This window comes from Manis javanica, chromosome 12 (assembly GCF_040802235.1).
Source record: "Manis javanica isolate MJ-LG chromosome 12, MJ_LKY, whole genome shotgun sequence".
Lineage (NCBI taxonomy): Eukaryota > Metazoa > Chordata > Mammalia > Pholidota > Manidae > Manis > Manis javanica.
Window position 1 is genome coordinate 80081171 of NC_133167.1, and position 144179 is coordinate 80225349.

The following is a 144179-nucleotide window of genomic DNA, read 5'->3' on the forward strand; positions in this document are numbered from 1 at the left end:
AACACAATTCTGTCCTTTCCTGATAATTTAGGGTGGTGACATTTTACACAAAATATATAATTTGTCATATAGTGATTTCTACTAGACAGGTAACGTATTAAGGACTGTATTAAATGGATGTGGACGGTGTCTTTTTTTAAATATATTCTGTTTTAATTTTTAAAAATTATTTTCTCTGTTATTCTCAGTTATGTCCTTATTGCTGAATCTGTCTCTAACTAGAAATACTTTCATTTCTAATATAATTTTTCAGTTTTTGGTAAGGTGATAAAATTTCCAAAGATTTTTAAATCTACAACTCAGAGTTTGAATAAGGTCCAGGGAACTAGCTTATGAATAAAGTACAAGAGTTGATGGTGCTATTTATTTTGTCTACCTGCATGCCTTTATTATTTACTTGCTTCTGAATTCTTATCTCTGGTGTGGATAATACAGAATAGTATTAAATAACTTCCAAGTAAGTGGAACATTTTTGTTATTTGAATGGCAAGGGTATGGTGGTGTAAGCTGTGTGCATAACTGACATTTTCAGGTGAAACCTCAAATGTTGATTTATTTATTGGCCTTGTAATCGAAATTCCCATCACATTTGAAAGCTCACTATTGACATTCATGACTCTTTTGACTGATTAGAAAAACTAATATGATTCCTTCTCTCAACTAAGGTTCTGATTACTTTTCACTGTATCCTAAGTAGATACATATTTCTGATTCACTGTTTTATGATAAAGCCTTAAGGTATTTTAAACCAAAATTGCGCATGTATTTCACAGAACACAAAGCTAGCTACCTGAGGAGGGCAGTTTTCAAAAGAATGTGTCGACTCTGAAAATGTCTCTTTGCTCTTTCTGGCTTTGTCTTCTCCCTGCCCCTCGCCCCCCTCTTTTCCCCATCTTGCCACTGTAGGACAAGAAGTGTGAGGAAAGTTGGAAAATAGTAATTTATGGAGAAAGCCTGTGTTCCATGCTTTATGAAAGTAAATTGTAGAAAATTAATGTTGTGACAAGATGATTTTATTTTGATGAATAAAATCATTGAAAAGCTACACAGCCCCACTGTTTCTCGGCTGAGAGAATTTTTTTTTCTCTCTATTCTGCATTTGTATTCTTGGCTTCCTGCCCAATTAGTCTTTACCAAAGAGGGATAATTAGGGAGATAGGATTTAGACCTACCTCTTGAACAATACAAATACCACCCATTTTTCCACTTGTTAATTCTATGTATACTAATATTCTGTGCTTTCGGAAAGAAAACCCCATGCTTTTGTGATTCCTACTTAATAAGGGGGATAACCAAATGCTAAAAGAAAACTGTATTTAAACAGCTTTATGGGCTCCAAATAACAACGTCCAAAAGAAGAGCAATTGGTTGCTCCATGTTTGATGATTGAGTTCATGTACCTCTTCTGGGCTAAATTAGGTTTACAAACTTTTATGTCTTTTCAAATTTCTTAGCACGAGAACAGTAAATTAAAATAAAAAATTCACCTTTAAATATAGTGAGCATCTTATATGGGGCATATTGTCACATGGTTATGGATATTTAGTAAAAGATCTCCTTCCTCATTTTCCAGTTTCCTTTACTCCCTCCGCACAAAAACAGAGAAAGACAAATGCAATATGGTCTCACTTCTATGTGAAATCTAAGCCCCCACCTCAACCACAAAAAAATCCCACAGTAAAAGCCTGAATCATAGATAGAACAGACTGGTGGTTGCAAGAGGTGGGGAATGTGGGGTGGGTGAAATGGGTGAAGGTGGTCAAAAGGTACAAACTTCCAGTTAGAAGATGTAAGGTCCAGGGATGTAATGCACAGTGCAGTGACTTTGGTTAATAATACTGTATTGCATATTTGAAAGTTGCTAAGAGAGATCTTAAAAGTTTTCATCAGAAGAAAGAAAAATTTACTATGCAAAGTGATAGATATTACCTGGACTTTGGTGATCATCTTGCAGTATTTGCAAATACCCAGTCATGATGTTGTACATCTGACTCTAATATAATGTTATGTAGCCATTATATCTCAACAATAAAAAATCGATTGTTACAAGTTTCTTAGGTGTGCTTCCACAGTTTCTTTATGCATGTACAAGTTCAAACATAGACTCTTACTTTGTTCTTTTTTAAAAAGTGTAGCACATTTTACAAATATTTTCCCCCTTGACACAGTATACCATGAAGTTATTTCTACATACATACAGAGAAGATCATCATGTTTTATAGCTGTATGATGTTCTGTTGCCCTGAAGTGTACTGTAATATATACTGAATAATTAATTACCTTATTTATGGATATTTGATTGTTCATAATCTTTTGCTATTTTAAACTATATTGCAAAGAATAATGTTATACATATACAATTTTATAATGTAGGATAAATTCCCCAAATCAGAATTACTTGATCAGACTATATAACTTTTCATGAGTATTGCCAAATTGCTGTCTGTAGGGTTTGAGCTAAGTTCGTCTTATCAGGCGTATATGAGATTGTACGTCCTCTCTCAGCCTTGCCAATAGAGTGCGCTATTAACCTTTGGAATTTTGCCAACATTATAAATTAATAAATAATATACTGGTGAACTTTTAGTTTAAATTATGAGTGATGAACATATTTACACATATTTAAGCAGTAAATTTCCAGTAAACTTTCTATTTTCCCTCGTATTTTTTTCTCAGTCTTTTTATTATTGATTTCCATAAGTTTTCTATACATGATACCTTCTTCTGTGATGTAAAGTGAAAATGTGTTGAATTATATCACTTCTGTTTTGACTTTAATAGTAACCTTTTCTTTGTTATTTCTATGAATAAGTGGTTGATCTTTAATATATCTGTCCTTTATGGCTTCTGGAGTTTTAGTCATAGTTACAAAGGGCTTCCTCACTCCTTGATTGTAAAGGAATTCTATTTTGGGGGTACTTTTATTTTTAATATTTAAATCTGTGAATCATTTGGGGTTCTGTCATAATGCAGTTTTTTTCTTTAAATGGCTTCTTACTCATTGAGCAATCTAAACTTTTCTCACTGAAGTAAGATGCTACTTTCCTTACGCACTGAATTCCTCTGTACGTGCTGTCTTAATTTTGGGTTTTCCATTCTACGTCATTGGTTAGTCTGTTAATTTATATGCCAGTACTCACTCATACTTGGGCTTTGTGATATGTTTAAGACCTAGAATTCCTAAACTGCCTTTAATACGTGAAATTGCTAAACTGTCTGCTTTTCTACTTAAGAGTTTTTCTGGATATTTTTTATTTCTTTATTTTTTCCTTTGTAAATTTCCAGACGGACTTGTTTCATTCCAACTGTTGGTATTTTTATTAGGATTGTGTTATATTTTCAAAATAAAGAAAATTGCCATATTTATGCTGAAATGTTTTCTCATGATCATGATATTACTTTGCCATTTATCCAAGTTTTTAAGCTATCCTCTGATAGTGCTTTGAATGATCGTATAAGTCTCCCACATTTCTTATCCACTTTATCCCTTGGTATTTTATCTTTTTTTGGTATCCGTGTTACTGATTTTATATGTTGCTTTCTAATCTTACTATCTTACTTGGGATTTTCATTGTTTGTAGTGGTTTTTCAGTGAACTATTGAGTATTATCCAGGAATATTACCATGGCTTCTCCAAAAATGATTCTTTTATTTTTCCTTTCCAATTTGTATAGCTCTAATTTGGCTATCGCTCGCTTATCTAATTGCTTTGGGTTGTACCTAGATATCAGCTTTAAATAATATCAGTGACGATGGGCATCTTTGTCTTATTTCTGACTTATGGGGACGTTTCTAGTATTTGCCCTAAAGCACAATGATGGCTTTTAGTCTGTGTTGGATATATGGTTCATTTTGTTAAGGATGTACCCTCTGTGGAGTAAGAGAGGTGTAGCTGGACATGTGAGTACCTCCTTAAGACATGCATTTCTCAGCCCAGCTTGCACGTACGTGTGGTCATGTGATAATTAGTGGCTACGTTCTTGCCAATGTAATGTAAGTGAAAGTGATACGTGCCGTCTCTTCCACGCCCATTCTTTCCCCTTGTTGCTGGGAGGAAACCAGAAATGGTAGCAAACCTGGACTCCATCAGGCTACTTTTCTACTTCTCTGCTTCAAACTGTACCCAGGAGGGTTTCTGCACCATCCCTGAGCACTGCCATATTCCCTCTCACTTTCATACACGGTGAGGTGTTGGGGTGGTGATATCTTCTACTTTTACTGTGGGTTCCTTTCTCTCCATGATCCTGTATTTTTGCTGGTATTTTCCAAGAATTGTCACTCTATTTATTGAACTGCATTCTTCAGTTTATTTTCTCTTTATGTGTTTCTTCTCACTTGTGCTGAACCTCTATGCTATTGGCAATGAAGTTTAGCATAAACATAGTTTTAGCACTTCAGGATACCACATGAGTGAGAAAATATTGTCACCACTATCTTTGGAACTTTGCCATGGAAGGGCCAACTTACTATTCTGTGAATTTCTTACAACTATTCTATATAAAATGTCCAATCTCAGGTGCTTTGGCAGCTTATACAAGTTTGTGAGATATGTACGTTTATCTTTCCAAGTTTGCTGAAAACATATGGTTAAAATATTTTTTCTTTTTATCTTGTTGATTTTGTGTAATATCCAGGAAGTGGAGAATTTTCTTCTGATGCCATATTCATGCTAGAAGATGAAGATTCATACTTGATTTTGTTCATTGCATTCGTTTTTTTATTGCACTGATGACCCTGTGTGTAGTTAAAAATGAGACAGGCATCATTAACAGGTGTTAAATTAGCCACGGTTTAGAATGGTAGGGGGAGAAGCATATTCAAACTTTTCTCCTCTTGTGATCTTGAATCCTGCTGACTATTGTCTCTCTCATTTTTGGTAAGTTTTCTGCATTCACGGACTGTTTTGTTATTGTGTGACCATATAATGCTTGAATGCAGGGTTCTGTGTGAGAAAAGTGCTCCTTGGTCTGTCTTCATTATGACTAAGCATTTCATGTATCCTGGTTAGGAAATAACGTATCTCAGGATGCAAAGTGCTTTTTATCTGTATCTCTGGGTGGACCCGTCACTCTCTTTCTCTAATCACTTTGCCTAGAGCTAGTCCCCCAAATTAAGGAAGTCTTGAGCTCTTTCTTGTCAGTTGCTAACTTTCCAATAGAGCTAAGAGATTCAAGTTTGCAAAAGTAGTAACTGCAGATATGTGATGTTAATTGCAGATATGATAATCCAGAGACGAAACTGCTGGTTCCACCATGAACAGAATAATTGTGACCTTGGTCTCTGTGTGTGTGTGTGTGTGTGTGTGTGTGTGTGTGTGTGTGTGTGTGTGTTTCCCTCTAAATATGTGTCAGGTCCTTTTGTTAAGGATCCTTGTAAATGTTTAAATTCTGTAAATAAAAGTATTTTATTTGGGCATGTTTTTGTCTCTGCATTTTCCTTTTACATGTTACATGTCATTTATGATGATAAAAAAACAAAGTGTTCCTACTAAGTTTATGTAAGGATGAATATATGCAAATTAATTAAGGAGTCATTTAATATAAAATTTAAGATTTAAGACCATGGTAAAGTCTGGAATTGTAAATAGTTGTATTATTAAGTATGATAAAGTTACAGAATAAAGACCTATAAAATATGTAATAATAGATATAGAAACAAGGTGATACAAAGGTGCATGCACACAGATCTAGGCCAGAGATTGACTAGTGCTAATTAAAAAAAAAAGTGACAAATATAATTGAGATAAAACATCCATGATTGGAAAAAGAGAAGGTCTACCTATTCAATTCAGAGTTCACTTAGTTACTTGGACTACTGTCAAATTGTTTGTAAAAGTACAGAGCAGCCTTCTAACAGGTGTGGGAATGATAATCTTACATAAATCTCTGAAACAATTTTAATACACTTGAATCAAGAAAATAATAAGTGCACGATAGCCTTCTATTTGAATTCATTTTTAACAGTGCAATTTCTTGTTAACTTTTGTGTTCTGAATTTAATTGTTTTTGGTAAGATTTAAAAAATTCATTATTGAACCAAATGGCACCATAATTACCTTTAGGGAAGGAGCTGTATTTGGAGGGAAAATACTGGATAAGCCATTTGGGATGAGATGAGAGAGATTTTAAAAATAGCCTCTGCAAAAGATGAAGTTGTTCAGTATGACAAGATGGGAAGTGTTTATTTTGAACTACTATCAGGCATGAGATTAGAGGTTCAAGGTAACACTTGAATCCTTGCTGGATTCCTAAGGATAGGGATATTTTAGCTGACATCTGAGTTACCATTTTATGTAAATAATGTCTCAAAGCTATAGATATTTAGAATTTTACTTTTTAAAAATATAGAGGAATAATTGACAAATACATATAGACGGTGATTTTGATTTTCTTAGTAAATACGTAAAATTAATTGTTCTCAAAACCAGGGGAAATTGTGATCTGGTGACAGCGGTGTGGCTGAAATCTGCATGAATACCCCCAGGCGGATGTTTGAATGTTCAGATGCTTGGAACCTGACAGATAATTTTGTAAATCCCCAATGCCCAGTAATAGAGGGGAAGTTTGAGTCGAGTTTGCGCTCTCAGGAGATTCTCTTCAAGTGTGTCTACCAATGGTTGCTACTATTGAACACCATTCACTAATCCCCTTGGGCCGCCGTTTGGATTTTGTATTTTACTTTTTAGTGAACTTTTATTTTCTTGCTTTTTTGCTTCATTTTTAGTTGCAGAATGCTAGCCAAGTCATAGTCACACATCACACATGTTAATTTCTAGTTTACTCTCATTTCTTTCCCAATTGAATAGAGACACAATGTGGTCAGTTACCCTCGGATGTGCAACTTGATTTTATGTTAGCTAGGTCTTAGCAATATGTGCTTACTCACAGTTACCTTATTTCTAAGGATCTCAAAGTTGTTTTTTCATGTTGTTTCAGTATCCAAACATTCCTTTTCAGAGAAAGAGTGTGTGAAGAATAATTTTTACACTGTAGAATTTGCCTCTACTTACAAATTCTTTACCAAGTAGTCCTTAGTGACATATATTACCCTTTGTTAAAATACAGTGTCCCTTATTTCTAGGTTTTCCTCTAAGTTTAGAGAGTTTCACTGAAATACTTAGGAGACTTTTGTGTAACCATGTACAGTACAAAAAATGTGTAATCTTTAGGGGGGAGTCTTAAAAGTAGCAACCTTTATCAAAGAGTAGTGCTATAAGCTGAAGATCATACATCAAGGCACTATCAAGTCTATCATTTAAGGTGTGTCCTACTTAATGTATTTAGAAAGTGGTAGAGCTGGAACAAAATAAAGAGTCTTTTCATTTTGTGGATCAAAGTAAATAAAGCTCTGAGCAGCAAAATTACTTGCTCAAGGTAATACTGATAGTTGGTGGCTGAACTAGTAATAGAAATCGCAACGTTGCTTTCTCTATTTTCTTTCTGTTCTGTCATTATGAGGTTCTTAAAGGAAAGGTGTGGATAAAAAAAAGTAAGTGTTGATGGTATAAAACATATGGGATTGGGTTAACATTGGGTAACCGGGAGGGGAGAAAAAGGTTAACGGAGGACACGTAGGGAGGGCAGCGATGGTGAGGGTCTGTCACTTCAAATGTCCCTGCTCTAATCTTACAAAGTGGTAACACCCACTGAGTGGCTTGGGGCACACACAATTTCCATGAAAACAAACTACATCCTCCAGTGCTATTCGAAAAGGATCTACAGCTTCATATTTATTACCCTAAAAGATGGGATTTATTTTTAGAGAGTAAAGAAAATTCAAAACAAGTAATTCGATTTTTTACTGATAACTGTCATTTTTATGCCCCAAAGTGACACAACACAGCATAAGGGAAATACAACGATGTCTTTGTTGTTACTGTTCATGATAATATTTTTATAACAATCCCTGAGATACCCAAGAATATCCTAAATTGGTGAAAAACTGTAGTTGGGAATTAGTGCTTTGGAAACAGACTGCCATGGTTACCATACTTAATACTTCTTTAAGTCATGAGTGTGTATGTGTAGAGTTAGACATCTTTTTATATTCTGGTTTGGTTAACATGTTAGATTTCTTTTCTGTCACTCAGAGAAATAAAAATTTCTCCAGTGTCCTAAAAACAAGATTGTTTACATTTCTTTCATCTAGTGGATATTTGCTGCAAGGAATCATTTTTTGTTAAGGAGTGAGAGTCAGAAAACAATGTATGCATTATGAATGAGAGTCTACATCCTGTCTTTTCCTTAGCATATGCTTCAAATCATGTGCAACCAGACTAGGGGACGATATATGGTGTGTGGAATGTGGTTTCCTCTGTGTCAGGCATGCTTCTTACAGTAATCCTTTAATGCACTCATAGCCACCCAGGGCAGTTAAAGACCTAAGCTTCTGCATGCTTTACAGCGGAAAACATTCATTCCCACAAATACCGCGCACTCTGGGTAAACCCTGAATGTTTGCAGCAGGATTTTTGTGCTGTCCCCAACTCGCCTTTTTCTGTGATAAAGTCTTTGTGCACAATGGCTTTTTTTTTTCTCTTGACACTCACAAATAATTACAGTGGAGAAACAAACTTAAGAAATATCCAGCTGGAATTGTTTATTAGAGAGCCATAGAAGTTCAAGAATTGAAACCTTTCCTATTGAGGTAACATTCATTCAGAATATTCCAGAATGGTTAGTCTAAATCAAGAAAAAAACGAGTCAGTGAAGTGACAAGTAACAAAAGTGAAACCATCTCTAACATGGAAAAATATTTGTATAGTGAGATTTTTTCATGTATTTATATGTAAGGGTTGAGAGTATTTGTTTTTAATGTAGATTCTCGTTACATCTATTGGGTCATTTAGAAAGCTCTGGTTGTGAATATCACTTGGATATTCCTACCAGTGGTCCCTAAAGCCCTTGGTTAATGTACAGTTGTCATTTATGTGAATGTGATCTGGCTAAAACATTCATCACACCAGTGGATGACCTGATTTGATACATTGTCCCTGACTGGTAGGGGGTTCTTTTTCCCATGGCCCTATATTCCCTTCTAAACCTGAAACTTGGGCAAACTTATGTCTACTGTGACCTGTCCTTCAGATCATTTCAGAAAAATATCCTTCTTTTAATATCACATTAATATGCCAGGTTTTTTCCTATCAGAGAAATAATAATGTCTCTAGTATCTTAAAACCATATTATTTACATTCTTTAATTTTACTGTCATTTGCTGTGAAGGATCATTTTAAGCGATGAGAGAAATACTCAGAAAATTAAACCAGGTACAGAAGGTAATTTCTAGTTCTACATTTCTTGTCTGCAACTGTGTTTCTATTCATTTTATTTTATCATTTGGAAGCTACATGATCTTCACAGAAGATTTCAAGATTGAGATCTGGAAAAGAAAGAGTTAAGTCCTGAATTGAGAAGGAAGAGAGGGGTGTTTTGTTGGTCAACCCTATTATCTTAGAATTCCTAAATATAGATTTTTGAAAGCACAAAATTGCCTCAGTTACTTTTCAGGAAGGTCCTCTTTATAGTACTTTCACTACTTTTTTCCTTTTTGAAATTGCATTCAAGTGTCTTGTAAGTAAGTAGTGACATAAAGGAGGACGTGCCCTCTTCCAGGGCATTAACACTGGAAGATGAACCACAGTCCTGCATAATGCGTGTCCAAAAAGAAGAAAAGGAAATTTATCTGAAGAGGTGACCATATGGTGAGTGTATGTGTGAATGTCCAGTCTCTGGGCTGTGATTTTTAAGTGAATACAATTTTTTTTTTTTTTTGTTAGTTAGGTTTAGGTCCTGATTTTTGGCATGATATAGGAAGAGAATGAGGGTCTTAGCATACGCTTGGCTTTCTTCAATCCTGTGCAATGTTATAACTTGTGGGGAGCATAGACATTGTGTTCTGTGGGGGCCCAAGGTTCTGTGTGAGTGTGATGGCAGAAAGGGCTTTCAAAAATGCATGCTTAATCAAAGACCAACATTTCTACCTTCTCCCTTCTGGATTTTCCTTCAATGTTTTGTCTACATGTCTATTGAGGCATCTATCAAATTAAATTTTCTACATATAACTGTCTTTCCATATCAGATGCTCCTCCTAGCTTTAAAACTTGTTTATTTTCCTACTGCTAGTGATGGCGGAGCGCCTGACACATAGTAGGGACATGGTATAAATGTTTGAGTGGGTATGTGAATAATTAATTGATGACCTCGTTAAACCTTTAGTTTTTCTCTCATTGAAGAGAAAGTCAATGCTATGAAAATGGCCATTCAGGACATGAAAGAAGGTGGAGATAAAGGAAGGAAGGAAAGATGTAGTGCTTACAGAAGTTAGACGCAGGCCTGATGCATTGGAATACTTTTCTCATCACCCTTATTTAGCTTATGGCTTGCTTGACAATTTGTCAATTAAATTTATTCCTTTAACCTCACAGAGGAGAGGGGTGCCTCATGGGTAAATAGAGGCAGTGCCCGTGGCTCATCTTTACGGGCAGATTTCCTTATTTTGATGGATGGAGCTATGGATGCAGAATTGATGAAGGAAAGCCAGGGGTTCTGTCTGCTCCACCAATCACATACGACTAGAAATGGCACCCAGACAGCAATCTGTGAAGCAAGCAACAAGAGTGCCGCCGTCTGTGCCTGCTGCGGACGTCTGGCACCCAGGGGTACCAGGTTTGGTGTAAGTGGGGCTTCTGTTCAGGAAACCTCACCAGTTTTTTTTTTTTCCTGAAAAGTAGATTCTGGCTTTGTTTCTGCATACTTGTGCGGGAATGAAAATGTCTCATGATTGCAAATTTGTTTATTGTACCAGAAGTTGTAATGCTGTGTGTGAACACTGGCTCCCGCTTTTGACAAAGTCATGTGAGCCTTTTTCTTTTTGACAGTTTTTAGGTCTAAATATAGGAGTAACTCCTAAATCATCTTCCCTCCTTTAACATGCATGCATTTAAGTAGTCAAGTATTGGTAGTGTCTATAAAATAAATATTAAACATGACCATCTTCTCTTTTATTCTTTGTGGTATTCTCCTGTGTGAGAGTACCACCTCTTATCAAATCACCCTGTTCGCTTGTCTCTCTCCTTCTGACAAATGTCATATTTTTCTTTCCAGGAAGAAATATATACTCATATATATATATTTATATGAATATATATTTAATACAACTATATTTATACCTTTCTTCTCTCCTCTTCATTTTCATTTTAATATTGAAACTCAAGCAGTGAATTTCCCTTCCAATTTTTTCTCACTTTTCCCACTACCTGTGATGTTCTTTATTCTGCCTGGGCATATGTGGACATTTGTATTTTGCCCTTTATTCCTTCTAAACCAGGGAGTCAGTCCTCTTGTTTCTCTGCCAACACATCTAATATTTCTATTATTGCTTTTCAAGTTATAGTGGAAAAGTGACTTAGAACAAATCCCTTAAAATCATTTTAAAAAACTGTTAATTTTGAAATAATTTTAGATTTATGGAAATGTTATAGTGCAACATTCCTGTATACCTTTTGCCCAAAATCCCCTAAAACTAGTATCTTATAAATCTTATAAAATCACAGTACATCTATCAAAACTAAGAAATCAACATTGGAACAAAGCTACTAAACTACAGACTTACTCATAGTTCATCAGGTTACCCTCTAATCTTAGTATCAGTGTTTACATCCTTAAAATGGGTGTAATATCATCTACCTTGTAAAGTGTATGTGTGGAGCAGAGAGAACGTAGGTGAAATCCCTGTAGCATGCGCGCGCAGACCCGTAACTCCGGCGGGTGCGCAGTAGCGGCAGGCACCGCCCCCGCCGTATTCAGGAGTCAGTAGCGTCGCGAGCGCCGTCGGGAGGAGCTGCTCCCGCGGCTGTGTCCGTGCTGAGGTCTGCGGTCCCTGTCCGGGCGCATCCTGCCCGCCGTCCCGTCCAGTTCCGCCACCTCCAGCCTGGCGCCGTCGGGCGGCGCGACCTGGACCCCCGCCGCCGTCGCCGCGGGGCAGAGGCGCAGGAGCAGCTGGTCCACTGTGCGTGGGGCCGCCTGTCCTCCGCCGACCGTCTCGCCAAGGGCGTGGAGAGCTGGCCGGGAGGCGGTTTTCGCCGCCGCGGACCTGCAGCGGAGCGTCCAGAGCGGGCCCCGCTTCAGGGGTGAAGACGACAGCGACAACTCTACGGGCCGGAAGGTAAGTGGCCGCGGGGCTCGGCGCGGCCCGGACGGGGTGCGGGGACCCCTGCCTCCCCCTGCGAGCGCGGCGGACCCGTGAGGGAGTCGGCTGTGCGAGTGGCTCGGCGGGCGGCCGACGCGGGTGCGGTCCTCGCGGGGCCCGGCCGAGGCCGCAGGCGGAGGGGCCTGGCCGGGCCGCGCACACGGGGAGGCCGGCGGGCGTCTTGTCGCGTGTGCAGTGTTTCGGCGGCGGCCTCGAGGGCGAGGGCCGTGCGAGCTGACGGGCGGGTGGGACCCGTGGCGCGGCGGCGGGGGAGAGGCCGCCGGAGGCAGCAGCTTCAGAATGAACAATTTGTTTCGTGAGCCACCTGTCGTACTTTTGATTTGGGGTTACCGTTTCAATTTCCTTGCTGGTCATTGGTCTGTTCAGATTTTCTGTTTCTTCCTGGGTCAGCCTTGGAAGGTTGTATTTTTCTAAAAAGTTGACCATTTCTTCTAGGTTGTCCAGTTTGTTACCATATAATTTTTCATAGTATTCTCCAATAAATCTTCATATTTCTGTGGTATCAGTAGTGATTTTTCCTTTCTCATTTCTGATTCTGTTTATGTGTGTAGACTCTCTGGATAGGGGTTTATCTATTTTGTTTATTTTCTTGAAGAACCAGCTCCTGCTTTCATTGATTCTCTCTATTGTTTTATTCTTCTCGATTTTATTTATTTCTGCTCTAATCTTTATTATGTCCCTCTTTCTGCTGACTTCGGGCCTCATTTGTTCTTCTTTTTGTAGTTTAGATAATTGTGAGGTTAGACTGTTCATACGGGATTGTTGTTCTTTCCTGAGGTAGGGCCCGTATTGCAATATACTTCCCTCTTAGCACCGCCTTTGCTGCGTCCCACAGATATTGCATTGTCGAATTATTGTTGTCATTTGTTTCCATGTATTGCTTGATTTTGGTCATTGATCTATTGGTTATTTAGGAGAATGTTGTTAAGCCTCCATGTGATTGTAGACTTTTTCGTCATCTTTGTGTAATTTATTTCTAGTTCAATAGCCTTGTGGTCTGAGAAGCTGGTTGGTACAATTTCAATGTTTTTTAATTTACTGAGGCTCTTTTGTGCCCTAGTATATGATCTGTTCTTGAAAATGTTCCATGTGCACTTGAGAAGAATGTGTATCCTGTTGCTTTTGGGTGTAGAGTTCTATAGATGTCTGTAAGGTCCATCTGTTCTAACGTGTTGTTCAATGCCTCTGTCTCCTTACTTATTTTCTGTCTGGTTCATCTGTTCTTTGCAGTAAGTGGAGTGTTGAAGTCTCCTAAAAGAATGCATTGCAGTCTATTTCACCTTTTAATTCTCTTAGTATTTGTTTCACATATGTAGGTACTCCTGTGTTTGGTGCATAGATATTTATAATGGTTATATCCTGTTGTCAGGTTGACCCCTTTATCATTATATCATGTCTGTCCTTGTCTCTTGTGACTTTCTTTGCTTTAAAGTCTATTTTGTCCAAGACAAGTACTGCAACACCTGCTTTTTTCTCCCTATTAGTTGCGTGAAATATCTTTTTCCATCCCTTCAGTTTTAGTCTGTGTATGTGTTTGGGTTTGAAGTGAGTCTCTTGTAGGCAGCCTGCAGATGGGTCTTGTTCTTTTATCCATTCAGTGACTCTATGTCTATTCATTGGTGCATTCAGACCATTTACATTTAGGGTGATTATCCATAGGTATGTACTTATTGCCATTGCAGGCTTTAGATGCGTGGTTACAAAAGGTTCAGGGGTACCTTCCTTACTAAGAATCTAACTTAACTCACTTATGTGTGCTATTACAAACACAATCTAAAGGTTGTTCTTTTCCTCCTCATTCTTTATATATTAAGTATGATATTCTCTACTCTTTATCTATCCCTTTTTGTTACCTCTGGTGACAGCTGTTTAACCTTAGAAACACTTCCATCTATAGCAGTCCCTCCAAAATACACTGTAGAGATGGTTGGTGGGAGCTAAATTCTCTCAGCTTTTGCTTATCTGGAAATTGTTTAATCCCTCCTTCAAATTTAAATGATAATCTTTTTCTTTAAAGGTTTTATTAAGTTATTACAATTATTATTTTTTTGTATGATTAATCTACAATTACATGAGCGACATTATGTTTACTAGACTCCCCCCATCAACAAGTCCCCCCCCACATACCCTATTACAGTCAGTGTCCATCAGCGTAATAAATGCTATAGAATCACTACTTGTCTTGTGTTGTACAGCCTTCCCCATATTCCCCCTACATTATGTCTGTTAATAGTAATGCCCCCTTTTTTCCCCTTATCCCTCCCTTCCCACCAATCCTCCCCAGTCCCTATCCCTTTTGGTAACTGTTAGCCCATTCTTGGGTTCTGTGAGTGTGCTGCTGTTTTGCTCCTTCAGTTTTCTTTTTCTTTGTTCTTATACTCCACAGATGAGTGAAATCATTTGGTACTTGTTTTTGTCTGCCTGACTCATTTCACTGAGCATAATACCCTCTAATTCCATCTATGTTGTTACAAATGGTAGGATTTGTTTTCTTCTTATGGCTGAAAAATATTGCATTGTGTCTATGTACCAAATCTTCTTTGTCCATTCATCTACGGATGAACACTTAGGTTGCTTCCATTTCTTGGCTATTGTAAATAGTGCTGCAATAAACAATGGGGTGCATATGTCTTTTTCAAACTCGGCTGCTGCATTCCTAGGGTAAATTCCTAGGAGTGGAATTCCTGGTTCAAATGGTATTTCTATTTTGAGCTTTTTGAGGAACCTCCATACTGCTTTCCACAATGGTTGAACTAGTTTACATTCTCGCCAGGCTCACTTGTTCATTTTTCCTTTTGTTTCCCTTGCTTGGGGAGATATGTTCATGAAGAAGTTGCTCTTGTTTATGTCCAAGAGAGTTTTTCCTATGTTTTATTCTAAGACTTTTATGGTTTCATGACTTACATTCAGTTCTTTCTTTAATCCATTTTGAGTTTACTTTTGTGTATGGGTTAGACAATAATCCAGTTTCATTCTCTTACATGTAGGTGTCCAGTTTGCCAACAACAGCTGTTGAAGAGGCTGTCATTTCCCCATTGTGTATCCATGGCTCCTTTCTCATATATAGATTGACCGTATATGCTTCAGTTAATATCTGGAATCTCAATTCTGTTCCTCTGGTCTATGGGTCTGTTCCTGGGCCAGTACAAAATTGTCTTGATTACTGTGGTTTGTAGTAGAGCTTGAAGTTGGGAAGGGAGATCCCCCCTGCTTTATTCTTCCTTCTCAGGATTGCTTTGGCTAGTCTGGGTCTTTTGGTGGTTCCATATGAATTTTTGAACTATTTGTTCCAGTTTGTTGAGTAATGGTGTTGGTATTTTGAAAGTGATTTCATTGAATCTGTAGATTATTTTAGGCAGGATGGCCATTATGACAATATTAATTCTTCCTACCCAAGAGTATGGGATGAGTTTCCATTTATTAGGGTCCTCGTTAATTTCTTGTAAGAGTGTCTTGTAGTTTTCAGGGTACAGGTCTTTCACTTCCTTGGTTAGGTTTATTCCTATGTAGTTTATTATTTGTCATGCAATTGTGTATGGAATTGTTTTCCTGATTTCTCTTTCTCCTAGTTCATCGTTAGTGTACAGGAATGCAACAGATTTCTGTGTATTAATATTGTTTCCTGCAACTTTGCTGAATTCAGATATTAGTTCTAGTAGTTTTGGAGTGGATCCTTTTGGGTTTTTTATGTACAATATCATGTCATCTGTAAACAGGGAGAGTTTGACTTCTTCCTTGCCAATCTGGATGCCTTTTATTTCTTTGTGTTCTCTGATTGCTGTGGCTAGGACCTCCCGAACTATGTTGAATAAAAGTGGGGAGAGTGGCCATCCTTGTCTTGTTACTGATCTTGGAGGAAATGCTTTCAGCTTCTCACTGTCAAGTATGATGTTGGCTGTGGGTTTGTCATAAATGGTCTGTATTATGTTGAGGTACTTGCCCTCTATACCCATTTTGTTGAGAGTTTTTATCATGAATGAATGTTGAATTTTGTTGAATGTTTTTTCAGCATTTGTGGAGATGATCATGTGGTTTTTGTCCTCCTTTTTGTTGTAGTGGTGGGTGATATTTATGGATTTTCTAATACTGTACCATCCTTGCATCCCTTGAATAAATCCTAGTTGTTCATGATGAATGACCTTTTTGATGTATTTTTGAATTCTGTTTGCTAATATTTTGTTGAGTATTTTTGCATGTATGTTCGTCAGGGATATTGGTCGTTAATTTTCTTTTTTTGTGGTATATTAGGGTGATGCCAGCATTATCGAATGAGTTTGGAAGTATTCCTTCCTCTTCTACTTTTTGGAAAAGTTTAAGGGGGATGGGAATTAGATCTTCACTAAATGTTTGATAAAATTCAGCGGTGAAGCCATCTGGTTCAGGGATTTTGTTCTTAGGTAGTTTTTTGATTACCAGTTCAATTTGGTTTCTAGTAATTGGTCTGTTCAGATTTTCTGTTCTTTCTGGGATAGCCTTGGATGGTTGTATTTTTCTAGAAAGTTGTTCATTTCTTCTAGGTTATCCAGTTTGTTAGCATATAATTTTTCAAAGTATTCTCTAATAATTCTTTGTATTTCTGTGATGTCCATAGTGATTTTTCCTTCTCATTTCTGCTTCTGTTTTCTGTGTGCAGACTCTCTTTTTTTCCTGATTAGTCTGGCTAGGGGTTTATCTACTTTGTTTATTTTCTCAAAGAACCAGCTCCTGCTTTCATTGATTCTTTGTATTGTTTTATTCTTCTCGATTGTATTTATTCCTGCTCTCATCTTTCTTATGTTCCTCCTTCTGCTGACTTTGGGCCTCATTTGTTCTTCTTTTTCTAGATTTGTTAACTGTGAGTTTAGACTGCTCATATGGGATTGTTGTTCTTTCCTCAGGTAGGCCTGTATTGCAATATACCTCCCTCTTAGCACCGGCTTGTCTGTGTCCCACAGATTTTGCGTTGTTGAATTATTGTTGTTATTTGTCTCCATATATTGCTTGATCTCTGTTTTTATTTGCACATTGATCCATTGGTTATTAGGAGCATGTTGTTAAGCCTCCATGTGATGGTAGGCTTTTTCATGTTATTTGCATAATGTATTTCTAGTTTCATACCCTTGTGGTGTGAGAAGCTGCATCATTTTTGGGAGCTCGTCCGGGATAACTTTGGAGGTGAGTATCACCATCCAAGCGTACCTTTTCTTTCACTGTCCTTATAGAAGGAAGCCGTCTAAGGCACACAACATCGGGCACTCGTCAGCCACTTAAATGGGACTAGCCCGGCTGCCGATCTCAAAGTCTCGAGTGACAGGTTCCCCTGCGTCTCCCTCAGTGGATCCCCCATCTCCCTTGGGAGCCGGGAAAGTCACCTGAGTTGAGGCCAGGATTCCCCTTCAGAGGCATCTCCTTGGATGCGAGGGACTGAGGAAGGCTGTGGGCAAATGAGAGAGCCTAGGCTCAGGCTACACTTCAGCGGCTTCACAAAGGTCCGCGTGCCTGGAATCAGACCCCGACAGCCCGACTGGGTATCCATGAGGAGTGTCTTTCTTTCTGTCTCTCTCTGACTTCCAGCCTGCTATTTCAGGGTGCCCTGCCTCTGAGTGAGGCAGGGGGCATTCCTGACTCTCTTCTAACTTCATCAATTTTACAGAACCCGATGCCGACCACCACAAGGTAGGAGATGTATTCTTCACTTTTATTCTTGTCTAAATGCTGTTCTTTTTCTCTCAGAAAAATGTATCTGGGCACCCGTTAGCCACCTAAAAGACAATTATTGTCGGCTACCAGTCTTAAGTCTCATGTGAAAGGTTTCCTGGTGTCTGCTGCTCCTTGATCCCCCGCCTCTGGATGGATGGGAATGTTGGGGAGTGGCTGAGCTGATCTCCTACTTTCCTGTCCTAATCTGCAGACTGCGAGGGCAGACTGCACTGGTAGATAGTGGTCCTTGGATCTTGGCTCTGACTCATCGATCCAGTGAGCTAGGCTAGGCTGCTGTCTATGTGAGAGTCGCAGATGACTCCTGAAGTCTTTTTTCACAGATCAGATTTCTTACAGTGGTTGACTAGCATGATGATTCCCAGGCAGTGGCAGAAACTGGTGTTTGAAGAGGATAGACCGCCCCCCCCCATAAATGTCTGTGGCAGCCTGTGAATTTTATCTCTGGCTTTGGAGAAAGTTTCCCTGCCCCTCATTCAAAGCAGTCCTCTTAGGACTAAGCCACTTTCTCCTGTATAATGTAAATGAAGTTTGTGAAATAGTCAAGCTGAAGTCTGAGTCCAACTAGTAAATGGCTCTATTCTATTGATCTCCCTTCCTTAGAGACAGCCATCCTAGGGCTATGGCATTTCCTTACCTGCAGCCCCAGGGAAGCGAAACAGGCTTGTGACTCCGACCAAGGCTCTGGCAGCGAGAGGTCACAGGATCCCTGCACTTTTCGGACCGGCAGGGGGCTCTCAAGGAATGATCCCGAGTGTACTTGCTAAAGCTTGTGCAGAGAAAACTAGAGTCTAGGTTAAAACTCCCAAAAGGCGTAAAGTAGGAGCACACTGGTAAGGTCCCACTAAAAGTCCAGAGCTCTGTGGCGACTCTTACTTAGTGGGAAGGCAAGAGGGAAATCAAGGCAAGGTGCAGGCCACGGTGGTAAGGAGTGGTGAAATCCATTAGGCCTGGCAGAGGAGGTGATTGACTACTGTTACCCAGGCTCCAAGGTGAGGGGACCCCCTTCACAGAGAGAGAGGCTGACCAGGTGCTAGATGTGGGGCCCCACACAGGGAGCACCCTGGCTGGCCTGAGGGGGCCGAGGCAGGTGCAGGCCCAATAGGTCTTTGTGCCTGTGCGCTGATGTCACCCCCGTGGCCCTGCCTGGTTGCCCATCTCCAGAGAGTATGGGTAGTCACAGGTAAGGGAGCCACCTTTTGGGGACACCAGTTGCTGGTGTCGTTTAGTGGCCCTTGGACTTGCTGAGGTGGCAGCCAGTTAGCTTGCTGGGAAACTGCTCCCCTCTCTGCTGTCAAGGTGGAGGTGGTGCTTCACTGAATTTAGGCATTTAGAGGTGAGTGAGGTGTATTTGAAATGGAATAGTAGCTTTTAGTGCTCTGTTTATTTCTGTTCGTATGAAAAAGGTGCTGAGCCTAAAGACTTGAGTGAAGATGGCAGGAATTCTAAGAATATTTATATCCTTCCATTTATGTTCAGGGAAGTGATTCTGAAGTAATTTTTTACTCATGTATGAAGTTGTTGAGTAAGTCACATCAGTCATGTCGAGATGAAGTGATGTAGTAGAAATAAAGACCCTGCACCTTGGCCTGATACATAGGAGACACACCATTGGTGCTCTTTGCTCTCCTGTCCTAGTTTATTACCTTAACTACCTCTGTGGTTCAGAGTGGTCCCAACCACATTTCAAGCAAAATCTTTCTAAAACTGCATAGAAACACTTGGCAGGATATCCCCAGAGGCTAGTGGAAAAATTATTCTTTCTGATCACTGCTTGCCAGTTGTCTTCTCTATGCCATGTTCCTTTCCTATTTTTGCATTGCCTGTGATTGTAGACCGATAGGGGCGATGGTGTGCGTCTCTGCTAGATGAGCCTCTGGGGCTGTTTGGGGGCTGTGCTGCTGTGGTGATGGCAGTGTTTTTACCTTAGACATAGCTTGTCCTCTGACGTATTCACACGGGGTTACTTCTCTTATGCAGTCAAAATTGTAGGAAACCCCTTAGGTTTTTATGTTCTCGGTTTTACTTGAGATCTAACCCTATTTCTTAGGCATGTTATATATTCCTTTTGCATTGTAAGAATAAAGCGGCAGATCACTTTTCATGTTCACCTACATCATTAACTATAAAGAATTACATCAACATGTAAGTTTTATCAAATTGTGGAGCATACCAGTGTTCTAGCTTTGAATGATTCTGTGTAATCGCTTAAGAATCACTTACGTCTGGCACACAGTGTACCAACACCTACCATCATTTGCAGGAATGTTTGTCAGTTCTAATTTGATTTTTTTTCACTGTTTGCACACTTTCACCTATGAGCTGATGTTTGAATATATTTTAGACACTTTGTGATTAGAAAATATCGAGATGAAACATAGAATCTCTTCATGGTCACATGTTCTGTTCTCGTTATTGTAATCTGAGTATTTGAGTTACAGACACTCGATTTTGTTTCAATACTGCTGAAATATAGAAGTATTCTTGGAGTTTGTGAGCCTTCACACTAGACCATTTTATTTTATGTTCTTATAAGCAGTGTTTTGAATATGTTCAGCCATGAAGTGAAATACACACCATAGTGCCTGAATCTCTACATATATTTATGAAGACATTTTTTCAGAGGGACCCCAGGGCACAACCATACCAGTGAAACAATGACTTAAAAAAGACCCTGCCAAATAAAATTATGTGTAATAAGTAAATATGTACATGCATTCTCCATTAAACATGAAAACTGTAACATTATTTGGAAATTATGTATCTTCTGGGGTTAAATATTTCTCTGTGATATAAAAAGTATCTTTAAAAAACAAAGCAGTAGAACTAGTTGACAATCAAAATTAATAGTAATTTCTAGCAGATAGTTTGATGATAATAAGTGTTAAGCTATAAAAAGTGTTTTAGTACGTTTTTATTTTAAGATAGTTTTAGATTTACGGAAAATTTGAGTTACAGAGTTGGGTTTTGCAGTTTGCTCAGATCACTTCCCCTCTTACTACCGTCATTATAGTTTGTTGTTACAGTTACAAGCAGTGATGGTGTACTGTCACCATCCACCATCTATTCTTTCCCTCAGATTTCCATAGTTGGACCCTTTCTCGAAGATCCAGTTCAGGATACCTCATTACATCTAGTGATCTCGTCTCCTTAGCGTTTTGTTGTTGTTTGTTTCTGAGACATTCTTTGCTTTGGATGATCTTTTCCATTTTCAAGATTCTTTGCCATTAATATTGTAGAGTTTTCCCCAGTCGCATTTAACGTGACATTTTCTTGTAATTACTTGGAGTTGTGTTTTATGGGGAGGAAGGTCACAGAGCTCAAGTACAGTGCACAGCACCACATGTCAAGGGCAAGTGCTCTGAAGGAGACTTGATATTGTTGATGTTGTCCCAGATGGCAGGATTTTTTTTTCTTTCTTAAAGCTGAGTGAAATGCCACTGTGTGTGTGTGTGTTTGTGTGTGTGTGTGTGTTTCACATGTTTATCCATTCATGTATCTACGGACATTTAGGCTGCTTCTGTATCTTGTCTGTTGTAAATAATGCTGCAGTGAACATAGAGATGCATATGTCTTTTCAAATTAGTGTTTTCACTTTCTTGGGATAGATACATAAAGCCAAATTGCTGGGATATATGGGAGTTTTATTTTGAATTGTTTGAGGAGCCTCCATAATGTTCTTCACATTGGATATGCCAATTCTCATTCCCAACAATCAGGGGCTTGTTTTTCTCCACATCCCTGTCTAGTTACTTTTTGTCTCCAATTTGAGCTTCCATTCTAACAGATTTGAATTGAGATCTCATTGTGGTTTTGATTTGCATTTCCCGAACGGTTAGTGATACTGCAAGTTTTTCCATGTGTCAGTTGGCCGTCTACATGTCTTCCTTGGAAAAATGCCTATCTAAGTCCTCTGCCCATTTTTTTAATTGGATTGTCTTTTCAATAGTAGTTGGAGGAGTACTTTATATGTTTTGTATGTTAACCCCAAATTGAATATTTCATGGGTGAACATCTTCTACCATCCAGTACATTATTCTTCTGTATGGTTGATGGTGTCCTTCACAGTACAGAGCATTTTAGTTGGATGTAGTCCCATTTGTTTATTTTAGCTTTTATTGTCATCGACTCGGGAGAGAGATTAAAAAAAAATGTTGCTGAGAGCAGAGTCAAAGAGTTTGCTTCCCCTATATTCTTCTTGGAGTTTTGTGGGATCAGGTGTTACAGTTAAGTCTTAAATTCATTTTGAGTTTCTTTTTGGATGTGTTTTAGGAAAGTGGTCCTCCTTTTATGTAGCTATCCAAATAACCCACACCATTTATTGAAGAGACTTTTTCAAAACCATTATATATTCTTACCTCCTTTGTCGTAGACTAACTGACCATGTAAGTGTGGATTTAATTCTGTGCTCTATATTTTGTTCCATTGATGTAAGGATCTGTTTTTGTGCCAGTACCATAATGTTTAGGGTTTTTTTTTTCTTCAGGATTATTACCTTCTTTATATTCTCTTTTTGTTGGTGAAGGGGATAACTTGGTACATTCTTCAAATTATAAAATAATTTAGTCACAAGAATGGAAATATAGCATAGGTAATGTAGCTCATAGCACTGTAATATCTTCTTGTGCTATGAGTACTTTGACAGAGATTGCATTGAATCTGTAGTTTGTTTTCCATAGTGTGGACGTTTTCACAATACTAATTCTTCCAATCCATGAGCGTGGTTTATCTTTCCACTTATTTTTGTACTTCTGTTTCTTTCATCGGTGCGTTATGGTTTTGAGCATATAGTTATTTTACTTCTGTGGTTAAATAGATTCCTAGGTATTTTATTCTTTCTGCTGCATTTGTAAGTAGGAATGATTTTATAATTTCTTTTTCTTGCATTCATTCTTAGTGTATAGAAACACAACAGACTTTTGAATATTGATTTTGTATCCTGTACCTTGATTGAATTCATCTATTACTTCTAATAGATTTTTGATGAATGCTTTGAAGTTTTCTACATATAGCATGAAGCCATCTGCAGATAGTGACAGATTTACTACTTCCTTTCCAATTTGGATATCTTTTATTTTTCTTGGCTAATTGCTATGGGTAGGACTTTGAGTATAATGCTGAACAAAAGTGGCAAGAGAGGGCATCCTTGACTTGTTCCTGTTCTCAGAGAAAAGCCTTCAACTTTGCACTGTCGAGTATGATAGCTCTGGGTTTGTCATATATGTCTGTTTTTATGTTTAGGTGTGTTCTCTTTATACCCACTTTGTTTCAAATTTTGATCATAAATGGATGTTGAATTTTGTCAAAAGTTTTTCTGCATCTATTGAGATGATCATATTTTTATCCTTCATTTTGTTACTGTGATGTGTCAAATTCATTAGTTGTGGATATTGAACTATCCTTGCATCCCCAGAGTAAATCCTACTTGATCATGACGCATGACCTTTTTATTGTATTGTTGAAATTCCCCTTTCTGGTCCCAGCCTATATGTGACCTCCTGGAAATGACTTCCTTTTGCCTGGTCCTCCTTCCCATCAGGAACTGCTACCTCAGTGCCCTGTTTAGTGACTTAATGAAACTGGTTACAATTGGATCTTTTCTTGTTTGTTTATCTTTTTTCTCACTTTGTTAACTTTGGTCTTCCTTGCATGCTGAAGACTGGGCTTGCGTGATTGTACTCCCAGGTCCTGGCACAGCAGTGAGCATAGCAGAAGTAATGAACATTATTTTGAATATTGTGATATAATGAATTATACAACATACATACTTGGTCATTCAGTAACCCAAATATATAATTGCTGGGTATATTTCTTCCTCTTACACACTTCCTGAAAACACTGCAGAGCCTTAAAGGAGAAGTGGGTGTCTTGTCATGTTAATGAGAGACTTTTGGACCCTATCTGATTGCAGAGGCCTGAGGTTGAATCAGCCAGTGATAGAGTCAAACATGACTATACAGTGAAGCCCTCAGCAACATCAGGGAGATGAGTATGTCTCTCTGTCAGAGAGAGCTTCCACTCTGTGGAGCCAACAAGATTCCATGTGTAACAGAGCTAGTCCCGAAGGCACACCCCAGCCTGTCCCTGAGAACATTCGGGTATGTGTGAGAAAAGTGGCCAGGGGGAGGAGTAAAATGGCCCTGGGAGTCCTTGGTTCAGGAGCCCAATGCACTGTAAATCCAAAACCTCTTGGTGAAGTCTTAGCAGGGGCTAAGGTTAGATTGGGAGGATATGGAGATGCAGTGGCTGGTGGTATTGAGGTGGAAGTTTGGATGAAAATTGGGTGTTCGAGCAGGTTTTGCTTGAAGTGGCTGCATCCCCTTTACCTGAAAGTATTATTGGGATGGATAATATGTGTGACTGGGTTTGGCTTCCCCTGCCTAATACAGTAAAACAGAAGGTATGTAACCCATCCTCAGGCCTGTTTAGTTGGACATTCTAAATGGGGAATGGCTGGAACTGTGCTTACCCGCAGAGGCAGATAACTTGACAAACATATCACTGTTCTTAGGAGTGACATGCTGGAAGCTGGAGTGCTGGTGTCCACAGATTTGCTGTACAGTAGTCCTGAGTGGCCTGTGCAAAGGTGGATGGGACATAGAGACTCTTCAAGCTTAGGTAATGTGGGTACTGCCCATAGTCCCAGCAGTTCCAGGCATGGTCTCAGCCATCCAGAACGTACAGCAGGTTGAAGGAGGCTGGTACTCCTGGATGGACCTTGCAAATGCTCTCTTCTCTGTCTCAATTCCTGAAAAGAGCCAAGCCCAGTTTGCCTTCAGGTGGGAAGGACCCCACTTTGCCTCTGCTGTGCTAGGCGGGGATCTGAGCTCCCCACTTATTGTCACTATGTGGTCAGGAAGGATTTGGACTCGGTGCAATGCTTGAGTGTAATAATACACGATGTTGGTGACATTATTAATACCAGAAACAGAGGAGCTGGCCAGGAATGATTTGAATGCAACAAGGACATATGTGACCAACCAGGGTTGGTTAATAAATCTACCAAAGGTCCAAGGTCCTGCTCAGTGAAATTTGTAGGAATAATGCAGGCAGAAACCACCCGGGATATTCCACAAGTGTGACTATCAGTAAACTGCTGTCACTCTCCCACCAGGTCCAAACAAGAAGCCCTGCACTTTTTTGGTTTATTTCGATTTTGGAGGACTCGTATTCCGCACCAGGAACCATTTGTAGCTCCTGTCTGTAAGACTCCATGAAAGAAAGCTGCATCTGAGTGGGGTCCTGAACAGAAGCGGGCCACATCAGAATTACACATGGCAGCCGTGCGCTTGACAGCATTCGGCCATTGTGACCCCCACTCAGACATGATTTTGGAAGTGTCTGTCCCCCACACCCATGCAGACTGGAGCTTGTGGCAAAAAAAAGAAAATGAGCACCTCCCAGCTGTGACCCTTGGGATTTTGGACCAGAAAATTCCCCCATGCTGCTGCCTGGTACACACCACTTGAAAGAAAATTATTAACATACTTTTGGTAATTATTCAAGACTGCCTCAGTGACCGAAGTACATAAAATAATTTTGAAACCTGAGATACCCATAATGTGTTGGGTGATGTCAGAGAAACACCCTAATAGGGAAGGCAGAGCCCCGAAGAGTCCCCTAATCAAACGGATATGGTTCATACAGTGGCAGGCTGCCAGGGGGTTGCAAGGAGGCCTACACGAATCCGTGAGCAGGCAGCCTCATTTCCTCTGGGACCGATGCTGGAGCCCCTGGGGAGCTGCATGGACAGTGTCCTAGGAACAGCTCTCAGCTGAACAACAAAGAGCTGCTTGGTTACAGGTGGCAGTTCCAGGAGGCATGGCCAATATCCTGGTTGGGGAGCTGCTGCAGTAATACCAGAGGATGACAAGACTGGCCTGGAGGAAGGAGAAACAAATGATTTCAGTGGGCTGAATTCCATGCCCTTTTCTGGGCAGTGACGGCAGAATGGAGCAGTGAGGAAAGCCCCTCATGCTGGGTTTCTTATGACCTGGTACTGTGGCCACTGGCCTGGCTGTGTGGTCAGGAAGATGGGAAATGTGAAACTGGACTATGAAAAGAATGCCCGTGTGGGCGACGGCCTTATGGATTTTGATTGCCCTGGGAATTTGAGGGGCACGTTAATGCAGGCCATGTTGGTTTGCATCAGAAGAAGCCTGTCGAGGAATGGGAGGTGATTCAAGCCACCAGGTGGGCCTGCTGGTGCTGCCCTTGGACATGGCTGCCGGGGTCCATGGGAAACTGCAGCAGCGCACACACAGGCTGAGTCTACACATGCTCCTCTTGCACCCTGTGAGGCACAGAATGCCAGCAAAACCTGTTCTGACTGTCAGCTAAAGAACAGAGACTGCATTTGGCTGTGGGGAAAGTTCTCCAGTGGCCACGCCCTCCACATAGCTGGCCAGTGGGTTACATTGGATCAACACTAGTACCTCTTGGAGGCTGTACGTGGGTTGTTAGCAGAATAGACACTTCTTCTGGACTCCGCTTTGCATACCCAGTGGTAGATGCAAATGCTGAAGATACCATTTAAGGTTGGAACTGAAGACTCTGTACCAGTTAGGACAACCAAGTTACATCTCTGACCAGCGGACACCCTTTACAGACCATGGTGTTCCACGGGAGGCCAAGAAACATCCCATCAGACGGATGTACAGTGTTGCATGTCACTCTCAGAGCAATGGTTTAATAGAAAATTGGAGCGGGCTGTGGAAACATTGGCTGCCTAAAATGGGAGGTAAAGGCACGAGGGGCTGGCTTACATGCCTTCAAGAATGGGTGCTCACACTCAACATGAGGCAGGCAAGGGAGGGTAGATTCCTCTGCTTCTCCAGGGGATCTGGGAAAGGGGGTTTGGGAGAGGTTGCTAGGGCACTATTCCTTTCTTCCCCACATTATCACAACTGTGTTTTTTCCTAACCGATTCAGTGGTTCCAGGAACACAGCTGCTTCTGAGGGTGCCAGAAGCAGTGAACTTTACCAAGCAAGAGAATGTAACCACACCCTTCAATCTTTATGCCATAATTCCTAAGCGCCTGCTGAGGTGAATGGTGCCTTGACCCCAGGTATCGAGGTCAGAGCTGATAGCACAGCTGTGCTTCCCTGTGGTCGGAAAAGCCCCCTGGCTCTGCTTGTGGGTAACCCTACCTTCTGTGGGTGGGTGGGGCTGAGGGGAGGCACTTGTGAGACTGGTATTGCTGCCAGCCATCTGGACCAGCACAGAAAGCCAGACCTGATGTCCCCTCCACAGGTGGAAAAATCTGGGTAAAGATAAACGGCAAATGAAGAAAGGAAAAAATTACAGTTGTGGGGACAGGGATGAATAAGTCTGTTATGCCTTGAGAGAAATCCAACATTTTACTAATACCTCAATAGAACGTCAGACCAAGAAAACTGTACCTGTCAGTCAAAACACACCAGATGTCCCGAAGGGTGAAGCTCTGTGTTTGCCAAGGCCACCACTGTGTTTGCAGCCTGGCAAGGTTGAATGGCAGCCTGCACACGGAGTTGCATCACTCTGGGAGAAACTCTCGTCATGAGATAACATTGACAAACTGAACCAATATAAAATGCTTATAAGGAGTTTATAGGTCATGTGAGTTATCACTGTAAATCTGCCCCAAACCCACGCTGGCATCTCCAAATGTCTGGCCTATTTGCACTGGTACTATTGTTCTATCTGGTGTATGAATGCTGTTCCACATGTAAGGGCTGCGACAGGCATGATCGCTTTGCTGTGAGGAATCCATGTTTGAGACCAAGGAGCGCGCTGCACAAAAATGCCCTCCTATTACTCTGCTGTGTTCTGCACATACTGCCATCTGCCCTGAATTCTCGCTTCCCTGGAATCATCCTCACCACTGCAACAACAGCGCAGAAGGTGTTTAGCTCCATCCTGCACCTGAGCTGAGAGGCAGGCGAGGAGGCAGAGGGAGCTGGCATTGCTGTGGGGCTGGGTAGCTGAGGACTGGTCCAGGGAGGGGGTGGCTCATCCTCTGAGGCCAGAAGGTCGGTCAGATTGAAAAGGAACAGCAGGGGCAGGGCCAGAGCCTGGAGGAGTCCCGTGTGACTGCTGCAGAGGGGGCTCGGGCAGTGACCACCTTCACCTGCACCTGTGCCTGCCAGCACACCTCTGGGCCCCATCATGTGGCCTGTCTGACAAGTTGTTTTCAGAGGCTTTAAAAGAAGGAAAGAAAATGCTGTTGTAATTCTCTTCCTGGTTTACTAAATAACCTGCATGTAAACCACAGAGCATAATAACAAAGCAAACCCATTTCTCCCTCTCCCTGAATTGGGTGGGGACTTGGCCCGGCCCCACTGCTGTGTAGTTACTGCTTGTCTTACAGCTCCCCCGATGCTCCGTGGGAGAGATGGACAGTCTAGGCTGTTCCCTCTCTCCTGCCTGGCTTCTGGGAGGGTGTGTGGCTGCCCTCCTGATCACAGCTGGGTTGGGCTGGGGCTTCTGGATACAGGGACAGGGATGTCTGTCCCCAGTCCTGGCCACGACCCAGGCACAGCTCTCTTAACTTCACCTGCCAGGCCTGCACAGCCCTGAGGTGACCCAGCTTCCAGTTCCACTGACCAGCTTGAGGTTTCCGTATCGTATCTTCTTTTGCCCTCTACTTGCCTCCTGGAACAGCTCCACTTAAAACTTGAGGGTATCTGAAAATGCAGGGTTTAATCCATCCAGGTTATAGCAAAGGATCACTGGTATTTTGTGATTTTGTGTGTGTGTGTGTGTGTGTGTGTGTGTGTGTGTGTGTGTGAGAGAGAGAGAGAGAGAGAGAGAGCCGGGGGTGGCAGGGAGAGGGAGAGGAGAGCATAGCTAGCAGGAGAGCTATTTAACGGGTTTATCCAGTTTTCCCAGCATAATTTGTCAAAGATCCTATCCTTTCCCCATTCCTATTTACACTTGGTTCCTTAGTAGTTGATTGTGTATGTTTATTTCTGGGCTCTCTTGTGTTCCGTTGAGTTACATGTGCATCATTATGCCAGTACCATACTGATTTAATTACTGTGACTTGTAATATAGTTTGCAGCCAGGAAGTGTGATTCCCGCCATTTTGTTCTTTCTCAAGATTGGTTAGCTCTTTGTTGTTCCATATGAATCTTAGGTTTTTAAAAAATATTTTTGTAAAATAATCATTGTGGTATTTATGGGGACAACATTACATCTGCTGATCACTGTAGGTCAGATGCCCCAAAGCGCAAGTCACAAACATAAACAAACAAGAGGGGCTGCATAAAACTTAAAAGCTCTGTACTGCAAAAGAATTAATCAAATGGAAAGGCAACCTACAGATTGGGGGAAATTCTTGAAAATCGTGTATCTGATAAGGGGTTAATATTCAGAATATGTAGGTAATTTCTACAACTCAGGAGGGAAAATAATTGGAACTTGCATAGATACTTCTTTAAAGAAAGAGAAATGGGAAAGATTCACATGAAGAGGTGTTCAACATTACTAATAATCAGAGAAATGTAAATCAAAATCAAAATATAATTACTCCTCATTTAGAATGGCTATTATAAAAAGAAGTGTTGGCAAGGATGTAGAAAAATCGGAATCCTTGTACATCCTTGGGCTATGTCTGCATCTGTCTGTGTCTCAACAATTGATGTGGGAGATTCTTCCTCTGTCAGTAATTATTTGTAAATCCTGATTGCTGTGTGGGGTTCCATGGGGTGCAGAGAGCACTGTGTATAACCATTCCCTGTGCATGAGCATTTGGTTAGTTTCTCGAACAGTGATTTTGACTCAGGTTGTTGGGACCAAACAGGTGCACAATATTGGGGATATTTATATGCAGGGACCACCGTAGGTGTATATACAGCCTTAGTAGATCCTGGCTGTTTTCCAAAGAGGTTCTACCAATTTAAATTCTCACTAGCCCTACATGAATGATCTGATTGTTCTAGAACCTGGGGAGAATGTATTCCTGGTATTTTTTAATTCATCTCATCTGATTTCTGTCCTAAAACAGCTGATTGCAAGTTTTATTAGCGTTTCCCTGAAATTAAACAGTGTAAAGCTTTTAAAAAAAACTTTAGTTATTTGCTTATCCTCTTTTATCTAATGTCTTTTCTACCTTTGGCCGTATTTTTCTAGTGGGCTTTCAGCACTTTGTATTATTGGATGGTATATTTACATAATTTGGCTTGATGTCCTTTACCAGATGCAGGTAATCTGAGTCTCTCCCACCCAGGCTTTCCACTGCTCTATCTCACTGGTGAATTTTGATAAAAGCCAGCTCATAATATATCTTAATATGATCCAGGTTGTCATTTTCTTCTCTCTGTGTTTCTCTGAATGAGAAGGAAAATTTTTTTCTCCTCATTTTGAATGAAAGAGCTCTGCTGTGTTCCAAATTAAGGCTATGGTTTGTGTTTATGTTAGTACTTAAGTTAAGAAATTAAATTAAGAAGTGATTGATTCCAGCAAAGGCTGGATTCCTGAATGGCAAGACAGTTGAAGAACAAGTATCTCAACAAAAGTGCAGTGTCAGGACAGAGTGGAAGGAGAAGTGGGATATGATTGAAAGAGGAGCAGAGGGAATGAGGGGTAAGGAATTGATACCACAAGTGAAAATACACAGCACACTCCCCACTGATGAAGGACAGCAATCCACAGATGCAGTTTACATTCCCTAAGCACAATATTTACGCTCTAAACCATAGGGGGTTACAGTATGATCGAAAAACCAGAATTACATACAGACTGTAGGGAAATCAGAGGCGAAATAAGCAAGAAAAAGGCTGATAGATGATGTCTAAACATATATACACACGGCAAATAGATATCAACACAGCACCATTTTTAAAATGCTAAAAGAAATTTTCATGTCAAACCAGAATTCTACACCCATCAGCAGTATCAACCACAAAGATATTCTAAGAAAAAGTTAAAGTGAGACACTTCATAGTTGGTAGCCTTGAATTAGAAGAACTACTAGAGGGAGTTCTCAAGTTCAAAGGAAAGTAATCCCAAGTTGAAAACCGACAATGCAGGGATAAATGAAGAAGAAAGGACCAGGCAATTTATGAACAGAGGTGAATTTTCATCTATGAGTTCTAGAATGAACTCTTGTGGAGATTAAACTATGTAGAATTAAAATGCCTGATAACAGTAATAAAAGTCAGGAAGGTTAGGAGAATTGAAAGTGTTCTAAGGTATTAGTTGGCATTTGGGAAAGTGGTAAAGTAATAGACTGTCTTCATTTTTTTAAGTTTATTATTTTTATTTTGGTGTCGTTAATGTACAATTATTTGAACAACATGGTTACTAGACTCCCCCTGTCACCAAGTCCCCACCACATACCCCATGACAGTCACTGTCAATCCGCGTAGTAAGATGCCATAGAATCATTACTTGCCTTCTCTGTGTTATTCCCATGTACCCACCTTCCAACCCGCTACATTATCTTTGCTAATCATAATGCCCTTTTCCCCCTTATCCCTTCCCACCCATCCTCCCCTCCCACCCATCCTCCCCACTCCGTTTCCCTTTGGTAACTGTTAGTCCATTCTTGGGTTCTGTGAGTCTGCTGCTGTTTTGGTCCTTCAGTTTTAGCTTTGTTTTTATATTCCACAGATGAGTGAAATCATTTCACACTGTCTTTCTCCGCCTGGCTTATTTCACTGCCCATAATACCCTCTAGCTCCATCCATGTGGTTGCAAATGTTTGGATTTGTATGATATAATTTTTCATAGTATTTTATAAGAATGATTTGTATCTCTGTGTTGTCTGTAGTGATTTTTCCGTTCTTATTTTTGATTCTATTTATGTGTGTATACTCCTTTTTCTGATAAGTCTGACTAGGGGCTTATCTATTTTGTTCATTTTCTCAAAGAACCAGCTCCTGCTTTCACTGATTCTATTATTTTATTCTTGTCCGTTTCATTTAATTCTGCTCCAATTTTTATTATGTCCCTCCTTCTGCTGACTTTGGGCCTCATTTGTTTTTCTTTTTCTCTTTTTTTAGTTTCATTAATATGGGTTTAGACTGTTCATATGGAATTGTTCTTTCCTAAGGTAGGCCTGTATTGCAATATACTTCCCTGTTAGCATCGCCTTCGCTGCATCCCACAAATATTGCAGTGTTGAATTATTGTTGTCATTTGTCTCCCTATATTGCTTGATCTCTCTTTTTATTTGGTGTTTGATCCCTTGGTTATTTAGGAGCATGTTATTAAGTCTCCATGTGATGATAGGCTTTTTCATTTTCCTTGTGTATTTTATTTCTAGTTTCATAGCTTTGTGGTCTGAGAAGCTGGTTGGTACAATTTCCATCTTTTTAAATTTACTGAGGTTCTTTTTGTGGCCTAGTGTATGATCTATTCTTGAAAATGTTCCATGTGCAGTTGAAAAGAATGTGTGTCCTGCTGCTTTAGGGTAGAGAGTTCTGTAGGTGTCTGTAGGTCCATCTGTTCTAATGTGTTGTTCAGTGCCTCTGTGTCCTTATTTTCTGTCTGGTTGATCTGTCCTTTTCGAGTGGGTGGAGTGTTGACATCTACTAGAATGAATGCATTGCATTCTATTTCCCCTTTTAATTCTGTTAGTATTTGTTTCACATGTATGTAGGTGCTCCTGTGTTGGGTGCATAGATATTCATAATGGTTATATCCTCTTGTTGGATTGACCCCTTTATCATTATGTAATGTCCGTCTTTGTCTCTTGTGACCTTCTTTGCTTTAAAATCTATTTTGTTTGATACAAGTACTGCAACACCTCCTTTTTTTCTCCCTATTAGTTGCGTGAAATATCTTTTTCCATCCCTTAACTTTTCGTCTGTGTATGTCTTTGGGTTTGAAGTGAATCTCTTGTAGGCAGCATATAATTGGGTCTTGTTTTTTTATCCATTCAGTGACTCCCATGTCTTTTGATTGGTGCATTCAGACCATTTACATTAAGGTTGATTTATTGGTATGTATGTACTTATTGCCATTGCAGTCTTTAGATGTGTGGTTACCAAAGGTTCAAGGGTAATAACTTCCTTATTAACTAAGAGTCTAACTTAACTCACTTAGTATGCTATTCCCAACAGAATCTAAAGGGTTTTTTTTTCTCTTCTCCATTCTTTATATATTAGGTATTATATTCTGAACTCTTTGTCTGTCTCTTTTTATTACCTCTGGTGACAGTTATTTAATCTTGGGAACACTTCCATCTATAGCAATCCCTCCATAATATACTGTAGAGATGTTTTGTGAGAGGTAAATTCTCTCAGCTTTTGCTTATCTGGAAATTGTTTAATCCTGCCTTCAAATTTAAATGATAATCTTGGCAGTTAACATATTCTTGGTTCGAGGCCCTTCTGCTGAGAAGTCTGATGGTAGCCTTTGGTTTTTCCTTTGTATGTGATCCAATTTCTCTCTCTGGCTGCTTTTAATATTCTGTCTTTATCCTTAGTCTTTGCCATTTTAATTATTACATGTCTTGGTGTTGTCCTCTTTGGGTCCCTTGTGTTGGGAGATCTGTGAACTACCATTGCCTGAGAAACCATCCTCTCCATATTGAGGATGTTTTCAGCAATTACTTCTTCAAAGACACTTTCTGTCCCTTATTCTCTCTCCTTCCTCTTCTGGTACCCCTATAACACGAATATTGTTGTCTTTGGATTGGTCCCATATTTCTCTCAGTATTCTTTCATTCCTAGAGATCCATTTTTCTCTCTGTTCCTCACCTTCTTTGTATTCCTCTTCCCTAACTCCTATTTCATTTATCATCTCTTCCACTGTAGGTAACCTGATTTTAATACCTTCTGTTGTTATGTTCAGCAATTGGATCTCTCTCCTAAATTTGTTCCTGAGTTCTTGAATATTTTTGTGTACCTCCATGAGCATGTTTATGATTTTTATTTTGTAATCTCTTTCAGGAAGACTTATTAATTCAGTGTCACTCGATCCTTTCTCTGGCATTGACATTTGGCTTTGTTCCAGGTTCCTTTGACATTTCATATTAGTATGTGGCGTCCTCTAATGCCCTGCAGCTGCTCATCTGCTGGAGTGATGTCGAGCATCAAAGGGGAGTGGTGCTGGTGCCTGGGGGGAGGAAAGGGCTGGTTCCACTTCCTGGCTGCTGTGCCTTGCTCAACTACCAGAACCAGTGGCCGAACACACAGGTGTGAAGCCTCTATGCTTTGTGTTTGTAGATACTGTAGGTGGGGTTTCCCTCTGACTGGCCTGCTGGTTTGCAAGACAGGTGCAGGCTAGCTGGGAGGAAGACACAGCAGGCTGCATGTCACAGTGGGGGGCCTTGGAGCTGCATCCAGTAGGATGTAGCAGTGAAGATCATTTAAGTTCCCAACCTGCTGGGCAGAGTGCACCTGCACAATTTTGTCTACCTGTCCTTTGTCCTGAGCAGGAAGCTCTGTGCAATCCTTGCCGCTTTATCAGCCCTCTTGCTTTTAGGAAATCTTTCAGACTGCCCATCCAGATCAGCCGGATATGAATCCCTGTTTTCCACAAGCAACTGGACTCTCCATCTCTCCAGATATTCCACCCGTCTTAGCTTTCCAACCCCACTAATCACCAGAGCACCATGCAATGTAGGTTCGTGCTCCCAGACCAGATCTCCAGGGTGATGTCCAGCAGTCCCAGGCCTCCACTCCCTCCCTGGTCTGTGTCTCTTCCTCCCGCTGATGGGCTGGGGTGGGGGAAGGGTTGCGTCCCGCCCCATCATATCTTTAGTACATTACCCTGTTCCGTGAGGGCTGCTCTTACTCTCCAGATGTATTCAGTCTGGTGTGGCCATCTTTCCTGGTACTCTTTCATAATGAGTTATATTAATTATATTTTTGTATCATATGTGGTTTTAGGAGGAGATCTCTGTCTTGGCTGTCACACCGTATGTTTAATCCCTAGCTAGGCAATTTTTCAGGGATGAGGGAAGGAAGTTGCCCAGGGGGCTCCCCTGGGAGCATGCGCTGGAAACCTGCGGTGGCCAGCCACCCCTGCATCCTCACATGCCTCTGCTGGGCACCTTGGTGGCGGTGGTTCCATGCAGCACTGTACCGTGTCCGTATCCGTCCCCGTCCCGAGAAAGGCTGGGCCCGGTGAGGACAGCCCCACCTCTTCCTGGAACCCTGTGGCTACAACTCTGTGGCCGACAACACCCAGGCAGCAGGTGGCATCAACAGTGCGGGAGGCCACCTGCAGAAAGGGGAACATCCTCCACCTGGAGGGGCAGCTCGCCTCTGTCCAGCAGGCCCCAAGCAGAGGGGTTGACACATTACGAAGGTGGCCACATTGGCTGCAGCTAGGTGCTGGTCCTTGAGGATGCAGCGCAGTGTGGGGAGCTGCCCACGTCTGCTGACGGATTAGGTGCCACAGCACCTACCCCAACAGAGGCTCAGGATGAGCAGGAGAGGGAGGGGAGCAGGAAGCACACTAGGGTCCTGGGGCGCAGGGTGCCGCCTGCCCGAAGGGGAAGGTCTCGTCCACACGCAGCTAGGATACCAGCAGGGTCATGGGCCCGATGACAGCAGCTACAGGGCCACACAGGTGAACAGAAGAGGTAGGTTATCCCGGGTTCCCCCCATTATCCTGCTTCCACCCCATCCGCATTGTCCTCTGTCCTCTGGTCCCTGTGTGGAAGGTCCTGTCAGTCACCGATACCTGTTGTGTCCCTGTCATGGGAAAGCTCATGGGCATCACCTACTCACAAAGGAGGTGGCTGGGTCCCAGAGGGGGAGAGGAACCACCCTTCAGTCTGACACAACTCGTGGGCAGTGAACCTGGGGTCCCATTCCCACCCATCTTTAGTACACTCCCACACCCAACACGGCCCAGAGCTTCCCTGAGGCTGAGCAGCTGCCCACCCCTTGCTGATCATGCCAGCCCAGAAACTCACCTGGCCCTGGTCAGTAAGTTTAAACGTGCGACCTGGAGAACTACAGTCCCTTTCCCCCGGCCTCCTGGCCTGGGGGCTCCAGCTGGCAGGACAGGGCGTAGCTGCAGGACAGAGGGCCACCTGTGAGCCCCTGGAGCCACACATCAGGGGGCCCTTCTCCCAGAGCCTGCTGGCAGCTGCAGGCCTCACCTCTGCTCCTCATGCAGGGGCTCCCCAGCATGGAGAAAGGATACAAAGCGCTCCTCAGGCTCCAGGTCATACAGCACAGCCAGCTCCCTCTGCATCATGATCTCACTTTGGATGATAGCGACCTGGGGCAGAGCAAGGACAGGGTACAGAGAAGGAGGGGTGTGAGGAGTGGGGCCCTAGGATGGTCCCTGATCTTTGCTCACGGGAACCCGCCTTCCTTCCGATGTCATCCAGCCCTGCCAATTCCCATTGTTGTGTCTCCAGCTCCTCCTCCAGGAAGGGGGCCTTGATGCCACACCCCATCCCCCACCTGACAAAGCCTTGAGTGTCCTCAGCTCTGCATGTCTTAACTCTCTCAAGACTCATTAGGCCCAGGGGATGCGCTGGACAGGGTCCTGCCCAGGGGATCTTGACGGTCAGAAAGAAACCTACTTTTCAGAAAAGTGCATCAGAAACAGCCCCCAGATCCCAGAACAAGGCCAGAACATCCCCACCCTTTCTCAAGTTGAAGGACCACCAGGGCCCTGCAAGGGGCAGGCCTGCCCAGAAACAGCACCCGGCCCTGGCCTAGTCTCAGGCCTACCGAGAAGCGGGGACTGGACTGGGGAGCTGACGCCTCAGGCGGAAAGGCACTGCCAGTCCCTGATGTGCTTTCTACCCTGAAAGAGCAACATCCCTCCCCCTGGGCAGGGCCTGAGGGGGAGGCCAGTCCTGCTCAGAAGCTGGCCTCTGTAGCCCTCAGCCCCACCTGCCCTGGGGCCAGGACCAGGGCTTAAGTGGGTCCTTCTGGCGCTCCTCTCCAAGAAGCGCAGCTACTGGGGTGGAGGGGAGACTCTCACGAATGGGGGCCAGCCTGGTGCTGGAAGGTCCGGGCTCACTGGGGGCTCTCTCCTCTGTAAAGCTCACCATCCTGCCCCCGTGTGCCCCTCTGGGCTCACTCACGTCCTCATGGTGTTCCAGGAGTTTGTCTACAGGCACATCGTCCGGAAACATTCCGAGGAAGGGGACCATCTCCTGTGCCACCAGGGTGGGGAAGTGATGAGTCCCCGCCTGCCTCAGGATCACCCACAGCACCTCCCCTGAACCCCACACCTGCTGTCCCCAGCTCCCTTGGACCACCCTGTGCTGTGTTCCTCTCCTCCCTTCGCTCTGCGCTCCTCTTTCCAGGGCTTGCTTTTGGCCAGTCTCAGGACCTGTGGTCCCTGCACCTGTCCTCCATCTTCTCCCTGTACCCAGCTGCTCTCGCCCTCCTCCTGGTCACCCCAGTGCTGGCAGCTCAGGGCTGGTGGCACCAGGAGCAGGTGGAGCGTCACCCCCACTGCCCCAACCCTATCCGCGCCACTCTCAACCTCCTCTTCCTCTCCTGGGGTCCCATCCCACGTGGCCTCCCACAACCAGACCTTGGTTGATGGATGCCTTGCTTGAGTCCCCTGGCCCCTGTGCTGTCCCCACCTCCACCAGGTTCTCAGCCTAGAGTGACCCCAGCTCCAGCACACACAAACCCATTGGTGTCCTTGGGCCATGGCCCACCGCCCTGAGAGGGTCAGGGGAGATCCCTCTACCTCCCAGGGTGCCGTGAGGTCTCACTGTCATCTGGCTATCAACACGGCTCCCCTCACATGACCAGGTGGGGTGGGCAGAAAGTTGAAGCCCATCTTGTGCTGCCTTGACCCTGCTCACCAGGGAGGCCCAAACCCCAGGGTGAGAACAACCCTCCACGTCCAGATGAGGAGCCCGAGGCCACAGAGGGGGCGGTGACAGGCTGAGGGTATCCAGGGGAGAGGCTGAGCTTGCTCAGTGACAGGCCCCACCCCTGCTGCCGACCCCATGCCAGCGCCAGTCCTGTCTGGGGTCTGTCCTCTGGGTCCTCACTGGATGCCAGGCCCCCAGTCATGTGGAGCCAGGGAGGGAGACAGAAAAGGCCCTCGGGGGCCTGGGCAAATCTACCTCCCCCATCAGCTTCCCCTCTCACCCCGCAAACCTCGAGTCTGCCCCAAGGCTGGGCCACAGTGCGTCAGAGGTCTTGCCCCATGGACTGCCTCCCTTGCAGACCTCTATCCTCCACTTACCTCGAAGAGCTGCTTCCTATGAACCCACTTGTCCTCCGTTTGCAGGTTTTCATATAAAATCAAGCTGGTGCTAAGGGGAGGGGAAAGGAGGAGGGAGACATGTGGCCAGCAGGTGGAGAGTTTGGGGGCAGACCCCTTTTCCTGGAGATCCTAGAAAGTCCACTAGCCTGCATGAGGCTTTCCACCACGGCCCTGAGCCCTTGGGAATCTATGGCCTGCGGAGGGCACTCCCATGTTTCTGCCCTGGGCCTCCATTTCCCAGTTCTCCCAGGGCCGAATCTGCTTTGGGCCAGGTCGCCGTCCCTGGGGCAGAGACCACCTGCTGCAGAGCACATGCTCAAAATCTCCAATTAGCTTCAACCCACACCTGACATTGTAGGGAACTGATTCCTGCATGGGAACCCATGGCCTAACCCACAGGGGCTCAAGAGCCCGCCATCCCTGTCCTTAGGCTCTGCAGCCTCCCAGGGAAGTTCCAGCAGACTGAAGGGACACTGCCAGATGTAGGTGTGTCCCTGTCCACTCAGGGGCCCTGGTCCCAAGGACAGGACTACCCACCAGGCAATATGTCCCCAGGTGCTTTCCAGGCAACATACGGCAGGACTCTGCAGGGCCGAGAGAATGGCATGGAGGGCAGCATAGTTCTTGAGTGGCCGACACTCCTGGGAGGGAAGACAGAGCTGAGAGTGTGGCCTGCTTCTCTGCTGTGTCCCCCCATGAACTCCTGTTCTTGACACAGAAACCCAGAGAGCCCAGCACACCTGGTACCTGGTGAGCATCCCTCCTGGGTAGAGGACTGTAGCTCAACACAAGGAAGGGGCCGGGGGTGGCTGTCCCACCCCTGGGGCCTGCCAGTCCAGGTGTGCACTCCCCTGGCAGGAGGGGCCCAGGAACCATGCAGAGCAGACCGCAGCACCCATCCTGAGAGCTGGCCAAGGAGAGGAGCAGGTCCCAAGATGGCAGGATGGACCCAGGGGGCCGTCCCATGACATACCATGGCCACCTGGATCCAGAACTCCATGACTCGGGCCCTGTCCTGGGCCATCATGCTCGGGGTCCCGAGGCAGGTGGTGGTGACCAACTTAAGCAAGGTGTCAAATTCCCCGAGGAACCCATGCACGGTGGGAGCCAGGCGCTCAGTGTCCATCCTGACATACAGCCCCTGGGGATCACAAGGGAGGGTCATGGCAGCCTTGCCCCTGGTGCCCCTGTGCCCAGGCAGAGTCACCGGTCAGAGCTGGAGCCCAGGCAGCTGAGGATGTGCTGTGAGCCTTGTGGCCATCCGGGATTCAGACCCCGTCCACTGAGGTGCCCAGGACCGAATGCACAGGACCCCACAGTGGTGGGGAACAGAGGGGCTCTGCTCATAGGTAACCTCACTCACCTCCTCCCTGCCGCACAAGGCAGCTCACTCTACCCATCCTGGGGCATCTGCCTCCCATTCTGCTACCTCGTGGATCCCACTACCCACTCAGTCACAGTTTCCCCTGAAACAAGTCCACCCAGGGCCTTTGTTGGTGTCTGTGTCTCCCACACAGTCAGGTACATAGCAGGGGATTCTGACGTGTGGAGGCTGTGGAGGCCTGACGGGCCAATGATGACCCAAGAACCTAAGGACCTGGCATCATCTCCCTGAGCACCTCTCCCCTCCTCCCCTTCCCCTCCAAGCCAGGCCAGGCCCTGCCCACTTTCCCTCCACTCCACCTCATTGATCTGTAAAGATCCCTAAGTGCCAGCCCTACTGTCCTGTGCGTCAGTGAAGGTTTGGGGATAAGGAGAATCTCTCAGGGCACATGGTGAGTCCGTGGGGAAGCTGGGACGTGGGCCCAGATCACAGGAGTCCATGTCAGGGATGGCAGATCTGGGGCAGCACATGACACAGGGAAGGCCCACCCCTGACCCCCAGAGCCCGCTCCGCTCACCGCAAAGACAAGAGTCAGCTGCTCGGCCACCAGGCAGGGGCAAAATGCCAGGATGGCTGGCTCCTCCTTGCTCGTCACGTTCTGTGTGCTCACAACACCGGGGTGGGCAGGCTCCGGTCCTGGCTCTGGCTCTGCTAGGCCTGGTGCCATTCCTGCAGGTGTCACGGGCCCCGGGCCCAAGGGCTCATGGGGCTTCAGCTCAGGGCCTGGCACCAGGGCTGAGGCCACTGCTGGGATATCCCCTGGGTCTGCAGGGACTGAAGCAGGTGACGCCGGCTGTAGCTCCAACACAGGGGGCTCAGGGAGCTCCTGAATTGGCTCTAGCTGTAGCTGGTATGAGAGATACCGGTTGTGCCAATTCTGCTTCCTGCGACCTAGTGCTGGAGGAGGACACAGAGACAGGGTCACCCCGGGGCTGATTCCCCATGCCTTACCAAGGACAGAAAAGACCTCACGTCCTTGAAGTGAACCCCAGTCCAGGAAGCCTACCCTAGACGGTCCCCTGGCTGCAGCCCGTCACCTTTCAGCTTTGCCTCCAATTGCCTCAGGTTCTCCTTCTGGGCCAAGTGGTGGAGGATTTGGCCCCTCAGGGTGGATGAAGTCTGGCTTCCATGGAGGACACTGGGCACATGCTCGGGCTCCCAGGCGTGGTGCCTAGTCCGTCCTGTCCTTGGGCTGGGGGATGACCTTGGGGTGGCAGAGTGAGAAGCCTGTTCTTTCCAGCCACACTGCCCTCCCGGCACACCCTTGTGTGGGCCTGGCCGCTCTGCATTCCCCTGCCTGTCCAGGCGTCTGCCCCTCGCCCTTCCTGACCCTGTTTGTCTGTCCTGGGACCCCATCCTCTCCCTTACTCCCAGATAGGATGTCCCCAGTCATCAGCCCTCCCATTGGACCCCACCCACCACCAAACATGGGTTACCTGCTGGGTTCTGCTCTGCGCTCCCTGCCCCAAGCCCCAAACTCCGCCTCCCCCCATTCTGTGAGATGGGCAGCACACCCTCTGGGCCCAGTGAGAACTCATATTATCTGATCCTCCTCAGGCCCCTCGTCATGCCCCCTGTTCCTTGAAGAGGCCGTGAGGGCATCGCCCGTGATGCTCCCTGGCCGTGTCCTGCGGATGACGCCTGAAGTGACTGCCCGACTCCACCCGGGACGGGGTCTTAGTATTGTGTCTGCTTCCTTCACTCACTTATGCTGAGTGTCCCCAAAGGGCCTGCACAAAGTCTCTGTTGCCCCCAGAGGTCCATCATGTGACCTCAGTGAGTACAAGGACCGGGCCCAGCCCCAGGGATCTCATGCCTCCGTTGCAAAGGCTGCTTTCCATGTGCTTTTCCAAATTGAGGCCCCTGACACGTTTTTCATCGGGTACAGAGAAGTAATATCCCCAAAGTGGCCCAGCATGGACGGCAGGCCTTTCTGTAGCACCCAGTGCCAGGGGAGCCCCTGTAAGGCTCCTCCCGTATTCCCCATGGGCACCCTAACGGGCTGATCCCCAGCCACCCTGCCTATCACAGGAGCACACTGTGGCTCCTACACATGTGGGGACACTCAAGACACACAGCGGGCTGTGGGCAGAGACCCGACTGTGTCAAGGTGGGGGTGGATGCTCACCTGGGGAGCCGCTGGCTCTTGGCCGGCTGGTCAGCATCCGTTGCAGGGAGTAGGGACAAAGAAGCGTTCAGGCTGAGAGATGCACCTGAAGACGACCTTCTTGCCCTGAACCGTCCCTGCTTCTCCTTCGCACCTGCCAACTGGTGAGCATCCTCGGGAGGGAGTGTGGACTCAGGAGTGCTCCGGCTGATGTTTCTAGCTGCCTCCACTCGTGAGGTGCACTTTCTCCCCTTCCTCATCACACCTGTCTGGGGAGCCCTGCGCTGGGGGACCTTAGTCCCATGGGTAGTTGACTCATGTTCAGGCTGAGGGGGCAGCGAGGATATAGTCAGTGGGAAAACCAGGAACCACCAGGACGAGGGAGGTTTGCAACTCCCCCGAGCACCTCCAGCCCCCTGGGGTACGAGCAAGGAGAGGAACGGGGTGCCCTCAGGGAATGAGGTTCCAGGCCCCCTGGAGTGGGACTGTCGGCCACTCTCGTGGGGAAGCCCTGGAAAGGCCCTGGCAGGTTGCCAGGTTTGGAATGGGTGGGTTCTGGGTGTAGACAACCTGCCCCAGGTCCAGGAGCTGGTGAATCTATCCACCAGGTCCTGCATGCTCTCCAGAGTGGAGCTGTGCAAAGCCAGATCCTAGTAGCTGGGTAGGAGGCACCCAAGGCTTCCTGGACCTCCCCGCAGGGGGCAATGTGGACCCCAAACCCTGCCCCCGAGATCAGGCACACAGGGCCATCTGCATAGACATCCAGTCCCTCGGGGAAGGAGAGGACACCCCCCGGGCTCAGGATCACCATGTGGGTGGAAGTACCTGGTCCCAATACTCACCTCCACATCCTGAATGATGAGACCAGAGCTGTAACACTCATCGTGCCAGGGGACCACCACCTCACAACATGCTACCACCCAGGAACGGTCCCCCTCCTCCCCAGCCTTCAGTCCCACCCATGACCCACACCCACCGCGCACACACAGCAGGGTCCAGCGGGAAGGTCAGCCCGAGATGGGTCACCCTTGTGGTCTGGCCCTGCTGTGGCCCGCTCTGGGCCACCGTGTGTTACCTCGGGCCTCCTCAGACAACACAGACAGAGGCGTTGCAGGTGGTCTCTGAGCCAACGCCCACAGCGAGCAGGAAGACTGTCCCTCTCCGCTTCCGTGACTCTCACACCCTCAGAAGGCTCCACACAACAAGACCACATGTTGCTCTGTCGAGCGTCTCTGGTCAAGTGAGCAGGACTGGGGTCTGCGACCAGAAACTGGGCGCCGGGTCACAATTCAGGTTCTACTGGGCGTGTCGTCAGTGACATCACTTCCTGAAGGGTCCATTTCTTGGGCCCCTCCCTGCATGCAGACACACTCCCATGCCCCTCTGGGCTGCTGACTGCCCACCCTCCTGTCCCTTCCCATGCGTCACTACACACATCCCCACCAGAGCCCTCCCCTCCACTCTTAGCCGTGTCACCAAGGTCCCAGCTCTGAGGAGACAAGAGCTAAGCTCAGCCATCTTTTTCTCACCAGTTCCCTGTCCTGCTGAGGCCACGGCACCTCCTAGGAGCTGCCCAACGTCCCAACCTGCACAGGCAGGGTCATGTTAGACATTCCTCCCTAGGGACGTCCTCAGGGATATATGGATGACACCTCCAGCTTCTGGGGGCTGGTGTCATGTGTGTCTGATGCAGAGACTCAGAGATGGAAGAGTGCCAACCAGGCTTGGCACGGAGCATGGAAGAGCATGCAACTCAGGCCCAGGTTTCGGCCTTGTGATCTTGGTCAAGTCACACCCCCTCTAGGCCATTTTCAGGTGTGCAGCTTGAAGGAGTAGCAATGAGATTCGATCCAGGTGGTGTCATCTACTGGCATCCACCTTCCAAAGGTCCAGGCTGCTCTCAGACTAGGTGCTTTTCAGACCAGTCAGTGAATGGATCAGAGTAGCACACTGGAAATGAAGTCTATGCTGCCTCTGAAATCTGAGATGGTCCACCAGGCTGCTGAACTCTTGTGTGTGTGTGAGGAGGGGCCAGATACAGCGCTTATTCTTCACCTTGGAAGGTAGAGCTTGGTGTGGCCACACGATAGACTTGTAAAAACTTCTCTAAGGCGAAAGGCCCCTGAATTTTTGTTGGGTTTATTTCCCGCCTCTGACATGTGTCTGTGCTATCAGTATGCCTACATGAGTTGTACTTCTCGATCACTGGGTCCAATCAGGATAATACCATCAATGGGATGGGCCAGTGTGACGTTTTCTGGAAGAAAAGGGAGATGAAGGTACCTTCTGACTAAATGACAACCTGAGTCTGGAGATTTGATATACCTCTGAGATAGTTTTCTCTCCTTTCCGGCTGAAAGCTAACTGCTCTGCTGGTCTTTACTCACAGGAAGAGAACAAAGAGCATTTTCCTGATGAGTAGTTACACACTGGGTGCTTGGGGATCAAGTGATGAAGCCCCATGTGCAGCAGTAAGTGCAATTTGAGACACTGATTACATTGACAATCATGCCACTGTCATCTCCAAGATTCAAGCGTTTTCTGAATAGGCCAAATGAGTGACTTCAATAAGGGTATGTAGAAATGACCACCCCTACATCTTTCAAATCCTTGGTGGTGACACTGGTTTCTGTAACCTCTCCTAGAAGGCATTAGTGCTTTCAATGTATACTTTAGAGGGAGTTCTAGAGGCTTGTACTTGACCTGCCACACAGCATGACTTCCTTGCCAGTACAGGTACAGTCCCCTGTGGCTACCAATGAGGAAGCCGGGAGCTCTGTGTCCCTGACAGCTCAGCCCTGTGGGCTGTGACACTGGACACTGCGGGAACATGCTCGAGATGGGGGCATGCTGCTTCTGATACCAAACCAGGTCCTGTCCCTGAGGTCAAATCACAAAACACAATGACATGGTTTTGGGGGAAGGAAAGAATAGTTTATTGACTTGCTAGCAAATGAGGGAGTGAAAGGCTCCTGCCTTAAAGAACCACCGTCCTCCTGACACGAGCGGTCAGGGCTTTTCGAGGGGAAATGGTGGGAGAGAGGCTTGGGTGTAGACATGATTTAAAATGGCAGTGACAGTTAAAACCACTACTTCATTTAAAATGTGATAATCCACTTCTATTTTCCAAGACGTCCTTCAAAACAGGCATGTTTTAAGTGCACATTACATACATAGGCGTGTTCGTCACTCCACCCAGAAAATAATTGCCCCATTTTTTGAAACTTGAAGCCCTTTTATACTAAGTTACACATTTCCATATTTGTTAGAAGCTTAGACATGGAAAAGTATTTCTTCATTGCAAAGAAAATCCATTACATTTTAGCAAACATCAGGACTGAATGATGGAAATGCAGGTGACCTGGAAATACAAGGACATCTCAAGGGGACAGAAGCTCCTTAGTGCCAGCTGATGCTGGCCATGAGAAATACCCTCCCACAATCCCCAGATTTAATTCTATCATGTGAAATCTCCCAGTTTTTAAATACATCTCAATTTTCAGAAAGTATTGAATCAAATCATGTACTTCTTCTGGCTAGGTATGCAAAGGCTGACAATTTGCATTTTCTGATTTGTAAAATCAAGTTATGCCCATTCCATTCAGTGAAGGCATGGCATTGACCCTGAAGCACAGGGTGGTTGAGTTATAGTAGAAGCAGCAGGTGCCAGGAGACATCCTGCTCTCCCAGCTTTTATTTTCCAGGAGCTGCAGCTCTTTGAGAATGCTACGCCAAGGGGAAGGTGGGGGTATTAGGAGAGGCACGTGGCCTTTGATGATCAGAAGGGATTTCTAAACTCTCAAAGAGGAAGAGAGGTCTGGCATTCCATGAATAGTAAGGACCAGCAGCCTATGAACCCACGGCATCCTGGCAAAGTGGCCAGCATCTCACTGGGAGGGGAGGATGGGTGCAGTAGACTTTGCATAGGGCTTTTTGTGAGGCTGGACATTAGGTTTATGGTTCCAACTCCAAAATACAGAACTTAGTACTTTAAGGGGCTCTGTATGCATAGAAAACAGAACCCTGTGATTCTCAGGTGAACTGAACACTGGCAAAGATCTTATATAGTCTGCACAACAGTTCTAGGCCTTTTCATGACCCATTGCAGGAAAGCATTTTCCACCACCTTTCATGAGTCGGCCCTTCATATCCAAAAGGAGTCCTGGGCACACAGTTTCACAGAAGTAAAAACAGATATGGATTTGATTTCATTTAATGAACACAAAGAAATGCACCCGCATTTGCAGAATAAATTTTATACAAATTCTAATGCATGCATAAAGTAAAATTCAGTTTGGGCATCCAGCAGATCTATATTTAAATCCAAATTAAATCCAAATGATTACATGTACCTTCATCTCTCTGAGCTTCATTTATAAAAGATGGATGAAAATGGTACCTACCTCATAAATAGTATTGAGAATTAAATGAGATAACATATTAACACACTTAGTGTGGTGTCTGGAACACAGTGATTATTAAATAAATACCAGATGGATGAAAATGGTACCTACCTCATCAATAATATTGAGAATTAAATGAGATAACATATTAACACACAATGTGGTGTCTGGAACACAGTGATTATTAAATAAATACCAATCATAATTAGGATTCCAGATACCTTCGCAGATATCTTTGCAACAGAGCCAGGCGAGCCTCTGGTCTGGGGCAAGGTAGGTATTTGAGCAGGCCTTGAACGGAGCAGGATGTAGACAGAGGAGGTAGGAAGAGAGATGCGCATCAAAGGAACCATGGGTTGTTTTGGTGTGGACGGTGAGAGCTCTGGCTCCCACATGGCGCTGAGGACACCCACACCCCGAACTATGGTTCATAAGACACTTGGAGCCCTAATTTGTATTCTAGTCATTTAATTTAAGACTGGGAAGACCACAAATGTTTTAGGGCATGAGCTGAACGCCTATAGTGGATACCTGGGAAGGATGGGGGCCGTTTAAGCAGCAGAAAACTGGAATTTAGGAAAGGGAACTGCAAGGGAATCTAAGAGTGTAGTCTTTGAATAGTGGTGAATTTTTACCAGTTGATTTATAAGGAAGATGCTTTCCTCTTGAAAATTCTGAAACATGTTTGCTGTACTTTACTTGGTAATGCTGGAGTCACTGGCTAGCTTTGCTGATAAACCTCCTGGAAGCTCTAACTCAATAAATTCATGATTCAGTCCTTCATACTCCAGAAGAGTCCCATGCGCACAAACCTAGAGAAGTGAAAAACAGGTAGCAGTGTAGCTGGGCAGCAGAACTGGGAACTGAGGTACAGTATTTATGACAACAATTCCTGGCAAACCATAATAAATCCATGTAGTTTTCTCCCCCGGACCCCAGTCTCGCCACCTTCCTTTTCTGTGCTAGCAACTCATGCTCTGCAACAGTGTTAATAAATTAATATTTCAGTGCTAATGACTTGAGGAAATTACATAACATACTGTGCTCTGATTTCTCTATCTTTACAGAAAAGATAAAAGATATGGCATGACATAGGTCTTTATGAGGATTAAATGTAAAAATGCATACAAATGCCTAGTATAAAGTTGGCTTATAATAGTAGACCAAAGTTTATTCTGTTAGCATTCTATTTTACTCCAAAAGTGTCTGATTATTTTTTTCTAGGACCAAGACTGAAGCATTTCCTTTGGAAAGCTCTGCTCATTCCAAAGATAATGTTTTCTTCAGCTACACGTAATCTGACTGGCCATAGGACTACTATTCATGCAACAGCCTGTGCTTTGTTTATTTGTGCATTTTCCAGTCCAGATTTTAGGACAGTGTGATGACCATTTCTGGATCTCTTTGAGTTTGCATTTATTAAATTTCTAGAAAGGGGCAGATGCAGGGTTTAAGACTTGGTTGCTGCATTATACAAAGTTATCAAAAAGTAATCTTAATCTCTCACAGTGTTTCTGTTCTGTTTGGTAGCAAGAATGGGATTTCAAATCATGTTGGCAAGGATGTGGAAATCACATGAAAATTTGATATCCGCAAATGTGTGCATTTTCCTTAATAATACTCAACTTAATCCTCAGCGATCCATTTATTCATTCATTCATTCATTCCCTCTGTGTTTATTTTCTAAGAAATATTTATTCAGCATCTACTCTGTGCTATGCAGGGGCTAGGCAGGGGTGCAGGTGTGCAAGGTAAATATGGTCAGCTGCACCCTGTACTCTCAGAGCACCTAGACTAGCAAGGAAGACAGGGACAAAAATACAGATTCTTATAAATGTTATGGAGGGAAAATACTTGATTCATTTGTTGGTGTTAAATGTTTTAATATGCTACATGATTCCCGACTTATATTTCCTCTTCTCTTTCCTGCATTTCTTCATGTGGCCTGGCAGTTTTGGGATCCTATGTGGCAGTAACTGTCCCAGTTAGTGCCCTCTCCCCATACTCACCCCCTTTGCAATGTGCTTTTTGTAGCTCATTATCAAGAGAAAGGCCTATTTCCTGCCCCTTGAACCTGGGTTGGCCTTGTGTCTTGCACTGACCAATAGAATGAGATGCAAGTGACTTTGGACCAATTCTGAGCCCCAGACTCAAGAGGCTATGAGGGCTGGCTCTTCTCCAACCCTTGGGAGGCTGTGCATCATGTAAACCAACTTGAGCTAGCCAGTTGGCGAATGAGATGTGGAAGAAAGCCAACAGCCCTCAGCCAGCCAACCCCCAAACATATAAGAAAGCGCAGCATGACATAGCAGGAAAAACTAGTTAGCCCACAGCTGACTACAGATAGACGAGTGAGCTCAGCCCAAGACCAGAAGCACCACCAGCTGATCCATAGATTCGTGAACAAAACTAAAATGAGCGTCATTTTAAGTCACTGAGTTGGGGCGTCGTGTGAAATAAGTAACTGAGAAGTACCCTGGTCTATTTGAATTTTGCTGGCTTTCCCTCAAATAGAAATGCCTTGTTATTATGACCTTATGAGTAGAGCATGCTCACTCAGAAATGAACAGTCAAAACAAAACCGGAACATCCACCCTCCCATCTTTTGCCTCACCATCTCACTTTTCAAAGCATCGCTTCAACTGTCATGGTTGCGTCATTTAGGGCCTGTGTATTGCTAAGCACCACGAGGTCTCTTATATTTATTTTTACTATGCAACAGGAGCAAGAAGTCACTCTGGAAGAGTTCAGGCCTCTACTGTAGTTGGGGCTTCGCTGTAGAAGACTGACTAACTTCCTGCTCGGCTCCACATCAGCCCCAGGCAGCTGGGGGCTTCAGTGTCTGTGACCCTCCAGGCTGTCATTCTGTACCGTCAGCTCAGGCAGCAGAAGAGTTTTCCACATCTGCTCTCCTTCCCAGTCATAATTGGGTGCTTGCTTATTTCCTCAGGGAACACTGGCCAGATCCCAGATGCTAGGTTCTGCTTAGCATTTTACACACTAGAGTTGGACTCTCCCTTTCTGAATTCTAGTAGTGAACACATAACAGAATTCTCATTTGGACAGTCCTTAGAGAGTGATGCAAGCCATATCCCCAGTAGCCCCACTTTTATGTCTCTGTGGAAAACTAACTTGTGCCTGCTAGAATTTGCATTCATCAGAGAAATAGTTTTGTTTGTATTCCTCCTGATACTGGTGATACAGCTTTGAGAAACAACCAGAAAAGGAGAACTTGGAATGAGTTAACCATTTTAAATAACCAAAGTATATCTTTATAGGGTTTGAATGTAAATAAATAGGGTATAAAATGTGGAAGGCTAATTTAAAAACTGATAGTAGGCCATGACTGTCACGTTCCAAGGCAAAAAACTGGACTATGGAAGCAGAATTTGCAAAAAGGAAGTGATCAAAATGAATTTCTCGGTCCTTAACTGAACTCTCATCTCTAGTCTCAGAAAATGGTTACAAGCTAAGAGGCTAGACACCAGGTATTAAACTTTGTGATAGAGTTTGTACATGTGTGTGTGTGTATGTGTGTGTTTGATGAACCTCCATCCATGACAGAGGAGGGATGAGAAGTGAGAAGCGTCTCCCCCAGTGGAAAATAGAGTGAGAGACGTTAGTGGGACCTGGAAATCTTACTATTTTAATCATAGGAGGCATATAGTAAAAAAACGTATCAGCAGTTAGGTAAATGACCTATGACCACAGAGCAGGAAGTTGCTTGGCAAGTTACTCCAGCCACTGATGATGGGTTAAAGATGTGGGCCAAGTGTGCCTCCTATGGGCCCAATTAGGCCATGGAGAGCAACCCTGGAGGTGGCTACGTCATGTGACTGTCCAGAGCGACAAGGACTCTTGGTGCAAGGTCAAGATGCACTATGGGATGCCCAGTAGACAAACAGTAAGGAGATCTGCAGATGGAGATCACGGGAGGCCTTCAGGGTCACGTGAAAGCAGCCCCAGAGTGAGAGGTGTTCACCTCTCTTTCAGTCTCTGCTAAATACCTGCTATAGCCAGAGAGCGAGATGCGAGTACATGCTAGTGCCAGTCAAGACCTTTCCCCTTCCCTCTCCCCTGCCCTTCATCCTACCTCTGCCCCTGTGGGGGCAAACACAGGAGGGACCTAACGGGCGGCCATCTCCTCTGTGTGCTAATTAGCAGGGCTAAATAGGCCAGGAGAGAAGTCTTTTCTTGAAATAAAGTTCCAATTGCAGTTAATGCAAGGAGCCAGGCATTTAAATTACTTCCAAAAGACATTCTGGGACTTCAAGAAACTGAAGGATTTTTAATTATCAAAATGCAAAGGAAAAGCTCTGGGACATGGCATAGGGTTCATCCAAAGGGCAAGAAAGAACTGCCCACCCCACCACCAGGTAGTTGAAACTGTTTGTGTGGAGCAAAGAATGAATGACTGTTTTCTGGTTGTTTCTAAGGTGTTCCATGTTCAGACTGTGTGTAAGGTCTTCCATGTTCAAATTAACAGCTAAATGAACAAGTTTAAGGAAAATAGGACCTTATATAATTACAAAATTTGCTGTAATATTATTGCAAATTATATTTACCCTGAATTATGAAATTTAAGTTTATCCCCTTTGTGGATCATCTTTGAGCCATTGAAAATTATGTGACCAAATTGAAGCTCATGAGAAATCAAATATGTTACATAGACTTTTGATAAATAGCAGATTCTATTGGATTTCACGTTCCTGATCCGTACTGCTGCATTTTCCCCATGATTTAATTAGGTTGGGGTTCCCTATTCCCACCTCCATGATCATGAATTCATTCATTTATTCAGCCATTCATTTATCCCCTTCTTTTATTTTTTTCAATATAAAGTACTAAACATTGAGCACGTGTCAGTGGGGGTGGCAGCTACTAATCACAAAGGTTAAAAATGTATTTACAATCTGTGACAAAAGCCCTGAACCAAGAAAAGTGACACCATACTATAGTCCCTGTGGACTCTGTTACATTACTTCCTGACAGCATGGGAACTGAGATGCCACGTGAATTAGGAGAAAGAGCGATTAAAGGAGAGGAGCAGGAGGTGCAGTGACCCTGTGACGCTAGCATGTGTGTGGAAGAGTGGCTGGGAAGAGGAGAGCAGGGTAGCATGGCTAGTGGGGAATGCTAGTGACTGGCAAGGGCTGGCCGAGCTGGCCACATTGGTGATGCAGATCTGACCTAAAAAATGATAGGAAACCATTTATGGATTTTAAACTCAGGGTTTGTGTGAAGTGATTTACAAATTCAAGTAATGTATTATCATCTTAAACCAAGGGAAGCAGAATTACAAAGATAAATATGTGGCCCCAAATAACCCACCTCATAAATCCAACGTAAAAATGTTTTCTCTGTTCTCCATCCCATGAAATGTCTGTTTCTGTAACTAATGGAGAGATACTTATAACTGATTGTTTTGATATAGCTAAAAATTTATTCTAGGGAATCTGAGTGCTCAGTTGTCTTTTCCCCTAAAAAATAGCATTGATGGTGTCTGCCTTCAAGGAGCTTCTGTACCTCTGATGGGGATGGTTTTTTACAGCAAGAAGGCATTTTTGCGCCCTGATTCAGTAAGACAGAACACTAGACTGTGTTTCCGTAGTACACGGGACTTTTTTTGAAACTGCTTATTTTTTTTTCCTATTTTGTTTTTTCTAGCAAGATTGTTTGTTAAAGTTACAGGAGCAGTTGAGAATCAAGGGATTTGGTGACATTAACTGATATATATGTGTGTTTAAAGCCATGTATGGGTTTTAAGTTTGGGTCTTATTTGGTTTAGTTTGCAAAGTCTGATAACTTAATTCATATGCTATATATAACTATATGTGTGACACATGTACACTCACACACACACACACACACACACACAGTCCCTTAAACTTAATTTCTTCTAAACATGGGCATAGCACCTGAGATTATATCCTATACTATACCATAAAACTGTTGGAAAGAATACAACTGGTTAGTAATTTCATTCTTGTTGAAGAAATTCTAAATATCCAACTACTCTCTGAGTCTCTTGGGGAAAAATTATTAACCAGGAATAAGCAGTTCAGAAATGTAGAAGGTGACTTCATCTTACTTACTCCTCAATAGATTAATCCTGGTTAAGAACCATGATCACAATGCGCAGGCTCAAAATCTGACAGTAGTGTCAGCTCCTTGTGTCTTTCACGGCAGGGAACCTGGCCCCACCCTGTGCCCTCTGTGCCAGGAGTCCTCCCTGACATTGGTCCTAGTTGGCAGCTGTTGCCTTTCTTTGGAAAGGCCCTGCAGGTACGATGCACCAACAGTATTCACAAAGAATGCCTGTCTCGGTGAAAAGCTATAAAAGACATTATAAAGAAAAACGATCAGACTTCATGCTGGATATTTACAGGGACACGTTCTGGAATCTTTGTAAACCAACGAGGATCTATGTCAAATAATATTTGCACTGCCATCTACTGTCCCAGACAGGCACTGCAATTTCCTCTTTTTTTAAACATTAAAATCAACAGAAGTCTGTTCTGTATTTTGGAAACTTGGGAGGAGAAGTTTTTTTTTTTTTTTAAGAGAAATGTATAAATACCTCATCTTACACTGGCTTCATTCTTTAAAATGTGGTTTAAAACAATTCATTCAATAAGCACTTTGTGAATCCTTGCCAGGGATCAATTAATTATGTTACTCAGGAGAAATACAGTGTGGAATAAGATAGACAGGAAGCTTGTCCTCACCGAGCATACAGGTTAGTATAGGAGGAAAGGGAAGGAAGGGGGAAGGAATAAGTACACCAGAGAGAGTGGAGTGGCATGATTAAGCTCCTAGAATGAAAGAAGAGGTGTGGAACTTTCAGAGAACTCAATGCGCTATGGTGGGGGCAAGACTGGAGATGACCTGATTATGTAAGCTGAGCCATGTGTCCCACTGTGAGGAAGCAGTTTAGATTCTATGATATTATAAGAAGAGGAGATGAAAGATCAGATTCACCTTTTAATAGTAAAACCAACTAACATTTCTTGAGCTCTTATTACATGCACATCACTGAGGTGAAATCTACATTTATTATCTTATTTTATTCTTACAATAATTTTATGAGTGAGGCCAAAGGGCTAGAATGATGGACTGGATGGACCTGAGTCACATGGCCACTTCTGTAGCTGGAGTTCAGGCAGCCCCTGCATCAGAACCATAAAAACTGAGATTATTGATGATATTATCTCGAAAGAAAATTCAAACTACTGTGTCAGAACAAAAAAAAAGAGTCAATGGATTCTGGACAGGTGAAAATGACAGATGACCATTATCCCCCAGCCCAATAAATTTAATTTTTTAAAATATAGTTTTGCTGTGTTTAACCATTTATTACCAAAACTTTTGCCAACAATTTCATAAAATTGTAGCAAATAGCAAACTTGAGTTGTGCATAATCCTACCAACATTGTTACAGAAAATGCACACAAAGCAGGCCAGAAAGGAGTTTTAAAAGTAGTGTGACCTTTTTCAACTAGTTCATGATCAATCAAAAATATTTTTGAAGTCATGGCAATTATCCCAACAGATTTCATTTGTGAATATTAAAAAATCAATGAATGAATCCTGGCGTTTGCTTCTAATTATAAGTGTTGAAAAAATGGCCTTAGAATGTGGATGTCTTCTCTCAGGTCTCATGGGCAGGCGATAGCTTTTCTTGGACATCGCTATGGAGATTTTTCTAGGGAAGCTATTTAAAATTGGTGGTTCCCAAATCTCCTGGCATTTCAAAGTTTTTCCCACATTTCATGGTATTTTCTTTGGTTTCAAGTTTTGTGTTTTAAATCACACTGGCAAATCGGTGGCAACATAGTCTGGCAAACATAGTCTGAAAGAACTAATATATACAAATTCTTATATCTGAAATATGCTGTGAAACAGCTAGTTAAAAATGGACAATTTTACTGGGAACATCAATCACCGTTATCAAAATCTAGAAAAAGTTTTCAAATATCATTCAAGAAGATCCAGGCAAATCTATTACTTTAACATGTTTGCAAACACCAGTATTAAACCACTCATCCACATGGAAAGATTTTTGTCTCCGAAGGGTGGGACTGCCAATATTTTTAAAAGTTATTTCTATTTTTAAACATACCCCAAGTGAAGTTGTGTCAGTTAGTGATGTTATAACTGTTATCATTTAGGCACTTAAAAACAAAATAATTTCTATGGCTGATATCAGGTAAGATTTTCAGATAACAATGGCTTAGACTCTACAATTTTAAATTCACCATCATGGAGATTGCAGGGTTATTGTTTCACCCAAAATGAAAACAATTAATTGAAATATAAGCAACCATATTTTATTAAGCCCATGGCATTTTTGTATGTAAAATGGTTCAGTACCAACATCCCAGGTGACAGCACATGAGCAACATGCAGATACATACAAAGGTTCTTGGCTGTTCACTCTAGTAATAAATGTTTGCTTCAGGTGACAGTATGAAACCACAGTAAGTTTGTATATTAACAATATTTTAATTTAAATATATATAAAACCTTTTGCAAAATCTGAGTGCCCATTACTATTGTTGGTCTAAAGTCATAGAGTTTATTTTGCACTTAACTTTATTTCTGTATCTTGTGTAGAAGGAGGAGTGAAAGAGAAACCAGGCCTGCTTTTAAAAACATTGTATTGTTGAAAATATCAAATACATACAAAAGTAAAGAAAAAAGTGTTATGATCTTTTAGGGACTCCATCAACCAAGTCCAAAAGTTTTCAAGTCATAGCTACCTACCCCTGCACTAGGATGTTTTAAAGCAAACTCTATACATTATATAACTGCATCCATGAGTTTTTAACATATATCTGTATATATATATGTATGTATATGTATATATGTAAATATAAACTACAATGCTATTATTACATCTGAAATTTAATAGTAATTTCTTAATATCATTAAATACATAGTCTCAACTTAAATTTTCTTGATAATGTTACAGATGCTTTCTATGGTTCATTGTTTGCTTTAGGATCTAAAAGTTCACCCATTGCATTTCTTTGAATTCCCTCTTAAATACATTTTATTCTGTAGTTTATCCCCTTGATTTTTTTTCAGTTTATTTGCTGAAAATACTAATTTTTCCTAAAAATCTTACCTGGAGTTTGCTTTTCTGCATTCATGTAGTGTCATTTAACATTCTTTTTGCCATTTCTGTTTTATAACCTGACACTTAAATGATAAAGTATTGATAAGACTCAGATTCAATTGTTCTTAAGTAAGATTTTTATGGAATATTCACTGCTACTAGTTTGAATATGGTTTCTTCAACATTTCAGTGGATAGAATTTAAACATGAATTTTTAAGAAAAAACATATCACATATTCATATTGATATTTCCAGTTCAAATTTAGGATAGCAGAGTTTGTAACTTAGTATCTTTGACTTTATATTTGTATCCAAGGATGCTGAAAAGCTAGGTTTCTAATGACTTTAGCATATTTATCTCCATTATCTGAACCAAAAAGAGTTAAAGATTTTTCAGTAGCTCTTTTAACCTTAGTATATATCACTCTAAATCTGTACAATCCAAGCATTGCCTTTCAAGGCATCCTGAAAGAATTCCTCTGTGTGATTATGCCACCAGCGTGGTATGTAGTAGGTTCATTTGTTTCATTTTATTTTGAGGTTTTAGGGAATGTTTTTGCTTTTACATAAATATGTAAAATGTTGACAATTTTCCTGTTATGGGTTGAATTTTGTCCCCTCCAAAAGAAGAACTAACCCCTAGTGCCTTAGAATGTGACCTTACTCGGAAACAGAGTTGTTGCAGACATAATTAGTTAAGTAGGATGATGTTATACTGGGGCAGGATGGGCCCTTAATCTAAAAGGACTCCTGTCCTTAGAAGGAGAGGAGAGAGACACACAGGGAAATGATGGCCAGGTGACATCAGAGGCTGAAATTGCTGGTGAGCACCAGAAGCTAGAAGAGGCAGAGGATTCTCCCCTAGTTTTCAGAGAAGTCTGGTTTCTATCGCTATGCCCTTCTTCCTTTCATCTTCCTCTACTTAAAAGTTACTATTCTAAAAATACCTTTAAGTTTATTCTTGATTTTTACTATGGAAGGTAATACTTTTATACCTCTTCCTCTATTGGATAAATGGTCATACACTATATATAATTTCTCCCTCTTCCTTTTTGTTAACAACATATCCTTGAGATCATTTCACACAGTCTATTAATGTATGGCTTCAGTTTTCTTTACACACAGTACTCCATTGTCTGTATGTACCACAGTTTCAGTCAGCTATGGATGGGCATTAGGGTTGTTTCCAGTTTTTGTTATTACAAATAGTGCTGCAAGAAAACCTCGTGTATATATTGATTTTTGTTTTTTGTTTGTGCCAACACATATTTTTAGCCCAGGACATACTGGGGTAACATCTGAGATGGCAGATTGCTGTGGCATGTGAGAAATAAATACATAATTTTTCTAGGTTGCTAAATTGCCTCCAAAGAATAATAACATTTTTCATTCCCCCAAAAATGTGTGAGAGAGACTATTTCCTACAGTCATTCCACCAGCATATGTGGTCAAAATTTTATCCTTGACTCAATTTGTTTGAGAAAAAATGGCCTCACTGTATAGTTTTAACTTATAAACTTATAAGTGTAAGCAATATTAGGCATCTTTTTATATCTTTAATCACTCCTGCAACTTTGACTTCATGAAAGCTACACTTATTAGAAATACATGCACTTATCTTACTACCCTGATGGACAGTGACTGCATTGGGGTATGGGTGGGGACTTGATAATATGGTTAATGTAGTAACCATGTCGTTTTTTCATGTGAAACCTTCATAAGAGTGTATATCAATAATACCTTAATAAAAAATAAAAAAAGAAATGCATGCAATTAGAAAATGGGAATTTCAGAAAAATGTAAATTTAATATTGTATTATAGTGATTTAAGTAATTTTCACAAATTACTTACTTATTTTTTTGGTTTGGGAAAAGAGCTGGTTCTATCTACTGTGCGTTATTACATTGGGCTTATGGAAATAACTTTCTACTTGATAAAGTCCAAGGCATGACTTTATTTTCCTCTGATTCTTTTTGTATTTGTTGTAAGCCTACAAACTTGTAACTACAATGCAGAAAACAGGTTAAAACAACATAAGATGACCTTACCAGAGATGTTTAAAGCAGCCAGCCCCATTTGTCCTTAGTAAATAAAAATGAATTTATGGAAACCTCAATGAAAATGTAGAAAATCAATTTTAAAAAGATGACTTTTTCTCAATAATCATGAAATGATTGTTTTCCTGAAAATGGATGCAATCAGTAACAAATGAATCACAGATGTGCTGTAAAAGAAGATACTACAATTTTAAAATTTATCTTTGCTTATAAAATAGAATTTGTGTCAAGGTTTGTGTTTCACTGTCTAAATATCCATGGAGAATGACTAGCCAGCAGACATCAGTGTACTAAAGTTCATGTAACTTATATACTTCATAAACTTGAAATATCTAAATTAGTATGCATTCTTTAAGAAGCTTCATTAAAGTTTTAAATTAATTTTCTTTTTGCTTACTTCCTTCAAACTTTTGGCTTTTATGAAATTGGTGTTAAAGTCAGTCTTTTAAGAATGCCCAGAAAGTTTAAAATAAGATATTATTTTCCTTAACACAAAGTAGAGCTCATTAAAATTATCCCAGAGGACATACCCTTAAAATAATCTATCAAAACATCTAAATAATTAAAAACATAACTAGGTAGTTTAATTCTAAGTGTATGTGGAGCATACAGGCAAATTATTTATTGCCTTTCTCTTCCCCACTCCTCAACTATATGAGCTGGTTTTAGGGAAAAGTTTTGAGACAACCATATTCCTTTCCCTAAGTGCTGGGGTGCGTCTTCACTGCATGATTTTAGCCCACATAATGTCGGATGATCTTATCTGGCATCCCTCTGCTTCTCCCACTCTTTCTGGTTCTCTTCTCCAACCTGCAAATGTAAAATCCTGCTCCTGAAATTATCACCAAGGGGTTAAAATCATAAGGGGTGAAGCATTAGGCATCATTTTACATTGTTAAAAGGACAGAGAAGTGAAAAATAATCCCTTAATGTTTTTTAATTACTTGGGTTTTTTTTTTCATTTAGGGAATAAAAATCTCACTTATTATATATTATAAGTAATCTGATTTCACTTATATTTGGAGTCTAAGAAAACAAACAGAGATAGACCCACAAATATGGCCAACAGATTACTGGTTACCATAGGGAAATGTGTGACATAGATGAAGGGGAGAAAGAGGTACAAACTGCGAATTGTAAAGTCAGTCAGTCATAGGAATGCAAGTACGACACAGAGAATATAACCAGTAATATTGTAGTATCTTGGTAGGGTAATAGAGTAACTACACTTACTGTGGCAAGCATCTAGTAATGTATATAATTATCAAGTCACTATGTTGCATATCTGAAACAATATAATATTGTATATCACCTTTATTCCAGTACAAATATTATAAATATTCAAATAAACCCAAGCCACCTGCTTTAAACTGTAGTATTAGTTCACCATAGGTTAAATAAAAGAAACATAGTCTGCTATTCCATATTGAATGTCTAACCAATTCATTGTAGCCCAAATTCTATTGATAATGGGAACATTTTTAGCAGTTGATTTTGACAGACTTGATAATGTAAAAGTTTTTTCTAAAGTACACATTACAAAATGTTTAAATGGGTTAAAGAGGAAAGGTATGCAAAAATAAGGGTTCTATCTTACCCAAATATTCCTAAAAAATTATTCTTCTGGAAGCCAAAAAAGCTGTAGAGACCCCCAAGGCACATTCAGCATGGAGTTAATGAAACTGAAGAAGTGTCCATGTGGTCATACATTTCTGTAAGAATTTTTCACATTTTTTTTGTGTGTGTGCAATTAGTTAGAACCTTATGTTAAGGGGATGAAGTAGTCATGCCTGCTAAAGGGAAAGAAGTCATGTGATTCCATTTGATTTGGATTAGGCAGAATATTGTATGTGTTTGTTCCTTTCATATATTAGTGGAGTTAATGCTGGCAGTCCAAAAACAGAAAAGGCTTCTGGGAAAATCCCTACAGCATCTGTGCTAGCTCATCTGGGGACATGAAGGTGAGAGCCACACATCATCTTACAACACGAGTATGTCCTATGGTACCCAGCCCTGGAAGTATGTGAGTGATGGAGAAGAAGCAAGGTTGGTCGGGAATGAGTGAGTCAGAGCCGCTACATTAAAGGTACACGTCTCTTCCTCCTTCTCCACTGGAAAACAATAATGTGAAATCATTGGCATATTAAGAAACTAGGTCATCTTGTATCTGATTCTGTACTTGTGATTTTAGATTCTTTATCTTAAAGAAGTTTCCCCAAAAGTGGATAATCTTCTATACCCACAAAACCTGGATCTAACCCTCAACAGAGTGCATGAACTTTCCCTTTTAGGGAACTACATGGCCAGCTGACACTGGAGAGGATGTGTGAGTCAGAGAACAAATCCACTGTTTCCTGACACCACATATTAGAGTACTGCTAGAGTCTGGACACATCACCACCTTCCCACAGACCTCTTGGTGTTGCTAAGGCATTTCATTAGCAGAATTCCCTCTTTCCAGGTGGTAGATTTCTAACCTGTGCAGGATCTCTGTCGCAGTGGAAATTTGCTGTGGGCAAACAATACGTTCTCATTCAAACGTGAGAGAATGATAACTTGGGGAATTTTCCAGAACGTACTGAACTACTAAAAACTAAAATCTATTCACAATATACTAGTGAAGTGCTTTCCTGTCTTTAGATCAGTCTTTTGGGATAATGCTGCCTTTTCTTTACTAGAAGGCAAAGTTCTGACATAACTAAGAATATGCTCTTTCTTAAGCTAGAAAGCCCTCTGAATCCTGAGGTCAGAACTCTGGTACCTAAACAGATGGTCTGCCATTTTCCTTATTCATTTCAAAATGTTAACATCTCAGGAGAGCAAATATAGTAGCTGGTCTTGGTTGAAGAATTAAAGGAGTATGCATGCTTAGCATATCTTTACATGGTTGTTAGACATATTTTCATAGACACTAGTCAGAGTAAATTAACATGGATTGACTTTATAAGAGATCATTTTTGACTGGCATTCTGGAACTGGGAAGAGTTTGTTCATCTCAAATGGATTATTATTTCCTCATAGAAGAAAAAATAAATTTATCGATATTTGGTCTGACCCTTTGGGTGACTAATTTCTTGCTTGTACACTAAGGGCAGTAGCAAACATTTTCTGAAATCAAGTTTGTTAAGAGTTTATTTAGACTGTTGTATAATAAAATGAGTATCTATCTGATTTTCCTTTAAAAAAAAGGCAGTAACCAATTAGCAAGAAAAAATAGCTTGTGCCTCCATCACCATACTGAATGCAGACAGCATCTGATCATGTCACCATTTCCGTATACGGTTATCCTTCTAGCTGATGGGAGGTCTCACTTCCCTAATAAGCCTTCTCCCACAACAGAGGCCATTAGTCTAGCCATAAGCAAAGTGAAAAACAGAAACAAGGAAATCCTTCTGAGTTCAGCTGAACATTGCCATTTTCTATTTTGTTTTTGCTACTCTTTGAATGCCCTCTTCAAGTTTGAATATCCTCGTCATTATTGGAAATTCAGATATTGCCTGAGTCCTTTCTTGCCGGCACCAGGCAAGCAGTGGATCTGATGAAGGCAAGGCTCTAGGTTGCAGAGAAAACAAGAACAAATAAGCCTGCCTTGGCTTAGTGTAAGTGAGTGAAACCTACAACCCTCTGTGTTAGCACTATGTCAGAGATCAGAGTACCACCCAGGAAACGTCATGTGTGGCACTAATGGAGTTATTTAGAAATTTGGAGTCTTTTCTTTGCCATAGCATTGCACGTAGGGGCATAGCACTCATGGTTCCAAATAAATAAGAGTGTCTGATTTCTTGAATCCATAAGAGACTACCTAGCAGTCTGTACATTTTCCATGAAATGTGTTAGGCCTGAGAGTGTTACAGCCTAATCTCAATCCAGCTCTGGATTCCTTACTAACGTGGCATCTGAGCTAAAATATCAAATATAAAAATAGCATTTGCTAAAAATACCACAGAATGTGATGTATTTGAGAAGAATTTGTTTGACTTTTGTGACTTGTTATACTTTATGTAACAGATAAGTGTACACTTTTCAGATCCATCACAGGTAATTTAGTTCAGGCTGAAATAGACAAGTCTCTTCTTGCAGTTTGAATATGAACTGCTATTGAAACTGAGACTACCAAAAAAAATGTTGAATTCCTAAAACAAATTGAGTAGCCATTTTAAGTACTGTACAACCCAGAAGGTTGTTTCTAAAAATAAGGTCTCACTGAATTCCCTGGAATACTGATTATCAAAGATCCCACTTTTAAGAAACTGCGAAGCTATTACCCAAAAGCTGCACGATTTTATATTCCCACCGACAGTGCACAAGAGTTCCGATTACTCTATATCCTCATCAACACTTATTATTTTGTTTTGTTGATATAGCCATCTTCATGGGTGTGATGTCGTATGTCACTGTAGTTTTGATTTCTATTTCCCTAATGACCAGTGATGTAGAGCATCTTTTTAGGTGTTTATTGGTCATTTGCATATCTTTTTTGGAGAAACATCTATGCAAGTCCTTTGCCCATTTTTTACTGCTTGTTTTGACTGAGAAACTTAAGTTTCTAAAATCCATTTAAAGTGGGGGCAAATCCACCTGAATGGAAGTTGGGTGTTTTATCCTTGCTGCACCTTGTATAAGTTACTTAACTTCTGTCATCATCTTCTTCTCTTTTCTCAGAAGCTTGGTTTTCCAATGTGCAATTAGTAGGCAGTTACACCAAACTTTATGAAATCTAAAACAACACGCATGAAAGGCTTAATTTTTTTGTTCACGGCTTCAAAATTTAGACCTTTTAACAGGAAGAAAGTATTTAAAAGCCTATGCCTCATTTTCAGCGAATGTAGTTCTGACTTTCACTCTATTTGAGCATTGGTTCCCAAAGTAGTTTTTTGCTTAGACGAACCTTTCTTCTCCAGGGCAGAGTCATTTAATAACTTTTTTTAGCATCTGCCTCCTCATTTCCAACAGTGACTCCACACTTTTATTATTTTATCCCATTTATTATGGATAGTAATTTTCTGAAGTGTGCCCTTTCCCCGTGTTCAGTTTGAAATTGTGCAAACCTGCCACATCTATGTCCCATTGTTAATATTACAAAACAAAGCCCTAAAATTAACAACAGAATACTTTGTATATGGGATTGAAATCACTTTCTGTATGTCACTTTCTGCTTAAAACTGACACAAATAAAAGTATTCACAAATGAATTGAAAGATTTTAGCGGCTTTATGATGGTTCATGAATATGAATTCTGCCCTTTCATTGTTATCACAGATACTGGTGTTTTGGGTCAAATAGACAACTTGTTCTTGCATAATCATCCCATATTTGAAGCTTATGTTTTGCATAAAGGAGTTGATTAAGTTTTACGGAATTTTGTAAAGTTTAGTTCTGCATCAGCTGAGCATGACTTAAAGAAGCAAATCTGTCAACAGCATTATAGGAGGTTAAAACACTGCACTTTACATTAAAAAGCCACAAAGGGAACTTATGTGTCAAAGGGTCTATAATGCGTGGCAAAAAGAAATAAAGATAATCTAATATACACATTTCTGTGCCTCATTTCCCTCAGCAGTAAACGGGAATAAAAATGTTAACTAACCATTACTAGTGCTTTCTATGCACCAGGCATGACTCTCAGTGTTTTACATGCATTACTCCATATAACCCTCCCCGAAGCCAGTGACTATTTTATAATTTACCCAAGTTCACAGCCTTGTCTCTCTCTACTGCCTTTTCTTAAATGTACAACATCCTGTCTGCTCCTGGAGTTTAGTTCACACAGGCCACATCCTGGGGACTGTTTCTGTCAAAAGGCCTGTTTGGATCAAGTTATTCTCATTGCTACATCTAGGCACATGGAATCATATACCCTCTGGCCTGAGACCTTGAAACGTAGTGAGGGTGTCTCAGTCCCATGTGCTACTAAGGACAATAAGGACGGTTAAGAGGATAGTCCTGAAAGCAGTGCCATGGACTTTAACTTATTTGAGAAGGAGAATGGATTGCAGGAGATTATCAGAGGGGCCAAAGTAGGGAGCCCAGCATAGCTGAATTATTTCAGATATAAAGAGATTACTGTGAGATTAAGGAAAAAAAAGGTTAAATCTGTATTATTACCAACAAAGAATCATGACATACCAACAAACCTGAAGCAAAAGAAAGAGTTCAAGAAAAAGAAAAATCAAAGTTAAGTACAAGTTCTTGAGTCTAGGGTCCCAGAAAAGCAGTTTTGGAGAAGGGAGACAGTTTGGAAGAGCCAAGGGTGCTATTGGCAGATATGGTATACATACACCATAAATGAAATGAAAGTGGTCACTTTATATAAACCAGAATATTTGATTAATCAGAGTATCCCATTCCCCAATATACTGAATAGCAAGCCAAAACAAAACAAACATGATTCTGTTTTCAGGGACAAATTGTTGATACTGCCAGTTTTCTGAAAAAATATATATAGTGCTTCCAAGATAAGAAATTATTTTAACTTTGTAAAATGTAAATACACCACGGCGGTGTAGTTTTAAACTAGTTTGAATTAGTTTCTATTAAATTCCACCATACCATTTCCAACATGATACAAAATGTGGGGTTTCTGAGATTGGAGCCTCTGAATTGCCATTTTCTTAATACCTTCCCCAGCAAAGATAATTTCACAAGGAGGCACTCAAAAAATGCTTTTGAATTGTATCATCCTTTTATGTTTTGTTTCAAATTCTTAAACCACTTCACCGTGTCCAATTTTTACTACCTATTCCATTACAATTGTCTTTTCGTATTTTCAAGCGCTTTTATTATTTCTCGCCTGTATCTCATTTCTCATTTCCTCCCAAACTTTGTTCCCTTGTGGATAAAGTATCTTTTTATTCCTTTGGCTCTTACTCCAGGCATTTCACTTTCTACTTCTAAAAGAAGTTTTTGTGCTTTTTTCAAGTGGATTATAGAATCTAACTGCCAACACCCTTCTATATTGAGTTACAACACAAAAGCAGCTGATGTAAAACAACCAAACTAATAAGCCATTCATTCATCATTCTATTGCAGCTTGGTAATCCCTACTTTCTTCAATTATAAATGATCTCATTACACTATAATGTCATTACAACATGTCTAGCTTGATCGTCATCAATCAGTATTTTAGAAGAAAAAAGCAATCTTGGACTCACCTACCTGAAATGAAGCTTCACAATCATACCATTAGAAAAATTAGAATGACAGGTTTCAGGGCAAGTCAAAAATATCTGTTGAAACAAAAAAGTTTCATATCCATTGATTGAGATATTTATTTTATCAAATTGAAATGCCTGCATTATTTATAATAGCAAAAACATGAAAAATGTTACTGACATGTCCTTCAAAAGGACAATGGCGTAACATATTATATGAAACACTGAATATATAAATGAACAATGGCCAGACCGTATGTGATGATAGAACTCTGACCCAACAACCAGTCCAGGAAGCCAAGCAGAAATCTCCACAGCAGGCAGCCCAGAATGAGCAGGACTTTGTGACTGCCAGCTTCCCTATTTTTTAGTGCCAGCTTCCAACTCAGGCTCAACCAGAGAAAGCCAAATAAGCTCCCAAACCAAACACATAATGCCTCCAGTTAGCCTGCTTCCAGCTTCTCTATGTCCCCAGGCTCTAACCAGTACACCCCAGGTCTTTCTTTCTTTTCACTATAAAGTTTTCGCACTCTGTGCCTGTCTTTGAGCATCTACCAAATGCAAGCGATGGTAGTTAACTCCCTTGTCCTAGCAAGCTCAGAGTAAATAAATTGTTTGTTCTCATTTGGATGGTCTTTGTTTGGTCCCACATATGGGCGATCTCCATTTAACAGAATAGCCTACATCTTTTAAAAAGAATCAGAAGACATATTTTTAGAGGACAAAGCAAGATACACTCAATAGGAACTCTGATACACTTTAGAACACAAGTTAGATCAGTATCTAGTAAAACTGAAGATGCACCTACTTACTCTATGACTAGATTAGTTCAGTCTTAGGCAAAAATACTAGAGATTTTTCTTGCACATAAACACTAGGTATAAAAATATCAATAGCCTATTTCTTTGTAATGCAAAGAAAGAAACAATTCAAATGATCATAATTGGATGATTAGATCAATAAACTGTATTACAGTCACACAAAGGAATCCTATGGAGCTTCAAAAATTGATAAACAAGAGCTGTATGCATTAACATCAGTGAATCTTGAGGAAACAAGGTAACTTAGAATACATGTAGAATTATACCATTTATATGCACATCAAGCCAGACAAAATTTTAAAACCTATGGTTTTAGTATACTATAAAAATAGTAAAAATATAAGGAAATATAAAGAAAAGCAAAGAAATACTTGAATTTAAGACAGTGAGGAAAGAGAAGTTTAATTTGGAAGAACATACATACAGCTTCAAGAATATTGATGATGTTCTATTTCTTAAGATTTTTTTTACCACTCTTTAATATGGACATTTATACATTACCTATATTTTTGTATGCATGCTTTCTATCCTGCTAAAATATTTTTATTAAAAGCAAGTTACATATTCTGAAATTCCTAAGAAAAGGCACAGAACTTAGAATAGCTAAAATAATTTTGAAAAACAACAAAGTAGGAGAAATCACTCCCCAGATGTTAACATTTACTTAAGTATGTAATAAGGAGAGTGGGGTATTGGACATCTGTAGGCCAAAGAAAATGAGCCTTAGTCTAAATTCCACATCACACAAAATATTAACTCAAAATGAATCATGCACTTCAATGTAAAACATAAAATATAAAACTTAAAAAAAGCATAGGAGAAAATATTCCTTATCTAATTGCTAGACAGAATCCTATGACACCAAAAACATGTATGACCCATAAAAACAGGAACTGAAAAACTGTATTTCATCAAAATTTAAAACTTTTGCTCTGTAAGAGTCCCTATAAAAAGGATAAAAAGACAAATTTCAGACTGGGAATCATTTTGCAGTTCACATATCCAACACCAACAAGGGATTTGTATCTAGAATATATGAAGAACTCGCAAAACTCAACAGTTAAAACAAAAAAATCTAATTAGAAAATGGGTAAGACATAAAGAGACATTCCCACTGCATTAGTACCACTGCCATAAAGAAATATTGCAGATGGGGTATGACTTGAACAACAGAAAGTTATTTCCTCAGAGCTCCGGGGCCGAGCAGTCCCCGATCACAAAGTTAGCAGGCTTGGTTTCTTCTGAAGCCTCTCTCTTTGGCTCGCAGATGGCGGCTTTCTCACTGTCCTCACGTGATCTTTCCATTGTGTGCTCGCATCTCTGCATCTCTGTGTGTGCCCAAATTTCCCTTCTTATAAGGACACCAGTCTGAGTGGATTAGGGCCCACCCTAGAGGCTTTGTTTTCCCTTAATCATGTCTGTAAAGGCCCTATACAACAGTCACATTCTGAGGTGCTGGGGGCTAGGACTCAATATGTGAATTAGGAGGGGACATACTTCAGTCCATAAATAACGTATACAGATGGCAAATAAGCACATGAACAGAATTTCAACATCATTAGTTATTGGGTAAGTGCAAATGGAAATCATGATATACCACTGCACACGTATCATGATGTGGCACATTTAGTTAAAGGCTGTTATTTCCAATTTTTTATTATTTGGAATAATGCTATTGGAAATATCTTTGTATCTTGAGCTTTTTTCTTTTGAAATAATTTCCCACGTGGCATTTCTGGTCTAAGAGCAGTTTCTGTATAGTGGTTAAGAACATGCTTTGGTTTGCTCATGGGCGCTAGTGAAGTAGTAGTATTAGGGTTATAAAATATGAGTCAGTACAGCCCTTAGAATGTTAAGAAATGAAACTTTCATATTTCTTAACAGGGGTTGAGTGGGTGCTATCTTTTGGCTCTTTTTTTTTGCAGTCTTTCCTGCATTGAGCATCTTAGCCCTTGAATGAAAACATGAGAAGCAAAGTGAAAGAACCAGCTCAAGAAATGCCGCTTAGCGGGTATACTAGGATGTTTCAGTTTGAAAATAGGCTGAGCCATCTTAGACCATGTTTCTTGCCAAACAGCAATTAAATTTTATGCAAGTGTACTGCTGACTTTCCTGAATATTTTGAGACTTTTTAAACACTAATCCTACATAAAACTTAAGTAAAAAGATGTAGAAGTTGTTTCTAATGAACTAGAAAATTACTGCTTTTTAGTAAGTAGGGACTTTATATATGAAGACTTTACGTATGGAAGTATTTAACTTTGGATTTAGATTTTAAATTGTCTTTTTATTACGAAGACACATGGAGGATAGTAGTACCCGTTTTAGCCCACATGGGTTGTGTAGATATAAGTTATTTTGGCATCATTAGCCTTGCTTATGTTTTTCCATTTACCTTTTGCTGTTTAATATTGAATTCTAGGACTCTTTTAACCACTTTTTAAAAATTTTTTATTTATGTTTATTATAGTTAGAGTGAGTTGCATTGTGGGAAGAAATGACATTGAAATTCCATTTTCTGAATCCTCATTCTATTTGTAAGTGAAATTTTTTTTTTGAGGGGGCATCTCTCATATTTATTGATCAAATGGTTGTTAACAGCAATAAAATTCTGTGTAGGGGACTCAATGCACAATCATTAATCAACCCCAAGCCTAATTCTCAACAGTCTCCAATCTTCGGAAACATAACAAGTTCTTACATGGTGAACAAGTTCTTACATAGTGAATAAGTTCTTACATGGAGAACAGTGCAAGGGCAGTCATATCACAGAAACTTACGGTTTTGATCATGCATCATGAACTATAAACAATCAAGTCAGATATGATTATTCATTTGATTTTTATACTTGATTTATATGTGAATCCCACATTTCCCCCTTTTTTATTTTTAATGAAATGCTGAAGTGGTAGGTAGAGGCAAGATAAAGGTAGAAAACATAATTTAGTGCTGTAAGAGGGCAAATGTAGATTATCAGGTGTGTGCCTATAGACTAAGTATTAATCCAAGCTAGACAAGGGCAACAAAACATCCATGGATGCAGAAGATTTCTCTCAAAACAGGAGGGGTGAGGGTCTAAGCCTCACCTCTGTCGATCCCCAATTTCTCACCTGATGTCCCCCCTGCGACTGTGCCTGTCTTAGGTTGTTCTCCCTTGAGAAATCTTACCCATCTCTGGCTAACCAGCCGTCTTCTGGGGCCATACAGGGAAATGTAAAGCTGGTAAGTGAGAGAGAAGCCATATTGTTTGAAAAGGTTAGCTTTTTACTTCTTTGCATATTTATGCCCTGTGGCTTCTATGAAGAATTATGATACTTGGTAATTTTCGATATGAGGCATGAATTCTACTAAAGGGTTGTAATTAGGAAGGAAGAAGAGGAGCCCCTTCGCGAGGCGCTGGGTTCTCGCAGGTGTGGATGTAGTCTGGCTGTTGTCCTGTGTCTTCTGGTCTCTCTTTTCGGAGGAGTTGTCTTTCTTGTATTTTCAAAAATATATGTGGTTTTGGGAGGAGATTTCCGCTGCTCTACTCACGCCGCCATCTTGGCTCCTCCTCTCTTTCAACCACTTTTTGAAGTGTCATTTTAAATAGATTATTCGCATTTGTGAAGTTTCACTGTACATTTAATGACACACACACAAAAAGTGCATATTGAACTTGTTTTACTCTTCTAGTAGAAATCTTTTAATCAAAGTCGAGTCATTTTTGCAATATCAACTGGCCTCAGAATTTTTTTTTTTTTAGTAGTTGAAGGCTGTTGTCAAAGATTTTCTTCACCTTAGGTAGAGCACTAGACCACTTCAATTTCATGTTTCCTAATGTTGTCCATCATACTTCTAAGAGGGTTAGGCTCGCTTTGCAGGTCTTTCACAGTTTTATTTTTTACACAGCAGCAGCAGTCAAGCACTTCATAAAGGAAAGCCAGCACTACTAAAGAGATCACTGTAAATATAAATAAAAGCAGAATGACAAAGCAGGCAGTGTTCCAGTTATCATGGAAAGGGTAAATTTTTTGGACTTGAAAACCAAGATACTGATAAACAGATGTGGTAGTTTCATTCCAGAGGCTAGAGTTCAGGGAGGCCATTCTTTGAGATTCCATTTCTTGTATTGCTCTTCTGAATCTATGCAAAGTAGAAAATGAGTATATGTACCCAAGCTCTACAGATTTCTCAATTCAAATCACAGTACTAAGGTTTTTAGTAAGTTTGTATAGGCAATGTGAATCTTCCCTTTTCTCTGCTAGAATTAATGCTTGAATGTAATTTTGAATTTTTCTCTGTGCTAATATACCCTGTAAGCTGTACTATATATGTATATATTTTTATATATATTATTTGTTAGACAAATATATATGTTTAAGATTCATATACAGAAATTAACTGCTAAAATGGGAAAAAAGCAGGTCATTTGGTTTAAAATGTGACAACAACAGTGTGGTCAGTGAGCTGTTACCTACAAAAAGAATCATAGTTAAGCCCATGTTCTTCAGATTGCCCTTGGAAAAGCTTTTCTCATTACCATTGTGGACCCTTCTCACCTTGTTGGTTCAGTGTATTTCTGCCTCCTGTTTTTACTCCTTTAAACTTCGAGGACAGGTGACATGAATCAGGAAATACTGTTTCTGAAAAACAGTAGACAAAGAAAAGCCAAGTAATGACAAGGCTAATAAAAATGTAGGTTAAAGTTGCTTAAAGTTGGTTTCAGTTTTGGCAATATAGTGACAATTATGTATATTACTGTATACTCACCATGATTAAGTGTAGTTACCAACTAGTACAGTACAGTTATTTCAGTATTATTATAGTATATTCCTTGTGCTGTACTTTACATCCCTATGCCTAACTTATTTTATAACTGGAAGTTTGTACCTCTTGAGCCCCTTATTTAGCCCATGCCCCATCCTGCCCCCACTGGAAACCACCAGTTTATTCTGTTTCTGAGTCTATTTCTGTTTTTTTCATTTGTTTTGTTTTTCAGGTTCCACATATAAGTGAAATCATATGGTATTTGTCTTATTTTTGACATTTCACTTAGCACACTACCCTGTAGGTCCATTCATGTTGTTGTAAATGGCAAGAGTTCATTTCTTTTAATGGTTGAATAATAAATATTGTTTTATATATGGGCCATTTCTTCTTCATCTATCAATTGATAGAATTTTTAAGCTTATTTTTAAAAAGTAAGATATTCATATACTAAGAAAGTTTTGGAAGATGAATAAAAAGCATAATTCTGTTTCCTTAATTCAGTGACTATTGTCAGTTGTATGAAGAAAGAACTTTTCATGGTTTTTCTTTCCTGTGTAATTGTAAAATAGACATTCAATCTTGTAAACAAATGTTTATTGATTACCTACTGTGTACCACATACTTTTCTAAGTGCTGGAGATAACTTGTGTGAGAGTTTCATTTAAAGAAAACTTAAAGGTAGTGCAGAAATGTAAGTATAATGAACTCCCATATGCTCATAATACAGCTTCATTGATCACGTCATGGCCAGTTTATATCTCTACCCACTTGCTTCCACCCCATAGGTTATTTTTAAACTAATCCCAGACAGCAAATTACTTCATCTAGAAATAGTATATATATTTTAAAAGGTGAGGACTTAAAAAAAATTAAAGTATCATTGATATACAATTTTATGATGGTTTCAAATATACAACACAGTGGTTCAACAGTCACCCATATTATCAAGTCCTCACCCCCTCCATTGTGGTCACTCACTGTCTGTCAATGTAATAAGATGTTATAGAGTCATTAATTGTGTTCTCCATGCTCTGCTGCCCCCCATGACCTACCTATATTGTGATTGTGAATTATAGTGACCCTTAGTCTCCTTCTCCCTCCCACCCACCTTCCCCAACCCTTTCCCTTTGATAACTACCAGTCCCTTATTGGTGTCTGTGAGTCTACTGCTATTTTGTTCCTTCTGTTTTGCTTTGTTGTTATACTTCACAAATGAGTGAAATCATTTGGTATTTGTCTTTTTCCATCTGGCATTTTTCACTGAGCATAATGCCCTCTAGATCCATCCATGTGGTGGCAAATGGGAGGATTTGTTTTCTTTTTATGGCTGAATAATATTCCATTGTGTATATATACCACATCTTTATCTATTCATCTATTGATGGACACAGGTTATTTCCATATCTTGGCTATTGCAAACAGTGTGGCGATAAACATAGGGGTGCATTTATCTTTTCAAATCAGGGATTTTATTTTCTTTCGGTAAGTAAATTCCTAGGAGTAGAATTACTGAGTCAAATGGTATTTCTATTTTTAGTTTCTGAGGAACCTTCATACTGCTTTCCACAACGGTTATACCAATTTACATTCCCACCAACAGTGTATGAGGGTTCCTATTTCTCCTTGTTAGCGCATTCTTACAGAAAGCTGGGTTGCTATGTTGCACAGCTCCAGGGAGTACCATTTGTATTGTTTTGGGTGCCATTGATGTAGAACATGGTGTCAGTAGTGCCCAGTTGTGTAATGTGGATATCGTGGCTGTCTTGATAGGAGACCTCCCAACCTCTGCATTGTTGCCACCTCTGATTCTAATCACCATGCGCATAAGTAGTCAAGTGCCCCATAGAAACTGACCCATATGGAGGCAAAGGCAAGTCCTTTTTGACCCAGCCTTCCTAATAGTATGGTGTGTGTGTCTGTGTGTGTGTGTGTCTGTCTGTCTGTCTGTGTGTGCGCGCACGCGTGCGCACAGACACAAATGCCTAAATATGTTCAGCTTTGAAACTCCTTTAAGATTTTTAGCATTACTACAATGCAGAAAAATCGGGGGTGGGAGGGGTTGGTCAGCACATTGTTAAATTATTTTTACCTCAGTGTGAATGAGTGTCGGGTCCTTTTTGGAAAGCAGCACTAACAGAAGAGAGAGAGAAGAAGCGTAGGGCCTTGGGGAAATAGGGGACAGTTCCATTTCCTGACTTGGAAAAGAGCAGGAAGAATTGCTTGAAGGTCTAATAATTTTACCTGGGCTAACCTAGGACCTCTCCAGCACTTTCTGCTAAGGCCTTTACGACTGATTCCTTCTTAAACTCTGGGATTGCTTTTGAAGTTTTCTCTTCTAAATCTGGTATTAGAAGTGACTACAGGGAGAACAATATAGGGAGAGAGGAGACAGTACAGTGAAGCAGTTTTCACATTGCGCCCCTTAAATTGGTTTAATCTGCCTTATTAATGTTAAAAATGTTTTTTCACTATTGATTTCAGCAATATTTCACTGTTGATTGTTATAGCAATTTTAAATAAAAATGAAAAACTTCATCCAGTAACCCTAATCTCCCTAACATATCAAACTTAATTTTTTTCCTCCTAGAAATTGCTGTATCAATCTTTTAACTCATACATAGTTGAAACTATACTGAAGTTACTACCTTGTATTTTAACTTATTATCACACTAGGCCTTTTAAAATTTGTATTGACTATTGAACTGGGGAGAAGTTATGAAGACTTAATGAAGGTAATTACTATTTCCAATGAGATTTTAGAATGATTAGAAAGTTGGCTTAAGGAACTTTATATTCTATTTATTTTTGAGATACAAGTGGACAACTTTAATATTTTTCAGGCCTCCTTGCCCCTAAAAAAAAAAAGAAAGAAAGAAAGAAAAAGAGAGGAGAGGGGGGCACAAGTATTTGAAGTTGTACCCATCAAGGAGCTGTTTTGTTAAAATTAATGTAGCGTATCCACACAATTGAATATCATACACAAATGAGGTAACTACAATGTGATATGGAGGGTTTTATGATATGCCCTTAAGTGAAAGAAGCAAGGTGCAGGATAGTCTGTATAGGAAAGGGGGAAATAACATATTTTTACTTTCTTATATCTGCACAAAAATCTCAGAAGGGGGAATTCAGGTAATAACAATAACTTGTGGGGTTGCTTGGAGAGTAGGGGCTCAGGAATGTGTGTGAGGTTTCTTAAGGTGTACCTTGTTCTTAAGGTGTACTCTGTTAGGTTTTGAATGATTTGAATATATTACTCAAAACCCAAACTAACATATTTCAAGAGTATTCTTTGTCTTTTAAAAGTCTGCACATCTATTGAATACATCTGTTGAGTCTTCTGGATCACTTCTAAAACAATGACGACTGGGCTTAGTAAACACTTGTCATTTTGGTGAGACTGTGTACCTTATCCACACACAAATATGTGTATAATAATTATGCTTGCCATAATGACGATGGATAGCAGTGTGTGCCACCTGCAAGGGCTTTGTAAGAAGTGTTGCTAGAAACATCTAAGCAGTTTAAGAAAAGTATGTACAGGTCAAGTTTATGTGGCAAATGATAACAGTTTGCCTCCTAGAAGTGTATTGATAACTAATGAGCAGCTTTAAACATTCACTCTTTAGTTAGCTTCTGGGCGTATCTGGAAAAGTTAACCCTCTAACATGGAGTCATTTTCCACCTTATATTTAATGTGGTTCTTTCAAAGTACAGTAGAGCTGTAGCAATTTTTTGTGTTAAATTTAGGGTAAAATCTAAATCTTTTGATGGATAAGACAGATATGCAGCAAGATACTTGCCTTTAGGATTTTCTCATATTCTGAGATTGTTTTTTAAATCAAAATGTAAATTTATATTAAATAATGTTATAAACATGTTTATGAAAAAATAGAAAATGATAAAAAGGTAGGATAGTCTGTGTGTTTTTTTAGATTCCCAACTCCTTAAAATTTACTACAAGAATGGCAAGTATTAAAGTAAATACTGTATTTATTTTTAGTTTAAGTTACTTTTGATCTATTCTCTTCACCTATTTTTTTTTCTCCCTCTCATTTTAAAAGGCCCTAGTGAAATATTTATGGGGCTAGGACTTGGAACTGTTCTGGAACCTTGAATCACCAGGTCGGAATAAAATTAAGCTATTGTTCTATTTATGGTAAAAGCCCTCGAATTGAATTCTCTAGTGCCTTTAAGCATATCACTTTGAAATACGGTCATTTCATCAAAATGGCCTTTAAATATAGAACAACTGGCTTAGCCCTGGGATTTTCTGAGATAAGCCATGCCTCCAGTCAGTTTGGTAAAGCAGTCGTGAGCCTCCATCTGTGCTAAGTGTAGTTATATTACTAGTAAAATGTAGGCTAATGATTATAGTGTTAAATTAATGTGGGTAGTAGGGGCTTCTGCTTACAATTTACCTGAAATTTGAGTTACAAATTAACTGTTCTATTTCAGACTTTTTTGGGGGTCTCATTCTTTGCAGAGTAAGCAGGAATATTTCTAGGTAATTAATCATCTTGTGCTGAATGTGGGGAGACCTGTATCATGTCACAGCAACCTTTGGGCTCTATAAGGGATACTTTGCTCATGTTGTCTGAATGTTGGCTAAGAAATGGAAGGAATAAAAATTATGAAAAAAAATCATTTAAAATTTAAATGGATTTATCAGTGAAGAAAAGGGCAAAAGTTGGATCTTTAGGTCATCATTTATAGGTAATATGCTGGAACTCTAGCATCTACTAAGTAATATTTTAATGCTTGAATGTTATAAAATTAGAAATTGGTCTGCAGTTAATAGTAATTTTTAGTAGACATGAAAGGTTACTTTCATGAAAATAATCTTAACTATCTTAACAGGTATCGTGCCCTCCTCTCTTAACCAATTTGTCTTAGGACATATTTTTCTTTTAAAATGTAGTTCTTCAGAAAAACATACTATGTATTTATTTTGAGGATCAGTTTAAGAATAACTAACATTGAAATAGTGTGATCAATATATATTTTTGTGGCATATAAAAAACAAGGTTATTAAGGTTTTCATTTAATAATAGCATAACTTGTATATTACAGTAATATAGACTTTAAAATTTCACAACAATGGATTATTTTAATTAAAATGTTAGAAATGATCTAAAGCTCTATAAATGATCTCTTTGGTTACAGGAAATGCAGCCTACATAGTGATACCTTTAGGTTTTTTATTTTTTATATAAAAAAATCACAATTGTGATAATTACTTGACATTCTCTGTGTCTACACCCAAAGTTAACTAAATGATTTTGATCTGTTTTCTCATATTTGTTAAAATGTAACAAACTTTTTTGTAAGCGCTTTTTTACCAACCAGTATAATTTGCACATATACTCAGAAAGCTTTAGACCAGGACTTGCTTTTAGTCTAGATTTTTCTTTAAGAAAAACCCTTTGTTAAGACAGACCAAACTGCTGAAATGAAATAGCTCAGAGAAAATGAAATTAGCAGGTAACCACTTAACAAATACTTGTGGTTTACTCTAAGGTCTGGGTATAGATCAGGTTCATAGAAAATGTCATGAATTTTCCATTAAGGCACAGGTGGTAAGAGTGCTTATTAAATGGCACAAGGCAGTCTTCATATTTTCATAATGAAACCCTACCAAGCTATGAAATGAGTACATTGCTATTTTGGTTCTTTAGTAGGAACAAAGCTTTCTGCTTGTTTTTTACAGTAAAATATTTTTATATTGCATCATAAGGATATATATTACTAAATGAAAAGGATCATATAAACCTACCTCTTGTCTGGAAGGATGCTGTTGAAGCGGTGGTATCATCTGTTTGTAATGCAGTCTAGTGAACAGCCAAGATGGAGCTGTGCGTCTATTGGTTGAACCACAATGCAGCTGACACTTTCCTGTACGTTCATTTGCAGTAAGTCCTGCCACCCTTAAGAGTAAATCATTCATAAACTTGAATAGGGCTGTCTGGGGTATCAGCTGTTCCCCCTTTGCTTGCCTCATTTTTTTTGTCCTTAAGCTAAATTCCTGCATAAGAATTTGTTAGTAACAAATTGGGAATTCCTTAGTGCTCATAAAATTTCAGATGCTTCAGTGAATATTTCAGTATCAGGGTTAGAAGATAATGTCGGGAGCGATAGTAACCTAGGAAACAAACAGTCTAGGTTTATCAGCTTCTATTTCCTCCAGGAAGTGTGCATAAAAAAATCTCATAAATGTTCTTTTCTTTCAATACTTGTGTTTTATATAAATCTTGCCCTCTGAAAGTGATTATTTCTATCTGGTGGCTTGATTTAGGAGAAATTCTGAGGGAAAAGAAATAAAGTTTTCAGCTCTACTAGTTGGGAGAAGGTTAGATTTGGTAGGCATACTACCTACATTAAAAAACAGTCTGAAATTTAAATGGTTAAGAGAATCTCCAGCTAGATTTTTGGAGATCGAGTGTTTTTATTTATGGTGTATTTAGATTTATGGTCCAAGCGTAGCAGAATCAAGGTTTTAAATTACAGAATGGTTACTGTAACAGCAGACTGGGTAAAACCTTGCTATGCAGACTTTCTGAAATTATAGATAAATCAACATATCTGTTTCAGGGGCTGTAAAAGGGGTACATGGAAATAGTGTTATTACCTTTATTCATTTATTTGGCTAGTATTTATTGAGTGTTTAGTATGCTTAGCATTGAGTAAAATGCTGGAGGACCCATGGTAAATAGAACTCTGTGGTACATGGTTGACCCATTGTGTAGTGTTTATCCTTAACATACTGTCATTTGTTTTTCATAGTTTGCCCAGTTAATTCTTTTTATAGTAGCATGGGGTAAATTCAGTATTTTACTAGAGTTAAACAGAACATTAAATGTGCATGTATGAATTTCTTTACTCTGACAAAGCCAGTTTCTGATGGAAAAATCTGTGTTAAATGCTAGTTAATGATTTTCTTTTAATTAAGGTATCATTGACATAGAATCTTATGAAGGTTTCACATGAGCAACATTGTGATTTCAATATTCACCCATATTATCAAGTCCCCCCCACCCCATTGCAGTCACTATCCTTCAGACTAATATGATGCTGTAGAGTTAATTATTCTTTTACAAGAATCATTACAAGGTAGTGTCACAAGGTTTGTAACTGGATTTGAATCTATACTCTGGCACTTAACCACCTGCAGTTTTCTTATATGTAAAAGAGGACAGCAATACCTCCTAAATAGGGTGTTTGGGAGGGACTAAATGGGAAAATCATTTAGCATGATGCTTGCCAAATATTAAATGTTGAGTAAATGTTACTATTGTTGTAAGTGTCCTGAGCATCTTGGATAAATGGGCCATGAAGGTAGTATTTCATAATTGAAATGATATGAAAGCACATCTGTAAGGTATTTTTTTAAAAATTAAGGTATCATCAATATACAATCGTACAAAGGTTTCACATGAGCAACATTCACCCATGATGGTTTCAGCATTCACCCATACTATCAAGTCCCTCCTGCCCCCAAACCACCCCATTGCAATCACTATCCTTTGGCATAGTAAGATGCTATAGAGTCATTACTTGTCTTCTCAGTGCTATACTGCCTTCCCCTATATAGTGGCTGCTAATTATAGTGCCCCTTAATCTCCTCTCCCTCCCTCCCCAGCCACCCTCTCCAACCCTTTCCCTTTGGTAACCACTAGTCCCTTCACCTATAAGGTATTCATTCTTATTGTTATTTTGGAAACATACTAGAATTTAATGTGCCATTAAGTTTTTGTCAAAATTGTGAGTTATTTATTTAATTAAAAGTGTCATTGATATACAATCTTATGTTGGTTTCAAATATACAACATAGTGATTCGACAGTTACCCGTATTATTAAATCCTCACCCCTCTAGTGTGGTTACTGTCTCTTAACTTATTAAGATGTTACAGAATCATTGACTATATTCTCTCTGCTGTACTGCCATCCCCATGACTAACATATTGTGATTGTGAATTACTGTGCCCCTTTATCCCCTTCCCCCACCCCATCTTTCCCCTTGGTAACCACTAGTTCATTCCTGATGTCTTTGAGTCTACTGCTGTTTTGCTCCTTCTGTTTTGTTCTAACAAAGTTATTTTTAAAGGAAAACTGCTTATGAAGTCTCATTTTAATCTCAAAACATATTCATTAAAGCCTTTTCACTAATCTCGAAGGAGTATTGTATCACCATCTAGAAGCTCTTCTTTTGGATCTGTGACAGTTGTTATATTTGACTTGCATTGTTCTAATACATTATTTTGTTTATTGTTTCTAGTTGGTGTCAGAGATTGACTCCTTTTATTAACCTATTCCTTGGGGACCAGCCACATGGGAACTTTATATAATATCTGATTGGATGTGTTTCTGGTAGAATGTGTACTTCTGAATGTTTTTCTAGTATTTGTGATGAATTTTTTAACTGTTCCTGCTTATGACTAATTGAATGCATTTGTGACTCAATGGTAGCATTAGGATTTAGCAACAAAGTGATAGAAGTTCTGAAATAATCTTCTACACAGATTGTTCCATGTTTCGTGCTAGCATCCATGTTTATGCAGTGGCAGTGGCTCTAATTCTTTCCCCTAATTTATCTCTAAAGTTTACTTTAAAATACTTACGGTATCCTTTTTATTTATTCCCACTAATTAATTTCCATATATTTAAGTTGATAAGCAGAAATTGATGTAGTAGTTGATAACTTGTTAATCTCCTAGAAGTAGTCTACTTCTCTCTCTTTTTTTCTTTTTTAAACAAACTCTGGCAGTTTTATTAAAGAAAAATTTTGATGATTTACTTTTCACCAGTCTGTTCTGGCATTCTTCTAATGATACCAGAATCAGCTGGGTCAGCGATGGCCCGTGTGCATACTCTGGTATTTTCCACATGCTGTGCCAGTTCAACATTATGGCCACTGTAGTGATGGACACCAGTTTTGGCCCACATGGCATTGTACTCATGACTGGGCAGCTGTTGGTGAGGATGAACAATTTCGCTTTGCCTTGTCTGGTCATTTTCAGAATCTGCATGTATACCAACACGTACTTTGCACTTTCCATAATGAGCTGGAGCCTGGAATTGATCGACTGCAGCGATTATTTTTTTTTTGTCTTTGCGCCCACCATCTTCCTGCCTTAGGTGGCGGGGGAGGGGGTGAGAAAGGAAGCTACTTACTTCTCATTTTAAATGTTAGAAAGGCTCTGTGGATTAGATTGAAATTTGTTTGTCCTTTTGTTTAAAAAGCCATGCTTCTAATTATGCAGGAAATCTCATCAGATTTAAGGGAAGAGTAGATAAAGGTACTTAGGTGTTTTAATGCTTTTGAACTGTTTATACTTTGTTCCTATCCTCAGTGAGAAAATTGATAGCTTATTATACAATCAAAGGTTTGGAGTTTTTTGCCAGAATTTTTCAGGATAGAATTCAGACTTTTGTAGGATAGATAGAAAACTGAGAATAGATATTTCACCAGAGTTAAAATAATCTTAGCTGCTTAAAAGTCATAATCAATCTGATATCAAAATATAATTGTTTTTTGAAACTTGTTTCCAGATCATAGCAATGGATCATCTAACTTGAAAGCCCTGTCAGGAAGCTCTGGATATAAATTTGGTGTTCTTGCTAAGATTGTGAATTACATGAAGGTGAGTACTTTTCTCAAACAATAAAACTCTAACTTTTTGGCAGAAGAAGGGATTGGGATTTACAGAAGTAAATTTGTGTGTACATATTAAAATTCATCAAATTATGTGCAATTTATTATATGCCTGTTATACCTCAGTGAAACTGTAAATCAAGCCCTGTACAGTCTATCAAATTAGCATCCAGAGAGTCACCTAAACCTATGTAATTTACATTAATTCAGGTACACAATTAAAACCCACCATTTCACTGTAAAATTGTGCCCAGGCAGTAGGTACACAGTATGCCGTTGTGGCTGTCTGTCTGTTGAGGGGGACTGACATTTAAATGTCATGTTTTTTGCTGCTTAGATAATACAGTCTTCACTCATCTAGATGACCCTTTGTTTATCTAGAAGAGTGATCTTAAAAGTTTTACTTGTGTCGTCTGAAGCAATTTTAAAAAATAGTGTACCTCTGCACATATTTAAATTGACAATACAATTTTCAGTAAAAGTTTAAATTAGTGACCAAGGATGGACTCTCTGGCATACTGTAATTCAGTAAAATACATTACTTTTAAATTTTTCTAATGAACTCTAAGCGCTATTATTAATTTAAAATACAAAAAAGCAAAGTTCAGTAGTTGGAAATTTTAATTATTCTCCCTTTGAATTTGTATGCCCATTCTGTTACTCCCACTGAATTTTTTTAAATTGAAGAATCATTGATATACAATCTTCTGTTGTTTCAAGTATACAGCATAGTGGTTCAACAGTTACCCATATTATTAAATCCTCACCCCAATTAGGAAGATATTACAGAATTATTTGCTGTATTCTCCATGCTGTGCTACTGTCCCCATGACCAGCTTACATTATGATTGAGATTTTTTGTGTCCTTTTATCCCCCTCACATTCTTCATCCCTGACCCACCCCAAACCCCTCCCCCATGGTAACTGCCAGTCACTGTTCAGTGCCTGTGAGTCTTCTTTATCCATTCATCTGTTGATGGACACTTTGGTTGCTTCCATATCTTGGCTATTGTAATAATGTGGCAGTGAACATATGGGTGCATGTGTCTTTTTGAATCAGGGATTGTTTTCTTTGGGAAAATTCCTAAAAGTGGCATTACTGGGTAATATGGAATTTCTATTTTTAGTTTTTTTGAGGAAACTCCGTACAGCCTTCTACAGTGGTTACACCAATTTACATTCTCACCAAAAGTGTGGGAGGGTTCCCTTTTGTCCTCATTCTTGTCAACTCTTATTTCTTTCAGATAGTATGCATTCTAACTGGTATGAGGCAATAATACCTCATTGTGGTTTTGATTTGCATTTCCCTGATGATTAGGGATGTGGAACGTCTTGTCATATGTTTCTTGGCCATCTGTTTCTCTTTGGAGAAATGTCTGTTCACATCCTCTGTCCATTTTTTAATCAAGTTATTTGTTTTTTGTTGTTGAGGCTTATGAGTTCTTTATGTATTTTGAATGTTAACCCCTTATTAGATAAATTATTTACGAATATATTCTCCCATACTATAGAATGCCTTTTTGTTCTGCTGATGGTGTCCTTTGCTGTACAGAATCTTTTTAGTTTGATGTAGTCCCACTTTCTCATTTTTTATTTTATTTACCTTGCCTGAGGAGATGTATCTAGGAAAAATTACTCATGCTTATGCTCAAGAGATTTTTACCTATGTTTTCTTCTAAGAGTTCTATGGTTTTATGTTTTACATTTAGTTCTTTGATCCATTTCGAGTTTACTTTTGTGCATGGGGTTAGACAATAATCCAGTTCCATTCTCTTGCATGTACTGTCCAGTTTTTCCAGCACCAGTTTTTGAAGAGGCTGTCTTTTCTCCCTTGTATGGTTTCTTTATTGTATATTAATTGGCTGTATATGTGTGGGTTTATATCTGGGCTCTCTATGCTGTTCCATTGATCTGTGGGTCTGTTCTTGTGCCAGTACCAAATTGTCTTGATTACTGTGGCTTTGTAGTAGACCTTCAAGTCAGGGAGCGTAATCCCCCCAGCTTTGTTCTTCTTTTTCATGATGGCTTTGGCTATTCAGGGTGTTTTGTCATGTCATATGAACTTTAGGATTATTTGCTCTAGCTCAGTGAAAACTGCTGTTGGAATTTTGATAGGGATTGCATTGAATCTGTAAGTCACTTTAGGCAGGACAATATTAATTATTCCTATCCATGAGCAAGTGATACCTTTTCATTTTTATATGTGTCATCTTTAATTTCTGTCATGAGTATCATACAGTTTTTAGAGTACAGGTCTTTCACTTCCTTGGTTAGCTTTATTCCTAGGTATTTTATTCTTTTTGCTGTAATTGTGAATGGAGTTGTTTCCCTGATTTCTTTTTCTGCTAATTTGTTGTTAGTATAAGAATGTAAGAAATTTCTCTGTATTATTTTTGTATTGTGCAACTTTGCTTAATCCAGTATTCCAGTAGATTTTTTGGTGGTGTCTTTAGGGTTTTCCATATATATATATATATATATATATATATATATATATATATATATATATATAGTGTGTCATCTGTAAATAGTGACCCTTAAACTTCTTCATTACCAATTTGGATGCCTTTTATCTCTATTTTGTCTGATTGCCATGGGTAGGGCCTCCACTTCTGTGTTGAATAAAAGTGATGGGAGTGGGCATCCTTGCCTTGTTCCTGCTTAGAGGAAAAGCTTTCAGCTTTTTGCCATTCAGTGTGGTGTTAGGTGTGGGTTTGTTGTATGTGGCCTTTCTTATGTTGAGGTATGTACCCTCTATACCCATTTTACTGAGAGTTTTTATCATGAATGGATGTTCAATTTTGTCAAATGCTTTTTCAGCATCTGTTGAGGTGATCATGTGGTTTTTATTCTTTTTGTTAACATTTAACAAAAGGTTTGATTGATTTATGAATATTGTACCATCCTTGCATCCCTAGAATAAATCCCGTTTGGTTGTGATGTATGGTCTTTTTGATGTAGTTTTAAACTTGGTTTGCTAATGTTTTGTTGAGGATTTTTGCATCTATGTTCATCAGGAATATTGGTCTGTAATTTTCATTTTTGGGGTATCTTTGCCTGGTTTTGGTATTAGAATGATGCTGGCCCCATAGAATGAGCTTGGAAGTATTCCCTCCTCTTCTTCCTTTTGTAGTACTTTAAGAAGGATTGTTTATAGCTATTTAAATATTTGGTTAGAATTCAGCTATGATGTCATCTGGTCATAGACTTTTATTTTTTGGGAGATTTTTGATTACCAGTTCAATTTCATTGCTGCTAATTGGTCTGTTCAGATTTTCTGTTTCTTCCTGTGTCAGTAGTGGAAGGTTGTATTTTTCTAGGAAGTTTTTCATTTCTTCTGGGTTGTCCAGTTTATTGGCATATAATTTTTCATAGTATTCTCTAATCTCTGTATTTCTGTGCTGTCCATTTTGATTATCCTTCCTTGTTTGTGATTTTATGTGTGCACATTCTCCTTTTTTTCTTGATAAGTCTGGCTAGGGGTTTGTCTATTTTGTTTATTTTCTCATAGAACCAGCTCTTGGTTTGGGGTTTTTTTTTTTTCTATTGTGTAGTTCTTCTCTATTTTATTTATTTCTGCTCTGATCTTTATTATTCCCTTCTTCGACTAACTTTGGGTTTCATTTGTTCATCTTTTCCTAGTTTCTTTAATTGTGAGTTTAGACTGTTTATTTGGGATTGTTCTTGTTTTTTGAGGTAGGCCTATAAGGCTATATAGTTTCAGAATCACTTTTATGGTATCCCACAAACTTTGAAATGTTGAATTTTGTTTTCATTTGTCTCCATGTATTGCTTGATTTCTGTTTTAATTTTTTCACTGATCCACTGATTATTTAGAAGCATGTTGTTTAGCCTCCATATCTTGGTAGGCTTTTTGTTTTCTTTATGTAATTTATTTCCAGTTTCATACAATTTCAGTCATGTCAAATTTATTTTAGTTCTTTTTGTGACCTAGTATATGATCTATTCTGGAGAATGTTCCATTTGCATTCGAGAAAAACATGTATCCTGCTGCTTTTGGATGGAATGTTCTGTAGATGTCTGTTAAGTCCCTTTGATATAGTATGCTGTTCAGTGCCTTTCTGTCTGTTTGATCTATTGATGTGAATGGTGTGTTAAAGTCTCCTCAAATGAATATGTTATAATCTATTTTCCCCTTTAATTCTGTATTCTACATATGTAGGTGCTCTGATGTGGTGTGCATAGATATTTATAATGGTTATATCCTCTTGTTGGACTGACCCCTTTATCATTATGTAATGTCCTTCTGTGTCTCTCTTTACTTTCTTTGTTTTAAAATCAATTTTTTCTAATATAAGTACTGGTACTCCTGCCTTTTTTCTCCCTGATTTGCATGAAGTATCTTTTTCCATCCCTTCACTTTTATTCTGTGATTGTCTTTGGGTTTGAAGAGAGTCTTTTGTAGGCAGCATATTGATGGTGTAAGATAAATTCTAACCAAAATAAGCAGGTGAGGAGAGGCCACAAAGGGCTAGGCAGTTTATTTGAGCACAGTCCCGGGCGTGATTCACCAGTCTGAAACAGGCTGGAGAAGTTGCGTGCAACCAGACAGGTGGGGAGTTTTTAAAGAAGATAGGGGGAGGCAGAGCATAGATTTACAGCTGTGTGAGGATTGGCTAGCCTAAGGCACCTTTTTCAGATTGGGAGGGGGCAGCAGCCAGGGACTTTGGCATGTCATCAGTGTCCGACATGCTCACCCCTCCCTCCAGTGCCTCCAACCTTACAGATGGGTCTTGTTTTTTTGTCCATTCTGTAACTCTGTCTTTTGGTTGGTGCATTCTGTCCATTTACTTTTAAGGTAATTATTGATAGATATGTACTTACTGCCATTTTATTATATTCTGATTGTTTTTGTAGTTCCTCTCCATTCCTTTCTTCCTATCTTATACCCTTCTCTTGTTATTTGATGGTTTTCTTTAGTGTTGTTATTGGATTTCTCTTTCTTAATTTTTTGTGTATTTATTACAGGCTTTAGGTTTGTGGTTACCATAAGGTTCTTGGATAGCTTCAAAACTATGTAACAGTCTATGTTAAGCTGATGATTGCTCTCTTCCAGATAGAATGTAAAAGTACTTTTTTTAATTCTTCCTCCTCCACACTTTGTTTTTGATGTCATGATCTGCACTTTTTTTGTATCCCTTGACTGGTTTTAGGTATGGTTGTTTTTACTAGTTCTGTTTTGTTTTAATTTTGTACTTGCTTGGTAAGGAATTGGTCTACTACCTTTACTGTGGGTTTATTTTCACTGCTGAAGTCTATTTAAGCTTAAGAACATTTCCATTTGCAGAAGTCCCTTTAACATGTCCTGTAGTGCAGTTTTAGTGGTCATAAATTCCTTCAGTTTTTGTTCATCTGGGAAATGTTTGATTTCTCCTTCAAATTTGAAAGATAATTTTGCTTGGTAGAAGATTCTTGGTTGAAGGTCCTTTTCAATACATTAAATATTTCATGCCACTCCATTCTGGCCTATAAAGTTTCTGCTGAGAAGTCAACTGATAGTCTGATGGTGTTTCCCTTATAAGTAATCATTTTTCTCTCTCTGGCTGCTTTCTGTACCCTCTTTTTTGTCATTAATCTTTGTCACTTTAATTACTATATGGCTTGTTGTCTTCCTGTGATTCCTTCTGTCAGGGGCTCTTAGCATTCCTTCCCCATACTGGGGAAGTTTAAACAGTTACTTCCTCAAAGAGACTTTCTATCCCTTTGTCTCTCTTCTCCTTCTGGTACCCATATTATGTGAATATTGTTTCATTTGGATTGACCACACAGCAATCTTACCATTCTTTCATTCCTAGAGATCCTTTTTTCTCTCTGCTCTTCAGTTTTGTTGTGTTTCTGGTCTCTAATTTCCATCTTAATCATTGTCTCCTCTACTTGCAGCAATCTGTTACTCATTCCCTCCATTGCATATTTCATTTCAGTTCTGTGTTCTTCAGCTCTCAGTGGTCTTTTTCAGCTCTTCTCTATGTTGATGTCCTCCCTGAATCTGGAATACTTTTCTGCAGACCAGTGAGCATATTTACAACTGTTACTTTGAAATCTTTATCAAGAAGATTGGTAATCTCTTGTTTCATTTAGCCCTCTTTCTCGTGTCTTACCCTATAGTGTTGTTTGGAACATATTCCTCTGCCTTCTTATTTTGTCAGGATTTCTGTGTTTCTTCCTTTGTATTAGATGTATCTGCTATCCCTCCTGGTCTAGAGAGTAATGGCTTTCTGAACAAGGCATCCTGTGGTGCCCAGAAGCTCAAGACTCCTTACTCTCTACTGCCTGGTTCTCCTTTGTTGCCCCACAGTTGCTGTTGGTGGGCTGTGGGCATGGCCGCCTTTCTGCCTGTCTGCCAGCAGTGGTCTCTCTCAGCCCACCACCACTCATGGCAGGTTGCCTGGCTGGCCCTTTGTGAGCAGAGCAGTGGTGCTTCTGCTGGTACAGTTGTGGGTGGGGCTGTCCTCTGCCTGCCCTGCAGCGATGTGGCACTGCTGGGCTAATGGGGTGGGTGGCCTAGGTGCGAGGATATGGGAGTCTGGGCCCTCCTACTGAATTTTATCATAATATATATTTTTATGCTTGGAAATCTTACGGATCATCTACCAAACTTTGCTACGAAATTAGAAATTTTTTCTTGTGACTGTAAGACTCACATAATAAAAACATTTTCTGTTTGTGTTTTTGCAATTATTAACACACAGTTGATTGGCACAGAGTTGATTAGCGCAACTTACCTGTTACAATTTTGGTTAAAATTTACTTTGTATGTAACAGTGATTCAGCAGAAATCTGTTTTTTAATGAAATGTATGCAGCTGTCTCCTCCCTTTCTCCACTGGTTCCTGTATCTGGAGGTATATATTATTTATTGATAGAATGAAACAGGATTTGGCACCAATTTCTAGTCTTATTTTTAGATCTTGTGGGTTTAAGTGCTGAGAAATAAATGTTTGTATAAATAAAGTGTATTATAATGGATATTTTGTGATAGCGAAACCTTCCAAGTTACATGCCAGAAATCACTTAGGGATTTATCATCCAGCATTTATCATTTGACAATTCAATTACATCTGTCTTCATTTCTGTTGAAGCAAAATAATGGGAACCACATAACTTGCCATAGAATTTGTTACCTGGTCCTTAACCATTTACTTTCCTAGTTTCTAAAAAGTCCATCAAACGGGCTTTACCAACATGTAGCAAATGTCAAATTTGTCAGCTCCCCCTTCCTCCCCTTATAGGCACTTTCTTTAATCTGATGATATTCTCAAGGGTGGTTGGGAAAGTAAAAATACTACTAATTTCAGTATACGTTTGCCAGTATAATTTCTTTCATAAAATGTTGTTATCTCATGTGTATTACCATATTTTTTATCAAAACCTTCAGGATGAAGTATTACCTTATTTAATTTATAGAATGTATCTTCTTGTTAACAAAGCTAGTTTCCACTGTCAGATTGACCAGCTTGTTTTATCAAGTTTATATATCAAATTTGTTTTTTAAGTTCAAATAAATACGTTAATACATATTTTAAGTACTAGAAATTCCACTGAGAAATAAATTAGAATGCATACTAAAAGAAACTACTAAGGTAGTTGAAATTCAAATTACATGGATCAAATTTATTAATATATACATTTTTATAATTAAAAAATACATGGCTTATCATGTTATATTGTGTTAGATATTTACATATAAGCAAGGGATGTGCTGAAAGGTGTGTTACTCCTTTTCTCAGTGTATGTGTTTGTATCTTTTTGATGTCTGATTTTCAGCTTTTAGTTATAAATAAAAGGGAATAACTCAGAACTAAATTTTATTTTGGAGTAATTAATGAAATGATGCTATTGCTAAAAAATGAATTGGTCTTACAATTAGCTATGACTTATTTTCTGATAGGTAGAAATAGGAAATTATTTAAAAGATGCAGTGAGAATTGACTAATCAATAAAATTTTCATGATATGATTTGACAAAATAGGTTTTAACTGCCACTTTGAAGAATTCACACTCAGTCTAAAATAGTCTATATGCAGTTTTTGTGGGTTTTTTGGAGCATAACTTGAAAATTTGGTAGTCTTGGAAAATATTTGTTTTATTTAGAAGAACCCGCTCCCTTAAGTGATACTGCTTCAGCTCTTAAAATGTGCTTTTCCTTCACACTAACAAATGCTCAAGGAATGAGTATTGAGAATTGCTGAAGGAAATTACTTATACTTGGAAAAGATCCAGTTTTTTTTTATTGTCTAAAATGTATGAGCCATTTGTTTTTATTTTTATTTATTTATTTTTTTTCATTAAAAAATTTTGTTACCATTAATCTACAATTACATGAAGAACATTATGTTTACTAGGCTCCCCCCTTCACCAAGTAACCCCCCAGCCCATTACAGTCACTGTCCATCAGCATAGTAAGATGCTATAGAATCACTACTTGTCTTCACTGTGTTGCACAGCCCTCCCCATGCCCCCACCCCCACCCCGCCACATGCTAATTGTAATACCCTCTTTCTTTTTCGCCATCCTTATACCTCCCTTCCCACCCATCCTCCCCAGTCCCTTTCCCTTTGGTAACTGTTATTCCATTCTTGGGTTCTGTGAATCTGCTGCTGTTTTGTTCCTTCAGTTTTTCTTTAATTTTATGCTCCACATATGAGTGAAATCATTTGATACTTGTCTTTCTCTGCCTGGCTTATTTCACTGAGCATAATACCCTCTAGCTCCATCCATGTTGTTGCAAATGGTAGGATTTGTTTTCTTCTTATGGCTGAATAATATTCCATTGTGTATATGTACCACATCTTCTTTATCCATTCATCTACTGATGGACACTTATGTTGCTTCCATTTCTTGGCTATTGTAAATAGTGCTGTGATAAACATAGGGGTGCATCTGTCTTTTTCAAACTGGAGTGCTGCATTCTTAGGGTAAATTCCTGGAAGTGGAATTCCTGGGTCAAATGGTATGTCTTTATTGAGCTTTTTGAGGAACCTCCATACTGCTTTCCACAATGGTTGAACTAATTTACATTCCCACCAGCAGTGTAGAAGGGTTCCCCTTTCTCCGCAACCTCACCAACATTTGTTGTTGTTTGTCTTTTAGATGGTGGCCATCCTTACTGCTGTGAGGTGATATCTCATTGTGGTTTTAATTTGGATTTCTCTGATGAGTAGCAATATGGAGCATCTTTTCATGTGTCTGTTGGCCATCTGAATTTCTTCTTTGGAGAACTGTCTGTTTGGCTCCTCTGCCCATTTTTAAATTGGATTATTTGCTTTTTTGTTGAGGTGCATGAGCTCTTTATATATTTTGAATGTCAACCCTTTATCGGATCTGTCATTTATGAATATATTCTCCCATATTGTAGGGTACCTTTTTGTTCTATTGATGGTGTCCTTTGCTGTACAGAAGCTTTTCAGCTTGATATAGTCCCACTTGTTCATTTTTGTTTTTGTTTCCCTTGCCAGGGGAGATATGTTCATGACGAAGTCACTCATGTTTATGTCTGAGAGATTTTTGCCTGTGTTTTTTTCTAGGAGTTTTATGGCTTCATGACTTACATTCAGGTCTTTGATCCATTTCGAATTTACTTTTGTGTATGGGGTTAGACAGTGATCCAGTTTCATTCTCTTACATGTAGCTGTCCAGTTTTGCCAGCACCATCTGTTGAAGAGACTGTCATTTCACCATTGTATGTGCATGGCTCCTTTATCATATATTAATTGACCATAAATGCTTGGGTTAATATCTGGGGTCTCTATTCTGTTCCACTGGTCTGTGGCTCTGTTCTTGTGCCAGTACCAAATTGTCTTGATTACTGTGGCTTTGTAGTAGAGCTTGAAGTTGGGGAGCGAGATCCCGCCAACGTTATTCTTCCTTCTCAAGATTGCTTTGGCTATTCGTGGTCTTTTGTGTTTCCATATGAATTTCTAAACTATTTGTTCCAGTTTGTTGAAGAATGTTGTTGGTAATTTGATAGGGATTGCATCAAATCTGTATATTGCTTTGGGCAGGAAGGCCATTTTGATGATATTCATTCTTCCTAGCCAGGAGCATGGGATGAGTTTCCATTTGTTAGTGTCCTCTTTAATTTCTCTTAAGAGTGTCTTACAGTTTTCAGGGTATAGGTCTTTCACTTCCTTGGTAAGGTTTATTCCTAAGTATTTTATTCTTTTTGATGCTATTGTGAATGGAATTGTTTTCCTGATTTCTCTTTCTATTGCTTCATTGTTAGTGTATAGGAAAGCCACAGATTTCTGTGTGTTAATTTTGTATCCTGCAACTTTGCTGAATTCCAATATCAGTTCTAGTAGTTTTGGAGTGGAGTCTTTAGGGTTTTTTATGTACAGTACCATGTCATCTGCAAATAGTGACAGTTTAACTTCTTCTTTACCAATTTGGATTGGTTGTATTTCTTTGTTTTGTCTAATTGCCGTGGCTAGGACCTCCAGTACTATGTTGAATAACAGTGGGGAGAGTGGGCATCCCTGTCTTGTTCCTGATCTCAGAGGAAATGCCTTCAGCTTCTCACTGTTCAGTATGGTGTTGGCTGTGGGCTTATCATATATGGTCTTTATTATGTTGAGGTACTTTCCCTGTATACCCATTTTGCTGAGAGTTTTTATCATGAATGGATGTTGAATTTTGTCGAATGCTTTTTCAGCATCTATGGAGATGATCATGTGGTTTTTGTCCTTCTTTTTGTTGATGTGGTGGATGATGTTGATGGATTTTCGAATGTTGTACCATCCTTGCATCTCTGGGATGAGTCCCACTTGGTCATTGTGTAAGATCGTTTTGTTGTATTTTTGAATTCGGTTTGCTAATATTTTGTAGAGTATTTTTGCATCTATGTTCATCAGGGATATTGGTCTGTAATTTTCTTTTTTGGTGGGGTCTTTGCCTGGTTTTGGTATTAGGGTGATGTTGGCTTCATTGAATGAGTTTGGGAGTATTCCCTCCTCTTCTATTTTTTGGAAAACTTTAAGGAGAAATGCGTGTTATGTCTTCTCTGTATGTCTGATAAAATTCTGAGGTAAATCCATCTGGCCCTGGGGTTTTGTTCCTGGGTAGTTTTTTGATTACCGCTTCAATTTCTTTGCTGGTAGTTGGTTTCTTTAGGTTTTGTGTTTCTTCCTTGGTCAGTCTTAGAAGGTTGTATTTTTCTAGGAAGTTGTGCATTTCTTCTAGGTTTTCCAGCTTGTTAGCATATTGGTTTTCACAGTATTCTCTAATAATTCTTTGTATTTTTGTTGGGTCCATCGTGATTTTTCCTTCCTTGTTTCTGATTCTGTTGGTGTGTTGATTCTCTTTTTCTCTTAATAAGTTTGGCTAGAGGCTTATATATTTTGTTTGTTTTCTCAAAGAACCAGCTCTTGGTTTCATTGATTTTTTTCAATTGTTTTATTCTTCTCAATTTTATTTATTTCTTCTCTGATCTTTATTATGTCCCTCCTTCTGCTGACTTTAGGCCTCATTTGCTCTTCTTTTTTCCAGTTTCGATAATTGTGATGTTAGACTATTCATTTGGGATTGTTCTTCCTTCTTTAAATATGCCTGGATTGCTATATACTGTCCTCTTAAAACTGCTTTTGCTGCGTCCCACAGAAGTTGGGGCTTTGTGTTATTGTTGTCATTTGTTTCCATATATTGCTGGATCTCCATTTTAATTTGGTCATTGATCCATTGATTATTTAAGAGCATGTTGTTAAGCCTCCATGTGTTTGTGAGCCTTTTTGCTTTCTTTGTACAATTTATTTCTAGTTTTATACCTTTGTGGTCTGAGAAGTTGGTTGGTAGAATTTCTTTCTTTTGGAATTTACTGAGGCTCTTTTTATGGCCTAGTATGTGGTCTATTCTGGAGAATGTTCCATGTGCAGTTGAGAAGAATGTGTATCCTGTTGCTTTTGGATGTAGAGTTCTATAGATGTCTATTAGGTCCATCTGTTCTAGCGTGTTGTTCAGTGCCTCTGTGTCCTTACTTACTTTCTGTCTGGTGGATCTGACCTTTGGGGTGAGTGGTGTGTTAAAGTCTCCCAAAATGAATGCATTGCATTCTATGTCCTCCTTTAATTCTGTTAGTATTTGTTTCACATATGTTGGTGCTCCTGTATTGGGTGCATATATGTTTATAATGATTATATCCTCTTGTTGGACTGAGCCCTTTATCATTATGTAATGTCCTTTTTTATCTCTTGTTACTTTCTTTATTTTGAGGTCTATTTTGTCCGATACTAGTATTGCAACACCTGCTTTTTTCTCCCTGTTGTTTGCATGAAATATCTTTTCCCAACCCTTGACTTTTAATCTGTGCATGTCTTTGGGTTTGAGGTGAGTCTCTTGTAAGCAGCATATACATGGGTCTTGCTTTTTTATCCATTCTATTACTCTGTGTCTTTTAATTGGTGCACTCAGTCCATTTACATTTAGGGTGATTATTGAAAGATATGTACTTATTGCCATTGCAGGCTTTAGATTTGTGGTCACCAAAGGTTCAAGATTAGCTTGTTTACTACCTTCCTGTCTGACCTCACAGCTTATTGAGCTGTTATAAACACAGTCTGATGATGATTTCTTTCCCTTCTTTTTCCTCCTCCTCCATTCTTCATATGTTGGGTGTTTTGTTCTGTGCTCTTTTTAGGAGTGCTCCCATCTAGAGCAGTCCCTCTAAGATACCCTGTAGAGGTGGTTTGTGGGAGGCAAATTCCATCAACTTTTGCTTGTCTGGGAATTGTTTAATCCGTCCTTCATATTTAAATGATAACCATGCTGGATACAGTATCCTTGATTCAAGGCCCTTCTGTTTCATTGCATTAAATATATCATAGCATTCTCTTCTGGCCTGTAAGGTTTCTGTTGAGAAGTCTGATGATAGCCTGATTGGTTTTCCTTTGTAGGTGACCTTTTTTACTCCCTCTGGCTGCCTTTAATATCTGTCCCTGTCCTTGATCTTTGCCATTTTAATTATTATGTGTCTTGGTGTTGACCTCTTTGGATCCCATCTCATTCTGTGTACCTCTGTAGTCTGAGCAACTATTTCATCCCCCAGTTTGAGGACGTTCTCAGTAATTATTTCTTCAAAGACACTTTCTATCCCTTTCTCTCTCTTCTTCCTCTGGTACCCCTATAATGCGAATATTGTTCCTTTTGGATTGGTCACACAGTTCTCTTAATACTGTTTCATTCCTGGAGATCCTTTTATCTCTCTCTGCTTCAGCTTCTATGCGTTCCTGTTCTCTGGTTTCTATTCCATCAATGGCCTCTTGCATCTTATCCATTCTGCTTATAAATCCTTCCAGAGTTTGTTTCACTTCTGTAATCTCCTTCCTGACATCTGTGATCTCCCTCTGGACTTCATCCCTTAGCTCTTGCATATTTCTCTGCATCTCTGTCAGCATGTTTATGATTTTTATTTTGAATTCTTTTTCAGGGAGACTGGTTAGGTCTGCCTCTGCAGATCTTTTCTCAGGTGTAACTATCTTGGTCTGGACCAGATTTTTTTGCCTTTTCATGGTGATTGCAGTGGCTGTAGGCAGGTTGTAGGTGTGTCAGCTGGGAGAAGAAAGTCCTTTCCTTCTTGCTGGATGCCTTGCCCTTCTCCACTGCCTGTGACGGCTACCTGCACTCCTGGAGCAGCCACCGGGTTATTCTTCTAAGCTGCTGTGGGCGGGGTGTCTGTCAGAGCAACGCTGAGCCCTGCGGGGAGTGGCAGGCACGCCAGGTGCACTCCTCTGTGCTAGCGGCGACCCTGCCAGGCAGCTGTGTGACAGCAGTGGCCTTTGGGTCTGGCCCGGGCGGCTGTGCGTTGGGCTGGGGTTCCGGTCAGCTCCTGGGAGTGCGCCTGCTCCCTCTGGCTCCACTGCTGGTGCACGCGGGGCTTTTCTGCACAGGCTTCTACCAGGCTCTGACTTCACTGCCACTGATGCGCACAATCCATGCCCGGGCTGTTCGGTCACACTGCTGCGGGCTAGCCCTGTGGCACACGGATCTGCTCTCAGTTCTTTCTAGCACTTCCGCCCCCGGTGCGCGCTCCCACTCTCCTGCTACTGGGCCCGTGTGTTGGGGTCCGTGCCAGTTGGAGGAATGACTGGCAGGCTGCCTAGTCCTGTGAGGGGCTTCAGAGCTGCACTGCCTCTGTTTAGGGCGCCTAAGTTTCCCCGGTATTCCCAGCTGCTGGGACAACTTCGTCCAGTCATGGAGTCCCTGTCTCTTTAAGACTTGCAGAAAGCACTCGCTTTTCTTTTGTCTCAGGGGTGCCGGTTGCGGGGGCCTGCCCACAGGTTTTGCTTTTCCGTTTCTCTAATATCCAGCACCCCGTGCACCTTGTGTCTGCGTTCTGGGTGCGGATTTCTAGAGCTGGTTGTTTAGCAGTCCTGGGCTTTCACTCCCTCCCCGTTCTGACTCCTTTCTTTCCGCCGGGTTTTGGGGTGGGGGAGCATTCAGGTCCCACTTGGCCGCGGCTTGTATCTTACCCCCTTCGTGTGATGCTGAGTTCTCACAGACGTAGATGTATCCTGGCTGTTGTACTGCATCCACTGGTGTCTCTTTTAGGAATAGTTGTATTTATTGTATTTTCATAAATATATATGTTTTGGGGAGATTTCCTCTGAACTACTCATGCCGCCATCTTCCTGTGATCCTACGATTTCTTGATAGTATTTCACTGGAGAAATTTTTGGAGTTAGAATTTCCATTTAACATTAATCCTCACATTAATCTTTATACTATGCCATTGTTATTTTCTGTCCCTTTTGTGTTCTTTACGTGGATACTATTGTTTTAACCACTCAGCCTTTTCCTGTTTGCGTATCTTGTACATATATTAAAATGAAAATATCCCATTTTCACTTGTCATTTATATGCCCTTTGTTGACTTATGCTCTTCCCATCTGCATATTACTTGGGTAAGGACAAAATGAGTATTTTTCACTTTTCTCCCCTAGATTATGAAAGTGACCATATATGCTTGCTAGTAAAATCTCACACTCTAGAATTAAGTTCTGTAGATTCTATAATGCTACGTTTCTAGTTAATACTCCATTTCAGAGATGTACCTGATGAATGGGGTTTTAAGTGCTGTAGGAAAAATCCTTACACATACTACACATTGGATTTCTTTTATGTTAATGAAGCACCCATGTAAATCAGGGAGATACTGGGAAGATAAATTGATAAATTATTTTTGCATCTTTCAAGATATTTGTTGTTGCTGATTTATTTAATATGTGATGAAATAGATTACTAGATTTCCTAATATCAAACCATCCTTACACTCCTAGAATTACTTGAATAACCCTTCTTTGGTTTTATGTATTTCTGGGTTCTTTTTGCTAATGTATTTAAGGATTTTTGCTTTTGTATGCTCAGTTTTCTTTTTTTGTGTGTGTGTTCTCATTGATTGGTATCGGTAGATTCATAAAAAGGTAATTACAGTTTTCCTTCCTTCCTTCCCTACCTGCCCCCCCCCTTTCCCTCCTTTTTCTGTCCTTTTTCGTGAGACTATTAGATTTCTTGAAGATTTGAAAGCATGTACCTGTATGTGTATTGCTTTTGACAATACTCTTAATGTCTCCTTTGGTTATGTCCCTTAAATTTTCTATCTTGTGAGTCAGTTTTACTAATGTGTGTTTTCACAAAACCGTCATTTTTTTTAACTGTCAAATTTATTAGTATATAATTTTGCAGAATATGGCCCTACCCTAGAACTCGTTTAAGTTTTTCTCCATTATCCTCCCTTATTGTTGCTAACTTTTTATATCTGGGATTTATCCCTTATTTTTTTGTTATGCTATTGGTTTATTTTACTTTTGTTGTGTTTTGTTTTAAAAGAAAATTGATCAAATCACCCTTTACATACTAGTTTTGACTTCTTATGAGCAGTGACTGAGCAAATATTAAAATCTCCTATTGCTTTTCCATACTTTTGTTAGTTTTGTTACTACTTCCTGTAGATACTGCTTTATATATTTTCCTGCAGAGTTTGTGGTTTATAGTAATAGTTTATATCTTAATAGTAATAGTTTAAAGACTGTACCCGTAATCATTATAAAGTTACCCCTCTTGGTTATAGTTAATGTGCTTTTTACTTGAAGTCTAGCTTTATCTCATATTAGCATCTTAACCCCTTTCCTTTTTAATTTTATCTGACTGATACATTTTTGCCCATTCTTTTGCTTTATAACTGTCATCTTTTGTTTTATGTATTTCCTTTGTAGGTGGCATATGATTGGTTTTAACTTTTAAACCAGTGCTGAGTATCATTTTGTATTTACTTTATTAAATATTCTCCCCATAATTGGGAAATTGTGTAGTTTTTTGGGGGGAGAGGTTCTCCTATATACAAAAAGTTGTTGTCCTTATATCTTTGGGGAATTTGCTTGAACTCATAGGTATCAATTTATCAACTTCATCTTCTTTTTTACTTCTTAGTTGATACTTTCTCAGATTTTTGTTCCAGTCTATTACTGTTATTCTTGAATCATTTATTTGACAAATATTTATTGATCACCTGTTACATGCCCCAATCATTTTGCTATATGTAATGGATATAGTAGCAAGAGAGTTTCTGCCTCCCTGGTAGAGTAGTCTCTGCTTTCATGATGCTGACTTTCTAAAGGACAAAATAGTCAATATACAAAATAAAAGTGATTACAGATTGTATCAAATGCTAGGAAAGAAAGACATGAGGTATGGAGTATAGTAGTAAGGCAATTGGAGGAATGGAGTTGAGAGAAGAACTCTGTGGAGGAAGATGGGGGCTGAGACGGAGGCAGCCTTGCAGAGGGCCAGGAGAGCCGCCCTGTGTGTGAGGCCGCGGCGGGAGCCGGGGCGGCAGAGAATTGCAAAGGCAAAGGCCTGGGGAAGAGTTTGATGTTTTCTATAGATTTACTCTTTTAATTAGATTCAGTGGACCCTTTTAATAAGAAATATTTTGTAACATCTTTGTAGATAATACACCTACCTTTATACATAATCTCTTAAAAAATCAGTATAACATCCTAACTATAATATAAAGGAGGAATAAAAGGAAATTAATTTATATTTAAAAAATGTATTTTAGTGTTTATACTTGTTCAGACACATTTATACTGTAAATAAAAGAGGTATTTACATGCAGTTACCAGGAACGTGATGTATCTATCAGCTGTGATGCACTGGCAGCTGTATGCTAGAGTTGTTGTTTTCCATAAGTGGTGAAGAGGCCTTGGTAAAGTTCTGAGAAATGTGAAGTACAGTTTTACCCCACAGGAATCTCAGGGGTAAGACACTGTTCTTAGAGTTGAAATTATCAGTATTGCATGAACTACTAATTTAAAGGGTGATCCTACTCCGTTCTATATACATTATGCATTGTGTGTTCCTAGAAACTCAAGTGTATTGTAAACCAGATTGTAAAAAATACTTTGCTAAATATATGAAACAGTTGAGTTCTAGGCTCAGTTTATTATCATAAACAGGCATTTTTCATTCATCTGTGTACTTTCTAGGAAAGATGGCTGGAGGAAGAAGGGGTTTTCAGCCTTGGGAGCATTGACATTTAGAGTTGGACAATTTTTTTTTGGTGTCGGGATTGTCACTGTGTGTTGTAGATGGTTAGCAGCATCCCTGGCTTCTTTAGATGCCAGCAGTGTATCTTCCCCCACCAGGGTGACAACCAAAAATGTATCCAGACATTACCAAGCATTCCCAGGGAAGCAGATTTGTTCATGTTGGTGTTATATTAAAGGTACAGCTTATGCTTGTAAAACAGAAAAAAAGTGTGTGGTCTTCAAGCTTCTTTCCGTGTGTCCTTTCATTCAGCACATTCAGTGATAACAGGACAGCACAGTGAGGAAGGTTTCTGCCCTTGAGCTTGCAGGCTGAGGGGGACTGACGTGGTGACGTATGAGGTACAGCGTGTCACCTGTCATTGTGTTCAAACAGTACTGTAGGGACATGTGGTGGGGACAGTCACCCACAGGGACCTCAGGGGTGTGACACTGTTCTTTCAGTTGGAACTGTCAATATGACATAAAGCACTAATTTAAAAAAATGAAATTTTGTTAGTGATGTAAACTGTGTTTCCAGAGATGACCCGTTGAAAAGTGATGCACATCTTAACATTTGTCTTCCTGTCTGTTTTTTTTTCTGCATCTTGCTCCTCAAATTGCTCTCAACTGTTTTGAAGATTTTTGTTTTAGCTCACTAGGTGGCAGTGTTAGCCAGAGAGGAAATCTTGAGTGATGAAGCTTTCAGTCAGTGAAGTCACCCTTCGTTCCCTCTGTCATAGAAGCGAATGCCCTAAACTGACATATAGCTCATATAAGGAGAGTTAATTTTATAGTCATTTAAAAAATCAAATAGGTAAGCGAAGAGTAGTTAGACTGAGGCATGTGTCTTATTTCACAAAGACATTTATTTCCTTAGATCAGGATCTTACTCATTTAGAGGCAGTATAAATGCAGTGGTCAAGAGGATGGTGTGAGTGGGCAGGCAGTAGGTTTATGTCTTCTCTCCGTTCCTTACTAGTTTAGGCAAGATGCTTAACCCCTCTCCGAGATTCCTTTGCTATATATAGGAATAATGGTATCTGTGCCTCATTTTCTTTATGAGGTTTATGAGTTAATATAAATAAAAGTGCTCAGAGCTTGAAACACAGCCTCGTACATAGTAAGAGTAATTATAACAGTAATGATAGCTATTATTAGTAGCATTGAAAAATATAAAGTAGTAGTAAAATACTAAGTGTTTTAATTTAATCTTTCTTATCTGGCTACCTATTCACATTTACTCAGCTAGCTGGTTATTGACTGAGTGCTATATGCTATTATATTGTGTATAAATATATATGGACTTGCCTGATTATGTCCTCACTGTAGTGTTCTCTAAGTAGAATTGCTGGGTCAGAAGATAGGCCATAGTTAAACAATTTTCAACCCCTTATGTAATGCCCACTGTAAAGTTTGCAGCAGTTTGGGGAACCAGTTTACCTCCTCACAGCAGTACATGAGAAGGTCCATTTCTTTATCTTCACCAGTACTGGATGTTTTTAGTTGACTTTTCCAGTCTCATAGAAAATAAGGATCATCTTGATTTTAATTTGTATTTTCTTGCAATGACTTTATAAAATTAAAGAAAAACAGGTTATCTGTCTTTATACCTCTGTCAACTGATTTTTCCGTCCTAGCATACATTAAAAAGCAGTTAAATTGGGGACCCTGTAAGATCCTGCCTCTAAAAATAGGCCCTGCCCTCCAGTGTTCATCTTAAGTATTTATGCACCTGTAATGGATTTACACAGTAGATGTAATACTTAAATACTGCAAGAACGTTGAGCTAAGGAAAAGTAGGGATAAAAGTAGAAATGTTTTATTGAAAAAAAACAAAGATATTGAAGAGTGTTTATTCTGGGATTTCCCTCTGAGAACAGCCCAAGTGACGTTTCTTTTAGTAAAAGGAAATAGTTGAATTTTGTTTTCAATTCAATTCGTTTAATTCTGTTATGCCAAGAAAATTTATATTGCTATATAGTTTTTTTGGTAGTATGTTAATAAACATATTAGCTTTCCTGGCTATTGCTGTCTTTATTCTAGTAGGTATTACTGCCTCTGTGATTGTGTTTAGAATTGTGTATTGTAGAATAAAAATGAAAATTTTTCAGGCAAACCTGTTCCTTTCTCTCTGGGAATATGTATTGGTGTGTATTTTTTTGCAGACTTTCATGTTGCACTTACTATATATACACTTTCTGTTTTTAAAGAAATTTTTAGAATTTCAGTTTTTCTACATTACATGAATGAAATGACTATATCAGCCAATCCTTTTCTTAAGTGTATTATACTACCTTTATTAAAGGCATTATTAGCACCTAGAAATAAGAGATGATAGATGCTGGGCGATGGCTATAACTCTAACAGATATAAATAGTGCTTTTTTCCTGGCTGGCGTTATTCTCAGTGCTTTATGTGTGTTAACTCATTTAACCCCGACAACCCCAAGACAGGTATTATTATTATCCCCATTTTATAGGTCAGGAAGCTGAGGCAGAAAGGCTGAGTAACTTGCCCCATGTTACATCGTAACTGGGGTGACTGGGCTCACACCCAGGTTGTCTGGCTTAACATTGTCTGTACTTAACTTTGTTCTGCTAATTTTTAATTTCACAGCAAAGGTCTGGTCATGCCCAAAAAGTTAAATGACTTATTTGGGAAGTTAAGCAAAACCTCATTAGTGAGTCTCCTTACTGGTTTTCCTTCCCTGGCATACAGTTCCACAGTTTCTGTTACACAGTTTTCATTCTTAGCTCAAGTGGTACAGGGGTCTCTTCAATTGAAAGAGTCATATCTGAGTTTATAAATTCTAGTTTGTTTTCTTCTTTTCTGTTAAAAGACAGTAGATTTCTAAACCAGTTCCTGTTTTATTTACCCTTACAGTTTAGAGCATGCCTGACTTTCAGGATGCTTGGTGATCTTCTGCTAAAATGAATCATCTGCCTTCATATTTGATATCTCCTAATAATTTGCTGTTTTTAAAGAAAGAAAACAGAATGCTCAGATCTTGGCTTCTAAATACCCTTCTCCTTTAGTAGGACTTGAGAATCCTTGACAAAATGGTTGATTCCAGATTTGAGGAAATAACATGATGAGCCTGGAACATCTTTTGGTGCCAGGAAAGAAGAGACTGCTCAAAACAAAATCAAGAAACAAACAATGAAAAGGGAAACAAGTCAGAAAGACACAGGAACAGTCTGTAGGGGCTCTCAGTGACCCAAGTCAGGATGTTTGAAAGACAAAATAATGGTAGTAATGGATTATAATCTGTGAAAAAAAATCAGCATCCATGAGTCCATATGAAATTATAACTAAAAAATGGAATAAATAGATTAGGGAAAGAACAGCTCTTATAGTAGAATTCTAATTTACACTTATGGAAGGAATGATGGAAAAGAATTTGCCATTAGGCAGATGCACAAGTAATAATTGTTACAGGTAAGAGCTGTCAGTGGATGCTAAGTCAGTAAGCGACAGCATGAGAAGCAAGGTGTTTGCTTAGTCTCAGGTCACCCAATAAAATACTTATTAATTACAAAGGAAAAAACAATAGCTTCATGGTAGAGAGCTCCAGCAGATGGCAGCTTAGCCAATGATCAATGTGAACAGCCCCAGTAATAAGACATAGGAGCATCATGTACCCTTGAGCCTATGCACTGAGAAGACATGACATCATTTCTGTGTCATGTTAGGGACAGACACAGATTTCCTGTGATGCTCTTGCCCCAAATTCCCAACTGCAATTTAATCATGAGGAAATATCAAACAACCCCAAACAGAGGGCCATTCTGTAAAATAACTGACCAAAACTCTTTGGAAGTGTCATGGTCATGAGAGACCAAAGACTGAGTGCATTTAGAGGTTGGTGGGGACCACGGAGACACGATGACCAAATACAGTGTGGGGTCCTGGGCCAGGAGGAGGACGTTGGTGGCGAAACCAGTGAAATTCAAGTGAGGTCTGTAGGTCAGTTAATAGGCTTGTGTCAATGTTAATTAGTTTTAATAATTTCACTCATATTATATAAAGTTTTAACAATGGGGGAGCTGGGTAAGGTGTGTGATTTCACAACTTTTCTGTTAATTAAAATTATTTTAAAGTAACAGTTAAAAATTGTATGATAGATGATAAGTACCCTCACTGTGGTGAGCATTTCATAATGTAAACAATTATTGAATCACAGTGTTATATGCTGGAAGTTAATATATTGTGTATCAACTGTATTTTTAAAAAAACACATAAAAAGAGAACAGATACTCTGGGGTGCCTAGAGAGTAGTTGACAATGGTATGTCATACATCCAGTTACCCAGATTGCTGAGGGGTGCCTAGGTTCTGTGGTGACAGAGTGGGCAGCCTGAGGAAATGGAATTCCTTGTCCTCAGGGTGCTTATAGCCACCCAGGAGGCCGAAACATCCACACAAACAGTCGTCATCTGTTAGGTAATTTGTTTAAATGTATACAAATGAAAGTTCACTGAGCATATAGGAGAAAGAGCTCGTAATATATCTATGGAAATTCAAAAACTTTTATTTCGAAATGTTTTGGTTTTGAATAACTTTGTGCCCAGGTTGAATTCTTAATAGAAGATTGTCATCTTTTGCATTTGCTCACCATCAACAGAAAGCTTTTCAGTGTGTGGCAGAAAACAGATTTCCTAATTATCACGAGAGTCTCAACTCCCAACTGGACATCAGCTGCTTTTTGCAGTATGTATTGAAATAAGTCAGAAGGAAGAAAAGAGGGAACGGGACAGTATAACCTTTTACTTCATGTATAGCTTGTGAATGGACTGTTGCTGACAACTCACGTGACAGTGGCCTGGTCTGGAAGGAGGGGGCAGTGCCGGCTCTGCGCCGACTGGGCGTCTGGAGATCCTGTGCACGCTCACGTTGGTGAGGCTTATTGTGAACAGGAGGCCTAGACAAACAGCTTCAGAGCGCTCAGGGAGTTTTCCCTTGTGTGTTCCAGGGTGCATATGTCTAACCATTTGCTATCACAAGAAGTGTTCTTATGTTGAAAAGTAGATGTTGATAGTGAAGTGAAACCAGGTTATTTGAACCTGTCTTTAAGGGACAGAATTTAAGATGCAAACAAGGTCATTTTGGACATATCCCAATTGTGATCTCTCTTGATTGCAAAAATAGTGATATGGCAGAGGGGCCACGGATCTCTGAGGACAAGATGTAGACTGGATGAAAAGGCCCTTCTCCTTTGTGTTCTAGGAGGTGTGAGACTGTTTCTCAGTATTCTCTCCCTAGCTTTTATGTCCTTAGTCACCTATCTCCAGGTTATTTGATTTCAAAAGTCTCTTTGGCACATAAACTGTTACAGCTTCTTACTCCCATAATAAAACTTTGGTTCCCCATCTCCCTACCTGTTTCATTTTACTGATAGAATATTCCAAGTTCAAGGAAGGAATAGGAATTTTGGATTATTTCAGTGGAGAGAACTTTTGGGAATAAAAGGAGTGTCAGCTGTCTTTCTTCCCCCCAGAAAACCAGGGAGGCCCAGTCACAACCCTCTTCCCTTACTGTACTCTGGAACTGGAGCACAGGTCTGGTCCTCAGCGATGCACTCTGCATCCCCAGGCCCTTCTGTTACTCACTGCCCAGGATTTGACCGTTCCTGTCTTTGGCTCCCTTTGTTTGTATAATGAAATCTCAGATGTGCTCATTTAGACCAGAGATGAGACTGAAGCCTGGATTTCCATCACTGAGATGCTACAGTTTGTAAACCTATCTGGTAGAATAACTACTATCTTGTTGGCACAGAGTTTCAGAAACTGTGGAGGAGTGTCGTCGTGGATTCAATGGATGAGGAGATAATTGAAGAATATCTGAAGCGACAGGGTATTTCTTCCATGCAGGAATCTGGACCAAAGAAAGTGGTATGTAATCTCTAGAAAAAAACCTGTAACCCTCTGTTCTTTGAACTGTTCGCCTGCTTTCTGTTCTGTGCATTGGATAGCAGGTGTCAGTTTTTCCAGTGTTTTCTCAGTGTCCTGATCCAGTGATCTGGGTTAGGTGCAAGCCAGGTATTGTCTCCTCTGCTGAGGGCCAGAGGCTCTCTTTGCCCTCAGGCGCTGCTCCCAGGCAGGGGAGAGCTTTCCAGCCTCTGTGCTGGCAGTGCCTTCTCTGAAGCTCCAGCCATATGGAATTTCTCCTGGTGGCCCCATGTGCCCTCTCTGCTTCTAATAGGAGCCTCCTCCATCTTGGCCTGTGGGGCCCTAATTGTTCCCCCTTCTTCCTCCAGGAGCCCTGTGGTCTTGGTGCCTGGCTCTGCCTTAGGCCTGATGACAGTGAATTGTCCTTGTTGATTTTGAGATTTCTTGGGACCCAGATATTATTGTCTATAGCTCAGAGCGAGCTCAGAGGAGGGATTTGTAATTGAATGAAGACTTGTGAATTGCCTTGTATCAGCTAATCAACTATCTGTGTAGTCCAAGGACAAAGCCAGGATGAGGAACCATTTACCACACCCCAGACTGAGGCTGTCCTTCCTCTCTCCCGCCTTCCCCTTGTCCACCGTCAAGTTTTGTAGCTTGCTTTCTTTACGATTGCGTGTGTGTAAATGTTTTATTCAGTGCGCTTTTAGGACTCCTTAAAAGGGGAGATTGCTTGCAGTTATCTTCATGAAGTAGTATAATTACAGCACTTCATGAGCACTTCATGGCTTCCTATTATTGCTTAGTCTGTTGATTTTTTAAATTATGTGGTATTAATACTTGTAGTATACAGAAAAGAACAGAGAGTAATATTTAATAAATCTTCACGTGCCCATGTGTTTCCCAGTTTTGCCTTCTCTCTATATTTTGCCGTATTTATTTCAGATCTTTTTTTATTGGTAATGGTGGATATATTCTTAGACTTGATAATAGAGATGAAAAACAAAGAGCTTTTCTGCCTCTCTTTTTATCCACTTAGTGCCTAGAATAGTTGTGGTAGTTTTTGTGCCAGCCCATTTATTCTGGGTGTGGGGGTATGACTTCATCATAACAGAAAGCACTGGGTCCTTCGTGTCCGGGGAGTGTGCAGTGGGTCCTGGTGTGTGAGGCTGGGCTACAAAGCAGAAAAAGGGCCCAAACCCCTGTGTCTCTTGCTGCAGGTTTCTGGGTGTCTTTAGTAAATCCTCACTGCATTACCTGTCTGAGAAGTTGTTGTTTCTGTTTTTACCTTTTCCTGTAGCCTCCTATTCAGAGAAGGAAAAAGCCTACTTCACAGAAAAAGCGACGGTTTAAGACCCATAATGAACACGTGGCTGGCGTGCTGAAGGACTACTCTGACATTGCTCCTGGCAAATAGGGAGTAGTTGTCCGTGAGCAAAGAATCACAAATAACAAAGTCAAGATCTTTCTCATTGATGCTGGGCTCTGAAGACTGACTGTCTTCCCAGTCAGCTTCTCAGGACTGAGGAGAGGGGCAGCTCAGTTGACAGAACACATGCAGATTACCAAACTCAAAGCTTATTTTAGCTCAATAGGCCAATGAGATACGTAAATATTCTCTGTTAACTTTCTGTTACTTTGGCCTGGAGGAAAGGCTCTTAGCATGGCATGCAGGTGTCTTTGCTGTTTGTCTCTACTTCTAAGTGGTTCCTGGTTCCATTTTTCCTCTTTTATTACTTTAGAGCAAGTTTTCAGATAGTCTTGGATGCAGTATTTGTTTATTCTGAAAGAACACATTTATAATAAAAGTCATTGTAGAAGGAGCTCTTAGACAATAGTGAATTCAGTTTGTCTGCTTCCTTCCGTTCTGGACCGTGGAGGTCGGCAGCTCCAGTCCTTAATCCCACAAGGTGTATGTTTGGGATGTTGCTGAAGACTGATCTGGGCCACGTTGCTGAGCATGTGATTTCACAATTGGAACATGGATGCACCTCCTGTTAGCAATTGAGGCGTTTAAGATAACACTACATGCGGTTCTTATTAATATTATCTTTTCCGAAGGATGTATCTATATTTAGCCTCTTGGATTTTTGCGAGTTACTGTTGCATGCCATCTCCAGCAAGCATGGGTGGAGTGTTCTTGCCTGCCTGAACATCAGCTCGTCCATCCCCCAGCCCTCCCAGGGCCTGACCCTGAGCTTTTGCTGGTGGAGACTCCTGTTTCCCATCATGAGCTGTCATATAATGACAGCCATTATTAAATATGTGGGTTTTAAGAGTCATGGTGACTTGCAGGAAGGAAATCTCTGTGGTCCTTCTAGCCTTTTATAGCAAACTACCCATTTTCCTTGTCTGTGCTTGTTGGTGTGGGGGGGTTTCTTTGGGTTTCAGGACTATTGATCCTTATAGTCCTCATGTGGTAAATCGGAATTGTAGTAGATTACAGAAACAAGGTTTGGTGTTTTCAAAAAGGTGTGACAGTAACCCAAAGCAGCAAGTACTTTGTGCACATGACAAGGAGCGTTTTTGCTGTTTTGGTTATGTATCCTTTTTACTTACTTTTCATTCATTTATATTAATTATAGTGTCATTGCTTGCCTCTTTCTTACATCTGTGCTCCAAAACATGGCATGAGAAGATGTAAAACTGAGGCTCCCCACAGTAATTGAGGACAGAGGAAACACAATGTGTTTTGCTTTATATCAGAGTTTTGCTAGTAAGAAGGAGCTTTAGTGTCTTAAAGCACAAAACTAGCTTTCCTATAAAAAAAGATCTGGAGCTACCTCACTTCCAGGTATGTCTACTTTTTATGGTCTATACATATCTCCAGAATTTTTTTTTAACTTCCAGTTTTATGGAGATATATTTGACATATAGCACTGTATAAATTTAAAGTGTGCAGCATAACAACTTGACATATATATCATGAACTGAATCCTACAGTAAGTTAATATCCATTATCTCATACACATCAAAAATATATATTTTTTTCTTTGTGATGAGGATTTACTCTTAAGAACTTACTCTTAGAATTTACTCTTAAGAACTCTCATATCCACCACACAAGCAGTGTGAACTGTAACTATCATGTACGTTATATCCCTAGTACTTATTACTGGAAGTTTGTACCTTTTGACCACCTTCATCCAATTTCCCTATCCCCTGCCTCTGGTAACCATAAATTTGGTATCTCTTCTCGGTTTTTTGTTTTGTTTTAAATTTTACACGTAAGTGAAATCACATAGTATTTTTCTTTATCTGACTTATTTCACTTAGCATAATGTCCTTCAAATGACAAGATTTCCTCTTTATTTATGGCTGAATAATAATCCATTGTGTGTATGTGTGTGTGTGTGTGTTACACACATGTACATACCACATCTGTATCTGTTCCCTTGTCAGCAGACACTTAGGTTGCTTCCACATCTTGGCAGTTGTAGATAATGCTGCTATGAACATGGGGGCACAGATATCCCTTCAACATAGTGTATTTGTTTCCCTAGGATATATTCCCAGAAGTAGAATAGCTGGATCATATTGAATTGCAGATCAAAATCAGTTCTTCTCTAAATGTTTTGAAGAAGCTCCATACTCTTTTCCATAGCGGCTGTAACCGATTTATAATCCTACCAGCAGTGCGCCAGGGGTCCCTTCTCTCCACATCCTTGCCAGCATTTCTTGTCCTTTTGATGATAGCTGTTCTAACAGGCTAGCATCAGAGTATCTCCTTGTGGTGAGTGATAACTCCTTGTGGTTTTGAATTTGCATTTTCCTAATGATTAGTGATGTCGAACGCCTTTTCATGTACCTGTTGGCCATTTGTATACCCTTTTGGAAAAATATCTATTCAGGTCCTTCACCTGTTTTTTAATTTGATGATGATGATGATGGTTTTGCTTTTGAGTTGTATGAGTTCTTTATATGTTTTGGGTATAAGCCCCCTATCAGCTATATGATTTGCAAATATTTTTTCCCATTCCTTAGGTTGTCTTTTTATTTTGTTTAGTGATTCTTTTGCTGGGAAGAAGCTTTTTAGTTTGTAGTTGCACTTGTCTATTTTTGATATTGTTGTTTGTGATTTTGGTGTCACAACCAAAAAATAATTGCCAAAACCTAAGTCAAGAGCTTTTTTCCTGTTTTCTTCTAGGAGTTTTATGGTTTCTTGTCTTACATTTAAGTCTTTAATCCATTTCACGTTAACTTTCGGGAGTGGTATAAGATAGGGTCTAGTTTCATTCTTTCACATGTGAGTATCCAGTTACTGAAGAGACTGTCTTTTTTCTATTCAGTATTCTTGGCTCCCTTGTCAAATATTAATTGACTATATATGCATGGGTTTATGTCTTGGCTCTTGATTCTGTTCCGTTGGTCTATGTATATGCCAGTACCATTCTGTTTTAATTACTATGCCTCTAATACATTTTGAACTTAGGAAGTGTGATGCCTTCTGCTTTATTCTTTCTTCTCAGGAATGCTTTGGCTATTTGCAGTTTTCTTTGCTTCCATATATATTTTAGGAGTGTTTTTTCTACTTCTGTAGAAGGTGCCACTGCAGTCTTGATAGGGATCACATTGAATCTAGATTGCTTTCGGTGGTATGTAAAATTGTAACTCTTATTTCTTCCAATCGACAAACATAGGATACCTTTCCATTTATTTGTGTTACCTTCAATTTCTTTCATTTTTGAGAACTAATGGAAACATATAAACTCGATATAAAGACACATAGGAACTAATAAATAGATACAGGAGACAGAAACATATCCAATAAGATACTTAAAAAGAAATCAACAACCAGACACAAACCAAATAAAACTGTGAAACACTGAAATCAAAGAGATAACCATAAAAGCAGCTGGTGGCTGGAGGGGTGGGGGGTGGTCAGAACACATTTGAAGGCAGGACAGACTGACGACCAGCTCAACAGCAGCAGACAGAGGGGGGCATGCAGGCGGGCCCAGGAGGGTTTGCCTGGCTCACCAGCAGCAGGGCAGCCCTAGAACTTCTGGCTTCCATGAAAGCTCTGAGCTTGGCCGATTTCACACGGCCACAGCGTCACTGAATGCAGGCCTGGGCAGAGGTGTGCACCGTAGGCCCTTATGAGCCAGGGTGACCTGACTCCATCACCCGCCTGAAGGATTCTTTCAGGATCTGAGGCAAGATCACCTTCACATTGGCTTTTGTACATCTAGCAAAATTATCTCCCAAGAATAAAGAGGAAATAAAGACCTATTTCAGATAAAGGGCCCCTTACACAGAAGAAATGCAAAAGGACTCATCTCTAGAAGGACATCACACCTGGTAGAAGGTATAGGAATGAGGCACATGTGAATTAGTGACTCTGTCAGTCAACTGAAAATAGAAGCTCTACACAGAGTGGTTATTAGTGGCAGGCGGGATGGAATAAGAAACATAAAAGCCCATCTAGAAGGTGGTGGCTGTTGGTTGGCTCTCGCCACTAAACTAGACGTCCCAACCTGACTGCAGTTAGGTTTCTGGGCGCACACTGGGCTCTGGGAATTAGAAACTGTTCCCGAATGTGGAAGGCTCTAGTGAGCCTGCAGCCTGGCAACAGGAAGTGCCCTCTAGCCGTGTTTCAGATTCCCCTGCTTCCGAGTCACCATGCAGTCCTGGGGCCCTGGGCCCTCTGACCCCAGCCTAACATAGGTGCAGACCTTGACGGTGGCTTCTGAATCATCAGCACTGACACCTGGGGAGTCATCGGAAACACTAACAATTCACACCACAAGTGTTGGCACACTTCTGTGAGCAACTCACTTCCCCATGTGAAATCCATTCCTGCTTAAAACGCCTCCAGTTGCTGTTTCCTGCATGTACTGGGATTGAGAGCTCAGGGAAGGGCAAAACAGAATCATAGGCAACACTGAATAGTAAATAAGGAGGCAGAAACCAACCCAGCTGTCCAAGTAACCCAACAATGTAAGGGGGTTCACAGTTGCCAATTCGTAAAACAGAGATGGCCGGATCAGATAATCTGTGCAAGATTCAGCAGCATGCTTTTCACAAGATCAGATATAAGGCTTAAAGAGAAAGAAAAATTGAAAGAAAAAATAATGGGAAAAGGCAGACCTGGTAAATAATAACTAAGGCAAAACTCAATTAGCTGTGTTAATAACAGGCAGAATAGATTAGAGCACAGATATTAAAAAGTTAGAATATCACTTTGGTATAAAAAAATTTTTTAAAAACTTCCAATTCATTGAGAAGATACAAGTATTTCAACCTAGCCTGCACCTGATAAATACCTTCATCATATATAAAATGAAAATTCATTGAACTTGCAGCTAGAAAAAAAGAAAATCACCATTAGAGAAGGGGAAAATCCAAAGTTGATCCTTTTTCAATTGTTGATGAATGAATGAAAGCATTAAGGATTTGAGCAATCCAATAATTGGGTTTTTCAAATCCTAATGTCTTTAAGTAAAAAGTAAGTAAATTTAAGAAAAAAAATTAAGGAAACCTTTGAAATTAATTAGAAAATATGTTAAAACTTATTCTCTTCATTTCTTGGTTAATGTACGTGACTCAAGCTTCTGTAATGTAGATGTAAATGCTGTTTCTCGACCCTGCCAGGCATGCGTCTCAGCGTCTCCTGCACCAGAACTCTTGGTTCTAGACCTTGGATGTGACGGGAGCAAGTGGCTCCAGAAATGTCCTTTATTCTAACATTGCCCACGGGAAATGTGACTCTGCCCAAGGTGAGCTACCTGACAGCCCTGAAGTTGACCTCCGGGGAGAAGTTGTAACTGAGTTGGAGCTGCTGGTCCACCTGCAGGAAAACAGAAAATACAGCGCATCAATGGAGCCTGCAGAGCCCCCAAAGCCCCCCACCTGGAAACAGCTGCGAAGCGCACACAAGCGGGCCCCTTTCTGCGATACTCTCTCCAGGGAGATGAGAGACGTGTTGCTAATTTTCCCACAATGTACATTGAAAACCCTTTTCTTTCCTCTTGGTGAAATAAAGGCTTCACACAAGTCTTCTCCCTAGGAAATTCTGTACCACTTTCGACCGTATTTATCTCCCCACTGACATCTTCTCACCAAATTCTTTGCTGGGAACAAAAAAACAAATGAAGCCCTCTCTGGAAGTGCCCCAGAGGATGAACATTAAATGGGAAACAGACGCTGGCTCCCATCTTCCCCTCCTTCCAGGCATCCGCAGAGCCATCACTGGCCCCTCTGCCACAGCAGTGCCCACCCTGACCGGGTCTCACTCAGGCTTGGCCCCGGGAGGCCATTCCGGAGCGAATATTTTGGTCTGAGCCTCCGGAGGACCAGCTACCTCACAGCTGCCATCCACCCAAGCTGCTGGCACCCTGCCTCGCAGTGGGAGTAAAAGCCACCCCCGGGGCTCCCCAGGATTCCTTTCCACGCCCTTCCTCCAGGAAGCACCCTTCTCCCGCCCACTGCTAGTGCCCGTGCCCTCTCTTGCCCCTCCTCTTCACTCCAAGGCCCAGTCCTCCCTCCCTGCCCACATTCTTCAATCCAGTCAAACCAGTTTCTTCCAGGCTCTGCTCTGCATATTCATGTGAGGCTATCCTTGAAAAGGATCCTCGTTATCACAGTTTCACCTGGAAGGACAGGAGGCCAAGACCCCTTCAGCTGTGTGCCCAGCCCAGGCCCTGGGAGACACGGGTTCTCCACGCCTCCCTCTGCACCTCCACAGACTGACCCTCGTCCGGAAACCCCAGCCTGGAGGGGCTTCCGCTGGGGGACAAGTCCCTGGCCATGACTGGTGAATAATAATCATACACTTTATGACTATTTCATTTATGAATAAATAAATCACTTACGCTTTTATTTGAATGTCTACAAAACTCTCTCAACAATTGTTTGAGTGTCTACGGAGTGCCAGGCCCTATCCCATGGCCCCGGAGCCCACCCCCTCCAGGACGGCCCCCTCCATGATGCCCCCCGACGGCTCGGGCAGGTCAGCTGGCCCTCTCCGCTGCTCTCCTCATGCCTCTTTTCCTACCTCTAAAGTTGCATTTAAAATGCCTCAAAATGATGACTTGCTTTTCTCTCCCCCTGCCACAAAACTATTGTCTTTCTGAGAACATGGACATCTTATGAATATGTTTTCTGTAGGGCTTACTATAGAAACTGGCAAAGTAACTCCTCTTGTGGGTTTGCCGAGTGAATGGGTGCACGTCTTGCACAGAGTCCCTTCCTATCTGTGGCTGTGAAGGCATGGGCCTTCGCATCCCCAGGGTGCCTCGGCTGCCCTGAAGGGTCCCACACCTGCAGGTGTAACATAGGGTTTTGGGCCTTGGGTCGCCGTCCAGTCTGTTTAAGGCTCAGAGGAGATGTGCTCTTAGAGGGCTACAGGTGGCTGGGGCCTGGGCTCTGGCCTGACAGAGGGGCACCACTACTGGTTCAGGGGCTGGCTTGCCAATGTGGACATCCTAGCAAAGGCGTAGAACAAAAGAGAAAGAACATGGGGGTAGCATAAATATTTACTTTTAGGACTTCTGTATTTACGATATGGGCTACACAATCAAGTATTCAGTGAGAGATTCATTTGGTTACTAGACTTCCTTAAGTTATTTTTGTGGTTTAGTATTGTTTTTGTTTTCAATTACAGTGAGTGAGGTGTTCCGGGTGAAGCATCATAGTCCTTTAAACCTCGCGGATGTGTAAAGTTCATAATCTGGCCTAGTGATACTTGCTGACCTCAGAATCTACGATTCCCACTTGTCTTCCCAAGTCATTAAATGAGATGGAAAAGAAGAAAACAGAACACAGCTCTTTTGAGAGAGCCCTAGATGCCAGGCTTCATGAGTGTTCCTTCAGCTGTGTTTCTTCCTGTGATCTTTGCAAGAACTGTCTGGGCTCAGCTGCATTTGGTATTTACCAAGTAGACTGAAGCTCAGAAATGTGAGTGACTTGGCACAAGATTCACACCCAAAGCCATCTCCAAGGACATAATTAAGTTAATTTCAAAAATGTGCAGAACCTCCTTCTTTATAGTTTGTTGTTATGCTGGCATTTTGGTAAACTGGCTAAATCGGTTTAATGTCATCAATGCATTTGACACAGGACACTGAAGTTCACCCCCCACCACCTGGACATTTCTGGAGACACCTGGGCCTTAAAAAGCACATACCAAGTTTCAATTCTCAAATCATCACCTGGAGTCTTTGCCCCTGGCGACAGGTCAGTCCCCCAGGGTCTCCTTCCTAGAGCCACAAAGGAAAGAGAAGCAGAGAAAATAATTCAAGCTGTGGGTGGGAGGGATCTGTTCTTAGGTCCCAGAGCCCCTACTGGCTGAGTACAGTGGTCACTGCCCACCGCTTTCTCTCCCTGGTCCTGAGTAACACCTGAGACCCTGCTCCCGGGGGCCAGGGGGGCTGCGGATGGAGCTGTAGCCAAACCTTTCCTGTTTGGACTGAATGGCTTGTCCCAAGCTGGGGGTGGGGAGGGAGGAAAGCTCTAGATAGGGTGAGGGGATGGGCGTGTCAGGGAAGCAACCGTGCTGTGTGGCTGTCCCCATAAACTGATTTAAAGTTAATAAATAAAAAGTGTGCCTGCATGCTGCGGTGCTCTGGCAATACATGCTCACCAGTGCCATGAACTGACTGTTGGGAACACTTTAGATGGGGAAGGAAGGAACACCGTGGGAGAGAAAGGAGGGGCCATGTGCAGACGCTCACCTGAGTGCGTCCAGATGGGCCATTAGCAGAGCCTGTGCAGACGGGAAGCCGTCCTCCCATCCCTCCCACCCTCCACTCCGGCCCAGCCCACACTTGCTCCAAAGATTTTCCTCTTATTTCAAGAGTAAATTTCAGAGGTAAGGCCATTAAATTATAATCACTCAGAAATTGTTATTTGTCCCATATAGCTGAGAATTATTTCTGAATTCCACCCATTTAAAAAAAAAACTAGAAATCAATCTTCACTTGCCCACAGCCCACATCCAAAAGTTCACCCACGGCTATTGATGTTACTTCTGAACCATTTCTCAAAGCCCCCGCCACGGCTGCCCCACGGCGCCAGCAAGCTTCCTCAGCTCTTCCCGAGTGGTCCCTGTCTTACATCTCACCCCCCAGGTGTGCATCTCCGGGCAGTGATCACAGAGCACCCCTGAAAAATGAAGATCTGCCCACGCTTCTGCCCTGCCCAAAAGCCAAAGGTTTCCCTTCACTCGCCACAGAGCTGGTTTACCTTCTCCACAGGGTACAGTAAGCCTATGGAAGTCATTCGTTTAGTTGATAAATATTTACTGAGTGCCTGCCCCATAAGGGCTGACTAGATCAGGGTCATGCTGTAAGAGGATGAGCCGACCTCTGCCAGTTCCCTTCCGAGATGTGCCCGTGCCTGCTGCCTGCCCTTTGTTCCAGGACCACTGGAATCCCACGGGGCACCTGCCGTGCTCCTCCACGGCTGTGCTGACGCCACATGGACCCGCCACCCGCACACTTCCCTCTCTTCCCCACTGAGCCAGCTCATCCTCCCCTTCCACACTCAGGTGACTCCCAACTTCGTCTGGGAATCAAGCACAGATGCCCCGGTGAGATCAGCGTCCCCTCCACCTGTGCCCCTGCACTACCTGGGCACATTTTCTCCCGAGCCCTGGCCAGCCTCTCATGATTTCCTCCCCAGCTGTGTGTCTCCCTTGTCATACACAAGCCCAGGAGTTATCAAACCTGAGCAGGCATCAGGATCACCTGCTAACTCCCCACAAAAAGAACTACTGACTCGGTAGGTCAGATGTGGGAATCTTCGTTTCTCAGAAGGTCCCAGGAGATGGTGAAGCTGGAGGGTAGAGGGGAGCACCCTTCAGTTCACCTTGTCTAGCACCCAAAGGCTGCAGCCAAGTTTAGTTCATGTCTATCCCCTGATCTCAGCACCACACTTGGCTTTGGGTAGAAGCCCAAGAATGTTTTGTTGTGCACCAGGGCACATTTGGCTGATGGAGAAGAAGGGAAGTAGAGTACATGAATGCTAAGCTCTCTTCCCTCTTGGATAATCTTCAAGTGGTGCATCCTTCTGTTGGCAAAGTTCTCGGCGTTGATGGTGAGCACCTGGGTTTCTTCCTTGTTTAGCTGATAACAAACTTGTAAGCTTCCTTGAAACAAAAATATCAGAAATTAGAATTAAAAATAGGAACCATAAAATGCAAAAATATGATAAGGTTGTCTTTTGATTGTCATTGTGTTCTAGGAACCTAAGTCTGTCTCGACCCTTCCATCACGTAAAAGTTTAACAGATACGCTGTTATTGTAGCATCTGGTTCTCTGCAGAAAACCCTGAATAGTTGTGAAATAAGTGTGTGTGCATGCACATGTATATGTGCATACATACATGCATGTGTGCATGTGTACGTGTGTTAGCAGAACTGAGATACCAGCCTGGAAAATAAAACCACTACAAGTCAATTTTGTAATTGGATTCTGAAAACTTTACCAATATAGAGTTAAATACTTGGCCATTCTCACTTTGTTCCCTACTGCTTCCCGTATCTGCCTTTCTTCCTAACTGCCTTCGTGGAATTTCAGAATATGGAATGTGAAATAAGATCATAATGTAATCTTAAGGCAGAACAGGAGAACACAGTTTGGGAGGAGAAAACAGTCGGACTGTGAGTGGACTGTAAGGCCATTATTCAACAGTCAGGAAACAGAAGGAACTTCCTACAGTGGACCCTGGTTGTCCTGACTCATTCTTCCTTTGGGTATGACCATTACAGATTCCCAAATGTTTATTTTGTCACTTAACACTTCCTACCAGCTCTCCAGCCTAGCAGGGCTGGTACTGAAGGGCTGGGCAGGGCGGCACTGCAGAAGTGTGGATGTGGCCAGGAGCCCCACTGGCCGTGCGTGGGAAAGGCCCATCCCGTGCCCTGGGGGGCCCAGTGTGGCACCCTCTTCCACCCTCCGTGTAACATTTGGTTCAACCCAACAACCAAGTCAGTGTGTGGTAACCACACAGTGGTGAGCACCCCTTCCTTGAGGGGCTGACAGCCTTGCTGTCTGCTCACTGTTGGGGTAATTCCGACACACGTGCATATTCTGTGTACATATTCTGTATGTATTTGTCCATTTCAGAAATCATTTCTACTTTACACACCTTTACTGACACTGGCCTCATGACCATCCCTCTTAGATATAATCTCAAAAGGGACTCTGTCTGTGAAAGTTTCCAGAAGCTTCCTCAACATCCCACTTTATGCCTAAAAGACCTCAACCACTTCTTCCAGAGCCATGGAAGTACAGGTCCCGCCTCCACAGAAGCAGTCCAGCTTGCTCCAGGGAGGACGGTTTCCCTGTGGGTCACAGGGACCCCAGGCGATCATCTCAGCCCAGAAAGTTCTCCAGCCTTTCTCAGTGAGCCTACTCCTCCCCCTCCAGAACTCAGCCACCCGCTCTAGGCAGCCCTCCGTGGCTTCTCTAAGGTGCCCTCTCCTCCTGCTGCCCTGGGCCCACCTCTATCCCAGCGCAGATAGGGTTGTGTTGCCTGCTTGCTGACTGTCTCACACATCTGTAAACTGCTTGAGGATCTGGAAATACCTTACCCACCCTTAGGTTCTCACTGCCGGGCTCATGTCAGGGATGTCCCAGAGGATGCATTCAGGTCTGGGTTTCCACCCACTGCCTTGAACCTTCTGCTTCTTGTTAGTGTTCAGGGATCATCTCTTTTCCATTTCGGTTTGCCTTATACGCCTGGTCCAGTGGTTTTCAATTAGACTGCTCTGTCCAAATGATACCTACAGCAAAGGCTATTTTAGAGGAGAGGGAAACGTGGAGCTGCTTGAAGTGATGTAGGAGAGGGAGGCTCTGTCTGGACTCTGCCCCACCCCCCTTCTCCCCACAGCCTCACACTGGCCAGCAGAACCCTCGGACTCCCAGGAGCATAGTGGGAACCCTTGCCCCTGCAAAGTGACAGCTCAGCCTCCAGGGTTGGGTCACATCTTCTGGACGGTGGCCCTCAGCCCATGCAGCAGTGTCCTCCTGCCGTCCTGGGGACCCCACACGCCAAGTGCCCGGAGATTGCATCTGACAAGCTTGCCCCTGCATTTGGCTTTCAGTGATCAGTCCTAGACTCTCTGGACGCCTATGTAGATGTGACTGTTCAGGGAACGAATCTTCTTTGGGCTTAAGAGAAGCCAAGCTCTCCTTTGGAGATATGGCACTTGCTTCCTCCTTCCTTGCCTTCCCTGCCCACCTCCCTCCATCTCTCTCTCTCTTTTCTTTCCTTCCTACTTCCTTAACAGAAATGTGTTATTCTGGACAATAGTTCTGAAGGCTAGAAACCCAAAGTGTTCTCTCAGAGGCTCGAGGCTAGGATCCTTCCTGGCCTCCTCTCAGCTGCTGGTGGCTGCGTCCTGGCGCCCCGCAAGCCCTTCTCTGTCTCTGCAAGGCCGTCTCCCCGGGTGCATCTGTTGGTCCTGTGCTCAGGCTGCTCTGAACTCAACAGATGATAACCAAATATCATTTAGCAAGACATTTTACTGTTCTCCTGCCTGACAGTCCCCTACTCATGAGAATGAGGGAAGTATGGACTAGACACTCAGAATTGAAATGCTCCAATAATATCCAGTTCAGTGACTTCTTGCACTGAGGTTGTTCAAGAACATCGTTTTGTTTTGTCTCATTTCTCGTGCCCCCACCTTCCAGCCATGCTGCTCTGCCCGCCTTCCACGTGGCCCTGGAGTATCTGGCCACGTGACTCCGGCACTCGAGCACTCCCCAGGTCCGTGACTCTCCATGCATTCCCGCTTCTCTGCCTGACCCAGGAAGCCCTTGTCTCACCTTTCCAGCTTTATCACATACATATTGTTCATATGTTAATGATATCTGAACACTCAGAATCCCCCCAAATAATGCTCCTCCTTGCCTCTGTGTGTTTTCTTTCCTGAGCAGGAAACAACCCCCTGCCTCTGTACCTGCCTTGCAAGCCTCTCCTCATTCATCTAGACCCACCTGGTGAGAACAGTGTCCCCACTTGCCCCTTAGGCTGACATGATCTTTCCTCTTACTGTATAGTCACCATGCTCACTCCTGGTGACCAGGTCTATTTATCATTATCTTTGTCTTTCTTGAATTCTGACTCCCCTGGGAGGAACAGCAGCTTATTCATTCTGTGTCTGCAAACAATAGCACAGGGCTGCTATCTTCAGGCTCCAGGGACATTTATGGAATATAATATCCACAGAGAATGTTATCACCACCTCACCAAAATTATGAGCTAATAATTACTCAATGCCTATGGTGTGTCAGATACAAAAAAAAAAAAACAGTTCTAATCCTGAAGTTCTGTCTTCAAAGACTTTATGATCTAGTCAAAGGGATGAAGCGATGTTATACTGGCCTACTACCATATGCCTGACCTGTGTAGGGATTTAACCTGGGAATGAAATATCTTCCGTTAGATCCTCAGAAGAGGACATAGAACTCCAGAGAGGTAAAAAAAACTCCACAGGTAAAAACAAAAGGGATCTCATAAGGATTTTTAAAGAGATGCGTGACTGGGCTTTGCCGCACACAGTCGTATTTTAAGAAAATGACTCTGGGTACCCAGAGTGCATGTCAGAGCAAACGGAGCCGTGGAGGGCTCCCATCACTCAGAGGCAAGGGAAGGCAGGGAAGGCACCAGCTCACCAACCCACATTCTGGGTGACAGGGTTTGGCAGCTGCTTGCTTAATCATCCTATGTCGAAAAAGGATCTCTTCTACCCATGGAACCCTGGCCCACACAGTACCCGTCCACATCCGTCCCCACACAGGCCGCCCCCCACGCACCCTTCAGTTGCCACTAACTGACTGTCCCCACCAACTAGCTGCTATTCCAGCTCCACTGGTTGTGCAGGTCAAACTGCAGGCATCGTCCCGGTTTTGTCCATTTCCTGCACCAGGACCCCTGCACACAGGCTGCATATCCAAGTCACCAGACCCTGGGCTCCAAAGTCCTGCCTTGCTGCCTATCTTCCCAGCTCAGCCAGCCAATCACCACCATCCCCTGGGGACACGACAGCACATCTGACCTGGCCTCCAGGTCCTACCCTCTGCCCCGCACCCATCCGTTCTCCCTCCAGCAGTCAGAATAAGCCTTTACAATCCGATGCCACAGAGTGAACTGATTTAACCGCTTCCTGGTGCACTTGGAATAAAACCCAAATTCTCTTCCATGGCTGGTGAGGTTCGGTACCATCTTCCCCTGCACCTCCTCGATCTCCTTTCACTGCACATTTGCCTCACTTTCTGGGCTCCAGCTGCTGTGGTACCTGAGAAGCCGAGTTCACTGCTGCCCGCGAACCCTGCCCCAGGTTCTCTCTCCCCTGGAATGTGCCAGAAGCCTCTGGATCAGATGTGATCCATGCACTGACGCCTCCCATGCGTGCACACCTGCCTCGGTTCCTCCAGGAAACAATGGCTTGTTGGTGTGTTGGGGAGTCACTGCTGGAAGTCAGTATTTGTTACTACAAATCAATGTAGCTCCTCCGTAATTCCAGTTACAAGCACCACCTTTTCTGACTGCATCCTCCTCCCTCTCTGGTCCTCTTCTTCTAATGTCCAGACTCCCACAGTCCTTAGTGTAAGAATCAATCTCGCCAAGCAATGTTCCTCAACCCCCTTATGCCCTCGGTCCTCCCAATCTGACAGCTCAGGCTGCCCGCCCTGTGCCTGTGGACTCTCCTGTATAGTCCTACTTCCCGTGACTCATTCTCCCTTCACTGAGTGAAGGGATTTGCTTGGCAGAACCGCGAGCGCTCAGATCTAGTCCACACTTCTTGCCTTCTGCACAGGTTCACTGGCAGAAGAAAAATGCAAGCTGTGCAGACTGCTAGCAAGCCTCTCCGAGTTCATCACCACCAACTTCAGGCGGGCCTTTGTTCCGTCTGCTCCGCCTCAGTGCATTTCCTACGCCCATCCACCCACTGGCGCAGACCTCCACTTACCGTCTCCTCTTCTCTGCCCAGGCCTCCAACGGTGCCTCCCTCCCCACTCTCTGCTGATGACCTTGCCGTCTGCCTCCGTAAGAAAACTAAAGCAATCAGAAAAGAGCTTCAAATGCCTGCCACCATATTTACTGGACTGTTAATTTCTGAGCCCAGATGTTCCTTCTTCCTTTCCACTAACTCAGATGGGGTTCCCTGTTCTCACCTGACGTCATTCTTGCATCCTTCCCGCCCTTCCTGCCTCTTGGCAGACACCCCTCAGACAACACCCCCTTCCTCATGGTGGGTTACTTCATCCCTCATCTGCATTATTCTCATTGACACTTTTCCTGTTTTAAAGGAATGATAAAGGGAAGTGCCTCGGCTTTCTTAGCCCTCGCAACGGCCCTATCTGCTCCCACCGGCCCCACGCTAACCCCCAGGCATCACCTGTGTTTCCTTCCAGGGGCCTATTCCCATTTTCTCCTAAATGCCCGCCAGTAAGATCCCAGCCCCGGGTCCCCACCAAGTGCCTGTCCACAAGGTCATCCTGCTATGTCTGGTTTTTCTACTCAGTGAGCATCTCACGTGTCACTATTCCACAAGTCACTCTCTGCTCTCTATGAAAGTTTTTGCTTAGCTTCCAGAACCTCTCTCTTCTAGTTTCCCCGCTTCGCTGTCTGCCCCACTTTTCCTCTCCTCCTAATGTTGAAGCCTGGGGCTCAGCCTGGAGATTCCCTGTCCACACCCGCTGCCCTGATGGGCTCATCGGTGCTGTGGCCCCCTGCCCAAGGGGTCTCTTGGGGCTGCTATGACGCGGGCTGGAGGCTCGGGGTCTGAAACCAAGGTGTGAGCTGGTCCACATGCCCATTTGTGACTCTAGGGGAACCTTCCCTGGTCTCTTCAGTGTCTGGGAGCTCCTGCCCATCCTTGGTGCCCTGTGGCTTGTAGCCTCATCACCCCAGCCTTTGCCCCACAAGGTCACGTGGCCTTCTGCCTTCTGTGTGTCTGTGTGACTCCGAGTCTCTGTATCACTATCTCCCTCTTCTTACAAGGACTCCATTCACTGGGTTTAGTACGACTTCATCTTAACTAATTATATCTGTTATGACCTTATTTACAAAAAGACCATATTCTGAGGTTCTGAGTGGATGCACATTTTGAACCCAGTATACTATCTAAGTGCAGAGAAGTTTCCAAATTTGTATCTCCAGGTTTCTCTTACCACCATTTCAGACTCTTCTGTACAATGTCCTTCCCAACACCTCTACCTGGCTGCCCTGATAACCTCAAAGTTGATATGTCCAAGACTGAACTCGTGATCTCTTATAAACCTGTTCCTTTCATAACTTTTCCCATCTCAAGTGTTGGAAATCCTATACCAGCAAGTGCTCAGTAAAAAAAATCTTGGAATCGTCCCTGATGGCTCTCTTTTTCTCATACCCTGTGTACAATAGGAAGGACATACTTTCAACCACCTCCCCTTCAAAATACATCGTGAGTCCAAACATTTCTTTCACTTCCCACCATTTCCACTATTACAGCCATCATCCAAACACCCACATTTCTCATACAGATTATTTCAATAGATTCCTAACCATCTTTCTTCTACCCTTAGTCCTTTATAGGCTATTCTCACCAGGGCATCTAGAGAAATCCTCTTAAAGTAATCTGATCACTCACTTCTCTGCTCAAAGCCCATCAGGGGCTCCCCATCCTACCCAGAGCAGATGGCACTATCTTTGTTGTGATTTTAGGGTCCTAAGGCTCTCATTACCTGTCACCTCATTACCTACTACATTCCCCCCTTGTCTTGGGCTTCAGCCACAAGGCTTCCCTCACCAGTTCTCAAACAATAAGCACATATCTACTGCAGGATTTTGCATTTCCTGTTTTCTCTGCCTGGAATGTATCCCCCTTCCAACTCCTTCAATTCTTTGCTCAAATCTTACTTTTTAAAAGAGTTCTCTGATGATCATGTTAAAAACTGCAAGATCCCCACTGTATTCATACACACTCCTAAGCCTTCACCCTGCTCTTTTTCCCAAAGGAACTCATACTCTTGTAAAATTTTCCTTATTATTATGCTTATTATTTATTGCCCATCACCCTTCACTAGAAGGTAAGCTTCATAAGGGCAGAGATTTAATAAAATGTAAGAGACTGGAAAGGAAAACATGAATATGCTCTACCATACTTGGGGAAAATACTGTTTTAGTCATACAAACCCATGGTGTGATACTGTGTAAAAACACTTCTTTATGTATATTTTAGTCAGACATTGTTGGAAAGGTCTGGTCTTCCAAATAACTAGTTTTTATAGTACTTATCACCAATGTGGTCATTTTTTAATTTTTATGTTTTTAAATGTGTTCAGTGATTTTCATCCCCCATTTAATTGTAAGCTCCATGAAAACAAACTTTTACCTTTATCTTCTCCTGGGGACTCCCAGCATCAAGAAAAATGTGTAGTATATAGGATGGGGTCAATAAGTGTTTCTAATTTTTCTACAGAATCAATGGATGAATAGATAGTTTCAGTGATATATGAAAAATATTTCTCTTATCTTACCCATGCTTAGACATATATAATACAAGCAATTATTTAAGGGTTGATGATAATTTTAATAATTATCATTGTTACAGTTATAAATGTTAACACTGTTATTGTTATAATCAGTATCATTAAAATATCAGTTGCCCATTTTGTTCTAGGGACTATCTTAAGTGTTTTTCTCACATTTTGTCTTTAGACCTTAAAAATTTATGACAGACACATTGCTATTTGATGCTAATTTTACATATGAAGAAATTAAAGTTTGTCAGATCTGTTGGACAAATCTGGTTACATGTCTGTCTTTTCCCACAGATCTTCTCTCTTATCTGTGACCTGCAATTCCCTAAAGAATAGCATCTCCTCCTTAGCGCCAACCATACAAAGATAAGGCATATGTATGCATGATAATTCCATGTAGCCAGACTTCACAGAGAAAACACTAAACTCCAATTTGTAATGATTCTGAGGCTAAATTCATTTGCCCACAATGTGCCCTCACGTCCTTGCCTGAACAACTGAATGCTGAATTTAATGAGATAGCACCAAATTTTAAAATAATACTATATATTTTAAGCTCTCTGGGACATAAAGAGACAGTTTACACTTAAAATAACTGCAAACTCCGTGGAAGATACAGCCAATTTTCATGATAAAGTTAAACATTAAAGTTGTCCTCCTGAGTTTCAATCTTGGGCAAGGTGAGGGCAGATCAGAACCAAAAAGAATCCACTGTCCTAAAGAGAATATCCTGAGCGATTTGAGAATTTCTCCTGCGTCAATAACCGCAGTACACTGAGCATCCCCAGATTCACTCAGCTATGGTGGTTTTCTAGGGCTCAATTCATTTCTTATTCCAAAGCAAACTCTCAGAGGTTGTAATAAGCGTACTAAATCCTCCTGCCTATTTGGTGCTGGGTTCTGGGCTACTTCACTCAGCCCTCTCTGCCTACCTTAATAGGCAGCAATGATCTTCTATTCCAGTGCTTCTGTTTCTGTTTGCACAAAATATTCTACAACCTTTAACTCAAAAGTCATTTGCATAGAGAAAGAGTCCCATCACTGGGGGTAAATGGAGATTAAGGGACCCCATTCCACGGTACTCTGTCCAGATTCCCAGATTGCATTGTTTCCTTACGATCTGCCATAGGGAATGGCAGCCTTTTTTCCAACAAGAGAAAAATACCTTGACTTAGGGAATTAGGAACTTTAAATTTTTAAAGATTTTCAGTTGATATGTATGAATGCAACCAAACAGATGCCCATGGCTCAGGCTGGTCTTCTGTTTTGGGCTTTGCGGCACGTCTACAAGGCTGTCCACAAAAGCTGTGGGGAGCCTGGCTGGGGTTTCATGTGCTGAGGTGTTACAATGAGCTACTAAAGACTGATTTCTCTTTCTTCTGAAATCCCACTAGAGTTCACTCACATTTAAAAATTCTCATCTCTTGTGCGTATAATTTATGGGGTTTGAAGCAATAGTCACTAGAACTCAATGTAGTAATCAGTCTTTCTAAAGTGGGCTTTGTAAATTTTATACTTTTTATGATCTGACTGCTTTTGAATATATATCTTTTTGATCATGACACAACTGTCAAATATTTGGAGCTAATGTTAGTTGTATGTATTTGAACGTTTTTTTTTTGAGTTTTGATGACCACAGACACTGAGAGTAAAGCAGTGCAAAGGCACAGAAATCCTGGGCCTCGGTTTGCTACGTGTCCCTGGTTGGCCAAGTGCCGCTGAGAGCCAGTGCTTCTCTAATAAAGAGCCCAGTTCACTTCCCCACCTCCCTGAGGTGCCCAGGCAGGGCTCAGCCAGAGCCGCCCCTCCGACAATACGATCCACATGCAGATGGAGGGCGGCCCACCCAAGATGTGCCTGGAACGGGACTGTGGACACCGGGTGGAGAAGAGAAACATACTCAGCCTAGCCGAGTGGCCCAGAACAGTAAGACCATCCCAATACTGAGAAATACGGAAGAGGACGCACCCAGGTAAGGAAACTGGATTATCAGGTCCAGGGAAGACTTTGCAGGGGCGATAAACCCTGAACAAAAGTCGTAAAGAACACAAAATTAGCCACATGGACAAGAGGAAGAAGAGGTTTTATTAGAGGAGATGGTGTGTCAGAGGCAGGGAGGCTTTGCCAAAGAGGATGGAGTCCGTGTCTGTGGTTGGGTGGAAGGTACTAGGTGCCTGGAAAATAAACAGAGGGCAATATTTCATACAAGTGTGGGTAAGGGAACCAAAGCATGTGCCCTAAGGATGCCGCTCCCTGTGAGACCACGATTTTCCTTTCATTGTTTTTCCTAAATGCTATTTACAAAGACAATTTCAAGAGTCCTGCTCGGATTACAGCTCTGACACCTTTTCTCATGGTGTCATTCTACGCACAGGGGCAGGTGCTTAGACCCACAGCACACAGGACTCGGCGGCTGCTTTTGTCTCTTCTCTGTCCATCTCTGATCCACAGATGAGATCATGCAGGTGGTTAGACCCACATCCGCATATGAGGCACTGAGCCACCCCACGTTTAACAACCCCATCTGTAAGTTTTCAGCATCTACTGCTGTGTGCGCCACCTAACAGAAGAGGTGAAGACAGAGATTTAAAAAAAATATATCTGTTGAGCATAGGGTGACGATCTTTTAAAAAGCTGAAAGATGTGAAAGGCAAGCATGGCCAGAACGGTCCCCACAAGCCTGGGCCTTTGTGTTTCCCTAAAGTCGCCCCCTGCAGCCTGCCAAGTACTGGGATTACAGAGTAGTTAGTGCCGGCTTCAGGCACCGGCACAAATGAAAATATAAATGATGGTCAATTAGAGATGATTTCCTGAACCGTTTCTAAAATCATTAACAAGTAGTGTGACTAGCTCAAGAACAAGTTCAGGCACTGTTCACAATGCGAAGTCATCAAGCCACGGCCATGGGACCCCGTTTAATGGCACACAGCTCATCAGAAAGAGGTCTGCCCTGAGGGGTGGGGCTCCTCCATGGCCTGCTGGCAGAGTCCCACCTGTCCAGGATGCAGTCCCTTCTGGATCCCGTACTCTTTGTTACACCAGAGTGGGTCTTGGAAATGGAGATGGTTTGTGTCTGAAAGATGCACCCGGAGGACAGGATGGGAGAGAGGTTTACTGGCCGCCTAGTTTGACCAACCCAGTGGAAGTTCCTTTGTATTTATGGATGACATTCCCCTGATGATGGAGTAAGGTGGCACTGGCAGTGGCCTAGGTGGGCCCCAAGACGCTAAGATTCTTTCCCCCACCCCTCAGAGGAACCAGACACTTCCCTGGGCCAGAGGCTGTGACATGACAACAATGTGGAGTAATTATTATTTCCTATAATAAATGAGAAAAAAATGAAGCTCAGGGAACCCAAAAATCTGCCTAAAGTCTCAGTCATAACAAGAGGTTTGAACCCAATGCCTATGCTACACTCGCACACCACGACAGACGTCAGGTAGATAAGAACCTGGGGGTCTACCTGCTGATCAGAGACGGACAGAGAGGAGACAAAGCAGCGCAGCGCACTGCCTCCCATCCTCCTCAGTCCTTATCACAGGGCACAGCACACTGGGAATGACAAAAAAGAGCACCTCCCCCGGCAACACACTGACACACCACGCTCCCCACTTGCACACCTGTGCACTCCCATCCACAGGGGGCCAGGCCTGATCACTCTGCGTAACTGCTCAGAGAAGATGGAGGCCTTACATATGCATGGAAGAGAAATGGCAGGAGACCTTGCTCTCTGCTGAGATGGGAAAAACGGAGCAAACGTTAGTAACAGTCCTCGGAGAAAAAGCGGGAGAGTTCCCCTTCTTCTACAGACGAGAGAGGCTGGATTTGAAGCCAGCAGTGCGGCGCGCAGTGGTGTGAGGGGCGCCCTCCGGCAGCGAGCGCTTACCCAGCACCTACCAGCCCCTTCTGTCCCCAGCGAGGTGGCTGCTCTCCCGGGCGCCTCCCCGTGAGGGTGGAGTGAACCATCAACAACCGGAGCAAACATCTTGACTCAGAGGACACGTCCCAGGCTCCAGGGGGCAGGTGATGGTGGAAAGGGGCCACCTGATTCAAGGAGAGCCCCCCAAATTCTCCAGGCCTGACCGTCCTTTCCACTAACACGGTCCCCTCATCCCACGTCATCAGTGCAGCCGCCTCCCCTCACCAAGCCCAACAGTGTCACCTCTCTGTGAAGGTCCCCCTTCCTGTCCACACAATGAGTCCAACCACTAGCCTACCTTCTCTCATCCCTCTCAACCTGTCAGCTCCCACATCCCCACAGGCCACCCCCAGCGCCCCAGACTCGAGCCAGAACAGGTTGGTGTCCTTGCAGTTCTCCCCTGCGTGTTCTACGTACAGCCTACTGACCTGCCAAATGGAAGAATAATGGGCTTCAGAAAACCTGTGCAGAGCAAGAAAACTAATGTTCCTTGTTCACTATGTCAAATATATTTGTTCAACTACAGAAAAGTTGAAAAAGAGACAATGGTGCTTTTCTTGAAAGAAAAATAGAAGGTAATTGCATTTGTGTTTTCCCAACATTTACCAAGGACCTTCAGAACTCCGCACACAGCCTGTCATAGCTGACAATACCTGCTAGTTCAGACAAAAGAGGTTAAGTGGAAACCTCGCTGACAGGAAGCTCAGGTCCCCATGTATAACAAAGGCATCTGGCATGTGGTAGTTAATAAATATCATCTAATGGATAAAGGAAGGAATTAATTAATTAGTCAATAGCTTTTAAAAAGGCAGGCAACATAGAAAGATAAAAGAAATTTTAGAATGCAGGAAAAAAGGTTTTAACTATGAAAATTGATGTGGGATGCCAGTTCAAGATAGTAAACAAACAGCAAGATATGTGGGGGTTGGAATTTCGGAGGGAAGTGGAGGCTGGAAAAGGAGAACTAAGCCTTGGGCAGGAGGTGGTGGGGACTACGAGGCCTGTCGGTGGGCAGCCACGTGCAGACATAGCAATATATTAAGTTAGAGATGTTACTTTCCAGTTAGTTCTTCTCAGCTTCCAGCTCCAAGACCAGGTGTGATGGATGGGAACAGAACCCACGTTCTTTCCTGAGATGTGCTTCACCCCTTTTCGACAGAAGTGGTGCAGAGTCTATGACATGTGGCCCAGTTCAAACCCTGAGCCTGTGGGCTTCCAACATATGCCTTTAGTGGCAGGTCAGAGCAGGCCTTGATTCTGCAGTCTGCCTGAGTCAGACCCCAAGGCCTCTCTACTTGTCACCAGGGTGGGCCTGGGGAGGGTGAGTGGCTGCAGGCAGGAGTGCAGCCCAGGCTGCCTCCCTTCCCATCCTCCTTTATCCCTGAGTCTCTGGGCAAGGCACATACTGGGTCTTTGGTGAACATCTGTTAAGCAAACACTCACACAGTACAGAGAAGCCCCTTCTCAGCCCCAGCTACAGAAACACGGCTAAGAAGAGCCCAACAGGGGCCTGTATCTGTGCCACCTGCGCTGTGGCAGGCACGGTTTTAGGTGCCCTGTGTGTTCCTCCTTTCTCATCACAGTATTTCTTTAAATGAGATGAGGAGAGCATCATCAGACATAAGGGGAGGAAACTATTTTGCTCTACTTCACATCCGTTCCCAACACACAGGGCATGGCTCACCCAGAGCGGCGCAGTTAGAGGCAGCGAGAGGCCACCTGCGCAGGGAGACCCTTCACTGGGACGGGCGACAGCAGGGAAGGCAGGAGACGGGCCACACCATTTGGCCGCCTGCAGGATGCTGGGTGACGGTGTACAAGGCACATCAGTGTTCACCAGCCCGACCACTTGCAAAGGGGTGCATTACACGCAGGGGATAATCGCAATAAAGAACCAAAGTGTATTAAACAAAGCAGATACTGAAATAGTGGCGGTTTTATTTGCAAATCAAATCTGGATGTAAGTGGGCTTCCTCCCTTTGTCTTCAGATACCGCTCCGTCTGCGGGAGACCCAGGACTGAGGCGCTGCCATCCAGGGGCTCCAGCCTATCCCAGAAGCATGAGGGGCAGCCTGGTCACTGTGGGTGACTTGTCCCGGGCTGACGGGCCAGGTCTGGGAGAGATGCTGAGGTGCCCCATGGGCCTGCTCCGAGATGACTGGACCAGGGACGTCAGCCGCCCCGGACCTGCCCGGACTCAGAGCTGTGGACATGCAGGGAACCGTGTCTGATGGTGTCACAGCTTCCTGATGATAAAAAAAAAAACCCTTAGATTCTCATTAACAGGAATATTTCCAGAGCTTCATTCCAGATCCACTTAATCCAAGTCTTCAGGAAGAGACCTGGGAAGGTACGCATTTAACCACCTGCCCAGGTGAATCCTATCACAAGGGGCTGTTAAACATTTTCCAGTTAAGGTAGGGTGTACAAACTGGAGCCCATATCGAAATCACCAGGAGGCTTGTTAAAGGGGATTACTAGGCGGGACGCCACCCCAAAGTCTCCAGTATTCCCCGGGGGGCATCCGAATTTGAATTTCTAGCAAATTCCCAAGTGATGCTGACCTGGGCTGGTGCAGAGCACACACTTTGAGAACCTATGGGGTTAATTTAACCCTGGAGCAAAACAGGGGAGGAGAGAATCAGGAGACCTGGCTGCATTCATGAAGGAAGGGCCAGGGTCTGGGGAGAGGCTGGGGTTCAGACCTGGAGCTCTGCTCACCAGCTAATCCCCCCAACTTCTCTTGTCACCTCCCACCACACACATTTCTTGGTTTCCTCAGCCTCCCCAGCTCCCAAGTCTAAGCCTCCTCCATCAAGAAATCTGAACACCTAACGGGCCCGAAATGACCCTGAGAAATAGCCAGCCAACTAACACAAGATATTTAGCTTGACTATTAACTCAGGAGATGAGATAAAACACTATCAAATACTTTGGAAATGTTCTGAACAGGGTAGGAAAATGGTCATCAAGTTTTCTGAATGAAGGTACCTCTTTCAGTTAATATTTAATACAGTCATAACCTCTGGGTAAAGTGTCCCAAAACCCAAATGATTCAGATTTTTTAAAATATCATTTGCAAATAACATGTTGGCTAAATTAACATAATTATGCAAGTATTTTGGTTATGTAAAAATAGCAAAGTATACTAAAAGACAAGTACACCCAAAATAGAGATTTAAATCCCTTAATTCACTGTCTTTTATTAAATAAGCCTATGTGATTTGGAAAGATTCATGAGCCTTCTTACGTTTCTACATTTAAAGATACTTTAGAGGTTCTAATGAAAGCTAGGCATCCTGTCCACCGAGAAATCTCCCACACATCGCTCATGGATCGCCATCCGGGCCCCACTCCAGAAACACCCAGCACAGGTAGCACAGCAGGTCCTCTGCAGAAAACACAGCTCCTCTCCTCCTCCGCCCCAGGTTCCAGAACAACAGGAGACCTCTGCCCAGCAGCCACTCTGGAACCTAACTCCGCCAAGCGTTTCCATCTCTCAGGCTGTCCTGTTTGGAAGAGGCTGGCATTAGAGCAAGGAAGAGCCTTTATGACAGATTTGCTTCACCCCGGAACCCTCCGCCTCTGGTCCTCTGATGTCCTTACTCTGTCTGCTCTACCACAGGGCAAGCGGCTCTTCTAGTGTCTGCATCAAACAGCTGTGGCGGCTTCTCACAGGTTCGCCTTCTTACCTCTGGGGCCCTTCCTGAGAAGAGTTGGCTTAAATGGATTTCACATCAACAATGACATGGAAGCATGTGCAATGCGGACAAAGGCAAGTATTTGGTGGAGGCTAGAAAAATATAGGAAGTAACTCCTATTGGAGGCAAATAAATTACTGTTTTCCAATGATTTTAAGAGTATACATTTACTACCCTAACTCTGGTTAAGAAGAGAAACATATCCTATGCTCTGTGTGAAAGTGAGTACTAGTTAGATCTTATTAGCAGAACATGGCATTTTTATGAAGAGCTCTAAATATCAGTGGTTTAAATAATTAATATCTTCATTTATCTTCTTTGCTGGCCCCTCTCCGGTTTGTACAATGGTTAAGAATATATGAGTGACTATAATGTCTGCATGAGTAGAAGCCTATTATTTCTAAGAAGAAAAGGGGTGGGTGCTAAGGAGCATTACACCATGAATTGAAGTTAACCTTTGTTTCATCTCTGAGATCTTGTAAAAGTGTGTGAAGTCCAGGAATACAAGAACTCCCGGAAAGCGGAGACATTAATAAGGAAGCACCAGCTATGCTGCCTGCATGACAGCCTGCAGGTGGGCGGTTCCTTTGTGGATGAGGTCTGGCTTGCCCGTAGGCACGGCTGTGCCCTCCGCACTCCATCCCAGGCAGGCACCACTCATCACTTCCTCTCTCAAGCAAGGGCCAAGCATCTCCCAGCTGTTCCCAGGACAGCCACTAATTGATGGGGCTGCCAGGAGAGTCGCCATGCCTGGACTCTGTTTCAAGTCACGGACACGCACCCATCCTCTCAGGCCCTAGTACTCCCAAGTGCCCTGCGTCGGGCACCCTGCTGCATACGCTGGTGATGCATGAGGCACGATGGACGAAACGGCCTGGCAGACTTGCCATCACAGCCTTGTGCTTTTCCTTTCAGTCCAGCAAGCAGGCCACCTGCCATTTGGGAACACAGCAGGGATAAGCAGAAGACTGTTTCTGGCATTTTAGCAAGAAAACTGAAAGTGACACACAAAGATGGAGGAAAAGGAATGACCACCCCCAGATAGTCTGAAAAGGGCACCACCATCGCCTGTGTGCAGGCACACTGGCCCTGTGGCCCATTGCCAGCCCGGCACAGTCAGCAGCTTCGGTGGTAACGAGGGCAGCTGGTCACCTGTCACTGGGCCCTCCCCGTGCGGGAGCCACTGTGCTGGGCGTGAGGCAGGCTGCACTCATCACTGCTGTCTCCACAAGCGTCCTCTTCGGCTCTGCTGGACAATGGGGGTCCGGCTTCAGACATGTCCAGGGATTTACCCAAGGTCACCCAGTAAGTGGCAGAGCTGGGATTTGTCCCTAAGCCCCCATTTCTATCCACTTGCTTCTCTTCTCTGATGAGGGCAGCAAAGAGCAATGCGAGCGAGGACGCTTGTGGACATGGAGAGGTTCACTGACTTGCAAAAAGCAGGACTAGTTTGCAGTGAAGTCAGAGTTACAGCCCAGACCCTTGTGACTCTTATTTGGCAATTCCTGCATTTCATCAACAGGACATGTTAGCGTGGTGAAGGCCTTTGTCAAGGTGGAGTGGGTGCAGTGGTGACGGGAGCTGCAGGGGCTTCTGGTGGGTCTGGGACACTGAGGATCTGATAATGGATCTGCTTTAGAAAGGGGTGCCCACACCCAGCACAGCAGCTCCTAAGCAGGCAGCCAGAGGCCTCCAGAGACCCGTGTGGCCCTGATGAGAGCTGGCTCCTTTAGTGCCTCATCTGCTGTTTCAGGCCCTGGGCCCCCAATCATCCTCCAAGAATGGGTGTTTCCAAGCTTACCCCACAGAGCCTGCCCATTGTGTCTAGGTGGCCATGTGACTGGCATGCCAGGACAGCCCTGAATGACACAGTTACAGTGGTGAGGTTATAATTAACACCCCTTCCTACTGTCAGAAGTTTCCCTGTACTGGTGATAAAGTATTGATTGCACTAATTAGGGCAGTAACTATAATAAATGATTGCATTTTATTTCTCTGAGTTATTTTCATTCTGCAAGACCATGGGCTCCTCAAGGACAGAAAGAGTGCTCCATGCCCACCCGTCCTGTACCCACACATTTCAGCACCGTGTTGGGCACACAGGTACAGTTTGGGCTCAGTGAATTTCAACCTATTACTCAAGATTACCTCAAGTTCTCACCTAAGATACACCTAGCTCAATTTCTGCCAGAGATCTAGTTTTAATTTAAAATTTCTCAGCAGGGTAAACAAGCACAATCTAATAGAATATCCCACAAGTTGCCCATACAAGCTAATACTTTTAGCAAATCTCTAGAAGTGAGTAAACACATTTACATTGGCTTTATAAATATCACATATATGGAGTGAAATGACTCAGTTAGCCTAGAAATCGTTCGAGTTGTTGATCTGTGTTGTTCCTGTGATTTCATTGTCTGCAGCCTTGTCTAAAGCAAAAACTAAATAACTTCTGGAAACACAAATACATATGTTTCAAAATGGCAATAATGCATCTAGCTGGAAAGGGGCTGCAAATCACATAATGTTACATGAACATTCATGAACAATTCATGCAAAGTCAGTCATGTTCCTTGTTGAGATTATTTGTGTCTAAATACACAATAACATAATTGCTTGCTTAATAGATCAGTTGAATTGCTCATAACGCTGCTCTCAAAGGATGAGGAGAAGAGTTAAGTAGGACAAGGCAAAAACGAAAGGCGAAGGACTTCACTAGAAAAATACAAATCAGGAGTCTCAGAGGCTCTCATGGCAAGATCCCCTCTCCCAGCCCCACAGCACCCTAAGCAGGGACAGGCCTGGAAGCTGTACTTAGGCTAAGGTTCTGAGAACCAGATCAGCCAGGGAGATGAGTCAGGGCTCACCCTGAGGCTACAGAGCGTAGAACCAATGATCATGAGGGTAAAGGCATAACTGAAAGTCAGGTGGACAGTCACCTGTCACAGACTGGATGACTGGGTGATAAGACAGAAGCCAGGTCTTCCCCAAGAAGAAGAAAACCCAGAACGTCAGAAGGAATCAGTAGGTCTGGAGGGGGCCTGCGAGCCCTCGTCTCTCACAAGGCCCCTGCATAGACACCGCTTGTCTGCGGACGACACATGGAGGAGCAGGAGCCGGGCGAATGAGCCCTGGACCCCTTCTGCGTGGCCACAGGGTCCTGGAGCCCCAAACCTTGAGTACTCAAAGTTCAGCACATTCCACCATCCCCTGGGTCACAGGTTAGAACGCAGGACCTGCAGCCCTGTCCCCAGAAGTCAGGAGGCAGTGGGTCTGAGGTAGAGCCAGGCATGTGCACCCCTCGTTCCCAGGGTCAGGGGAGGACTCTCAAGAGAAGGCGGCATCTGCATGCGGCCTCAGTGAACAGCCACTTGGCATCCGGTGAGAGAGGGCTGCAGGCTGAGCGAAGGTTAACGTGAAGCCTGAGGCTTCAGCCTATGGGCACCCTCCAGGGACCCTGAAGAGCAGGTGGGCAGGCCTGGGAGACAAGGTGAGGGATCAAGGATGGAACCGGGGCCAGAGGGTGAATGGCCTGCAGCCTCCAGGGAGGAGCCTGGGTCCCTTCGGCGTGACCAGAGAACCACAGCTCTGCTGAGCGGGCCCAGCCTCCCGGTGTGGGGGAGGCCTCTTTGGGCACAGTGTGGAGGACGGGCTGCCGCAGGGAAGAGCCAGGAGGAAGGACAGTAAGGTGGCCACGGTGGCTGAGCAGACGGGAGGTGTGGAGAGCATGGATGAGCCAGGAGGGGTGCAAGTGGTCAGCAGTGTTTGACTCCGAATCTCTTCTGCAGCCACAGATAGGGAATTATGAGAGAATGGTCAAAGTGAAAATGCACTACATAAGTTCACGTTAATTTAATTTACGCATCTTGGGGAGCCAGGCACCTAACACCTCAGAGGTCATGGCTGGTCAGTGGGGTTTGGAGGAGGAAGCCCAGGGACAAATGGGGATGCCACACAGTGAGCGTCCTGCCCTGTTTGAAAATCCAGCCCCGCCTTTGCAAAGGGGCTTTGGAGTAGATCAGTTCTGACTGGGTGCATAGCATCTGCTCAGCTGTTTGGCCCCAGTTTTCATCACAGAGAGTCATGCCTCAGCTATTCCTGCAGCACAGCACTTAGCGTTGATTCCTGGCAGTAGCCCACCCAGCTGGGGGTGGGGAGGGGTGGTCCCTGGAGGTGAGAGTCATGTGGGATCAGTGGCATCCCCTGGCATGGCAGGGGCAGGGTGCCAGTGCAAACAGATGGGTTTCCACGCAGCTGCATTATTCTTTTAAGTTCCCTACAAGGCACCCCTGTTATGCCTGTCCCCACAAGAGGGACCTCCCGTGGTCCATGCCCCACCCTCGCCATGCTCCCTACACCCACTATAGCTAACTATGCCAGCTCTGAAGAAAGTGCCCAATCGAAGGGCCACAGGTATTTCCTGAGCTAAAAGAGAGAGACTTTAAGGAAACACAAAATCGTTGGGATTAGTTTTCGTTCTAAGGCCAATACTTTGTAAGTGGAAGTATGTGTACACTGAATGGTGTTTTCCTGCAGTAAAAGAACCGTATTTGAGACAATAGGAATTCTGTGCACTTCACAATCATCCAGTGAGTTTATAGCCCCTCAATCTTTCATACAACTGTAACTACACTACTCAGAAGGCCTTAAAAATCATCAAGGCCAACCTCACAGTCAGGATCAGAAAACTGAGGCCCACAGACATTAAGTGAGTAGACCAAGGTCACCAAGGACTTCTGTTTGGTTCTGTTTTAGCTTGTTTTGAAGTATAACATATAACTGTGCTGTGTGTAGACACTTAGCCGCGTTTCATACGGCATCATGCTCCACACATCTTCACAAATGGAATATACCTAGCTCAGGAGATGGTATTTCAGGGGCTCCCTCACATCTCTGTAATGTCACTCCCCCATATCTAGTGACCCCCTATTTATGGTAATCACTGTTATGATTTCTAATAGCATTGCTCCATTTTGCATGTTTTTGAAATTTATAAAAATTGAAATTATGGAGAATATACTTTCTATGTCTGGTCTCAAGTTTGTGGGATGTTTCCCTTTGTTTTATGTGTATGTGAACCACTTGTTCTTGTGCACTGAGTGGATGTGTACGAGGGCCAAGTTTCTCATGACCGAGAACCACCAGAAATGCAGCAGGAGCCTCTAGGCTGGGCTTCACGTTCATGCCCTGTATACACAGCCCCCATCCTGGAGGGCAGGGGCACCTGCGACTCATTTCTAACAAACAGAACGTGGTGAAGGTGATGGGCTGGCACTCCTGTAACTGCAAGTCCAGATTGATCCAGCAGACACCTGTGGGTGCTCTCCTGCTCGTCTGAAGGAGTAAGCTGTGCGGCCTGTGGAGGGTCCCATGTGGCCAGGAAGGATGGGCCGCTGTCAGGGGCTGACAGCAGTACTTGGTGGACTGCCAGCAAGAACCCAGACCTCAGTTCTAAAACCAGGAGGCACTAAGTTCAGCCACCAAGCCGAGGCAGCTCAGAAGCTGATCCTTCCCCAGTGAGGCCCTGAGAAGACCACTGCCCTCTGGACACCTTGAGCAGAAGGTGTAGACGCTGAGCGAGTGCTTGGACTCCTGGACCCCGGAAACCGTGTGGTGAGAGCGTGCGCTCCTTCAGCCCACGGAGTCGGTGGGAAGGAGTCCCTCGGCAGAGGGCCGCCAGGGCAGGGACCAGCTCTCTGGCTTCCCAGGAACAGGGATTTGTGTTCCTCATTTTGCTGAAGGCTGAATAAACTCCCTGCACACTCCCCATCCCACTGCCTCCGTGATCCATTTTCAGCAACAACCACTTTGGCAAACAGAGATGATGAAGTTTGTTAGGCAAGTTTTAATCATTTTAAATGCATAAACCTTTAAAAAGTCATCGGTTGACTGGGGAACAAGGGGGAGAAGCTGAGGTTGGACATTTCAGGACAGTTTCCTGGGAAGAACCATCTTAGGGGAGAAAAGGAAAAAAAGAAAACAGGGGTTGTATACCTTCACGATGCCATTTGTGTCATGTGTTTCCCATGGACACACCTTGGAGCTTGGAGTCAGTGCCATCCCCGTGCAGCCACCTCCCAGGCAGACACAGCTGTGGCCACCCGCCCACTGGCACTGGGAGGAAGCTTGCTCCCTCGGGGAGGTGAGTTCCCGAGAGCCCATTTCTATTCCTTTTCACTCTGTCCTTGATTTATTGCCTTTGTCCAGCGTCAGCATGACAGAGGCTTTAGCTTTGAGCACAAAATGGTATTCCAGATGCCCTTGACAAGGGCAGCCAAGAAAATTAAACTGCTGGCACGAAGACCGGCTGTTATTTAGAGCTGCAGAGAGATTATGGGGGATTAGTACTTTATCAAAAAATATTTCCACTATGAAACTAGTGCATTTTTCTTCAGTACCTTTGGCAGGGTGCTAATTTATCTCCCACCTTGCATGGATTTTGGCCCTTCATTGCCAATTTATCGAACAGCCTGACGAACGTCGGGGCCTATGGTACAGGTCGCCCAGGCTTACTCAGCGATTGCTACAGGGAGCTGGAGGGCGGGACCTTGCCTGGGGATTTGCGTGCGCTGTCTCTCTGATTCCCATTGCTGGGCTTTCATCTGAACCACCAGGGACTCATCTTTACTCTCATTTGTCTTTTTAGAGGCCCCGCCTCAGGATAGCAATGCAAACAGCTGACACCCAGCAGGTTTCCTTTATGGAGCTGATGACTTGGTAACATTTTTTTCCCTCAGTTTTTTAAATGCAGTGATTTATCAGTTTCAGATTGCCTCTCTTTGAAGATATTTTTCGTCAGACTCTAAAAAAAATTTGAGAGGGAAAAATGCCTATCAACATTAGAGATAAGAGGATAAGAGCAATCCATTTTTATTATATGCTACTTCTTAAAGTTTCTCGTTAGCTTCCATGCTGTTCTTATCCACTTAAATTTCTTCTCCCTGATTCTCAGCTGTGCCTTAGTGCAACACAAAGATATGACAGTGAACTAACTCTTTTAAGGATGAACCACTAGAATATGCTTCTAAAAACGTTCTTTTGCTTAAAAAAACAAGTGTCCTGTTGCTGTTAAAAGCTTCTAAGCAATTTCACTAGAAAATGTTGTCTATAATGGTGGAGTATTTATCATGCGTAGACACTGGGCCCCCAGATGGCGCTAGACCAGTGCTGAGTCTCCAAATCAGCGTCACAGCGCCCACCAGGCCGGCACAGACTGGGACCACTTCTGCATAGGCTGCCGCAGGCACCCACTGGGAGGGGAAGAAGTGATGGTAGGAAGGGAAGAATGTTTCAAGCCAGGGTAACAAAACGCACAGAGCGCCAGAGATGAGTGACGTGTTCAACAGTCTGAACATGATGAGGGACAGTGGGTGTGTGAATAAGCACTGAAGCTTCACAGGGAAGCAAGCAACCAGGATTGAAGAGAATTTGGAAATTAGCCCAAGAGCCATGGGAGCTATTGGAAAATTCAAATACAGGAATGTATTAAAGAATGTATTTGAATGCATTTGAATTCTATAAAGATGGCCCTGGTCAGAAGGGAGAATGAGTTAAAGGGCACAGGCCAGGAGGTCAGGAGAATATTGGGCGCCATTGAACTAATCTGCTGAGAGTCAGATGTCCAGGACAAAGAACTGCCCTGAGCACATAAACATTTGGACAGAGCAGAGATGGAGGGAGAGGATGCAATGCAGGGGAAGGAGGCCTGATGAAATCAGGGGACAGATGGACCCTGGAAGGTCAGGGAGATGCACTGACACATGCTTCTGATGTGGGAATCTGGGTGGGCACAGAGTCCTGCACTGGGTGAGGAGGACCCAAGCAAGGGAGGATCTGGCTCTGAGTGTGCGTGTGTGTGTGAGTGTGTATGTATGTGTGAGTGTGAGTGTATATGTGTGAGAGTGTGTATGTGTGTGTGAATGTGTGTGAGACAGTGTGTGTCAGTGTGTATGTGTGGGTGACTGTGAGTGTGTATGCGTGTGTGTTTGTGTGAGTGAGTGTGTGAGAGCGTGTATGTGTGTGACTGTGTGTGTGTGACTTCTGTGTATGTGTGTGTATGTGTGTGTGACTGTGAGAGTGTGTGTGAGCATGGTGTATGTGTGTGACTGTGTGTGTGATTTGTGTGTATGTGTGTGAGAGCATGTGTGTGAGTGTGTATGTATGTGAGTGTGTGTGTGTGTGTGTGTGTGTGTGTGTGTATGAAGCTTGAGGCCAGTCTGAGATGTGGGGTGAAGTGAAGCTGTCCCCTCACATAGGACACGTTCCTTAAGGCAGCACAGGTCTACCTAGTCACCAAGTGCAGTCATGGGAATGGGTGATGCACCTTAGGGCGGGTGTATCTTTCCCCCGGAAGAACCAGAAGTGCCCTGAGAAAGCCAGCAGGCTGAGGATGCGGTGCCCGATGGAGGGCTGAGTGGCAGCAGCCAGCAGTGTGACAGGCCATAGGGCCCAGGCTGGGCAGACCTGCCAGCGGTGCCGTGTCCTGGCGGACTCCACACGGACTGTTTGAATTAAGTGCGCCAAAGTGCTGAGGAAGTAGAATATCTATTTGTTATATTGAATATTCCCAACTAAACTGTTTCATCCACTCATTTCTCCATTCATTCATGGAGGGACTCAATACACTGCCCAAGGACATGGACACTGGGGAGGTGTGCGACTTGGCACGATCCCCTAATGTGCTTCGGTGAACATCCTTCATCTGCTTATGTGAGCTCACTGGTGGGGGAGGAGTGAGTTTTCTAACAGAATCATACATTTTCTACTGTGTATTCAAACAGTGGACTTATTTCATGTGCTTAATTATTTTTTTAAAAAATACATTTGAAAGTCAAATACTATAGAAAAACTTAACAGAAGAAAGCAACTCCCCCCCACTGGGAGCCTCCCCGCCCCAGGACCCTCCTCCTCACGTGCATTACATCTAGCGAGTCCTTTTAGTCTTTCTGTCATTTCCCTTCAGCTTTATTAAATATGTTGCTGTTTCCTAATTTATCAAGTGTAGGTATTCTGCTTTGCCTCCCCACAGTGAAAGGTGAAGGATTACCTTCCTGGGACCTCATCACACACGGCCACCCGCCCTGTGCCTCTGACATGAGTGCAGGGCAGTCCTGGTGAGGATGGTTTCCCAAGACTATATTGCCGTGTCCCTTGTAAACACCCCCCTTTTCAGGCATCTACCCCTTGTCAGTGTGCTGCCTCCTAAGACAGATCTTCTCAACCTCAACCCTACTGACATTCTGGGCCAGATTATTCTGTGTGTCTGTGTGTGGGCAGGGGGAGCGGCCCGGGGTCCCTGGGATGTTTAGCAGCATCCCTAGCTTCTATCCACTACTTAAAAGTAGCACTTTTTATCTTGATAACAAAAAATGTCTCCAGAGGTTGCCAACTGTCCCCTGCGGTAGGGTGGGGGACCATGCTGCCAGCTGAGGGCCACCGGCCTAGACTGGCTGCTCCTGGGGACTTCTGCATCGCCGTTATCCTGCGGTTATGTGACCTGATCTGCAGTGGGAAACAGTGTCCTGGATACTCTGTCTTTCCTTTTTATACATGTCTTTGGGTGATGCACACTGTGGCAGGGGGGCTCTAGGAAGCCCCCTGCCTTCTATGCATAACACTGTTTAATTTCCTCCCACCAAACATTGCACCAGGTGTCCCTGCTGAGTTCAGGTTCTAAAAGATTCTGATTTCTGTCTTGGGCACTCTCTATTTTTGTGTACCTCTCTCCCTCCGTCCCTTTCTTGTCCTTCCTCCCCACCTTTCTCACCCTGTCTCTGGGGAAAGACAACTGACATGCTGTCTGTGCAGTCCTATTGGACGTCAAAGGATAAAAGGCTGGAAGTTCCTGTCAACAGCTGCATGGAGCTTGAAGGAGGTGATAGAGTCCCTTCAGGTGACTGCAGCCCAGGCTGAGAGTGTGACCTTCTCCAAGAGCCTGAAATCATGCATGCAAACCCACCCCAGAATCCTGAACTCTCACAGAATTGTGTAGGTGAGAATGTTCTTTTAAGGTGCTAACTTTTAGGATATTTTTAAATACACCATTAAGTCAATAATGCATGCATACCAAGCAGCATCCTAATAAAGGTGTTTAGGACCTTAAATGATGACCTGAGATACCTCTGCCCCTTATGTAGGACACTGCTTTTGTTCTTCCATCACACATGACCAATAATTTGGCTAAGCACAGAACTCTAATTTGAGAACCACTTTCCCTTGGAATTGTCAAGATGCTCCCATTATCTTCAAACTTCCAGCGCTTCTGATAAGTTCTCTGCTAGCCCACGTCCTGGCCCCATCGGTAGCAGAGTCAGGATTTCCAGTGCTTCTGGTAAGTTCTATGCTAGCCTGCGTCCTGGCCCGATCTGTAGCAGAGTCAGGATTTTGCCTTTGTTGCTGAATGAGTCTTTTTCTGCTCACTGCGCTGGGTAGGGACATACACTCTTATGTCATACTTCTTTTATTCTATGAAGAATTTTCCATTATATCTTTGATCATATCCTCTCCCATCTGTTTTCTTCTTCTGTAAATCCTGCTCCATGTTGTATGTCATGTTTCAACCCTCTGATTTTCTCTTCTTTGTCCAGTTTTCTGTATTTTTGTTCATCTTTCTAGATTTCTCACATTTTGTCTTTCAACTTTGTAGATTTTCAGTAATTTCCTCTTCTGCATTTCCAAGAGTTCTTTATTATTGTCTGGTAGTTCAGTGAAGAACCATGTCTTTGTTCCATGCATTGATATATTTTCCTACCTCTCTGAAGTTTATAGTTGCAGTGCTTCTTCTGCCTCCTACATTATGAGTTCTATCCACTTGATTTGCTCATTTGCTTCGATCCTTGCCTTTCATTCTGGAGGTTTTGGGGACTATCTGGTGGGCCTGGTTCCCTGTTCACACCACCGAGACCCTACAGACTGGACTGAGATCCCATGTGTAGGCTGAGTTTGTCAACAGGAGGGACGTACTGCTGATCATAGGGGTAAAACAATTTTTTTCAGAAGGGCACCTCTAAAATTCTAGTTATTAGGTATAGTTTTTGTGGGGTTATTCAGTTCTTCTCTGGGAAAACCCTCTTGTCTCCTGCATGAGGAATGGCAAGGCTCCCTGTACAAGCTCTTGAACGAAGGCAGGAAAACAGGCTGGGACACCACAGGCCAGTGGGTGGGCAGATGTCGCCCCTTTCCTGTCCACAGCCGCATAGCTCCACCTGCCCTCAGCCTCGGAAGCTGGCTCCATCTCTTCATGCTCTGCTCTTCTGGGCTGGGGCGGAAAGGAACTGGCTTATCTGCCTGGAGAGGGGAGGATGGGTCTGGGTGCAGCCGACAGAAAATGGCTTCCTGTAAGAATGTCACCACCTGTGCCTCTGCCTCCTGCTGCATCCAGACTCCACGGTGCACGGAGCGCCCAGTCTGAGCCCCTCCCGGATGCCTGCCCCTCGGCACGCCGTGCAGAGCCCTGAGCAGGGCCAGTTCCACTCCTCGCCTGCGGCCAGACTTCAAACGTGTGGATACTCACCTGACCCATGCTCGGTGCCCTCCTCTTTGTCTCTGAGTTTCTACTCTCCTTTCCCTGGTTTCTTTATGTCCTTGTGAGGAGTTTAAAAACAGTGACAACAGCCTTGTGCATCCATCCTCCATGTTTAAATAAGAACATGCATTTACTACATGTGATTTTTCTGAACCCCTGAAACATTCTTCGAGCCCTATTAATAACATTAAAATTACTTGTTTGGGAAAGTAGCCCTTCCCCAGTGCTATTTATTTCACTCTGAAATTTCAGTTGACGCTGGCCGGCCTCTGAGCTGGGGGCTCTCGCTGTACCCTGCGACTTGCACTGCAGACACTGGCAGCAACAGGGTTTTCCCGCTAGGCAGTTTCTGGGCTTCTCTGGGCACCAACATACAACTGGCCAAATAGAAGGAGATAGCTGGCAGCCCCTCTCCTTGGCAATGCCTTCTGGTGCCCTCAGCACCCCATCATTCCGCACAGCCCACCATTAGGCAGTTCTGCAGAAAGGTACTGCTGGGAACTACAGGCCATGGCAGAGCGCACACCCTCCACAGAAGCAAATGGAGGGAAATGACAGGCGCTTACCAGGTAGTATGAATGACACGAGAGGCTGGACACGGAAGCCAGACAGCCTGCGAGTGACAGAGTGAGTCGTGGGTGTTGACCGTGGCCACACGGTTCCTTGCTATGTGTTCGTGGACTTGCCGGCCAGCCTGTCTCCTGATCTGCCCTTTCTATCCCCACAGCCACCGTGCGTGCGAGCACTGAATGAGCAAATGCACAAAGCGCTCACCTGCACCTCGGCACGTGGGAAGCACCTCCAGGAGTCAGCCTCCACCAGCCCACTGGGAGACCGAGGAGGGTCTCCTGCGGGCGGGGGCAGGAATCTGAACTGGACTCAGGTTGGAGTAAGGCTGCAAGCCCTTCACCCTCTCCCTACTGCAGCTTTAGAATTGAGGGGGTTCAGTTTTCAGCCCTCATGTCTAAGCACTGAGAGGTCAGACTACTTATTAAAGTGGAAACACACCTTCAGTAACTGTGAATGAGGAGAACCCACAATAACAAAGGCCTCCTTGTTGCACGAAAGGTGATTAACTACATGGAGAGCAGAACAGACCCTGAGCCCGGGGCTCTGCTGACTCGGCACCACATCTCAAGCTCTGAGTATTTATAAGATCAAGTGGTCTAAGAAGAATAAAACCATGTCTTTTATCTGAGAAAAGCTTTCTTCACACAGACTTCAACTACTTTCTTAATCCTTAAGCCTCTAATTAGAGTTCTAGGCCAAAAACTACGTTCAGACCCCATTTTCTCCACCCCTGGCTTAAAAAAAGAAATCAAGGCAGCTCGGTACCCAGGCTCTTTGCTCTGTTTTGTAATAACCTTTTTTTTTTGTATTTACCCACATCTTTCATCAAGTTACTTCAAATAGGATCTCATTAATCCTCAGCACTCCTGTGAGACCCTCAACCATTGTGATTATGCCAGATTTACAGAGGTAGAAACACAGGCACATGCATGCTTCTCCCGTGTTTACAGACACACGAGTGGGTGGTAACCGATTGTCATGCTACCGTTGCAGGCAAGCAGCCCCTTTGAGAACACAAGCAGCTGCTCAATTCTTGGAAAATTTCTGAAGAGTTGTTTAAACTGGAGAAGTACGAAGCGAGACAACCTCAAAGGCCCTCAGAAAATAAAACTGAAGAATGCCAGCTCCATAGAGTCCCTCTTTCCAAAGCACACTGCCTCCTACATGCGCCTTAACCGTGATAATATGATGGTCCTCGGGAAGAAGAGTTAAGACCATTCATACTCGGCAGAGGAACTCACCTGCCTGCCCACTTTCACTGGGAAGCCCTTTGCGATGTGCTGAGAGGGGCTGCCGTCTCTCCCAGCAGACCCCACTAATCCTAGGGAGTCTTCCCATGGACAGCGTGGGCTGATCCCACACTTGCTGGGTGCAGACCTCCTCCTACAGTCCAAGAGCACCAGGGCCCACCGTGCTCTGGGAACTCTGCTACATGCTGACATTTCAGAGGGAAAATGCATAGGAAACATAGCCGTAAGATGCTCCTACCTAACTTCCATTCTCCAGTTGTGAGTGTGTAGCCCAGCACCTGCTACATGGCAGGCACCATGGCGAGTATGTTTCTGTCCCCCTCAAAGCCTTATGTTGATGCCTGGGCCCCCACTGTGGCTCCACGTGGACACAGAGCCTCTAAGGAAGTGGCTATGGTTAAATAAGCATGAAGGGTGAAGCTCTGAGCTGATAGGATGCATGGCCTTTGCAGAGAGGACAAGAGGAGAGAGTGCTTTCCCTGTCTGCACAGGCAGCATGGAAGGGCCACGTGAGCGTGCAGTGGGAAGGGGCCAGCTGCAACCCAAGGTGAGTGCCTCTGCTGCCACCAGCCCTGCTCCACACTGACGACAGACCTCCAGCCTCCACATCCATGAGAAAATACGTTTCTGCAGACCAAACCACTGAGGCTGTGGTAGTTTGTTATGGCAGCCCCGGCAGACAACTCAGCAGGTATGACATAGCTGTTTGTAGAGTTCATTGTGGTCTGTTATCTTCTGGTCTCATTTCCACACCAGCCTTTGATGACTGCTCCTTGCCCAGGGGCTTAGCCGACTCAGGAGCTGCCAGTCCCCCATTCTGGTGTCCTTGGCACCCATCCTTGGTCTCCCTGGTGGGGGCACATGCCAGCTCCACAGCCCTAGCGTGCAGGATGCAGCGGTGTCGGCCCCGCTCTGGCTGGGCCTGGCAGGGAGCAGAGCTCAGCATTAGTCCTGCAGAGTCGGCTCATCAGTTGGTTTCATATTCCTGTGTGTCTACCTTTCAGGGACATCACTCTAGCTCCCCAAAGGCCTGCTGTACAGCAGGTTTGAGAACAGCATTCTTAAAGTCTTGTTTTCATGCTTTGGCATATCCAGCGGGCCGCCTGTGCCTCATCTTCCTCCTTCCTGAGGTCATGTCCAACCCGCAGGGACTCTGCCTATAGCAATGGGCAGTTGTCATACCCTTTGTATTCATTTTAATCCCATTAACCTGAACCCTCATCTTCACATTTGTGTTCTGATAACCCAAGCATGCAGATAATTCATGTTATTGTCAATAACACGCACTGTTTAGTATGTTAACAGTCTGCGAAGCTGGTCTACTTGCATTATCTCATTGGATCTTTGTGTCAGCTGACTGAGCCGCTGGAACAAAATACTATGGATTGGGCAACCCAAACGGCAGATGTTCCCAGTGCTCTGGACGCCAGTGAGATCAGGGGGCCAGCCAGACCCATCTCTGGGGGGACAGAGCACGCTCAGAGTCCCCTTTAGCAAGGACTCTGTCAGAGCAGGGCTCCCCCGCTGTGACCTCACTTAGCTTGGATTACCTTCCTGGTCTAAACACAGCCTCACTAAGTCAGGCCTTCAACATCGGGATGTGAGGGGACACAGCCCAGCCCACAGCAATCTTGGACCCGCGGGCACACCATGAAACAAGGAATGCACGACAAAGAGAAACCGGAGAGGTGGCCCAGAACCCGTGTCACTCATCACGCCTCCCCCTTTCCTCCCAGCCCCCCCACCCCCGCCCCAGCTCCGCAGTGGACTGTGTGACACCGGAGACGCCATTTGTTCCCACCCATCTCACAGTCCTATCCCAGAGGGAGGAGGC

At 42.4% G+C, this 144179-nt stretch overlaps 1 protein-coding gene, 1 long non-coding RNA gene and 1 pseudogene across 4 annotated transcripts; 1 reads left to right on the plus strand and 2 right to left on the minus strand.

Annotated features, from left to right (window-relative positions):
* Positions 1 to 11809: 11809 nt before the first annotated feature.
* On the plus strand, positions 11810 to 114201 carry LOC140845145 (uncharacterized). 2 transcript variants are annotated; one of them, XR_012123866.1, is made up of 5 exons: positions 11810 to 12165; positions 79386 to 79477; positions 102799 to 102914; positions 104212 to 110862; positions 111517 to 114201. It is a non-coding gene; the product is annotated as an uncharacterized lncRNA (long non-coding RNA). The 2 variants fall into 2 exon arrangements; XR_012123865.1 differs by lacking the exon at positions 11810 to 12165 and adding an exon at positions 75332 to 75747 and having other exon boundaries at positions 109506 to 110862; positions 111517 to 114199.
* LOC140845144 (small integral membrane protein 18-like) lies at positions 64263 to 75731 on the minus strand. 2 transcript variants are annotated; one of them, XR_012123864.1, is made up of 3 exons: positions 75612 to 75731; positions 69625 to 69708; positions 64263 to 64340 (listed from the first exon to the last, which is right to left on the minus strand). XR_012123864.1 is itself a non-coding variant. In XM_073218882.1 (3 exons), exon 3 carries the CDS (start codon positions 69184 to 69186, stop codon positions 68875 to 68877), a length of 312 nt encoding a protein of 103 aa, XP_073074983.1. In that variant the 5' UTR covers positions 69187 to 69208; positions 69625 to 69708; positions 75612 to 75731; the 3' UTR covers positions 67494 to 68874. The 2 variants fall into 2 exon arrangements, 1 of the variants encoding a protein (XP_073074983.1); XM_073218882.1 differs by lacking the exon at positions 64263 to 64340 and adding an exon at positions 67494 to 69208.
* On the minus strand, positions 78627 to 79127 carry LOC140845143 (large ribosomal subunit protein eL30 pseudogene; annotated as a pseudogene).
* Positions 114202 to 144179: the final 29978 nt, after the last annotated feature.

What these genes read in the sequence shown, in the direction of transcription:
- LOC140845144 (XM_073218882.1), bottom strand. Translation starts at nt 69,186, where the DNA reads ATGGAATCTCAAAGAATGGCCTCCCTGAACTCTAGCCTCTGGAATGAA.